Consider the following 144,179-nt stretch of genomic DNA (forward strand, 5'->3'; position numbering starts at 1 on the left):
ACAAGCCATTTCATTGGTCAGTTTTTTGGGAAAATGCTAATTAAAAACTAAGCACCGCTGTTGATCCAAGTCCATCAAACCAGTGGCCACTTATGCAACAGGCTGAGACAATAGTGAATTGTTACTGTATCATGGTAGGGGCTTGAAATTCTCTGCAGTCTGCAGCAGCAGCACAAAGTATTGACTCCTCCTCGCTGGCATTTTACTCATTCCAGCAGCCACCCAGTGACACACGCTGATAATGTTTTATTCTAGTGCTATTATATAATGGGGGCGGGGCTCTGAGTCACGTGACTTTAAATGTGTCTGTACCTGGAGGTGCTGATGAGTTTAAATAATTGGCTGTGACACCTTCACTATTGGCAGAATTTGTGCAGATCCATTAGCCACTGTCCACTGGGATGAGTCAGCCCCAAAGCGGCACATTCCTATAACCATGATGATGATGATTGATGTGTATGGCAGCTCCCACGTGGACTTGTACATGAGTCATACAATTCCTAAAGTACATAGAATGTCTACCTTGCACTTTAAGGAATGTTTCCTTCACCCACGAGTAATGGTAGGAACAGTGGTATGTCCTTCATCCATAGCAACCAGTAATGGTAGGAACTGTGGTGTGTCCTTCATCCATAGCAACCAGTAATGGTAGGAACGGTGGTGTGTCCTTCATCCATAGCAACCAGTAATGGTAGGAACAGTGGTGTGTCCTTCATCCATAGCAACCAGTAATGGTAGGAACGGTGGTGTGTCCTTCATCCATAGCAACCAGTAATGGTAGGAACGGTGGTGTGTCCTTCATCCATAGTGACCAGTAATGGTAGGAACGGTGGTGTGTCCTTCATCCATAGCAACCAGTAATTGTAGGAACGGTGGTGTGTCCTTCATCCATAGCAACCAGTAATTCTAGGAATGGTGGTGTGTCCTTCATCCATAGCAACCAGTAATGGTAGGAACGGTGGTGTGTCCTTCATCCATACCAACCATTGATGGGAGGAACATTGGTGTGTCCTTCATCCATAGCAACCAGTAATGGTAGGAACGGTGGTGTGTCCTTCATCCATAGCAACCAGTAACGGTAGGAATGGTGGTGTGTCCTTCATCCACAGCAACCAGTAAGGGGGGAACGGTGGTGTGTCCTTCATCCATAGCAACTAGTAATGGGAGGAATGGTGGCATTTTGTTTATCCATAGCAACAGGTAATTAGACCTCCCCCCCCATGGTGTTTCCGTCACCCAAGCTCTTTTTTTAATCTCAGCAGAAAGATCTTCCTTCTCTCTCTCAAGGGTCAAGTGGAGACAATAAAGCATTGGGTTACCTGCAGAACTTCTCTCACCTCTTCAAGTAGCATCTGGATGAGCAGGAACATCTACAGCCGGGCTATCAAGATGCTTCAGGATCTTCATCCTTCCCTTCATCTCAAGCTTTATGTTGATTCTTCAAAAACTTTAAATGGGAAGTCAAGTTCAAAACATGAGGTCCTTTCTGTGAGGTGCAACAGCTGGTGGACATCGTCAAGCAATTCACTAACTAGAATTCGCCGGGTTCTGAGGCTGTAGGCGCCATCTTGGTTTAGGGGTTTTTTGTGTTCCTGCTCTTACCTCACTTCCACTCTCTTTGGAACCACAATTCCCTATTTAAACCCCTTCTGTCGTTCCTTCCTTGCCCAAGTTGTCTTCTGGTTGTGTTCAGATCCTGCCCAAGCCTTTTCCTATTGTGTAATTCTGGTTCCTGATCTCTGCCTGTCTGACTACGATTCTCACTGCCTGCACTTGACAACTTGCCTGTTTATTGACCACATCTCTTCCCTGATCCCAGCCTGTACTAGGCATTTGGAAGTCTGGTCTCCGAAGTTTTGTGAAATCCCAGCTAGAACAGCAGCAGAAAGTTGTGGTGCCCCAAAAGGGTGGCGGTAAAAACCAGGACTAGTTGGGCTCTTCCACTTTATGGAAGAGTCAGATTTGTACCAGTAGCGTTTCTTCTTGGTTCCTGTCTTACTAGTACCTTATACTTTCTCTTTATGTCAATGAGGCCACTGGCCACGCTGCTCACCACTCTTGTTGTTTCACTGGCAGTTGGCACAGTGTTGGTGTTAATAGCCGTGCCAGTGAATGGAGCTTCTCATTGTCCAACAAGGAAATCGCTACTTTAAATATCGGCAGGGTTCTTCTGGAATTCCAGAACTGCCTTGAACATGTGCCATGAGAAGATTATGGTTGAGGCTACTGAAGTCAGGGAAAATTCTCAGTGGAAACAGTCGGAGAGGGTCTTCTACTAGGGGGCCACTTTGGCCATATAGAGTAAAGGCACCATACACTAGCCAGTCCTGTACAGTAGCCCTGTGTCACTTTAATCTCTAAAGACAAGAAGGGCCATTCACTATGACTCTGGATACAAGTGCCCTAAGGGGCTCATTCACAATCCACCCTGTGCAGATGTTAGTGGCCGACACAAGTAAGTTTAGTCTTTTCTGCCTTCCCTATAGGAATTAAATACAGGACAGCCTGTGTCCTCTACTGCTCCCTAACATGAATACAGCAATGCCAAAGACAGGCAGCCATGTATTCATGAGACATGCAGATCTCTGAGCTGCCCAATGGAGAACACAGACCGAGGCAACAATTCTTTTACCTGCGGGGCGGGGAGCAAAGTCAATAAATATGGCAGATTGTGCCCATTAGAAAATGGTAATGGTCCTCATGAATACAGCATTCCCTCATATAGGCAGCACTGTATTCATCGAACATGCAAGACCTGCAGTAATTCTTCTGCCTGCAGGGGGAACAAAGTGCAAAAAAAATAATAATCAGATTGCACCTGTTTTCTATTTGCACCCTGCCCTACAGGTAGCAAATGACCCCTTAGGGTGCCTCCTTGCAATTTATATTTACAGCCTGGACCTTCGATCTCTGAGAAGAAATTCACATACCACGTGGCACTTGTATAGCATCCAGTTGCAGCCAACCAGACTATTGCTTTCATGATTCCAAATGCACTGAAGCAGTCAAAGCTAATTGCTGATTGGCTGTGTGGGATAACTGTTACATGCGCCTATCCATTGCTCTAGAACTGAAGCGGTAGCTCTAGGAACAGGCGGGTGTCAGTAGAGTTAATAGAATTCTCACACAACACACATTCGGCCAGTGTTTTGTTGTGGGCAGTGGTGGTGGTGAGATGAAGAAGAGACTCAGCAGGGAGCATTAGGGCCCAGGGTTCCTTACGAGTCACACGAGTTTCTGGTTTGGCGAGTTGCACATTTGTCACTTCCTATCTCTGATTTAACGAGCAGATGATCGGGGGGTGGAGTCAGAGGGGCATTTATCATTCTACACCTGGTGCCAGGGGGCCAGTGAGACACGTGGGACATAGAAGTCTGGGGCCCCAATATAAGGGGTAAGTCCACCCAGCAACTATTGTTACACTACAACTCTCTGCATGCTGCTATGGCCATAGGTTGGTCCTGTTGGGGGCCCAGAGCAAAAGACTATTCTGTCCTACCCTAATATTCTCTGCAGCCCCATGACCAGAACTGAGATGTCACTGAAATGGGCAACAGATTTGTTCCCTGACGGGCCCCAGCTGTTAATTCAGCCTTAAAGGACTGGCAGCCAGTGCCCTGTATCAACTACTACTGTCTGTATCCAGTGAGACTTATATGTGTCCTTCCAGTGTAGGGCCCACTAGAGAACCTGATATGCACAGCCCAGGTGATGTACAGTGTATAGGCCTAGAGCAGAAACAGTGACGTAACTAGAGTGTGGGACCCCCTGCAAGAAAATCCTAGGTACTCCGATCCCCACCCTCCAACCCACTTCCTGTCCTGCCTCCACCCCACCCATACGTCCCAACATTTTAGAAATAAAAAGAGGGACAAAAAAGTTGGCGCACGTAGGGTCATATTTATCAAGGGTCTAATTTCGGATTGAAAAAACTTCGAATTTCTGATTGAAAAAACTTCGAATTCAAAAAGACCAACTGAAATAAAGTCAAACTTACGTTTTTTTGGTCGAATAGGTCCGTTTTCAATCGATTAGGTCCGAGTTCAGACGAATCGAAGGAATAGCGCATTCGAACTAATTCGATTCGAAGTTTTCCCCAAAAAAAACTTTAATTTTTCAAAGTCCACCAATTGATTCCAAATAGGTTCTAGGTCCCCCATAGGCTAAAACAGCAATTCGGCAGATTTTAGATGGCGAATTGTCGACGTCGAATTGCTAAAGAGACAGTACATGATACATTTTTTTCATTTGAAAATTCACCTCAACCTTTAATAAATCTGCCCTTTATTGTGGCCTAATTACCTTGTTCATTTTACAAAACTTGGCAGGTCATGAAAGTTTGAAAATATTTCTGTGTTTTTTTTTCAGTTATGACAGTTTTGCTAATGAAGGTGAATTGCCCTAAGCTGCGAGTCTAACTTTTCCCAAGGGACTGATTATCTTATACTGTTACAATTACTGATTTCCTGATCTCGAAGTTGTTACAAAAGTATCTAATCTTCTGCTGTGGCTGTTCTGGGCTCTTCTGCCAAAAGCCAATTAAGTTAGAAACTTTGTTTCTTTTTCTGGCTGTTCGGTGCAGAGAAAAACGGGACTTTCCCGTACAAATGAGGGACTGTGAGTTGAGCTGTCAAAAGCGGGACTGTCCCTCTAAAAATAGGACAGTTGGGAGGTATGTACCCCGCCTACATCCTGCCCACTCCCCACCCCAACTCCGCCCACTCCTGTCTGACTTGTGTCCCCCTTCCTTGCGGCAGATAAGAGAGGGGCTGGGGAGGAGGGTTTATTTAATTAACTATAGAGGAAGCAGAACCCACAGTAGTTACATCTCTGAGCAGAAATAAGAATGGGCTGATGGGAATTGTCCTTGGTCTTGCAGGGAGTAGAATCTAATTTGCTGAACCTTTATTTGTGTTTATTTGTCCAGTTCTTCTGTATCTTGCACCAAATCCCAATATACAGGATTATATTCCATTGGCTTTCGCAGCTGCTTCCTGGCACTGAGCTGCCACCCAATTGCCATGTAAGTCAATGGAGGGAACAGCATTGAGCTGGAAACCACAAGGCCAGCAAATAAATCTGGGACTTGCCCCGTGTGCCACTTACTAGGACTTGAGACGTGGCACATGGAGATAGTCATGTGACTCATGACCCATTATATGATGGCGGCAGGATAAAACGTTAGCAGTGTGTGTCACTGGAGGTGCCCGGGAGGCTGCTGGAGTGAGTGAAATGCCAGTAAATGAGTCAAGACTCTGTGCTGCTGCTGACTGCATAGGATTTCAAGCCCTTGCCATGATACAAGAAGCCTGTTGTGTAGATGGCCACTGGTTTGATGGACTGGGAGCAGAAATGGGCTCAATGTTACAGACACATATAAAAGCCGCATTCTGCCTGGTTGTTCCATTAGTTGCATGCTGCTGACTGCACTGCTTTGTGCTAAGATACGCACAATCCAAAAATCTCCAAAAGCAGTAGGTATGGCCAGGGCAAGGAGTGGTCAAACATGTCTGTTTGTTGCACTACAACTCCCAGCAGCCCCTGACAGTGTGTCCTTCCTATAGAGCAGTGAGTGCAGTAAAGTCTATAAGCAGCGCTGCCCTTTCCCTACACCACAGCCGTAAGATAATGGCCAGTGCCAAAATAAAAGATTATCTATTGCTATTTCCAGAAAAGTCCTAATCCCCATTAGACGTCAGCGAGCCCATTCATTCTGCAGCCACTTCATCACTCCCTGCGTCTCGCTAATCTGGGCCGACCTTGGGCATTGCAGGGATGGGGTGTCAGGGGATGCTGGGAGATGTAGTTCAATATCAGCCGAGGGGGCCTGGCAGGCCCGGACTGGCAATCTGTGAGTTCTGGCAAATGCCAGAGGGGCTGCTATAAGGTCCCATAGAAAATCAGTATTTAGTGGGCTGGTGGGGGCTGTTTGGGCCTCTATGTGGGCTGATTTGGCTTCTGTGTACCTGAAATGCCAGGGCCTATTTTAATTCTCAGTCCGGACCTGGGGCCTGGGCCCTTTCCCATTTCCTAAAACCACAGAGAATCCCCGTCACCCTGATGACACAGAGAGATCTGATTTACCCAGAAAAATGAAAGGAAGGATCTCATTGGCTGCACTGGGGGCCCATGTTTCACTGCAACACTGTGAATATTATCCAGTTACCAGTAATAGTCTGAGTTGCCCTTTACTTGTGCACAATAGGTAGAAAGTCGGCTCCCAGGCACTTAGGGCCTTTGTGTTGGTTTCCTCTCCCCATACAATTAGTCGCATTGAGTGAGCAGTGCACAACTCCCTGACCCTCCCGTAATACTCACTTACCAAATGTCAGCACATTCCCATGGATCTATTGTCATTCACTTCCCCCCCCTTCTTTTTTAGAGTCACATAGAAAGAGGGGGGCCCCTCCTGACTCTCCTTCTCCCCACTTCTCCTACACAAGTCAGACCTCCCCACCTGACCCACCAGCCCCGAGTCACAAGCACAACAACATCTGCCTTGGGCAGCACTTTTACATGAGCCCCGTCTTATTCTTGGCAGCCCCCCGTATAAATGGGGAAGGGGCCGTATGGTGGGACTAGATGGGAAAGGTCAGTTGTCTGTCAGAGGGACGCGGCGTGAGCCAAGATGGATGAAGAGCGACCGGTGGGTGACAGTTTGGTGTAATAACAAACGTGCACAATGCGTGGAAATGATGAAATCGGCAAATATTTTCTTAAAAACATTTTTTTGGGTTTATCCTTCTGTACCCCTTCCCCCCAGATGTTTCCCAGCATAAGAATAGGAAGCTGAGATACATTTGTGATTTCCATGGCAGGGATCGGACAATAACAGACACTTTAATTTTTATTAAAGGACAAGTAAACCTCAACAAAGAATTAGTCTAGAAATGCTGCACATGATGTTTAGTGCTTCTGTACCAGCCCAAGGCAACCACAGCCCTTTAGCAGTAAAGATCTGTGTCTCCAAAGATGCCCCAGTAGCTCCCCATCTTCTTTTCTGCTGATTCACTGCACATGCTCGGTGCTGCTGTCACTTACTGAGCTTAGGGACCCACTCACAATATACAGTACACATAGAATAGAAATGTCACAATATACAGTATATATATATATATATATATATATATATATATATATATATATATATATATATATATATTGAATAAAGTACCCCCTCTTGTAAAATATAAGGATATTATTAGTTACCAAGGAGTTTCATGACCATATAAAAGTACGAGGCCGAAGGCCGAGTGTTTTTATACAGGTCATGGAACTCCGAGGTAACTTCTAATATCCTCATATTTTACAACTGGGGGTACTTTATTTATTATAATACACAAATTTTAGTGAGTCATGTGACAGAAATGACATCACTACTCACCGTTTATAACTGATGACATCACTACTCACCGTTTATAAGGATATAATTTACAGGATATTCATGGCTTTTGTGTATTATATATATATAATATAACAGTGTATATACAGTATCATATTCATGACACAAGGCCGATTAGTTATTACTTCAGATTCATAATCAGCCCTGTAACATCAGCTTCTATAACAGATGTGACTTCACTTTAAAGATTTCCCATGACCCCTAAGCTTAGCTTGTCAGCAGCCCAGAGCCCACTGAGCATGTGCAGAGCCACTGACACAAGAGAGGCCTAACAAGATCCAACATGGGAGGCTGCTTTTAAAGGAATTGTTCAGTGTAAAAATAAAAACTGGCTAAATAGATAGTCTGTGCAAAATAAAAAACTGTATCTAATATAGTTATTTAGGCAAAAATGTAATGTATAAAGGCTGGAGTGAGTGGATGTGTAACATAATAGCCAGAACACTACTTCCTGCTTTTCAGCTCTCTTGCTTTTCACTGATTGGTTACCAGGTCCGGACTGAGAATTAAAATAGGCCCTGGCATTTTAGCTACACAGAGGCCCAAACAGCCCCCACCAGCCCTCTAAATACTGACTTTCTATGGCACCTTAGAGCAAGGATCAATTACAAACTCACTGAACAGTTATGTCCCATGTGGCCCCCCTTATAGTCACTGACTAACTCAGAGTTAGAGAGCTGAAAAGCATGAAGTAGTGTTCTGGCTATTATGTTACACATCCACTCACTCCAGCCTTTATACATTACATTTTTGCCTAACTAACTATATTAGATACATTTTTTATTTTGCACAACCTATTTATTTACCCAGTTTTTATTTTTACACTGAACTGTTCCTTTAAGGCAGGGATCTCCAACCTTTTGAACCCGTGAGCAACATTCAGAAGAAAAAGGAGTTGGGGAGCAACACAAGCATAATAAATGTTCTTGGGGTCCCAAATAAGGGCTGTTATTGGCCATTTGGTACCCCCTATGTGGATTGTCAATCTACATTGAGGTTCTGTTTGGCAGTACACATGGTTTTTATACAACCAAAACTTGCCTCCAAGTCTGGAATTCAAAAATCAGCACCTGCTTTGGGGCCCTGGGAGCAACATCCGAGTGGTTGGAGAGCAACATGTTGCTCAAGAGCTACTGGTTGGGGATCACTGCTTTAAGGTCTGGATCATTAATGTTATCGGGCTGCTGAACCTCAGTGAATAAAATACGGCATTTCTAGGCTTAAGTTGAACTTTCAGCAGAGTCTTCAGTACCTGAAGGGGGGGGGGGGCATGACATGGGAGGGACACATTTAATAAACTTCAGTTATATCTGATTTAACACAACACAACATTGAACTGTGGTACCCGGGGCCCCTAGAAGAACTGAGTCAAGGTCCCACCACCTGCTGATACACTTCCCCCCACATCACCGGCTCCTATACATTTATCCTGCTGTACTGTCACCATCTTGCCCCTCTATACCAGCTCTGAGGGGCCCTCATTCCTACTGGGCCCCAACCACCACAAATATCCCTCAAATACTTGGTAATTAATTTTTGTGATCTTGTGTCACATGGTGCTACCTTGAGCCCTCCCTAGAGAAACTACTGCACCTTAATTGCACCTTCCAACCCAACCCATGGGAAATACTACCTCCTACCAGTGGGTTCCATTTTCCCCTCCTCTCCAGTATGGAGCAGCCGACCCACAATCCTATCTGCCCCGCTTGGGGGAGCATGGGGGCAACTAATGTAATATAGAAGAGCATCCAGCATTTAGATTCACAAGCTTACTTGTTTCGGTGTGCACGCCAATTGATGTGTTCACCTTCACATCCTTGAAGCAATTTCCAAAATAGATAGCAGCACTCCCATATAGTATAAAAAGCCTTTATTTCAAAATATTCATCGGGCACAGCAACGTTTCGGACCGCCTGGTCCTTTTTCAGCTTGAAAAAGGACCAGGCGGTCCGAAACGTTGCTGTGCCCGATGAATATTTTGAAATAAAGGCTTTTTATACTATATGGGAGTGCTGCTATCTATTTTGGAAATGGCAACTAATGTAATGCCAGTAAGTGATAAAATTAATGTAAAAACGTAATCACCCACTGGCCTTACACTGTCATCCATAACCTCACACATCACCCACTGGCCGTGTACTGCCATCAATGACATCACACATCACCCACTGGCCTTGCACTGCTATCCATGACATCACACATCACCCACTGGCCTTGCACTGTTACCCATGACATCACACATCACCCACTGGCCTTGCACTGTTACCCATGACATCACATGAACAACCCAGTGTCAGCATTTGTGAATGGCACTCGGCGTATCCCACAGAGACACACAGAGGAGCAGTGTCAGACCCAGTGTCAGACCCAGTGTCAGAGAGAGGAAACTATAAAAGTCAGGTGTGGGCAGATGTCCATGAGATTGGGCTTCGGAGGATGGAGGAAGCTGCACTTGTGTTTATGTTACCGGCCCCGGGTGTTTGACTTTTCTGTTAAGTGAAAGGAAAATGTTAGTGTTTCCTTCTCTTTCTACTTGGGGATCTTGAAAAAGGCAAAGTGAGGCCAAGTTAGGAAGGAAGGGCAGCTGTGAACAAGCAAACATGTTTCCAGCAGACTAATCAGTCTCGTCTGTATAATGATCCAGAAAACGACCGACACCAGCAATAGTCATTCGTTTGTGCCCCAGCGCAATATAGTACTGGAGCACTGATCCCCATTGTAAGCAGCAGTCCTGTCCTGCTTTATGGCAGCTGAGATTCTAGCTATCTGTATAACAGAACATTCTGTCCCAGTGGCTGCACAGATCCTATCTGATCCCCATTGTAAGCAGCAGTCCTGTCCTGCTTTATGGCAGCTGAGATTCTAGCTATCTGTATAACAGAACATTCTGTCCCAGTGGCTGCACAGATCCTATCTGATCCCCATTGTAAGCAGCAGTCCTGTCCTGCTTTATGGCAGCTGAGATTCTAGCTATCTGTATAACAGAACATTCTGTCCCAGTGGCTGCACAGATCCTATCTGATCCCCATTGTAAGCAGCAGTCCTGTCCTGCTTTATGGCAGCTGAGATTCTAGCTATCTGTATAACAGAACATTCTGTCCCAGTGGCTGCACAGATCCTATCTGATCCCCATTGTAAGCAGCAGTCCTGTCCTGCTTTATGGCAGCTGAGATTCTAGCTATCTGTATAACAGAACATTCTGTCCCAGTGGCTGCACAGATCCTATCTGATCCCCATTGTAAGCAGCAGTCCTGTCCTGCTTTATGGCAGCTGAGATTCTAGCTATCTGTATAACAGAACATTCTGTCCCAGTGGCTGCACAGATCCTATCTGATCCCCATTGTAAGCAGCAGTCCTGTCCTGCTTTATGGCAGCTGAGATTCTAGCTATCTGTATAACAGAACATTCTGTCCCAGTGGCTGCACAGATCCTATCTGATCCCCATTGTAAGCAGCAGTCCTGTCCTGCTTTATGGCAGCTGAGATTCTAGCTATCTGTATAACAGAACATTCTGTCCCAGTGGCTGCACAGATCCTATCTGATCCCCATTGTAAGCAGCAGTCCTGTCCTGCTTTATGGCAGCTGAGATTCTAGCTATCTGTATAACAGAACATTCTGTCCCAGTGGCTGCACAGATCCTATCTGATCCCCATTGTAAGCAGCAGTCCTGTCCTGCTTTATGGCAGCTGAGATTCTAGCTATCTGTATAACAGAACATTCTGTCCCAGTGGCTGCACAGATCCTATCTGATCCCCATTGTAAGCAGCAGTCCTGTCCTGCTTTATGGCAGCTGAGATTCTAGCTATCTGTATAACAGAACATTCTGTCCCAGTGGCTGCACAGATCCTATCTGATCCCCATTGTAAGCAGCAGTCCTGTCCTGCTTTATGGCAGCTGAGATTCTAGCTATCTGTATAACAGAACATTCTGTCCCAGTGACTGCACAGATCCTATCTGATCCCCATTGTAAGCAGCAGTCCTGTCCTGCTTTATGGCAGCTGAGATTCTAGCTATCTGTATAACAGAGCATTCTGTCCCAGTGGCTGCACAGATCCTATCTGATCCCCATTGTAAGCAGCAGTCCTGTCCTGCTTTATGGCAGCTGAGATCCTGTAAAGACTATCAGGGGACATGACATAACTAAACTTAGTGTGCACTAGATTGAGGTATCATAGAATTAAACCAGTATAAGTAACCCCTGTAATAAACACAAGTTGGCAGATGTTAGGGCTACAGTATATGTTATAAATAAGCATCAATACAAGTGGGTCACAGGCAGGTGTCACAAGAGCACGGGGAATATATTACATCTAGAAGTATCTGCAAACATCTGTCATATATATATTTAAATGTAACATCTAATTCTCAACATATTATGCCATAGGGAGATATTATTACGTAACGTATCACCGCGTGATACAATTATATTTTTTGTATTATGGACCGGCCTTCTCTGATCCCAAATCTACCGGCTTCAATCAAATTATTATGGATGGCTGGGTCGATACAAAAATAAAAGTAAAATTCAGCCTTACTTACATACGGTATTGTTGTGGAGAACGGGGAGTCTGATCGAAGAGTCCATATACAGGTATGGGACCTGTTATCCAGAATGCTCGGGACCTATCGCTTTATGGATAACAGATCTTTCCATAATTTGGATCTTCATTCCTTAAAGTGGACCTGTCACCCAGACATATAAAAATGTATAATAAAAGTCCTTTTCAATTTATACATGAAATCAAAATTTTATTTTTATCAAAGCATTCATAGCTGTAAACGCTTTTAAAAATCTCAGCTGTCAATCAAATATTGTCTGCCCCTCCTCTATGCCTTAGGCAATTACTTTCACTTTCCATTCAGCACTTCCTACATGTCACTGCTCTCCCCACATTCCCCCCAATCTCTTCACCATTTAATTGTGTAACCAGGACATGGGGATGGACATCAGGTCCCCCATTCTGGTGCACAAACAAGATTCTGAGATGATACAAGACTTGTCTTAATAACAGTGTCCACAAAATGGCTCCTGCCTGCTTGTTATAATTATGAATTCCCAGACTGAAGGAAACAGGATTCAAATAATGTAGACAGTGTAATTAAAGTTCATTTTACTTGACTTACATGATAAATTAGGATTTAGAATATTTTTTTTGGGTGACGGGTCCCCTTTAAGTTTACTAGAAAATCATATAAACATGAAATAAACCCAATAGGCTGGTTTTGCCTCCAATAAGGATTAATTATATCTTAGTTGGGATCGAGTACTAGCGACTGTTTTATTATTACACAGAAAAATTTGGATTATTTGAATAAAATGGAGTCTATGGGAGAAAGCCTTTTCATAATTCAGAGCTTTCCGGATAAAGGGTTTTTGGATAAAGTATCCCATACCTGTATTGTCATGATATGGTTTGTAAAACTACAACCCCCAGCTGTCCTTGTCAGCCATGACTTATTTGAGGGTCTCACTAATAAATACCCCTGACTGAAGTCAAAGCTGACCCACTATACGGAGTTATGAGTTGTGTTTGTCTCAGTCCAGTAAATTGTGGCAGCCAATGAGCAGATAGCTTTTATTGGCTTAGTGCCCTCTGAATAATGAAAGCAAACATCTGATTGGCTTCTGTGGGTCACCGTGTTACTTCATTGGCCATGTAAGGCTACATAAACATGGGATGTTCAAATTGTGATGCTCTAGATGTTGTTCCTAAACAGCGGAGAGTTGGACATGATACAGTATATAATAACCGTTTCCCAATAAAATACATATTTTATACTTTTCTCTATTGTGCCCCTCACAAGGCAGAATTTGTGATGCTGAGGTCAATAAAGGGCCAAATACCCTAATCTAATCCAGCCCTGGGGGGAGATACAAGTTGGTTTTGGAATACAAGGGCCATGAGACACCAGGGTCAACTGAGTTCAGTTCTGCCCCAGTGGAGCTGTCAGTGCTGCACTAAATGGCAGTTGGGGATCAGTCAGATACTGGGGGAGTTAAGGGCCCTCAGGGTTTATATAAGAACCTCCTGAACACAAATCATCACAAAAGGCTTTCATTTTCCTCCAGTGCTGAAGCCTCCCTGGTTACATGATTGCTCCAATTATTCTATTGAATCCACTTTATTTCATGCGACCGATTATCTTAAAAGAGAAAACCAGCCAATGAGAGTGGGGAGAGCGGCGCAGGGATGAGCGAGACGAGACAACACTAAAGCCACAATTTGTGCCACTTGAGAAGGTTATTCTGCTCTTTTATTTTAAAGTGATTCAAACGATCCAGAATCTTTCCTTATACAGGTACAGCCGGCAGGGAGTGAGGTGGCCCACCTGTGCCTAGTGGCCAGTCACAACAGGACTACTCTGTGTATTTAGAGAACTGCTCCAAAGTCTCCTGCTATGTTCATAGGCAGTGGGACTTGGGGGAGTTATACAGGAGACTCTGAGTATCACTTGTATTATAACGGATTATGTACCCCCTACTGTAGATGATAAGGATATTAGAAGTCACTGAGGGGTTGTTCTGTGACCATATAAAGGCACAAGGCTGCAGGCTGAGTTATACAGGGAACTCTGAGTATCACTCATGTATTATAAGGGATAATGTACCCCCTACTGTAAATGATAAGGATATTAGAAGTCACTGAGGGGTTGTTCTGTGACCATATAAAGGCACAAGGCTGCAGGCTGAGTTATACAGGGAACTCTGAGTATCACTCATGTATTATAAGGGATAATGTACCCCCTACTGTAAATGATAAGGATATTAGAAGTCACTGAGGGGTTGTTCTGTGACCATATAAAGGCACAAGGCTGCAGGCTGAGTTATACAGGGAACTCTGAGTATCACTCATGTATTATAAGGGATAATGTACCCCCTACTGTAAATTATAAGGATATTAGAAGTCACTGAGGGGTTGTTCTGTGACCATATAAAGTCACAAGGCTGCAGGCTGAGTTATACAGGGAACTCTGAGTATCACTCATGTATTATAAGGGATAATGTACCCCCTACTGTAAATCATAAGGATATTAGAAGTCACTGAGGGGTTGTTCTGTGACCATATAAAGGCACAAGGCTGCAGGCTGAGTTATACAGGGAACTCTGAGTATCACTCATGTATTATAAGGGATAATGTACCCCCTACTGTAAATGATAAGGATATTAGAAGTCACTGAGGGGTTGTTCTGTGACCATATAAAGGCACAAGGCTGCAGGCTGAGTTATACAGGGAACTCTGAGTATCACTCATGTATTATAAGGGATAATGTTCCCCCTACTGTAAATGATAAGGATATAACAGACAGATATTACAAGAACAGCTGAGTCTGTGCCAGTGAGGGAGATAAAGATTTGTGTAAAAGCTAATTGCTGGTCACGTGACACAAGGCTTATACAGCAGCTGATTGGCAAATAGAGTCACTGGAGTAACCAGAGAGGAATCACAAGGTGCAGGGTCCCTTTAAGAGGCACATACACCTGTCATTCCCCAAGCCCCGCCCCAAATGTTATTGAGCCGCCCCTCTCGCTTATCTGTAGCCACGCCTCTCACGATACGTCGCATATTGATGAAAACGTCATCGGAACTCTGAAGACTCTTTCCTAAAAGGGGAGGGACATTTACGTTCCGCTCACTGTTCCACCGTTTACTCCAGTCTCCGCCCTTACTTTCCAGTTTCTCTGCATAATTCTATCCCCGCAGTCATTGGTGCTCTCTAGGAGTGGGAGGAGTCTGTCATTCTGTCTCCGCCTTTTATTCTTGCTGTTTCGGCGTTGCGCTTTACCTTATCGTTGAAGCGTACGGTAGTGGGCGTGGTTTAATAGACTCGACCCCTCCCCAGTTATTCTGCCACTCCCCTTTCTCCTGTCTCAGCTATTACTCCGCCCACTCCCCCCGCCTCCCAAGAGGCACTTGTCATCCAGCAGATGGGAGGGGGAACCGGAGCTGCACAACAAGAGGCCGGACAGCACCGACACAGCGACTCACTATATAACGGGAAACCGCGGCTGCTCAGGAAGAGACGAGGCGCTCGGATAAAGGCTCTTTATTGCCACAGGGATGTCGCTCACTCCCGGTCTGTGTCTGTGACCCCGCACCCTGCCCCCAGCAGCCCGGCCAGCAGCAGCCATTCGTGCACAGCGGAGCCCAGGTACGTCACTTCTGTATGGCTCCTCCCACACCTGCCCATTGCCTGACAACTACAGGTGCCCGCGGGGGAGGGGCTTTATCATCCCTGGGAGCACTGGCCATTGCCCTTTATATTGTCTTATTGCCCCAGGGGTATCACCTTTAATTGCCCCTGACTGGCCACTGCCTTTATATCTCATCCTACAATTGCCCAAGGGTATCACCTTTAATTGCCCCTGACTGGCCACTTTTCTTGTTTTATTGCCCCAGGGGTATCACCTTTAATTGCCTCTGAGTGGCTACTGCCCTTTATATCTCATCCTACAATTGCCCCAAGGGTATCACCTTTAATTGCCCCTGACTGGCCACTTTTCTTGTCTTATTGCCCCAGGGGTATCACCTTTAATTGCCTCTGAGTGGCTACTGCCCTTTATATCTCATCCTACAATTGCCCCAGGTGTATCACCTTTATTTGCCCCTGATTGGCCACTGCCCTTTATATCTCATCCTACAATTGCCCCAGGGGTATCACCTTTACTGTGTGCCATTGATTCACAGGTGCCCGGAGGGGTTTTCTAGGGAGGAAGAATAAGCAGTAATTGGTCACTGACCTTACATTGCCCTACAGGTGCCCCAATTGGCATGAACTATAATATTGTACAATAAGAACCATTCAGTCAGTGGCCAGTGGCCCTCAGATAACCCTACAATAATCATCATTATTGAGAAATAGCCGCTGATAGGGCAATGCCATTATATTTCCCTACAAGTGCCCAGGATTCATAGGGAATAGCCAGTCACTGGGCACTGCTATACAGGTGCCAAATATTTATCAGTGAATAGGCAATTGGCAATGTTATTAACTGGAAATAGCCAGTTGTGGGGCAGGGCCATTATATTGCCTTACAGAATCCATAATAATATTGGCATTGCCCAGGGAAATATCACTATTATTATATGGGAATAAGAAGCCACTGTGCCCCGGCATTAAATCACCCAGCAGGGACATGTTATTGGGAATAGCCACCAGTGCAACAGTCCTGTATTTTCTTCATCCAGAGGCAATGCTTATTATTGTAACTGTTGCAGAACTACAACTCCCATCATTCCCTTTAAACTTTGGTGCTAGGGGCATGATGTGGGTTGCAGTTCAGGAGCTGCTGTCGTGTGATGGTCCCCCCTCCCCGGGGCCACTCTGACTATAGCAGCCTTTACATCAGCGTCTGCCGTTCATCAACTGTGTGTTGTAGTTCAGCCTCTCTGATTGACTCCCTGTATCTGCAGCAAGGTCACACGGCAACATCTCTGCAGTAGCCTCAAATCACCTTATTAAGGTTTCCCAGGGAACCCCCCGCTACATCGCTAGGGATTTCTCTGCCTGGAGTTGATAGAACTATAATTCCCAGCAGCCCCCATAGCACAGTGTAAATTCCCTTTATGCAGAGGGGAAACAAGAGACTGCAGGGGTAACAGCACCAGTGCATTATGGGAATATCCCAGGGAACTGGCTGAACATTTTGGAGCTATTCCCTCTAGGGGACCAGTAAGTCACTGCAGGACACTCAGGAGCTAATTGGTTAATAAGAAAATCCTGCTTTAACCTGTTCGTTTCCAGTGTGACAGCGGTGCATTGTGGGTAGCTGGAGTAATTACTGTTCTCTGGTCCGACTCGCAGATAATTATCAATTATTTAGGGTTCTGGTCTGTGTTGTTCTGCCATCGGTCAGTTGCTGCTGTAAGTGGCAAGTCTCAAAGGGAGGGGTGTTGTTTATACTGGTTAAACCTCAACTCCCACCATCCCTTGCCAAGCTGTGATACTGGGAAATGTAGTTTTAGTTTATTGAACCTTTACAGCTAGAGCAGGCGGGAGCCCTTCTTATAGTCAGAGGCGCCATTTAGGAGCCGCTTTACCTACATAGCGTATGGTCATGTGACTGTTATGACATAATGCAGCATATATATATATATATATGTGTTATAGTATTCTGACCAGGAGCTTCATTGGTATCTGGGAACGCTGACTTTGCTTTTTTTCCTGCATCCTCATTGGGTTAACCTCTTGTATGCCACAAGTCTTATCATTTTGTTTGAGTACATATGGACAGTCTGTTACCCAGCAGTCACAGTAGGTCTCACTCTGGTGCCCTGAGACTAGACTGCGACCCGCATGCTGCAATTCTATTGGTCAGTCTGGGGCACCCACTCGCCTTGGAGTTAAAGGGGTTAAATTGTCAGACCAATGCTGAATGCCTGGAGTACATAGGGGTGGCTGATATATATATATATATATATATATGGGTGCTGCAGGGTGGGAATGATGAGCAAGGTGCGTGAGATGATGAAGATCGAGTCCACGGAGCCATGAATAATAGAACGGTGTGTCTGTGCAGGAGTATATTGATTACAATCACTTACAAGCATCGCCTTGCCCTGCTCCCATTGGCTGGGCTGTCCACCAATCAGGGCTCTCCTGCGGAGGCATCTGCATTCTGCCCATGGTGGGTTATGTAAGATAAGGGAAGAAGGAGACAGAATTAGATCAGAGCCCCAGGGTGACACCCCACGTCTGCTCTTCTTCCTCACCAGAGCCGTCTCAGCAGGGGGGCCCCCACATTCTAATGCCCAACGGAGCAACTGTATATGGCAGGGGGGAGTCCGTTATATACAAAGTGCCTGCCTGGGGTTTTATTGACTTTACTATAACCTCCAGCATCTCGGCTTGTAATTGTGGCCATTGGGGTGGCCCTTGCCAACAAGTACAATGGCAACCCAAGGGGAAAAAATGCCCTGCGAATTCATGGCCATGTCTGATCCACTTCCGACAAAACCCTGCCCACTCGTTTGTGACCTGTCAATCATCTCTCTGGCCCCTGACTGCCGCTGCCTCTGTACCCCGTGATTGCAACCCTACATATATATATATATATATATATATATATATATATATATATATATATATATATTATAATTAGGGACAGGGCGTATAGTATATAACGGAGGGGTTGTACATGTGACATGGGTGACAGCAGTAAGGCAAGAGGGTGTCGGAGACGTGGGTGCAGAACACTTTATTTTATTGTTCTTGAACTACAAGTAAATAAATGAGTCTAGAGAGCTGCCGCTTGGATTATAAATCATTTATTTATTATTTATTTATTTATTTTATTTTTCTTGAGCTGCAAGTGAACAAATGAATAATCTCTAGAGCTGCCGCTTGGATTTTAAATCATTTGGGCTGTGATGCTGCTGCATATATGTGGGACATAGGGAGGATTTCAATGAGGAGGTGACTGCTGCTGCGGCTGCATTCCCTCTCTCCCCCCCCCCCCCTCTCTCTCTCTCTCTATCTACTGGGTGGGACGTCAGGTATGAATGTGACAGTTGCGCAGAGGCAGATCCATGAATAATCCCCCGCATGTCCCCATATTTGCCGCTCAGCTGCATTTACTCCTGCTCTGCTGCACCTCCCCATGCGCCGCTGCCTTAAGGGAACAGCAACACCAAGAATAGCAAGTTATTGACCCATGAGTCCTTGTTATCCAGGCCATGCGTTTCCTATGGAGCAGAAATCCTGCTTTTATTGTATGTGTCCCCCTTCTGTCCTACGGCTTCAGCCAGATATTAGAGTGCTGTTAGCGAATCAACCTTTCCATTGGTCTTCATTATTTATTTTTGATAGTTGTTGAATTATTTGCCTTTTCTTCTGACTCCTTTCAGCTTTCAAATGGGGGTCACTGACCCCATCTATGAAACAAATGCTCTGTGAGGCTACAAATATATTGTTATTGCTTTTTATTACTCATCTTTCTGTTCAGGCCTCTCCTATTCATATTCCAGTCTCTTATTCAAAGCAATGCATGGTTGCTAGGGGAATTTGGACCCTAGAAACCAGATGGCTGAAACTGCAAACTGGAGAGCTGCTGAATAAAAAGCTAAATAAGTCCAAAAACACAAATAATAAAAAGAATATCACTCTCTATATCATACTAACAGTTCATTTAAAGGCGAACAACTCTTTTAAATAACAGCACACAGAGGCCTCAAGTCTCTTGGACAGCAAATCCTGGACCCCAGAAAATGATGTTAAAGAGTTAAATGATTGGCTGCAGACATAGATTTGTATGAAGCATACAGGCAGGGTTGTGATTGGTCAATCTGTATGCATATTTAATATGGAATTCCCTGCAACCTTAATGGGGTGGCCAATTCTAAGTAACTTTTCAATTGGTTTTCATTATTTATTTTTTATAGTTATTTGCCTTTTTCTTCTGACTCTTTGCAGCTTTCAAATGGGGGTCACTGACCCCTTCTAAAAAACAAATGCTCTGTAAGGCTACAAATCTATTGTTATTGCTACTTTTTATTCCTCCTCTTTCTATTCAGGCCTCTCCTATTATGTTCCAGTCTCTTATTCAAATTTGGTCCCTAGTAACCAGATGGCTGAAATTGCAAACGGGAGAGCTGCTGAATAAAAAGCTCAAAAAACACAATTATTAAGAAATGAAAACCAATAGCAAATTGTCTCCGAATATTCCTCTCTGCATCATATTAAAAGTTATCTCAAAGGGGAAGAACCCGTTTAAGCAGCGGCCAGGAGCAACACTGCATTTATACAATAATTTACCACTGTATCACTGGTTAAGATTAATATTTTGTATTCCTATATTAATTCCCCATAGGGATTTAGTTCCCCTTTAAGGCACCAAGCATGTGGGATTCATTGCCCGGGCACGTGGCCGTGGCAGATTTTAAAGATCTTTAATGCCGGTGTTTCCTGATTGGGAGCAAATTGGATAAAAGGATTTCCCAGTAATCCCCGTTGCCCTGTCGTATCTAGTGGAAGATCCCAATAGGAAAGCAACTTGCAACCAGGATTCCCCTGCGCCGGTGCAACCGCAGCCGCAACCTTGAAACTTCTTATAACAGGGACTTGCTATAGGTCAGTGTCATGACATGTGATACTGTTATCAAACAATGAAATGTTGTGCTTCCAAAACGACACTTCCCTTACAGGAGCCCAAACAGTCCCCATTCTTGTTGGTTAAAGGGGAAGTAAAGCTTTCATTTCCATGAGATAATAATAAAGAAAGAGCAGGGGGCTCACCCTATGGGCTGGGCGCATGCTGCAGGTATGCAGATATTTTTAGTAATCAGCCATGCGACTGACCTACTTCCGAGCGCTACAGTCGGGGGGAGAAAGCAGAATGGAATTTATAGGGGGGTGGATTTAGGCACCACGTACACCAGTCTATTTTTGCACCTTATCCACCTATAATGTTACTTCCCGGAATCCTGGATTCTGTTCTCTAAGTCTGCACTTTGTCTGGGGGACCTGCTCTCTGTGCAGTGACTGTGGTGGGGGGCAGGAATGCCAGCCTGGGGGGGGTCTAAGGTTAAATATTGACTATATTGACTGGTGGTGCCTCGCAGAGTGGCACCCCCCTCAGGTAATAGCACTTAAATGTGAAATCTAATTCTACATGAATTATCAACCTGAAAATGATCTCCAGTGTGGGCTGCAGGGGTCACTTATGGACACTGGTGCTTAGGGAGCCACTCACAATATACAGTACACATAGAATAGAAATGTCACAATATAAGGCTGATTAGTAATTAATACATATAATTACTACATGGCAGCACAGAAACCAGTGCAATTAGCATCAGAATTGAATAATCAGCAAACCTGTAGCATCAGCTTATATTACAGCCAGGGAAGCTCATTTTCTGCTGGATAATTAGTGACGAGCCCTAAGCTTAGCTTCTCAACAGCCAATCAGAGCCCACTGAGCATGTGAGTGTCACAGACACTTTCCAAGATGGTGACCCCCTGTGACAAGTTTGAAGTCCTGGATCATTGCTGCTATTGACAAGCTCAAACTTTAGCCTCCTGCAATAAGTTCACTATAGAAAATATGACACTTTTAGCCACATTCAATTGAAGGGTTTAGTTCTCCTTTAACACTAAACAACCAATCATGTGCTTGCTCTCATTATTCTACTTGCTGTATTCTGATGAAAGCTAACTCCTGATTGGTTTCAGTCGGTTACTGAATTAAATTGAATGTCTACATGGGCTACAGCTGCTGTCTAAAGGACTCATTGTGGTGTTATCCACAGAATTGGAAAAGGGGGGCTTGTGAACCCTATGTTACCCCCCCCCCCCGATGCCTGGCGTGTAGTTATTGCAATGATATGACATTGTATAATAACTGTCCATATTGGCTGAACAACTGGGGGGGGGGAAGGGTGACTCCAGGAGGAGGGGCATTACTTGGCCCCTCCTCCACTCTAACTCCACCCCTGCTTCTTAAAGCTTTATAACCACCCCTAACTGGGAATCCTATAGATATTGTGGCTTCTTCTTCAGTAGGAAAACATTGCACTTATTTCTTGTGTCCCGTGATTTCCCCGCAGTCATGTGATCCCACTGTTAATAAATGCTGACACCCCGCGGCCCATCCCAAACGAGTCATCAGTTGTCGGCATGAGCTGCACTTTATCTAGGGGCTCAGTGGGGCTCACGGCTTGTGGCTAGCAGTTGGCTTCTGTGGCTTCTCATGTCACAAGTCATGGCTGGGGGACGAGGGCTGGAGGTAAAGGAGGTCGGACCGCAAGCTCGGCCTCTGTAACTCACAATCACATGTACAGAAACAGGAACTAGAATTGGGAAACTGATGGGGGTGGGGGTTGCTGAAAATCTAATGACAATAGCACTTTTATTTTCTTACCCCCCCTGTGGATTATGGAACCTGTCACTTTATATCTGTCTGTCTGTCTGTCTATACACACACATACACAGGTTTAGGACTTATTATCCAGAAGGCTCAGGACCTGGGGTTCTCTGGATAACGGATCGTTCTGTAATTTGGATCTTCATACCTTAAGTCTACTAGGAAATCATATAAACATTAAATAAACCCAATAGGCTGGTTTTTGGTTCTAATAAGGATTAATTATATCTTAGTTGGGATCAAGTACAAGTTACTGATTTATTATTACACAGAAAAAGGACATAATTGTAAAAAATTTGGATTATTTAGATAAAAAGGAGTCTATGGGAGACGGCCTTTCTGTAATTCGGATCTTTCTGGATAACGGGTTTCCGGATAACAGATCCCATACCTGTACGTGTATTTATTCTGATGGAAAATCTGTATTTCTCTTATTTGAGCGAGGCGGCCTTCTCTAGGCAATTACTGTCAGTATACGCAGAGACCATGAAAAGCTGCTGACTCTTCCCATCCAGACCTGTATCTGGTCATATATGTTGTCAGTATAGACCAGGCATCCCATCAGGTGAGGAGCACGTCGGCACTTTGATGCAGTCTCATCTGATATGTTGGACCCTGGGATCAGCACATGGGTGTCCAAATCTGGCAGATATCTTACTTTGATTGGCTGGCTTCAGATCACACTTAGACCTAAAACTTTGGGCGACTTCGGAAAATTAAGCGATCCGTGTGCCATCCCGCCGGCGATTTACATTCTAGCCAGCAGGAAGGCAGGAGAAGGCAGTTCGGGGAGATTAGTCCCAAAGAAGAGGAGATTTGTCGCCCCAAAGAAGAGGAGATTAATCGCCCAGAAGAAGAGGAGATTTGCCCCAGGGCGACTAATCTCCCCGAATCTGACCGTGTGTCTCTGCCCTAAAGGGACACTGTAACGTTTATTTTTGCACAGTTCCAGACAGGGCCGCCATCAGGGGGGGACAGGGGGGACAAGTATCCTGGGCCCGGGGCATGAAGGGGTCCCGGCAGTGCTGCACTTTTGACAGAGCCCCCCTTGAGAGCGCCAAAGCCTGCGGCCGAAATGCGAAAGTGCCGAAAAGCCAAAGTCCCGAATCGGCGAAAAGACCCAAAGTCAGGAAAACAACCGAAGCCAAAGACCCAAAGTCACGAAAACAGCTGAAACTGAATTCCTGAAGCGATGAAAAGTCACGGAAGGAGGCGAAGTTCTGTTCTACTGATCACCAATTTGTGTTTTTTTTTTTAAATCCCCTGGCCACCAGTGTATTATTTTAATATTCTATAGGCCCCTGCCACCAATGGTTTTTTAAAAAATATTTTTGGGGGCCCCAATTTTTTTTTAACTTGTTAGTGGGCCCTGTCAGCAATGTTTTGTTTTTTTTTAAAAAAAAATATTCTGTGGGGCCCCAATTTGTTTTACTTGTAAGATGGGCCCTGGCGCCAATGTTTTTTTTTTTTTTTTTTTAACTTGTAAGGGGAGCCCTGGCAACAATGTTTTTTTTTTTAAAAAAAAAATATTCTTTGGTGCCCTAATTTTTTTTAACTTGTAAGGGGGGCCCTGGCGACAATGTTTTTTTTTAACTTATAAGGGGGCCCTGACCATCAATAGCTTTTTATAACTTGTGTGTGTGTGGGGGGGGGGTTACTTTTTTGGCGCTGATGTCTGTGTGGTCTTTTAACTGTGATGTGGAGTGGGCGGGATCTGGGGTGGGGCTTGGGCACCCGAGTGGCAGCCCTGGTTGCATCTTTCAATAACACTGTCTACATTTTCTGATATTAATTTTAGTGAGAGCTTCCCCTTTAAGCGTTGTTGCTATGTATTCAGTTTATGGGAATGCGTCCTGATTGGTGGGCCCTTTATGCACAGGAGTGTTGCCGGCAGCTAGAGATGACAGATACAGGCTGCTGTATATTGCTGGTGTTACAGCGTCAGAGACCTGAGACGCCACCTGTTCTCGTTGTGCTCAGTTGGGCTGGGGGCATTCCTGCTAGCGCTAATGGAAAACCTTGTGTTGTTATGGAAAGTGGGCTTGTAAATATTTCACGTGCCAGACAGCACAAACATTAGCCGACCCCCCATACTCTCTCCTCTGCTTTCTTCCCCTGCTGCGACAAACCTTTTAACTCACTACAAATGCTCATTAGTCATGCACAGAACCTGCTTGTAGCGCCGAATATTCGCTGGAGCTGATTACAATCGACAGCCATGATTCTAGTGCAAAGTGTATTTATTATAGGGAGTTTATCCGGCTGTTTATTTAGAGGCACATTATCTCTTATCTGCCAGCCCTGTGCTCTCCCTCTCTGAGAAGTGCTTACTCACGGGCACCGCAGATAATGCCGTTTTATTAACACACTTGAAATGCATCAAAAATGCTAATAAGGAATAATGCCCTGCAGCTGTCACCTTCTTGTCCATAGAGCTTGCGATCTAATGTGCCACTAGTGATTTTGGGAGCTCCAGTGCGAAAAAGTACACTGTGCCTTTAAGTGTTCATTGTCTATTTCTGCCTCTTAAATGGATGTTTTTAATACGTCTCCTCTCCCTATGACTCTTAAAGGATTTCGCTTGCTCAGGTGATAGGGTGAATGCTTTGTAAGATGCAGAGAGAAGCAAGGTGCAGAGAGAATCAAAGCGCTGTGAGAATCAAAGTGCTGAGAGTAGCAAGGTGCAGAGAGTAGCAAGGTGCAGAGAGTAGCAAGGTGCAGAGAGTAGCAAGGTGCAGAGAGTAGCAAGGTGCAGAGAGTAGCAAGGTGCAGAGAGAAGCAAGGTGCAGAGAGAAGCAAGGTGCAGAGAGAAGCAAGGTGCAGAGAGAAGCAAGGCGCAGAAAGTAGCAAAGCGCAGAGAGTCGCAAGGCGCAGAGAGTCGCAAGGCGCAGAGAGAAGCAAGGCGCAGAGAGAAGCAAGGCGCAGAGAGAAGCAAGGCGCAGAGAGTCGCAAGGCGCGCAGAGAGTCGCAAGGCGCAGAGAGTAGCAAGGCGCAGAGAGTCGCAAGGCGCAGAGAGTAGCAAGGCGCAGAGAGTAGCAAGGCGCAGAGAGTAGCAAGGTGCAGAGAGTAGCAAGGTGCAGAGAGAAGCAAGGTGCAGAGAGAAGCAAGGTGCAGAGAGTAACAAGGTGCTGATAAAGTGGGACTTACATGGACCCTCTTCATGGGCAAATCAGTCTGTGTTATAGAATAAAAGGAGGGAGAGAAATTAAAGGGGAAGTTAAAGTATGGAACTCTGTTTTTGTATTGATGGACCTATTGGGGCATGTGCTGTGCCTTCTGTCGCAAGGTGCAGAGAGTAGCAAGGTGCAGAGAGAAGCAAGGTGCAGAGAGAAGCAAGGTGCAGAGAGTAGCAAGGTGCAGAGAGTAGCAAGGTGCAGAGAGTAGCAAGGTGCAGAGAGTAGCAAGGTGCAGAGAGAAGCAAGGTGCAGAGAGAAGCAAGGTGCAGAGAGAAGCAAGGTGCAGAGAGAAGCAAGGTGCAGAGAGTCGCAAGGTGCAGAGAGTCGCAAGGTGCAGAGAGTCGCAAGGTGCAGAGAGTCGCAAGGTGCAGAGAGTCGCAAGGTGCAGAGAGTCGCAAGGTGCAGAGAGTCGCAAGGTGCAGAGAGTCGCAAGGTGCAGAGAGTCGCAAGGTGCAGAGAGTCGCAAGGTGCAGAGAGTCGCAAGGTGCAGAGAGTCGCAAGGTGCAGAGAGTCGCAAGGTGCAGAGAGTCGCAAGGTGCAGAGAGTCGCAAGGTGCAGAGAGTCGCAAGGTGCAGAGAGTCGCAAGGTGCAGAGAGTCGCAAGGTGCAGAGAGTCGCAAGGTGCAGAGAGTCGCAAGGTGCAGAGAGTCGCAAGGTGCAGAGAGTCGCAAGGTAGAGAGAGAAGCAAGGTAGAGAGAGAAGCAAGGCGCAGAAAGTAGCAAGGCGCAGAGAGTTGCAAGGTGCAGAGAGAAGCAAGGTGCAGAGAGTAGCAAGGTAGAGAGAGAAGCAAGGCGCAGAAAGTAGCAAGGCGCAGAGAGTCGCAAGGCGCAGAGAGTCGCAAGGCGCAGAGAGAAGCAAGGTGCAGAGAGTCACAAGGTGCAGAGAGTCGCAAGATGCAGAGAGAAGCAAGGTGCAGAGAGAAGCAAGGTGCAGAGAGAAGCAAGGTGCAGAGAGTCGCAAGGTGCAGAGAGTCGCAAGATGCAGAGAGAAGCAAGGTGCAGAGAGAAGCAAGGTGCAGAGAGAAGCAAGGTGCAGAGAGTCACAAGGTGCAGAGAGTCGCAAGATGCAGAGAGAAGCAAGGTGCAGAGAGAAGCAAGGTGCAGAGAGTCGCAAGGTGCAGAGAGTCGCAAGGTGCAGAGAGAAGCAAGGTGCAGAGAGTAGCAAGGTGCAGAGAGAAGCAAGGTGCAGAGAGAAGCAAGGTGCAGAGAGTCGCAAGGTGCAGAGAGAAGCAAGGTGCAGAGAGAAGCAAGGTGCAGAGAGTAGCAAGGTGCAGAGAGAAGCAAGGTGCAGAGAGAAGCAAGGTGCAGAGAGTAGCAAGGTGCAGAGAGAAGCAAGGTGCAGAGAGAAGTAAGTTGCAGAAAGTAGCAAGGTGCAGAGAGTAACAAGGTGCTGATAAAGTGGGACTTACATGGACCCTCTTCATGGGCAAATCAGTTTGGGTTTATAGAATAAAAGGAGGGAGAGAAATTAAAGGGGAAGTTAAAGTATGGAACTCTGTTTTTGTATTGATGGACCTATTGGGGCATGTGCTGTGCCTTCTGTCGCAAGGTGCAGAGAGTAGCAAGGTGCAGAGAGAAGCAAGGTGCAGAGAGAAGCAAGGTGCAGAGAGTAGCAAGGTGCAGAGAGTAGCAAGGTGCAGAGAGTAGCAAGGTGCAGAGAGTAGCAAGGTGCAGAGAGTAGCAAGGTGCAGAGAGAAGCAAGGTGCAGAGAGAAGCAAGGTGCAGAGAGAAGCAAGGTGCAGAGAGTCGCAAGGTGCAGAGAGTCGCAAGGTGCAGAGAGTCGCAAGGTGCAGAGAGTCGCAAGGTGCAGAGAGTCGCAAGGTGCAGAGAGTCGCAAGGTGCAGAGAGAAGCAAGGTGCAGAGAGTAGCAAGGTAGAGAGAGAAGCAAGGCGGAGAAAGTAGCAAGGCGCAGAGAGTCGCAAGGTGCAGAGAGAAGCAAGGTGCAGAGAGTAGCAAGGTAGAGAGAGAAGCAAGGCGCAGAAAGTAGCAAGGCGCAGAGAGTCGCAAGGCGCAGAGAGTCGCAAGGTGCAGAGAGAAGCAAGGTGCAGAGAGTCACAAGGTGCAGAGAGTCGCAAGATGCAGAGAGAAGCAAGGTGCAGAGAGAAGCAAGGTGCAGAGAGAAGCAAGGTGCAGAGAGTCGCAAGGTGCAGAGAGTCGCAAGGTGCAGAGAGAAGCAAGGTGCAGAGAGAAGTAAGTTGCAGAAAGTAGCAAGGTGCAGAGAGTAACAAGGTGCTGATAAAGTGGGACTTACATGGACCCTCTTCATGGGCAAATCAGTCTGTGTTATAGAATAAAAGGAGGGAGAGAAATTAAAGGGGAAGTTAAAGTATGGAACTCTGTTTTTGTATTGATGGACCTATTGGGGCATGTGCTGTGCCTCCAGTACTTGGGGTGGGTGGGGGGCATTTTCAGCTTCAAAAAAAGTGTCCATCGCCGGGTGCCTTATTGGGATGCTGTATAAAGTGTAGCAAGAAAGGATGCTCCCCCCCATTGTTGGAAAGTGCCCCCCATTGAGGCATATTGCCAGGGCCAATGTGTATGCTTAAATGGGTTATTTGCTTTTAAATAAACTGTCAGTATGATGTAGAGAGTGATATTCTAAAGCAATTGGCTTTCATTTTTTATTATTGTGGCATTTGAGTTATTTAGCTTTTTATTCAGCAGCTCTCCAGTTTGTAATTCCAGTGGTAACTAGGGTCCAAATTCTAGAATATGAATAGGAGAGGCCTGAATAGATAGATGAATAATAAAAAGTAACAATAACAGTATATTTGTAGCCTTACAGAGCATTTGTTTTTTATATTATATAATAATTACTATAACAAATGAATGAATAATGAAGACCAATTGAAAAGTTGCATAGAATCGGCTTTTCTATAATGTACTTGAAGTTAACTTAAAGACGAACCAGCCTTTTATTAAACATTGCACAGTACAGGGGGGACATGGGTGAGAGATGTAACATGGCACTTTGAAAGAAAGTTTTCCTGTCTGGTGCAATTTTTATAGAAGAGGGGCCCCAGTCTGGGCCAGGGGTTACCCCTTTACCTTACTGTCCAACATATTAGCAACTCCCCCCCCCCCCGGTGTTTCATTGTGTTCTCCTTTAAGGGGGGTGTATTTAAAGGAGAAGGAAAGGCTAAAAGTAAGTAAGCTTTATCAGAAAGGTCTATATAAATACACCAGTAAACCCTCAAAGTAATGCTGCTCTGAGTCCTCTGTCAAAAGAAACAGCACATTTCTTTCCTTCTATTGTGTACTCATGGGCTTCTGTATCAGACTTCCTGTTTTCAGCTTTAACCTCCAGGGCTAGGGCTTGAGCATGCTCAGTTTGCTCCTCTCTCCCTCCCTCCTCCCTGCTGTAATCTGAACCCAGAGCTATGAGTGAGCAGGGGGAGACTCAGGCAGGAAGTGATATCACACCAAGCTAATATGGCAGCTGCTATCCTAAACAAACAGAGAGCTTGTAGAGCTGTTTACTCAGGTATGGTAAAACATTCTGCGGAATAAATATAGTGTTATAGCTGCACTATTGTGGCTAATCTATTGACAATAAACTTGCTTTGGTACCTTTCCTTCTCCTTTAAAGCAAACCCCCTCTTTCCAGATAACATTTTCTTCCCTTAAAGGATTGTGGGTATTTTGGCAGTAAGTACAGGAGGGCTATTTGGCGCCAGGCATCACGTTATGTTCTAGAACAATCCGGACAAGGGCACAATCTGTAAAACAGTCATTTTGTTGTTATTTGGTTGCCAGAGAGATTTCTTATTAAGCCTCATACTATTTCATCCCCTCCGCTTAGTCTGACTCCAAACTAATATTTATCCCCAGAAATATCCTAAAAATGTGAGAGTCGGGGGTTTACCGCGGCGCATTTTATTAATCTGTGAAAGCCGCCCATTGTTCAGCGGTAATGCCAGTAATAGGGGCATTGTCACCGGCCGTGTTTCTCACTACTCATTAATTGTGCGGATTATTCCTGCAAAGGGACCTTTCATGCTTGTTGCTTTTGGATCCGGATCTGTTTGTTCCCTAGAAAAAGGGAGATTTCAAAGAAAATTCTGCGCAGTCCGACCAGTGTTACTGTATGTGCTGAAAATCTGCTTTTGTTGCAGGAGCTTTACATTAAGGTTACTTGTTAGATAACGGGCGAGTTTATATTCTATAGGGTGCATGCTGTCATTTTAGGTCTGGAGCATTTGCACTGAACAGAAATTTGTATGACAAGTGATAATGTACCCCCTACTGTAAATGATAAGGATATTAGAAGTCACTGAGGGGTTGTTCTGTGACCATATAAAGACACAAGGCTGCAGGCTGAGTTATACAGGGAACTCTGAGTATCACTCATGTATTATAAGGGATAATGTACCCCCTACTGTAAATGATAAGGATATTAGAAGTCACTGAGGGTTGTTCTGTGACCATATAAAGGCACAAGGCTGCAGGCTGAGTTATACAGGGAACTCTGAGTATCACTCATGTATTATAAGGGATAATGTACCCCCCTACTGTAAATGATAAGGATATTAGAAGTCACTGAGGGGTTGTTCTGTGACCATATAAAGGCACAAGGCTGCAGGCTGAGTTATACAGGGAACTCTGAGTATCACTCATGAATTATAAGGGATAATGTACCCCCTACTGTAAATGATAAGGATATTAGAAGTCACTGAGGGGTTGTTCTGTGACCATATAAAGGCACAAGGCTGCAGGCTGAGTTATACAGGGAACTCTGAGTATCACTCATGTATTATAAGGGATAATGTACCCCCTACTGTAAATGATAAGGATATTAGAAGTCACTGAGGGGTTGTTCTGTGACCATATAAAGGCACAAGGCTGCAGGCTGAGTTATACAGGGAACTCTGAGTATCACTCATGTATTATAAGGGATAATGTACCCCCTACTGTAAATGATAAGGATATTAGAAGTCACTGAGGGGTTGTTCTGTGACCATATAAAGGCACAAGGCTGCAGGCTGAGTTATACAGGGAACTCTGAGTATCACTCATGTATTATAAGGGATAATGTACCCCCTACTGTAAATGATAAGGATATTAGAAGTCACTGAGGGGTTGTTCTGTGACCATATAAAGGCACAAGGCTGCAGGCTGATTTATACAGGGAACTCTGAGTATCACTCATGTATTATAAGGGATAATGTACCCCCTACTGTAAATGATAAGGATATTAGAAGTCACTGAGGGGTTGTTCTGTGACCATATAAAGGCTGCAGGCTGAGTTATACAGTTAACTTTGAGTATTGCTCATTTGACAGTAGGGGGTACAGTCTCCCCTTATTGTAGCTTATCGCTAATTTAATAAAATAAAGACACATTCCCTTTCATATGTGAAGCTTATAGAGTATAATACATACGATGGTTTCATTGGCGGAACTTCCAGACCATTGAGGTTTGCCAAGTGTTCCAGTAATACACTGTTCCTGCTAATGGAACCTCATGTGCTAAACCAAGTGCGGTTCTTCATTTCTGGCCTGATATATTACTTTCCATTTTACATTAGTATTTTTTGACCTAAGTGTTTTCCTGGCAGTTAAAAAAAATATGTTTTGTAAAGGTGGATTTATTCTCTGGTCGGACGTGAGTTACGTCGCCGCTACACAGGGATTTACCGTACTTGGGCGCTGTCGGCAAAGAGTTGGCACAGATTAAAGGGCCAGTAGAGAAGAGGGATCCAATGTTACGGCTCCAAGTTGTGAGTAAATAAATAAGCTAGGCACCCATGCATTGTGCCAAATCAGACTGATCCAATCATTGGGCCCAAGCCAAGGTTCGGAACATTGTAGGGATTGTTTTCTATGTGGAACACAGTGTACAAATAAGATCACAGGTAGATCACAGGTAGGCAGTGGCAGTCCAGAGGGGTGGGCGGGGGAGGCAAGCAGGGGTATCCCTTATACAGACGCCCCAGTTAGGGAGCAGGAGCTGACGCCAGCAATAGACTCAGGCCATAAAGAACTCTTGCACCCTGGGAATAGAAAATAACCCCTATTGTGCCCTATAAAGACATCAACATGTCAATGAAGTTCTACTGTCACCCAATATGTAGCCAATTTTTGGACAGAAATTGATCAGACTGGTTATTGGAAGGGAACCCTACGCGGCTGAAGGAGCTGAGATAAATATTGTACATTCTATGCCCACACTTTACTAAGATCTACTTTTAGTCATGATTAACCATTCTGATCTACATCCATAATAACATTGTTAGCATTTTGTTCCATGGAAAATAGTACTTAAATATTGATTGACGAGAACATTTATATTGTTATAATACACAAAAGCCATGAATATCCTGTAAATTATATCCTTATAAACGGTGAGTAGTGATGTCATCAGTTATAAACGGTGAGTAGTGATGTCATTTCTGTCACATGACTCACTAAAATTTGTGTATTATAATAAATAAAGTACCCCCAGTTGTAAAATATAAGGATATTAGAAGTTACCTCGGAGTTCCATGACCTGTATAAAAACACTCGGCCTTCGGCCTCGTGTTTTTATATGGTCATGAAACTCCTCGGTAACTAATAATATCCTTATATTTTACAAGAGGGGGTACTTTATTCACTATATATTTAACAAACCGCTATTTCTCATGTGACCGTTACATAACAAATATCTGAATGAGAAGAATAATACAGGAGGGTGATTTGGACAAGCTGTTTGTTGGCAGAGTCTTGAGATCTACTGATCACCAGCTAAAGGTCTAATGGTAGGTCCCGATCTATGTTTTGGGCACCCCTGTTCTATGGATATCCTTGGCATTGATGGATAAGGGCTATCCCAGAATTCAGAGAGTGTTGGTGGCTCCCTGGCATCCCAGTTTTCAGAGTGTTCTGCGTACTGGAACACTGGTAACGGGTCCCACACCCAGCATCAGACTGGGGGTTCTGGGGCCCGCCTCAGGGGTCCGCAACCCCCCACCCTAGGTGCAATCACCCCTGGGCTCTCCACATCAGCCCCAACTCCGACCCCCCCATAAGTACCTTAAGGCTCCCATACACTGGCCGATTGTCAGGGGCCTTTCGGCTCCCAGCGGGGAGTAGTCAGGACCAAGGAGGAAGCTTGGGGTTCAAAGTCCAATTTTGCGGTACAGACAAGGGTTCAAGAGTCAGTGTAAACCAGTCCAGGCAATGTTCCAATAGGCAGGCAGAAATATAGCGGAATCCAAGTTCAGGCAGGATCAGAAAAGTTCGGGAATCAAACAGCAGGAATAATAGAATCCCCCAGGAAATCCTATTATCGGGCATTGAACCCGTGACCTGGAAAGACTTAAATCTTCAAATTTCGCGCCAAGTGCATGATGTCATCACGCCGGCGTCACATAGCCAGCGTCACCACGTGGGTCATGGGCGTAGCCATCTTGGATCCGACGCAGCCGATGACGGGAGCAACATTGGGCACTTCTGACATCGATAAAAGCTGCCGACAGAGCAATTCGGCAGCTTATTGGCCCGTGTGTGGGGTCATCTGACTGGCTTCCCCGTTCGATATTGGACAGGTTAAAAGATCCCGTCGGATCGCGGGCGCATCTATGTGTGTTGCGCTCCTGCAATCCGACTGCCCGTATCGGATCCATTATGATCCAATCATGGGCCCAGATATCGCCCACGTCAATGTGGACATATCTGAGAGAGATCCGCTCGTTTGGCAACATCGCTGGCCCAGTCCGACCCCTGCCCAAACCCTTAATAATAAGTAATTTATGTGAAACCAAAGTGTGCAATAAGGACCATGTGGATCTAGGGGTATATTTTGTGCCCTACTAGAATTTCTGCCCTGCTTGGCCAGTCCTGATCAGTTGTAGGAGGAGCCTGAGTGACTAAAGATATTGGCACCCCGAGGTGAAGGTGCCGTGAGCTGGTTCCAGGGGTACGTTTTCCTTTTATATAAACTGCTCCTGCGCTGATGGGGAAACTGATCCGAAGGAAACTCAACTCTGCACATTTCACGTCTGCCAGAGGGGGGCCATACAGATTTTACAAATAGTCCGGCTCCTCCCCCTCTCACATACCTGCCAATAGGATCCTATGTTTGGGGCAGTCACAAAACAAACAGCTCGCAGAGAGAATGGCCTCGCTCTAGTGCTCAGGAGCAGTCTCATCCCAAAGAGAAAGGAGTGGGGCCCCGGGACACTGTGCTCCAATTCCCTGCTGGGATTCAGTGTTGCCCTGCAGGACACGGAAAATCCACTGCAGCCTTCAAGGTTAACCCATTAAGGCCCTGCTGGTCTGTACAGTGTCAGCTAGGTGGGCTTGGGATAAGTTCTACTCGCAGGTACAGGTGATACAGGTAAAATAAAAACAATGCGCCTTTTCTTTATAGGTTTGTGCTTTTAAAAACAGGGCAGAGAGGATTAGTTTTTCTAGTACTGGTGATTAAAGGGGACATTGGCATGCACAATAATGTACAGAAAAATAAATTGATATCTTGTTCTAAATCCTGGCAAGCAGCAGGTTAAAGGAACCGTAATATCAAAAACTGAAAGGGGTGTTAACGTTTCTTTTTAAAGCTACGGCACATATAGCTCTGGATGACCAAAATGCCATTCAAGTGCACCCCCTTTTGCTGCAGTCTCTTTAAAGTGCAACCTTATTATGCAGTTCTCCCCAACATGGGAGTTGTAGTTCAACAACCAACGGAGTGTGATTACATAGCTTTTATTTTTTTTAAATTGGGGCCCCTGATTGGTGAATTGCACCTGAACAAGTTTAGTGTGGGCCTAGGAGCTTGCAGTTCAACAACGCTGTATCTCGCAATCAATGTTCCTTTTACTGATAAATTTCCCAGTTTTTGGTTTCATGTATTCCTCTTCTGGTACTGACAGGCATATCTGAAATATTTTTTCCTTTTTTAGCCAGACTTGACTTTTGGAAATGCATTGACTGTGTGTGTAAGTTGTATAATAGCAGCTCTCAGCCCTCCGGGGCAATAACAACTATTTCAGCATCATCCCCTGAAATTAAATATATTTTATTATAGCTTAATGGATGCCCACAACATTCCTTCTCTGTAGATTTATAGTTTTGGGAGGGAGCTGCCATATTATTTCCTTTTTACAGGATGTCATGCACTGATTTTGTGCCCAAAATATTCCTTCTCTGATAATGTAGTTTTATATATGGGTGGAAATGGTATAAATGGTCCCACCCCTGCAAGGTGCACACCCTAATAGTGGTATATGGCAGCTTCCCCAGTACATATAATTACAAATATAAATGAAAATACATCCTGTACAACTTGGTGCATTTAACAATAGGTTATAGTCCAAGCTGTCACTCTTCCTTATGTTACAGACCCCGGAGTAATGAAAGGTTTATGTGTGTTGGAAAATAAAGGGTAAGTGAACCGGCACTATGAATTTTTGATAAATGGAACTTTCTGCCGAGCTGGCCTGGGATGTTCCAGTTTCAAAGGGTGACCTAGTTCATGTGTCTCAGCTCAAGCTCATCATGGATACATTCACTGAGAGCTCACAGTACAATACTGTAAATAAAAATATAATGTATTCTCCACCGTGCCAATGGGTGGGAATCTCTGTGTCCACTCGCTCCCTCCAGAATTTAGCCCCTGACACCAACACCCCAAAGAGCAGAGATTGTGTTTTGCTGAAACATAACATTTTATTGAGACAAAATAACAGTACAACCTTGGCCTTGAATCCCCTTTTAGCTTAAAGGAACAGTAACACCAAAAAATTAAAATGTTTCAATGGAATGACAATATAATGTAATGTTGCCCTGCACTGGTACAACTGATCTGTTTGCTTCAGAAACACTACTATAGTTTATATAAACAAGCTGCTGTGTAGCCATGGGGGCAGCCATTCAAGCTGGAAAAGGATAACACAGGATACACAACAGATAAGCTCTGTAGTATACAATGGGATTCTTCAGAACTGTTATCTACTGTGTATCCTGTGCTTGAATGGCTGCCCCCATGGCTACATAGCAGCTTATTTATATAAACTATAGTAGTACTTATCTGTTATCTACTGTGTATCCTGTGTTTGAATAGCTGCCCCCATGGCTACACAGCAGCTTGTTTATATAAACTATAGTAGTACTTATCTGTTATCTACTGTGTATCCTGTGCTTGAATGGCTGCCCCCATGGCTACATAGCAGCTTATTTATATAAACTATAGTAGTACTTATCTGTTATCTACTGTGTATCCTGTGCTTGAATGGCTGCCCCCATGGCTACACAGCAGCTTGTTTATATAAACTATAGTAGTACTTATCTGTTATCTACTGTGTATCCTGTGCTTGAATGGCTGCCCCCATGGCTACACAGCAGCTTGTTTATATAAACTATAGTAGTACTTATCTGTTATCTACTGTGTATCCTGTGCTTGAATGGCTGCCCCCATGGCTAAATAGCAGCTTATTTATAAAAACTATAGTAGTACTTATCTGTTATCTACTGTGTATCCTGTGCTTGAATGGCTGCCCCCATGGCTACACAGCAGCTTGTTTATATAAACTATAGTAGTACTTATCTGTTATCTACTGTGTATCCTGTGCTTGAATGGCTGCCCCCATGGCTACACAGCAGCTTATTTATAAAAACTATAGTAGTACTTATCTGTTATCTACTGTGTATCCTGTGCTTGAATGGCTCCCCCCATGGCTACACAGCAGCTTGTTTATATAAACTATAGTAGTACTTATCTGTTATCTACTGTGTATCCTGTGCTTGAATGGCTGCCCCCATGGCTACACAGCAGCTTATTTATATAAACTATAGTAGTAATTATCTGTTATCTACTGTGTATCCTGTGCTTGAATGGCTGCCCCCATGGCTACACAGCAGCTTATTTATAAAAACTATAGTAGTACTTATCTGTTATCTACTGTGTATCCTGTGCTTGAATGGCTCCCCCCATGGCTACACAGCAGCTTGTTTATATAAACTATAGTAGTACTTATCTGTTATCTACTGTGTATCCTGTGCTTGAATGGCTGCCCCCATGGCTACACAGCAGCTTGTTTATATAAACTATAGTAGTAATTATCTGTTATCTACTGTGTATCCTGTGCTTGAATGGCTGCCCCCATGGCTACAAAACAGCATATTATATTTTCCTTACGTTAAGAAATTATAATTTTTTTGTGGTACTGTTCCTTTGAGGTCCCCATACATGAGCAGAAATAAGTTGGGCAGTGTATGTGTTGCCTTCGACGGACTTCCCAGGTCGACATCAATCCGACCGCCTGTATTCTGCTCTTTGTGATCCAATCTTTGGGCCATAGGACCCACGATTGGATCAGCCCGATATTGAGGAGAGATCCACTCATTTAGCAACCTCTCCAAACAAGCGGATCTTTCTATGTATGGTCAGAGTAAGTGGGATGGGTATCTCTTTAAATCATCCTAAAGGGGGTCTGACTGCAAAGCACAATCATCATTTTCACAGTCTCAGTTATCAGCAGCTTATCAAGGCATAAATCACGGGGCATAATCACATTCCTGCAAATTCCTCAAGGTGATTTATTCCGAAGGTTAAAGGAGGCGATGGCTGTTGTGCCGAGTGCAATAAAACGGAACATGCGACAGGCAGGATTCTCTGTACTTAAAGGGGATATTAATCCCAAAATATCATTCTGCATAATGAAAGAAAATGTAATTCTGAGCAACTTCCCAATATACATTCATAGAAAAATTTCCTGTGGTTTTACAGTTATTAGAAGATGTATTTGCTGCGGAGAGCTGCATCCGTGCGGCCATTTTGCAGGGTCTTTATACAATGTAACAGAAGTCAGCCCTGAATCCAACGCTACATTGTTGCAAATACATTGTGTCTGTACATTCCAGCTACTAAACCATAAAGCCGCAGGTCAGAACAGATTATATTCTATCTGCAATTAATTCTTCAGCCGTGGGATTCACAATGGCATTTTTCCAGGTTCCGGGGAAAGTTGTTGAAATGTGAAGTAAAGTTGAACAGGGTACAGGTTTCAGTTTAATTTAAAGCCTAGGAAGGTTGCTGAAGGGCAGAAAGGGAAACTTTTCCATTATTATACGGACAGCGTATTGTATTTCCTCTATATCATTTGGATTTTATTTTTCTTTTAAAGGGCTGTCCCATAATCATGCAAAGCCCTCACTTAATTGAATTCCCTGCCGTCTGATGATGTCACTTTCAATTTGAGCTGATGTCACTACCGGTTTCAAGATGGCATCAACCATTGGATGAGGTTGGATCAAGTAAAGGTCCGAGGGCTGGTCACAGGTCTGGTCCAGGATTCAGAACTTGGAGAGCCATAGGACTCTATCCCAGGGACTGGATTAAGATAAATAAAGAAGCTCTGCATTTCCTGTAGCAACTTCTTTTAATTGTCTAGAAATACATCTCATTGTTTCCTTTGGGACTGGATAGACTGCTCACTAGCGATGTGGCGATAAGTAGACCCAAATTGGGCAGGTGCTTGTAGTGAAATGAGCTACAGCCAGCCAGAGGAGGAGAGGGCTGTGGAGGCAGTCGGACCTCTAGAAAAGTGTTGGGCCCCCCATCTCAGATCTACTGCTCCCCCTTTTAGAAAGTCATGAGACCAACCTTTACCATGAGACCAAGTATCTTAACAGGGTGATTCCCCCTTAAGTTAACTTTTAGTATTTTATAGAATGGTGAATTCTGAGCAAATTTTCAATTGGTCTTCATTATTTATTTTTTTATAGTTTTTAATTATTTGTGTACTTCTGACTCTTTCCAGCTTTCACATGGGGATCACCGACCCCCTCTAAAAACAAATGCTCTGAAAGGCTAGTTAGTGCTACTCATGTTTCTATCCAGGCCTCTCCTATTCATATTCAAGTCTCTTAAAGGATAATTAAACCTTTAAAATAAACAAATGTAAACGGATGAGGGGGCTATTCTAAGACAGTTTGCAATGTACATTCATTATTTATTTTGTTTTTATTCCAAGATATTAAGGGATACATGTGCTGTTAATATGAATGAATTGTTACAACAGCGCCACCTGCTGGTCAGTTTCCCACCAGTCTGACCAGCAAGTAGTCAAGGAAGTTGTCAGGAGAGAGAAAGAGGCTGATGTTCTTCTGCTTAGGAAAGATGTGAGAAAGGTTTCTAATTTTATTCCTAAGCAGAAGAACATCAGAGCAGATGCTGAATAAAAAGCTAAATGAACGAGAAATAATAGAAAATGAAAACCAATCTGAAAAATGTCCCTCTCTACATCAAACTAAACGTTAAATTGAAGGTGAACAACCCCTTTACATTTAGTGGAAGTTATTTTTCATCCTGTAAATTACTTGTGAATCCTTTAAATTTTACTGCAGCTGTCATGTTGAGTTTGTCTTATGCCTGGTTGTGTAAGAAAATAAAGTTAACTATATTTTAAAGGGGAACTCAACCCAAAAACATTTGGGTCAGGGTCAGACTGGGCCAATATCTGCCTCCTCCCCTGACCTTCTTTGACCCTGGTAAAAAAAAAAAAAAGGGGTACGGCATGCATGTGCGCATGGTGGGGGTGAAGAGGAGTTGGACTTTGTGGCAGGGGCCCCTCAGTCTGACCCAACTTTCCAGTATCTGTTCTTTATATATTTCTACAAGTTATTTACAAATACAAGTGCTGTTGAAAGCAGCGTCTCTTAAAAAAGAAACCGGTTCTCCTCTAGGTCTGCTAATCCTGCTTTGTTCCAGGAGTCAGAAACAGCAGTGCAGAGAACAGAAAGGGACAGAGAGACAATGCTTTCAATAGAAAATACTTTTGCAAAGAAAACCATTGAAAAAAATTCAATGACTGATTATTGGGAAATTGCGGAGAAGGAAATGGCTGTAGGAAAGTGCAGAGCGCGTAAGGTTCTATCTTTATTGGCCAATAAATCTATTTATCTAGTAGATACCCAGAGGAAGCCCAACCCACCACGCACATCATTATGTTGCAGTTTAATCCCCTCCGGCAGGTTATGACACTTCTGTGCACATCGGAAATTGTTCTCGTTATCTGTACGGAGGAAGCGCCGATAACTCTCAGCCCTCGTAAAGGCCAAGTAACCCCGTGTCAGGGAGAGGAACAGGGAAGCGTTTGTGCAGAAATTACTTTCATCATTAGGAAATGATCGGTGTTACATTGTATCACAATTGTTCTACTTGCACAGAGTCTGCTTGTGTTGTGTAATAATGTAACTAAAGCATCTGACCAACGCGTGAGACTCTGTGCCAGTAACGGGAGGGTTAATGTGCCTCCGATTCTGTGCTGCCTGTGCTCAAAGAATCATTTATTCACACTCTGCCTCACATTACCATTTGCCTTGCTCCGTACATGATAAGAACTAAAATTAGGCTCCATGCACTTACCTGTACTGATCATAGCAGACGACTTGCACAGAATGTTCCTTTGTTGGTTATAGTACAGGTATGGGATCCGTTATCTGGAAACCCATCATCCAGAAAGTTCTGAATTACGGAAAGGTCATCTCTTATAGACTCCACTATAAATCAAATAATCCAAACTTTTTAAAAGGATTTCCTTTTTCTGTGTAATAATAAAACAGTAGTTTGTACTTGATCCCAGCTAAGATATAATTAATCCTTATTGGAAGCAAAACCAGCCTATTGGGTTTATTTCATGTTTATATGATTTTCTAGTAGACTTAAGGTATGAAGATCCAAATTACAGAAAGATCCATATCTGGAAAACCCCAGGTCCCGAGCATTCCCATACCTGTGCCAGTAGTTAGGACCAGCAGTTCAGAAGCGTACAGGCACAAACTGCTTTAATAGCTGCTACATTTACAAATAACTATAAAACAGTTGTCAGGATAACAATGTCTTTCTTTAGGCAAAATGTTATTTTTGGGTTTATATCCCCTTTAATGGCTGCTGATCCAAAGTGACGACTCAGGAGTGAACGTGAAGTTCAAGACAATAATACTTAATTACAGGATTTTGTTTTTCAGTATTTGTGCATGTTGGGGCATGTCCAACTGTAACTGATACGCTTTAATTATACCTCATATACCTCTGTCCTAAATGAACCCCTCTCCGCCCATAAACACACGTCATAGATATATCAGCATAGGCCTGGCAGTATGGGAATTTATTTATCCTGTGTGTCATTCAATAACACACCAGGGCTTGGAATAAAGGCAAAATTTGCAGCTAAAATAAAATTTTAGACATTTTTTCATAAATCTACTTTGTTAACCTGTAGGGATGCACCGAATCCAGGATTCGGTTCGGGATTGGGCCAGGATTCGGCCTTTTTCAGCCGAATCCTTCTGCCTGGCCAAACCGAATCTGAATTTGCATATGCAAATTAGGGATGGGGAGGGAAATTGCATGACTTTTTGTCACAAAACAAGGTAAAACATGTTTTCCCCTTCCCATCCCTAATTTGCATATGCAAATTAGGATTCGAATTCGGTTCGGTATTCGGCTGAATCTTTCGCGGAGGATTCGGGGGTTCGGCCGAATCCAAAATAGTGGATTCGGTGCATCCCTACCTGTAACGTCCTATAAATAAACCATTTCTGAAAGTGAATAAGAGAACTACCCAATAGCTAGAGCTTCATATGCCATAAAGAACCCCCCCGCCCCATAGCTAGAAATAGAAGGAACACAGAACAGCTAAAAAATCAGTCAGCTCCCTAATCACATTCTGCTTTGGTCGTCTCTAGAGCCGGACCATCTGTGCACAGGAGCAGCAGAGATTTACTCCCGGATGCTTTGCTGCAAAATAATATTATTAGGATGATTTTATTCCCGGCTGATTTAATGCAAGATGCCGCCACAACTAAAGCAATTATCTGGATTTGTTTGTGCAGTGAAATTCAGCTGTGTACGGATTTGTGTTAAATAGGTTGGCCTTTGTGTTAAATAGGTTGTTGTTTATTTTTATTATGTTTTTTTATTGTCAAGAATTATTCTACACCATATAAGGCTTCTGTGAGTCTCAATGTATTTGGTCACTTACTGGGACAGAATGTTCTGTTATACAGATAGCTAGAATCTCAGCTGCCATAAAGCAGGACAGGACTGCTGCTTACAATGGGGATCAGATAGGATCTGTGCAGCCACTGGGACAGAATGTTCTGTTATACAGATAGCTAGAATCTCAGCTGCCATAAAGCAGGACAGGACTGCTGCTTACAATGGGGATCAGATAGGATCTGTGCAGCCACTGGGACAGAATGTTCTGTTATACAGATAGCTAGAATCTCAGCTGCCATAAAGCAGGACAGGACTGCTGCTTAAAGACTTCTGTACTTTGCTTGAGTAGTATTATTTATTAGTGAGACAGCATGTTGGAAGACAAGGGTGGGACAAGTATATTATATTTTCTGATTTGCCAGAATCAAACAGGCAGTAGCGATCCTAGAGGGGGACGGGCCCTGGTGCGTGATACGCAGCCAGGCCCTGCCCCCCTCCGTTTGGCCGCATTTGTTAGTGGCGCACGGACTACAGGGGGGCCCTGAGGGGGTGTGGGCCCTGGCCCGCTCGCACCCCCTGCTCCCCCGGTAGTTCCGCCACTGCAAACAGGCCATTCTATCCTGGTTTCGCAAACTCAAGGACTGAAAGTCGTTGTTCCCTGGGCTTCAGAACATTAACCTTATTTACCACTCACAGTGTTCAGTGCCAGGTCCTTAAATCTTTTGCAGGATTAGAGTCTTGAGTTCTGAATGTTCCCATTAAATGAGAATCGGTTATTGGACACGAGGTTATTGTAGTAATTAGACTTACATTGCAGAATTTATTCCTTTGTCTGTTTTTTGAAAATCAGGGCACTCCAGTTCCCTTTCGGGCCCTGGTGAATGTGATGTTCAGGAATATCCATCAAGATTAGTTAGTGAAGGAAACCTTATGGGAGGTGCCATATTGATTCCCTTAGACAGTTCAGTATGAGGGTATAGCTTATTGTGTGCCCAGAACATTCCTTCTCTGTATATTTGTATTTATACATATGGGAGGAGGAGGTGCCATATTGATTCCCTTAGACAGTACAGTATGAGGGTATAGCTTATTGTGTGCCCAGAACATTCCTTCTCTGTATATTTGTATTTATACATATGGGAGGAGGTGCCATATTGATTCCCTTAGACCAGGGATCCCCAACCTTTTGAACCCGTGAGCAACATTCAGAAGTAAAAGAAGTTGGGGAGCAACACATGCATAACAAATGATCTTGGGTTGCCAAATAAGTGCTATGATTGGCCATTTGGTAGCCCCTATGTGGATTGTCAACCTACATTGAGACTCTGTTTGGCAGTACATCTGTTTTTTATACAACCAAAACTTGTCTCCAAGCCTGGAATTCAAAAATAAGCACCTGCTTTGAGGTCACTGGGAGCAACATCCAAGGGGTTGGAGAGCAACATGTTGCTCACGAGCTACTGGTTGGGGATCACTGCCTTAGACAGTACAGTATGAGGGTATAGCTTATTGTGTGCCCAGAACATTCCTTCTCTGTATATTTGTATTTATACATATGGGAGGAGGAGGTGCCATATTGATTCCCTTAGACAGTACAGTATGAGGGTATAGCTTATTGTGTGCTCAGAACATTCCTTCTCTGTATATTTGTATTTATACATATGGGAGGAGGTGCCATATTGATTCCCTTAGACAGTACAGTATGAGGGTATAGCTTATTGTGTGCCCAGAACATTCCTTCTCTGTATATTTGTATTTATACATATGTGAGGAGGGAGGTGCCATATTGATTCCCTTAGACAGTACAGTATGAGGGTATAGCTTATTGTGTGCCCAGAACATTCCTTCTCTGTATATTTGTATTTATACATATGGGAAGGAGGTGCCATATTGATTCCCTTAGACAGTACAGTATGAGGGTATAGTTTATTGTGTGCCCAGAACATTCCTTCTCTGTATATTTGTATTTATACATATGGGAGGAGGGAGGTGCCATATTGATTCCCTTAGACAGTACAGTATGAGGGTATAGCTTATTGTGTGCCCAGAACATTCCTTCTCTGTATATTTGTATTTATACATATGGGAGGAGGAGGTGCCATATTGATTCCCTTAGACAGTACAGTAAGAGGGTATAGCTTATTGTGTGCCCAGAACATTCCTTCTCTGTAAAAGACAGACTCTAATGCTGTGCCCTTGGTATCTGGAAGGTAAACACTGCACTAAATATAGCTGATTTATCCTTAATTATAGGAATCATAAAGAAACGTTCAATGTTTTTATGTTTTTACAGACTGACGGATTGACAGGTCACATGTGCATAATTAGCCTTGTGGTTTATTCATTTTACTTCTGTTCTCACTGCTAATTGCCCTGTAATGCGTCGCAATCAGGGGGTGACACTGCCAACCCAGTGACGGTGATTTTGGGTTAAATCTGTGAAGCAAACAGCTCGGTTTATATTTATTTATTTTTCATAGTTTTGTCCTCCACTGCAATGATATGTGAGACAACAGCGCGACACAAGAGTTAAAGGAACAGTGTCCCCCCCCCTTTTTCAAGGGGACCATATTTTCATTGTAATTCAGAAATCTAAAGAAATTGAAACTATTTTCAGCGGGCAACTTCCTGCTTCTTCCAAGTCACTGGAAGCAGGTAACAAAACCAATTACTGGTCCATAGAAAATCCCTTTGAATAATAAATTGCTCCTTCCCTCAAAACCTAAGGGTAAGGCCACACTTAGGGGCAAATTCACTAAGCGCCGAAGCGCCGAACGCTAGCGTTAATTCGCTAGCGTTTGTCATTTTCGTTACTGCGCAAATTCACTAACGAACGCTGGCGTAGTTTCGCTAGTGTTACTTTGCACCCTTACGCCAGGCGAATTTTCGCTAGCGACGTAACTACGCAAATTCACTAACTTGCGCAGTGTACTGAACGCTACCTTTTACGCTAGACTTCCTTCGCCACCTCAGTAGATAGGGATTGTTTCAAAAAAAGTCAATTTTTTTTCTAAGTCCCAAAAAACGCTGGCGTGTTTTCTACATGATGGGTGATAGGCTGAAAAAGATCGAAATTTTTTTTGGGGCTCCCCTCCTTCCCCCCTACATTTCCTGACTCATGGCAACTTACCTAGACAGTGGGCACATGTGTAGGACAAAATAAAATTTTTATTTGCTGATTTGAAGGTTTTCTAGGCATTTATAGTGCTGATACGTGTTCCTCCATTGAAATTTGAATTTCGCGCCGTATGCAAATTAGCCTTCGCTAGTGTAACTTCGCTTTACATAGCGAATCAACGCTAGCGCAACTTCGCAACCTTACGCTACCCCTGAGCGCAACTTCGGATTTTAGTGAATTTGCGGAGCGCTGGCGAAACTACGCCTGGCGAAGCGCGGCGAAGTTGCGCCTGGTGCAACTTCGCATCTTAGTGAATTTGCCCCTAGTGTTAGCATGGCGACTAATCGCCTCGTCTTTGCGGCGACCAATTTCCCTCAGTCGCCCGAAGTTGCCTCACAAGGAAACTTTGGGTGATTTCGGAAAACGAATCGCTGCGTGTGAGATTTTTCATTCTAGCCGGCGCAGAGTGAGGGAAGGCGTTTCGGGAGTTTGGTCGCCACAAAGACGAGGCGATTAGTAGCCAGGCGATAAAATCTCCCCACTAGCCCAGTGTGGCCTTAACCTTAGGGTGAAGACACATGGGGCTACTTGTAACGGCTATTTGTCACAGCTACAAAAGTAGACGATGATAATTACTGTAATTGTTTCTACGTATCTTTTAGCAGAGGCGATTCTCAGTATTGTCTATGGCAGCTTATTTTTTTGGTGTTTTGTAGCTGCTTCTAAGTAGCTCAGTGTGTCTTCACCCTAACAAATGCTGCAGTTATGGGTTTATACATACGGTAACTCATTATGACTATTTAGTCAAATTATCCCTTTTTTCAAAGAGAGTGAGATAGAAGTTCTGGGGGGAAACAAAGCAGTTTTCCATACATTTCTTTACACTTCTATGTTTCTTCCAGTATAGAAAGATTGTTGAATTATAAGTATATGATCTACAGGGTCATCAGTAGGGTCCTAAATTGGGGTAACTGCCCTGGGCATCAGCTTTATAAATAATCATTCCTCGCCCTAGTGGAGTTTACAATTTAAGGGCCCATCACAATCCATAAATCCCTGACCCGTGGAGCTTACAATCTAAGGTCGCTGTGATTCTCTCACACATGAGGGTCAGTTTTATCAGAGGCCATTTAACCTGCCTGGGGAGAACACGTACACTTCTTGCAGACCAGTACCCTGGCTGGAATCAAACCCAGGACCCCACAGCTACGACTAACTAATGCAAACCAACACCACGCTGCCCCATAGGCATTTCCTTTTTTTAATAATAAAGTGTAATGGCTGCACTCGGGTTACATGGTGCATAATAGCTCTGCCCTTACACCCATCTCCTGGTTAACCCCTAGCCTGCCTTTGGCCGTCCCATTTGCCGCAGTTTTGACCATTAACCATCAGGGAAAGCAGAAGCGTAACAGAGGTCACATGACTTGGCAGCCGGTTTAATGACAAACGGGACAATAGAGGAAGTCGTTGATTTCGCTTATTGTCAGGCCATTTATTTCTGCTTTGATGTTAAAAATATGAACATCCGGAGCTCTGTGGCCCCCACTTCCCCCCATAATTGGCCCCCCGCTAATAGGCAGGTTGAAAATGTAAAACATTTTTTGTAACCCTTTCCATGCTGATTTTTGTTCTGTTCAAGCAGTGCTGAATTAGACACTACCCTCATATGTAGAATCTTGTGCTCACCCCCTGGGGCTTCCTCATCAGTGCCGCAGTTTCTACAGCCTGTCGCTTGTAAGGGGTTAGAAATGCGGTAACAACTTCAGCACCAAATTGCCTTTTCTTTTAAGGGGGTAGAATTTAATCACCATACGATCCTGCCTTTGACCACGCCCATTTTAAGGACACACCCCCTTATTACCATTACCATTTTACTAAATTTGGCAGGTTATGAAAGTTTGAACACTTCACTGTGGTTTTTATGTGTTATTACAGTTTTACTAATGAAGGTGAGTTTCCCTTTAAGCTGCAAGTCAGTTTCCCCAAGAGACCTGCTTATCTTAAATTGTTACAATTGCTTCTTTGCTTATCTTAAGTTGTAACACCTGCCACCTATTCTGGGCTCTCTGCCAAAAGCCAATTAAGTTTTAGAAACTTTGTATCTTTTTCTGGCTGTTCGGACAAAGTTGGGGTCATTTCCGTAACAATCCTGGATTGCGGGTTGAGCTGTCAAAAAAAATTGGACAATTGGGAGGTATGCAGTATGGTGTCAGGGGAAGGGGAAGTAACTATTGGATAATGAGTAGTGTAGGGAGCTGGGGGCTGCACATTGGGTTATAATTTAAAGGAGAACTAAACCCTAAAAATGAATATGGCTAAAAATGGCAATAGCAGCAATGATCCAGGACTTCAAACTTGTCACAGGGGGTCACCATCTTGGAAAGTGTCTATGACACTCACATGCTCAGTGGGCTCTGAGGGGTCGTTACTAATAATCCAGCAGAAAATGAGGTTCCCCTGTAATATAAGATGATGCTACAGGGATGAGCAAAGGGATGTGCACAGAGCATGTGCAGTGAGTCTGCAGAAAGAAGATGGGGAGCTACTGGGGCATCTTTGGAGACACAGATCTGTCGATTCATGAAAATCCAATTCTCCACTAATGATCAGGTGAAAGGGGATCTGGGTGCGTTGTCCTATGTGAATGTGAATGAAGCCCCTGCCCTTCCTCTGACGCCCCTTCCATGAATTCCTTCCTGCCCACCGGCACTCACAAAGAATAACGTCTTTTTGGGCAAAGTCGTGTTGTGTGCGTTTCTGTGAGTCAGAAGGGATTTCTGTGATGTTGATCACGTTCCCCACAAATAGGGATTGTTTCCAGTAAGTTCTATATTTGGGAGTCGGTAGAAATGAAGTCATTTGGGTTGTGCCCATTAAGGAAACTGGGAATAAACACCTTCTGAATCCTTGCGGTTCCATCAGGAAGTCTTTGTGTCGGCTCACTCGGATAATCCGATAATTGCCTGGTGGAACAGTGAAGGTTGGGCCGTAAGATTCTGTTAGACCAGAGTAGAAAAACAGTAAAACCTTAATATAGGATGTAGGTAGTGAAATTCTAAACCAATATATCCTTATAAACCTTTCTTAGTGATGTCATCAGTTATAATCAGGGCTTAGGGATGTCATCAGTTATAATCAGGGCTTAGTGATGTCATTTGTGTCACGACATTGCAATTGAGTATTATAAGATATAATGATCCTCTAATTTAAAATATCAACATATTAGTCTGCCCAGAGTTCCATGTCGAGTATAAAATAATCCTGTGTATGGTCATGGAACGTCTTTCTGACTCCGATATCCTGATACTTTACAGCAGGGGGTGCAGCATTTCCTGTATAATACACACGATCCATGAATTTCCTGTAAATGATAGCTTTCAAAATAAAGGTGCTTAGTGATGTCACGTGACTCTTTAAAATGGATTTATAATAAATTATGTACCCCCTGTTATGTCACCCCAGAATTCATGACCTGTTCCATGTCCTAAGGCCTTGTACCTTTATATGGGCAGTTTCCATTGTTCAGACCTGACCAAACCTGAGCATCTACTTTAACACTGTGGGGGGGGAGTGTTTATAGATTTTTGTCAGTTTTTATATTGAAGTGTATTTGCTGATCCAGTAGAGTGAGTTCTGTGCACTATAATTATGTATAGAAATTCTCACGAAACGTACGTTCTGCGCGTAACAAAGGAATATTCCATTTCACCTGCTGTTGTTCTGCTTTGTTTTTATTTTTGAGTTCTAAAGAGAGAGTAGCAACAAAGATCAGGAATTTCCCTACCCACAGCCACCCTAAACCCCTAACCTGCCCCTTCTCAACCTGGGCTCCACCTTAGTTCTAAAGAGGGAGCAGAGATGAACGGGTGGGGAATTTCCCAACTCACCCTTATCAACCGGGACTTGACCAAAGTGGAGAAGGAATAAATGATAGATACTAGGGCATGGTGCAAAAACTGAGCGCAACCCACCAATTTATTGGACTTTGCACCCTACCCTCTACCCTGTGCATCTGATTTTTTTTTATTTGACATGAGGTGCAAAATGTAGCCAATTCTCCATTTATTCCAAGGAAACCTATGTCCAGAGCTGGCTTGAGGCCATATTTTGAAGGGCCGCACTTCCCTCAAATTTTCAGTGGCAGCAGATATTTTAGCATATTCTTGTGCAGCCTATAACTAGGTTGGTATCCTTGGTATTTGTACAGTTTCAGTTCCAGTTTTACTGCCTTTGGTTGTCAAGCCATGCCACATGTCTGTGGGAGGAGACAAAAAGATCTGCCCATCCTACAGTAAGAAGATGGCTGAATGCTGAATGTTACAGAATCTTTAAAGGAATTGTTCAGTATAAAAATAAAAACTGGGTAAATAAATAGGCTGTGCAAAATAAAAAATGTTTCTGATATAGTTAGTTATCCAAAAATGTAATGTATAAAGGCTTGAGTGATTTGATGCATAACAAGTCAGTCACAGCACTACTTCCTGCTTTTCAGCTGGTTACCCTGGCTACCAGGCAGTAACCAATCAGAGACTTGAGGGGGGGCCACATGGGTCATATCTGTTGCTTTTGAATCTGAGCTGAATGCTGAGGATCAATTACAAACTCACTGAACAGAAATGTACCATGTGGCCCCCCTTTAAGTCGCTGACTAACTCAGAGTTATAGAGCTGAAAAGCAGGAAGTTGGATTCTGGCTGTTTTGCTGTTCACTCCAGCCTTTATATATTACATTTTTGGCTAACTAACTATATTAGAAACATTTTTTATTTTGCACAGCCTATCTATTTACACAGTTTTTATTTTCACGCTGAACTGTTGCTTTAAGGAAATAAACTCAATTGATATAAATATATAATTTGCTTTTAATATTTCCATTAGGCAAACCTGTAGGTGTGATTCAAAATCATAAATTATCTTGCCTTTAAGCATTTTCCTTAAAGGATAAAACTACACTTAAAATGTGCTCGTTTTTTTTTTTTGCTGGAGCGCCAGTTGTTAGAATGCAGCCCCCTACTAGAATGACATTGTTCCTTCACTCTCTGACTTTCCCCCTCTGTTTTGCAGATCAATCAGCCACTCGATGGGGATTAAAAGTGGATCACCATTTTGTGTCGCCTTTCCCGTCCGCTATAGCAAGACCAACATTTTTACCACTTCTTCTATAGAAACGATGAAACTGGTATTAACTGAATGGCAATTATGGATTTTTAAATCTAGTTCACAGTAGAGCTAGCCATATGATTGCATTAGCACCAAATAGCTTTTCTCTTGTACAGTGCGTATCTTACGTGCTCGCCAAGCTGAGGAAACACCCACCCCAACGCAGTGGAATACAAGTATTAATTGCATGAAGAATCTGCTGATGAAGCTGAACAAAAAGAGAAATCTTTATTTATCTTTCGAGAGATATAGTATTAATATTTATATAGAATCTACGAATATATATATCTATTTTTGCGGTGATGAAGATGGCCCCTCAGAATGCCGACTCTGAATCTATGCAAGTTCAGGAGCTCCCGCTGACCAAGCTGAAGAAAGAGGAGACCAAGGAGAACGAGAGCCACGACGAAACCATCAGTGAGAGCTCCATTGACCGCATCCCAGTGAAGCTATGGGTGATGCATGGCGCTGTCATGTTCGGCAGAGAGTTTTGCTACGCCATGGAGGCTTTGGTGACACCTGTTCTTTTGCGAATTGGTAAGCCTATACATTGGGTTTTGTGTATGCAAAGGTGTATGCCTCATGAAATTGTACTCCCCGCCTCAGGGCATGCCAGTCCCTCTGTTTGGAAAGATTTGGTCTACAATATCTAGAATGTATAGTGGTGAGGTTTTCAAAGGAGCTGATTTCACTAATCATTTGGTGAGCTCAACTGGGTTTCTTGGCCTCCCAAGGCAAAAGATTGGATCATATCAGGGACCGGTTGGAATGGTGAGGTAGTAGGGGCACCACAAAGAGACTGGGAAAGTATCTGCATGGCGAGGGGACTGCATAAAGATTGGGGATGGAGCTGATATAAAGGGTATGCAAGGGTGAAGGGATTGGTTGGGGAACTGTATTGATTTGGGGAAGAAATAAAAGCATGGGGAGTGGGGGTTTAACTGGAATGTGGTTGAAGGAGACTGGGTTCAGGGGGTTCAGAGGAACCATGTGGAGACCTGGGAAGGAGCTATTGGTGGGGTTTCAGTAAGGTTTTGAGACCTTGGCACAAAGTGCAGCTGGTGTTGGACTTGTCCTGGAAGAGCCACTGCTTTGTTTTGTAATATTATAATATGAAATTAATTTGCTATTCTTTGGTTTGGGTTTCTACTTACATTGATTTGTGTTAATTTTTACCCTGATCATTTTCATTTCAAGTCCCCCACATGTAACATTACCTTGTGGATTTACTTAAAGGCCAGTAGAATAACGTACAGGTATGGGATCTGTAATCCAATAACCCGTTATCCAGAAAGCTCTGAATGATGGGAAGGCCGTCTCCCATAGACGCCATTTTATCCAATTAACACAAATATTTAAAAATGATTTAAAAATTATTACCTTTTTCTGTGTAATAATAAAACAGTAACTTGTACTTAATCCAAACTAAAATATAATTAATCCTTAATGGAGGCAAAACCAGCTTATTGGGTTTATTTAATGTTTACATGATTTTCTAGTAGACTTAATGTATGGAAATCCAAATTACGGAAAGATCCATTGTCCTGGAATACCCCAGGTCCTGAGCATTTTGGATAACAGATCCCATACCTGTACTAAGTATTTCTCCTTTAACCACATTGTCAGCTCTGAATTAGTGATGTGCGGGTCAGATAAAACCTGATCCGCTTCCGACCAGAACCCTCCCTCCACCCACGCCCGACTTCTGGGTTCCTTTGTAGACCCGTGCCAACCGGCCCTGTTGATGACATCACAAAAGGGGCGGGGCAAGTAGGCGCGCGTCTATAAAAGCGGAAGTCGGAAGCTGACAGTGTAAGGTGGTGGGCGGGGAGAGCAGGAAGAAGAGCTCAACACGGATCCTCAAATAGGGGTGCGAGGTCGACCTGAACCTGAGTCCCTCAGGTATCGGGCCTGCCCGCACATCACTACTCTGAATGTTTTACTCCAGTCAATCACACAAACTGGTATCTTCCCCCTCCCCATTCCAGTTTAAAGACTGGGGCAGCTGCAGACTGGCCCAATTAGCCATATTTCTTTTATAACAGCCACCAAACCTGGAATGCCAAGACCAGCAAGTGTTTATCAGCAGTGACCAGGCCACAGGCAGTTCATGTCGTGTTAATCACAATATCCCATCAGCGATAGCAAATCAACTGAACCTGGCACATCTCTCACTCGTCATGTTAATAAATGATAATAAGTGATTAGTCATTAGGGAAAACATTACACTGGGACCTCATACTGAGAAAGAATTTGCTCTGAAATTTTATCACTGGGTTTCTGCCATCCCTGCACTGGCGCTTGATAACCTGAAAGAGATTAAACTATAATGCTTGTAGTTGTGCCTAAAATGTGTAATATTAATAACAAGGTTAATGAAAAGTGAATCCATTTTAACTGCATAGTGAATTGCTAGACTTTATAGATTGTATTTACACTTGTAAGCAGCAGTCCTGCCCTGCTTTATGGCAGCTGAGATTCTAGCTATCTGTATAACAGAACATTCTGTCCCAGTGGCTGCACAGATCCTATCTGATCCCCATTGTAAGCAGCAGTCCTGTCCTGCTTTATGGCAGCTGAGATTCTAGCTATCTGTATAACAGAACATTCTGTCCCAGTGGCTGCACAGATCCTATCTGATCCCCATTGTAAGCAGCAGTCCTGTCCTGCTTTATGGCAGCTGAGATTCTAGCTATCTGTATAACAGAACATTCTGTCCCAGTGGCTGCACAGATCCTATCTGATCCCCATTGTAAGCAGCAGTCCTGTCCTGCTTTATGGCAGCTGAGATTCTAGCTATCTGTATAACAAAACATTCTGTCCCAGTGGCTGCACAGATCCTATCTGATCCCCATTGTAAGCAGCAGTCCTGTCCTGCTTTATGGCAGCTGAGATTCTAGCTATCTGTATAACAGAGCATTCTGTCCCAGTGGCTGCACAGATCCTATCTGATCCCCATTGTAAGCAGCAGTCCTGTCCTGCTTTATGGCAGCTGAGATTCTAGCTCTAGATCAGTACAGAGATATATATAACTAGGCCAGTATATATGTATTCTCCTCTACTAAGCACAAATCTACTTGAAAATGTATCTTCCATATGTTGGTTGTATGTACATAGTGCTGACTTTGTGTTGGTAGAACACATAACACTGAAATTAGTATTTAGAATGTGACTGTAAAGGACATATAACATTATGCAAGAACCCCCCCCATATAACAATAACTGTATTAAATTTACAGCCCTATGATTAGGGCACAGCATTTATTACGTGATATCATTTGTGCAAGAATATTACACAATCGGTCCCACCCTATGAAATGTTGGGTGACATTGCTGTACGGTGACTCCTTTAGAGTGGATTGCAACAGAGCACCTGTAGTCTGACTCAGTACCCGGCTTTGAAACACTCTAATGATCCCTTTTATTTATTTGTCTTCTAACACAATGAGTCACTGATACACCCGGGCCGGCGTGGAAGCAAAATCATTTGAGCTGCTGTAATTTTCCACTGCAGAACTTCTTCTCTCTTATCAAAGCCTTAATATAGAGTCTAATAACAAAGGAAATGTGCTGGGAACCCAACGAGAGAGCAGCTAAATAATTCAGCAGTCTGTACAGAACAGGGAGAGTTGTTGTGAGGCGCAGACAAAACAATCTGGAGATTAAAAAGAAACTTGACAAACTGGTATCTGGCGTCTTCACCCTCTAACTGCCAGAGGCACAAGCTGGTAAATTCCAGCATTAGTGCTTCTCAATTCCATGGCTTTTACTCTGCTATAAACTGCTACATCCATGAGAATATTCTAAAATTTGGCCTGAGATTGTTGGCTCATAATTGCATTACAAGAGTATTTTTGTGAACACAATGGTAGAGGCCACATTCCTTTGTGTAACGCTTCCAACACTGTAATTATCAAAATAGGGACAAATTAAACCACACCCACCAGTAGAGCTGAGACACTCCCCCAATTTACACAAACTCCACCCACTTTCCCATAAAGTCCTTACCCCTTTGCAGGAATGCCATTTCTCTAAACACATATCGTCTGTTGAAAATGTAAAATTAGGCTGACTGATATGTGGCTGAGCCCCAACCAAATTAGCTGGCAAACTTTGCCTTTACTTAAGCTACATTTTTGCGCATGTGGCACATGGGGAAATCTTCTTAAAGGAACATTTAAAAGTAATGAAAATATAATGTACTGTAGCCCTGCACTGGTAGAACTAGTGTGTTTGCTTGTAATACTCTAATATAGTTTATATACGCAAGCTGCTGTGTGGCCATGGGGGCAGCCATTGAAGCACAGGATACACAGTAGATAACAGATAAGTACTACTATAGTTTATATAAGCAAGCTGCTGTGTAGCCATGGGGGCAGCCATTCAAGCACAGGATACACAGTAGATAACAGATAAGTACTACTATAGTTTATATAAACAAGCTGCTGTGTAGCCATGGGGGCAGCCATTCAAGCACAGGATACACAGTAGATAACAGATAAGTACTACTATAGTTTATATAAACAAGCTGCTGTGTAGCCATGGGGGGCAGCCATTCAAGCACAGGATACACAGTAGATAACAGATAAGTACTACTATAGTTTATATAAACAAGCTGCTGTGTAGCCATGGGGGCAGCCATTCAAGCACAGGATACACAGTAGCTAACAGATAAGTACTACTATAGTTTATATAAACAAGCTGCTGTGTAGCCATGGGGGCAGCCATTCAAGCACAGGATACACAGTTGCTAACAGATAAGTACTACTATAGATTATATAAACAAGCTGCTGTGTAGCCATGGGGGCAGCCATTCAAGCACAGGATACACAGTAGATAACAAATAAGTATATATATATATATATATATATATATATATAGTGATCATATTCCCTTTAACTGTCTCTTCTCTAGTGTAACCAGTCCCAACTTGCCTTTCCCCATAACTGGTCCCTTCTATTCCCTTAGTTTGATTAAGGGTATAAAGATGGACATAGATGCAAAGGTTGGATCGTACCAATCTCAGTTTTTGGGCCGTGTGTGGAGAGTCCCTACATTTTTAGTAAGGATTCGGTTTGGGATTCGGCCAGGATTCTGCCTTTTTCAGCAGGATTTGGATTCAGCCGAATCCTTCTGCCAGGCCAATCTGAATCCTAATTTGCATATGCAAATTAGAGGAGGGGAGGGAAATCGCGTGACTTTTTGTCACAAAACAAGGAAGTAAAAAATGTTTTCCCCTTCCTACCCCTAGTTTGCATATGCAAATTAGGATTCGGGTTCGGTATTCGGCCGAATCTTTTGCGAAGGATTCGGGGATTTGACCGAATCCAAAATAGTGGATTCAGTGCATCACAAATTTTTAGTGCCTTGATGATTGGTCGTTCAGATGATCAGGTTAGAAGATTTCTGTTGGCTGCCGATAATATCTCAGTGGGAGACCGTCACCAGTTTTTGTCAGACATAACTTTCGCACGATTGCTTTTAGGGGCAGAACATTGGCTGATCTATTCTTTTACTACTTTATTTGATCTGAATGGTTAGTGGCAGGTCGGGAGATGGCACCAAACAATCGTTCGTCCAATATGAAGGTAAATCTGCATGTCTATGGCCATCTTAAGTCACTGCAGATGTTTAAATCCTGGGTGTGTGATTTTACAGTGAATCTGCCAGAGTACCAGTTTGTTCAGATCCTGCTGCAAGGATGCCATATCCCTGATGGAATTTATTGAGTGGCATAGTTCTCGTTAGTTAGGCGTCAGCCTTTGCCTTGGAACCACATAAATGAGTTGTCCGGCATTAAGTGGCCACAACAATTTCTATTTTGGAAACACTGGAAACAATGTGTGTGTGTGTAAAGATTTCCTTGGCAGCCGGTGCTCCTAGCGCTCATATGTACCTCACCTGGCATTTGCGCTGAGCTGCCTAACATCTGCCATCTTGTTTTGTAAACACACAAAGGTCACTTCAGGTTTGTGCAGGACCTTGTCCCTATTGATAGGAGCCTCATTTATCTTCTGCCCAGTTCCCACAACACAAGAAAATATGTTTTGCTTCAGCAGAGGGCTGCTTTTCCTTCATAACTGCCAAAAAACAGAGGCTTGTGTCCTCCTCCTTTACTTCAGGCTGGGCCACACATCACTAGGCCACCCTGATGTATGCAGCAGTTTGCATGAGGTGTTCCTCGTGTCTAGGGGCTCTTTGTCTTCTCGAGTTACCCCATAGACTGATGGGTAAGAGGGTGGGGCTTGTGACAGGTAGTTTATGTGAGGTATTCCTCTTATCCAGGTGGGTTTTGCCTTCTTCACATATACGGTACTGTGTGTCACACTCGCATAGAATGATGGGTAAGGGGGTGGGGCTTGTGACAGGCAGTTTATATGAGGTGTTTTCTTCATATTCAGATGTGTTTTGCTTTCCCTGGTCCGTTTCTATCACATGAATCATGAGGAATGAGCTGTTACAGCTGGAGACTGAGCCCAAACACATAAATCATTCTGCTTCAGCAGGGCATTAGCCTGAGGATGGTGGGATTGAGAGATTCACCTCAGATGTATATTCATATCAATTTTCCGGACAGTATTGGAAAATAGTTTTGTGTGTGTGTGTTCTCCCCTGCCTTCGCCTATCACTGCTGAATGAGGAATTCTGTGCTGGGCCTCGTAGTACAAGTATCACATTTCAGCAATCCCCACGCTGCCCAGCAAAGCCATATAACTGCTCAGATGAACAGCAGGACAACACACCGCTCTCTGCACAAGATGGCCGCCCTGACCATAGGCTAGTCTGAGATGCAGAGGTTAAAGGGCACCATCATTCCTGGGAAACTCACACCGCTCTTTGCACAAGATGGCCTCCCTGACCATAGTCTGAGGTGCAGAGGTTAAAGGGCACCATCATTCCTGGGAAACTCACACCACTCTTTGCACAAGATGGCCGCCCTGACCATAGTCTAGTCTGAGGTGCAGAGGTTAAAGAGCTTCTGTTATTCCTGGGAAACTCACACCACTCTTTGCACAAGATGGCCGCCCTGACCATAGGTTAGTGTGAGGTGCAGAGGTTAAAGGGCACCATCATTTCTGGGAAACTCACACGGCTTTTGTGAGGGGGAGGTTCCCCCTAAAACAACCATTAAAGAAGGGGTTGCCTGTAGCTGCCAATTCTGTTGTTAAGGTGCTGGGAGTTCAGCGGCCATGCTTAATATACAAACATACTTGGAAGTGGATCCTTTTAGTATTTAGGGAATGCTGGGAGTTCTGGTACAGCAGCAGTTGGCTGGACATTCTGTGAGCAAACTCCCCATGTATAATTTTAAAGAGGTGGCCCACCTTTAAAGGAGAAACAAACCCCTTATTAAAAAAAACCCTAACCCCCACCCCACATAGACCCCCCTCCCTCCTCACCCCCAGCCTAGCTGCTCCCCCCGGGCAAATGCCCCTAACTTTTTACTTACCCCCTCAGAGCAGATTCAGGGATTGGAGTTCACGGCAGCCATCTTCCGGGTCTTCTGTAATCTGAGAATGAGACCGGCGGAGCGGCGCATGCGCAGTTGAAGCAGTTTCCTGGTCTGTGACAACTGCGCTTGCGCCAAAATAGAGGAAATTGCCGAAGCGCCGGAAGAAGACCTGGAAGATGGCTGCCGTGAACTCCGATCTCTGAATCTGGTGAAAAAAAAGGCCATTTGCCTGGGGCCTGGGGCAGCAGCTAGGCTGCGGGTGAGGAGAGGGGGGGGGTCTATGTAGGGTAGGGTTTTTTAAATAAGGGGTTTGTTTCTCCTTTAAATTAACTTTTAGTATGTAATACTAAAATGGCTAATTCTAAGCCAACTTTTCAATTATTATTATTATTATTATTAATAATTGGTTTTTATTTTCTTTTTTTTTATATATATATAGTTTTTAAATTATTTGCCTGCTTCTTCTTCTGACTCGTTCCAGCTTTCAAATGCAGGGTCACTGACCCCATCTAAAAAACAATTGCTCTGTAAGGCTACAAATGTATTGTTATTGCTACTTTTTATTCTATTCCGGCCTCTGCTATTCATATTCCAGTCTCTTATTCAAATCAGTGCATGGTTGCTAGGCTAATTTGGACCTTAGCAACCAGATGGCTGAAATTGCAATTCAGCTGCTGAATAAAAAGCTAAATAACACTAAAACCACAAATAATAAAAAATGAAAACAAATTGGTTTCCCTCTCTACATCATACTAAAATGTTAATGCACGTGTGGCTACTGGACTGCTTCTTGTGGAGCGCAGCCCTGGTTCTCACTCTTGTGGTGTGTCCCTCCTGCTTTTTGCTTAGAGAGAAGGCAGCATAAGAGCTTTGCACCATTCTCAGCTTCACCAGCTTCACCAAGTGTGCGTGTGCCTAATCCTAGACGCAAACTGAGCTCTCCAATTGTCACTTCCCCTTTAAGCTGTTTAATTTGGGAAATTAAGAAATATTTTTGAGCCGGCTGTTTTTCCCTTTAACAGTATCACGTGCATGTTTCTGCCTTGGGTAACCTGACTGCCATTGTTTTTGCACAGAAATAAAAAAGAGACAGAGGAAGAAGTCTTAACCTCTTGGCTGCCATTGAGAGACACAATATGAATATAAAGTCACGTGTATTGTCACTGTGAAATCATGGGAGATGTGTGAATATTGTGTTGCTTGGCAGATTCATGGATGAGAGCCCTGGGATAATGTGATAAGTGCCACTGTTTGGAGTCCAGTAATTAGTTGTGTTTACTATTCATCGCCTTATTAAATGCAAACGTCTGATTGGTTAATGCTCGTTATCTGACTCAGTGCAAACATTGTGCTTCTTTTTACATTAATCTTAAAGGAACAGTTACATCAAAAAATAAGTGTTTTAAAGTAATGAAAATATAATGCAGTGTTGCCCTGCACTGGTAAAACAGCTGTGTTTGCTTCAGAAACATTACTATTGTTTATATAAACAAGCTGCTGTGAAGCCATGGGTCAGCCATTCAAGCACAGGATACACAGTAGATAACAGATAAGTACTACTATAGTTTATATAAACAAGCTGCTGTGTAGCCATGGGGGCAGCCATTCAAGCACAGGATACACAGTAGATAACAGATAATTACTACTATAGTTTATATAAATAAGCTGCTGTGTAGCCATGGGGGCAGTCATTCAAGCACAGGATACACAGTAGATAACAGATAAGTACTACTATAGTTTATATAAACAAGCTGCTGTGTAGCCATGGGGGCAGCCATTCAAGCACAGGATACACAGTAGATAACAGATAAGTACTACTATAGTTTATATAAACAAGCTGCTGTGAAGCCATGGGTCAGCCATTCAAGCACAGGATACACAGTAGATAACAGATAAGTACTACTATAGTTTATATAAATAAGCTGCTGTGTAGCCATGGGGGCAGCCATTCAAGCACAGGATACACAGTAGATAACAGATAAGTACTACTATAGTTTATATAAACAAGCTGCTGTGTAGCCATGGGGGCAGCCATTCAAGCACAGGATACACAGTAGATAACAGATAAGTACTACTATAGTTTATATAAACAAGCTGCTGTGTTGCCATGGGGGCAGCCATTCAAGCACAGGATACACAGTAGATAACAGATAATTACTACTATAGTTTATATAAATAAGCTGCTGTGTAGCCATGGGGGCAGCCATTCCAAGGAGAAAGGGCTCAGGTTACACAGCAGATAGCAGATAAGCTCTGTAGAACATAATGGTGTTATCAGTTATCCACTAACTTGTGCCATACAGCCTATTTTCAATTTCCTTCATTGTTACACAGCAGCTTATTTATATAAACTATAGTTCCTGAAGCAGACACATCAGTTTTATCAGTGCAGGGCAACACTACATTATATTTTCATTCCTTTTAAACACTTTCATTTTTATTGTCATTTGACGGTGACGGGAAGAGCAGGAGTAGAGCTCAACCTGCACCTGCCCGCCACCCGTGAAAAAGAGTGTGAAGTCGGCCCGAACCGACACGACCCACGGATAAACCTACACAGCCAACACCTACAAACACCAACAATTTTAATAACCTTGTTCCATTCTGGAAGTATCCTTATACCCTGGATAAGGACAGCTAGTGGAAATAGACTCTCATTTACAGACATGGGACCTGTTATCCAGAATGCTTTCCGGATAGGGTTTTTTCCCATAATTTAGTTCTCTATACCTTCATTTTACTAAAAACTTATTTAAAGATAAAATAAACCCAATTGGATTATTTTCCTCCAATAACAATTAATTATATCTTAGTTGGGATCAAGTATAAGGTACTGTTTTATTATGACACAGAAAAAGGAAATCATTTTTAAAAATGTGCATTATTTGATTAAAATGGAGAGTATGGGAGACGGCCTTCCCATAATTCGGATCTCTGGATAACAGGTTTTGGAATAACGGTTTCCATACTTGTACCATTGTTTATGTAACACTTTAAAATGCGCTATACACAAACTGTCTATGCCTTGTGCTATCTGCCAATGGCTGTAGGAAGCTGTAAATAAAGGCCAACAAAAGCTACATTTACTGGGGCAATTCCAAGTTTGAGAGGGTAAACTGATACCTCCTCTTCTTTAAAAAATACACTGCCCTGGGTTACTTTTTCATTAGCGTGCCATGCTGCCATCTTCCTCTATTTTCCCTGTAATCCCTTCCATTGTCCTGGCCTGCTTTATATGCAATAAACTAATATTTTTGACTAAACTATATACCACATATGCGACAAACCCAAGGTGAAGAAGTAGGGTCCCAGGATATTGATGAAAAGTCATTGAGGGGGTGACAAACTAAATCCCTCCTCCTTTCATTGTCTTTGAATGAGACCCCAATTTAGGTGTAACTGTTAGGGCAGAGACACACGTGGAGATTCAGGGAGATTTAGTCGCCCAGCGACAAATCTCCTCTTCTTCAGGCGACTTATCTCCCCGAACTGCCTTCCCGCTGGCTAGAATCTAAATCGCCGTCCGGATGGCACTCAGAGAGATCCGTTTTCTGAAGTTACCCGAAGTTGCGCGCTCTGAGTGCCATCCCGTCAGCGATTTAGATTCGAATAGAGTTCTACCTGTATCTGACGATTAGAACTTTCCAGTAGCCGATGTTTGGATGCCTTATCAAAATTTTCCGCCTGGGCCGATCGATGAGCTGACATGTCCAAGTCTTCTGCTGATATTAGTCTGCTAGTCTCCCACCATACACACACCCAATATCGTACGGAAATTTGTTTCGTACAATATTATTGGTGCGTCTATGGCCACCTTTAGTTTCACTATTATTTCTGGTGAATGCTTTTGGTGCCGTTGCAAAACACAGCACTAACGATCAGTTTATATATGCGTTCAATACATTATATTGATGAAGTAATTATGTCCAACTAAGCTTTAGAAAACGAATGCTTGCCAATTAACAGTTACAGATTGTGCACTCGTTTTTACATCTATATCCCTGGGAGAACTACGTGAGCTGAATCAACGCCATTAAACAAATGTCTCCCAGCTTGTGGATATTCTCTGCGCATTTTATTCTTGCACCTTATTAAACTCCCGTCTTTCTGATTCAGACTCCCACGCTGCTATTTCCAGGAGTCAAACTGAGATTTTCACTTTGACACAAATGGTCAAACGATAGAATCTTTCACACGTGACACAAGATTTTTCCACCGTACCCCGTGACCTGACTCAGTGCTCACACTTATACTCCGACTTAGTCAGCATTTCCTGTGAACCGCAAGTTGTGCTGCTCTCACTATTGTTTAGACCCTGTTTCACCGAAGGGAAAAAAAAAACTAGAAAGGAATTATTTACTACAAACGTTGTCCTTTTTGTTTAGAACTGGCTGGGAATTGCCAGGCTGAGAGGGTCTCAGTAGAAGCGAGGACCCGGCGGCTGTTTTTGTTTTTTCTCATAGTCGGAAGTTCCATTTCACGGCAGGTAAACAAGGTCGGAGCTGCCAGTAAACGTCCCAGAATGATCTGTGATAAGTCCTGAAATAATAGCGTTTCCTAAGGAATGTTGTCAATAGAATGTGAAATAAAGCTGTTTTGGTCGCTCCTGTTTGGAGACGGTTCCTGTTTCCCACTCACAAGTCAATGGATTTACGTGGATGTGGAACTTTTTTTCCCCCAAAGTGACCTGGAATGGACCTGGGGCCTCAGTCATTTCCATAGGGAGAATTATTAACAGTGCGTATTGTAGAATTGAATGTTTTAAAGACAATAGCAACAAAAAGAAGTCTAATGTTTCATTAAAGGGGATCTTCTCCCCCAACTTTTTATTTTTGTAGAATGAAAGAAAGTGCAATTCTAAGCGACTCCCCAGTATACATTCATGAACTATTTTTTTTAGTGGTTTTATAGTTATTTGTAACTGCTGCTCATTGATAGACCTGGAGGAGAACTGGCTTCTGCTACATTGTTCCAAGGGTCAGACACAGAGAACAGAAAAATAAACTGCTTTCAATAGCTATTCAATTCTATAAACGCATATATTTATAACCATTGACTTTTTTCTAATGTTTGGGACACACAAAAGGCGCTATACCCTCAAACTCTGCAGTTTAAAGCAATATTTCAGCCCACAGGTATAAATACAGTTATCCAGAAAAGGAATGTTCTGGGCACACAATAATCTATACCCTCATACTGTACTGTCTAAGGGAATCAATATGGCACCTCCTCCCATATGTATAAATACAAATATACAGAGAAGGAATGTTCTGGGCGCACAATAAGCTATACCCTCATACTGTACTGTCTAAGGGAATCAATATGGCACCTCCTCCTCCCATATGTATAAATACAAATATACAGAGAAGGAATGTTCTGGGCACACAATAAGCTATACCCTCATACTGTACTGTCTAAGGGAATCAATATGGCACCTCCTCCTCCCATATGTATAAATACAAATATACAGAGAAGGAATGTTCTGGGCACACAATAAGCTATACCCTCATACTGTACTGTCTAAGGCAGTGATACCCAACCAGTAGCTCGCGAGCAACATGTTGCTCTCCAACCCCTTGGATGTTGCTCTCTGTGTCCTCAAAGCAGAAGCTTATTTTTGAATTCCAGGCATGGAAGCAAGTTTTAATTGCATAAAAACTAAGTATAGTACCAAGTAGAGCCTCTTATAGGCTGCCAGTCCACATAGGGGCAACCAAAGAGCCAATCACAGCTCTTATTTGGCACCCCAAGGGACTATTTTATGCTTGTGTTGCTCTCCAACTCTTTTTACATTTGAATGTGGCTCACGGGTAAAAAAAGGTTGGGGACCCCTGGTCTAAGGGAATCAATATGGCACCTCCCTCCTCCCATATGTATAAATACAAATATACAGAGAAGGAATGTTCTGGGCACACAATAAGCTATACCCTTATACTGTACTGTCTAAGGGAATCAATATGGCACCTCCCTCCTCCCATATGTATAAATACAAATATATAGAGAAGAAATGTTCTGGGCACACAATAAGCTATACCCTCATACTGTGAGGCTAGGTAGCAGATCCAATCGAGTAAATATTTGGATTGCATTTTGGGTCGCGGGCTGCGGGTTCTGGTCGGATCCGGATCTCAAAATTGGTTCCGTACAGGACTCTACCTGGCGCCCTAGGCACATGCCTCTTCTGCCTACCCTTAGTTCCGGCCCTGATAAATGAACTTCTGGTTATAAATCGATTAGAATTCCTGGATGCCTGGACAGAAGTGCAGGGGCACTAGGAGGCGCAAGAGCATGCCTGTTACTGCTCATGTACAGAGCACTCTGACCGGGGCAATGGCTGTGCTGTGCATCATGTGGCATTTAAAGAAAATCTAGAAAAAGGAGCACAGAGCAGTGCCAGGGATACAGACCAGCCGTGTCCTGCCCTGCAGCGGGGCAGTCTGGTTGCTGTTAGACATTTTACATAAGTGAATGTAAAATGGATGAGGGGGCTATTCTAAGAAATTTTGCAATGTACATTCATTATTTATTTTGTTTTTATTCCAAGATATTAAAGGATACACTTACTGTTAATATGAATGAATTTTGCTACAACAGCGCCACCTGCTGGTCAGTTTCCCACCAGTCTGACCAGCAAGTAGTCAAGGAAGTTGTCAGGAGAAAGAAAGAGGCTGATGTTCTTCTGCTTAGGAATAAAATTAGAAACCTTTCTCACATCTTTCCTAAGCAGAAGAACATCAGTCTCTTTCTTTCTCCTGACAACTTCCTTGACTACTTGCTGGTCAGACTGGTGGGAAACTGACCAGCAGGTGGCGCTGTTGTAACAAAATTCATTCATATCAACAGCACATGTATCCTTAAATATTTTGGAATAAAAACAAAAGAAATAATGAATGTACATTGCAAAATGTCTTAGAATAGCCCCCTCATCCATTTTACATTCACTTCGTTTTTATGCGTTCAGCCGCAGGGGAGGGCAGGAGTAGACGCATTCAGTTTTTTTCAATGGGGCTGTACTCACGCAGGCGCATGTAGGCGCTGAACGCAGGTTGAGACGCAACATGCTGCATTTTTCCTGCGTTCGTCGCCTACATGTGCCTGTGTGAGTACAACCTCATTGAAAAAAACTGAATGCGTCTACTCCTGCCCTCACCTGTGGCTGAACGCATAAAAACGGTATGCAGGGGAGCGCAGCTTCAAACGCTCGTCTGTAAGAGCCCTTAATAAAGGAAATCCCGAGCCAGATGGTGCGGCTTAAGCTTCTAAATATCCGTTTATCTGGCTGCATTGTTGTTACCGCACTCTTGTTAATTATTCAAGTTTACACTTACATTTACTGTCCTGTTCCCGTTAAAGTAGTTACCCCTTTACCTTACTGTCCAACATATTAGCAACCCCCCCCCCAGTGTTTCATTGTGTTCTCCTTTAAGGGGGGTGTATTTAAAGGAGAAGGAAAGGCTAAAAGTAAGTAAGCTTTATCAGAAAGGTCTATATAAATACACCAGTAAAGCCTCAAAGTAATGCTGATCTGATTTCTCTGTCGAAAGAAACAGCACATTTCTTTCCTTCTATTGTGTACTCATGGGCTTCTGTATCAGACTTCCTGTTTTCAGCTTAAACCTCCAGGGCTAGGGCTTGAGCATGCTCAGTTTGTTCCTCCCTCCCTCTCCCCCTGCTGTAATCTGAGCTCAGAGCTATGAGTGAGCAGGGAGAGACTCAGGCAGGAAGTGATGTCACAGCAAGCTAATATGGCAGCTGCTATCCTAAACAAACAGTGACCTATCTGGAGCTGTTTACTCAGGTATGGAAAAGGATTCTAAAGAATAAAAATGGTGTTCTAGCTTGCGCTGTTGTGGCTAATCTATTGGCAATAAACTGCCTTGGTAGCTTTCCTTCTCATTTAACTTAAGGGAGAAATAAAACCAGAATCACCACCCTCCCCCCACCTGTGACTAATTGGCAACTTTCTACCCCAGGCCTGGCTCTTCTTGATAAAACACACCAGGTCAGGGTACGATGGTGTAGGGTGTGCCATCACCAGCTTTCAGCCTGTTCCCATTATCTTCTGGACCACCCTGGCCAAGTAACATAGTAAGTTAGGTTGAAAAAAGAGACATGTCCATCAAGTTCAACCTTTTAACTTTTTTAAACCTGCCTAACTGCCAGTTGATCCAGAGGAATTAAGTAGTGATGTGCGGGTCAGGGTTTCCTTGACCCACACCCGACCCTAACCCCCCCCCCTGCTAATACCTGCTCCCGCTTGGGGGGTCCTTTTATAGACCCGCACCGATGACGTCACAAAAGGAGCAAAGTGAGCAGACGTGACACTATAAAACTGGAAGTCGAATGCCGGCATTTGAAGGTGGCGGGCGGGCAGTGCAGGAGAAGAGCACAATCCGTACCAGCCCACCACCCGCGAGGTCAACCCGCGGGTATCGGGTCGGCCCGCACATCACTAGAAGGAAGGTATATGTATAGTACAGAATACTTTTGGTGATGACTGTTCTTGGTGTTATTCTTACAAGCAAGATGGCATTGAGAGCAGTGTTGGACTGGTGTGGCTGCCTCAGCTCAGGGCCCCCCACCCCAGTTGGGAGTTCCAGCTACTCCATGCGCAGTCCCCTCCCCCCCACTGCAAATCACGTACTGAGTGAATTAATTCCTTCTTGTGGACGCAGTTATGCAGTGGGGAATGTTGGTGCCTGCAATTCCCAATGGGGACTGGGCCTGGGTCGGCAGGGGCTAAGGGACCCACAAGGATCATGGTCCACCAGGTTTTTCCCCGTGTTTTGCCGTTGCATTTTTATAGAAAAGGAGCACCATCCTGGAGACGGAGCTTTACAGTGGTGGTGGTGCCTAACAAACTGGTAGTAATTTTGCCTTTAAAGGGGTTGTTCACCTTTGAGTTAACTGTTCGTTTGATGCAGAGAGTGATATTCTCAGACAATTTGCAATTGGTTTTCATTTTCAATTGGCTTTTTAATTCAGCAGCTCTCCAGTTTGCAGTTTCAGCCACCTGGTTGTTAGTGTTCAACTTACCTTAGCAACCATGCATTGATTTGAATAAGAGCAACGTTTCAGGCCCTACTGGACCCTTTATCAAGGCTAACACTGTGCTACTGGATTTTTTCATTGGATGTAAAAGTTGACCCAGCTTGCAGGCAAGGGTCTTCCGGTCTAGCACCTGGACCTGCATAGGTGAATACAAGTGGGTAGAGCACTCCTAACTATTTGCTATTGATTTGAATAAGAGACTGAAATATGAGTAGTAGAGGCCTAAATAGAAAGAGGAGTAATAAAAAGTAGCAATAACAATAAATGTGGAGCCTTACAGAGCATTTGTTTTTAGATGGGGTCAGTGACCCCCATATGAAAACTGGAAAGAGTCAGAAGAATAAGGCAAATAATTAAAACACTATAGAAAATAAATCATGGAGACCAATTGAAAAGTTGCATAGAATTAGCCATTCTATAACAACCACCCCTTTAAACCCTTTTTTCAGTTCAGTTGTTTTCAGATTGGTCCCCAGAAATAAAGACTTTTTTTCAATTACTTTCCATTATTTATTTTTTTACTGTTTTTTCCAAAATCCAAGTTTAAAATATAATGTTCGTGTCTCTGGCGTTTGAGTCTGGCAGCTCAGTAATTCAGGTGGAGACTTTGTTACAATATTGCTCCATTAGTTGATCCATTTCTCAGCAGCATCTCTGGAGTATTAGCAACTATTGTATCAAGTCTAACAGCTGCCTGTAATGAAACACAGAGATAAGAAATGTATCAACTAAATGTATCCATTTAGAACAGTTTACAGGGTCGGCGACCCCCCCCCCCCATCCCAGAGCTGCTTTAAATACTGGCAGGAAGCTTTCAACATCTGCTGAAGTGTGCGAATGTAATTATTTAATAAATATGTTTCTTGTGGCCACAGGCAAGTTCTCTGCCTTAGTTAGCCTTTAACCATTCTGCAGCTGTCATCTCTCCTTGCTGATTTATTTCCATCTGTAACAATAAAGGCTCTGTAAAGGCAAAGCTGAGCCCAGAGTTTATTTATTGCTGTGCTGACACAGGCTGGTTAGTAGGTTAAAACAACACAATGCAATCCGGCCAAGGCTATGGGACAATGTATTCTTACTGGTGCACACAGATTTCTCTTTCTTACTCTCTGCACAATACCTTATGTGCACTTTCACTGGATTTGTGAACACTCTAATCTTCTGATTGGCTGCAGGTTAGTTTAACACTACGAGCAATTTAATGTTCTTATTGGCTACAAGTTTTTTTTTTTTTTAGTATTTGTGTTTTTTGAGTGGCTGTCCCCATGGCTACACAGCAGCTTGTTTATATAAACTATAGTAGTACTTATCTGTTATCTACTGTGTATCCTGTGCTTGAATGGCTGCCCCCATGGCTACACAGCAGCTTGTTTATATAAACTATAGTAGTACTTATCTGTTATCTACTGTGTATCCTGTGCTTGAATGGCTGCCCTCATGGCTACACAGCAGCTTGTTTATATAAACTATAGTAGTACTTATCTGTTATCTACTGTGTATCCTGTGCTTGAATGGCTGCCCCCATGGCTACACAGCAGCTTGTTTATATAAACTATAGTAGTACTTATCTGTTATCTACTGTGTATCCAGTGCTTGAATGACTGCCCCCATGGCTACACAGCAGCTTGTTTATATAAACTATAGTAGTACTTATCTGTTATCTACTGTGTATCCTGTGCTTGAATGGCTGCCCCCATGGCTACAAAGCAGCTTGTTTATATAAACTATAGTAGTACTTATCTGTTATCTACTGTGTATCCTGTGCTTGAATGGCTGCCCCCATGGCTACACAGCAGCTTGTTTATATAAACTATAGTAGTACTTATCTGTTATCTACTGTGTATCCTGTGCTTGAATGGCTGCCCCCATGGCTACACAGCAGCTTATTTATATAAACTATAGTAGTACTTATCTGTTATCTACTGTGTATCCTGTGCTTGAATGGCTGCCCCCATGGCTACACAGCAGCTTGTTTATATAAACTATAGTAGTACTTATCTGTTATCTACTGTGTATCCTGTGCTTGAATGGCTGCCCCCATGGCTACACAGCAGCTTATTTATATAAACTATAGTAGTACTTATCTGTTATCTACTGTGTATCCTGTGCTTGAATGGCTGCCCCCATGGCTACACAGCAGCTTGTTTATATAAACTATAGTAGTACTTATCTGTTATCTACTGTGTATCCTGTGCTTGAATGGCTGCCCCCATGGCTACACAGCAGCTTGTTTATATAAACTATAGTAGTGCTTATCTGTTATCTACTGTGTATCCTGTGCTTGAATGGCTGCCCCCATGGCTACACAGCAGCTTGTTTATATAAACTATAGTAGTACTTATCTGTTATCTACTGTGTATCCTGTGCTTGAATGGCTGCCCCCATGGCTACACAGCAGCTTGTTTATATAAACTATAGTAGTACTTATCTGTTATCTACTGTGTATCCTGTGCTTGAATGGCTGCCCCCATGGCTACACACACAGCAGCTTGTTTATATAAACTATAGTAGTACTTATCTGTTATCTACTGTGTATCCTGTGCTTGAATGGCTGCCCCCATGGCTACACAACAGCTTGTTTATATAAATTATAGTAGTACTTATCTGTTATCTACTGTGTATCCTGTGCTTGAATGGCTGCCCCCATGGCTACACAGCAGCTTGTTTATATAAATTATAGTAGTACTTATCTGTTATCTACTGTGTATCCTGTGCTTGAATGGCTGCCCCCATGGCTACACAGCAGCTTGTTTATATAAACTATAGTTGTGTTTCTGAAGCAAACACACCAGTTTTACCAGCAGTACATTATGTTGTCATTCCTTTAAAACACTTTGATTTTTTGGTGTTACTTTATTTGTTCAGAGATTTGTTCCTTAACCAACATACATGTACATGTATCCCTTAATATCTTGGAATAAAAACAAAATAAATAATGAATGTACATTGCAAAAGTGCTTAGAATAGACCCCTCATCCATTTTACATTCACTTATTTGAAGGTTTACTTATCCTATAAGGCAGGGCCAGAATCAGTCAGCTGAAATCCACAGCCCCTGACCAGCGCCAGCAGATTGTGTTCGTGTCCGGAAGCCTTGTGTTGTATTTGTTGGGATGAAACTAGTGAAGCAGTGGCTGCACCTTCATGTTTGGGTTGGGTGCAGGTCAGATCGAGCGAGGTAACCGTTAGTAACCTGCAAGATCTGTTAGAGACCCAGGTCTATTAGTGAGAAGGCATTTACCCAAATTAAGAAAACATGCAACTGATATGCCACTGTGAACACAATTTGGGTTAGTCAGCCATGGGGCTAAATATAAGTAGAAAAAGATCATGTGACAGGTATTTTCAGATCAGCCATCTCCTCCGTGCAACTAGAAGGTGTCAAGAATAACCTCCGGACAGTCTGGGGGTTTCATGTGTTCTGTAAACCTAATAACTGGGGTTTTTTTTGCATTTCTCAGCCACTTTCCAATATCCATTCATTAAAAATGTTTAGTGGTTTAGTTACAGGTCTGTTAATCAGCCGGCTGCCGCTGTATGTTCCGAAGTGGCGGTATCATTGATACATAAATTGGGTGAAATTGTCAGTTACCGGGTTAGCTATCGCTGATTTTACACAATATCATTTGTTGTGTTTTTCTTGCCCTTGAACGGCCTGGGTGTTTTGCTCAGTACAGGATCACTGTGAATCATCTGGTACTGACAGAATTAGAGTGATTAGCCTGCACTGTATTTAATCACGCCATGTTATCTCTTTGTGATAATTTCCCAGTGAATAAGGGAGCGCCCAGCACTGTTTCCTTACATTGAGCTGAATTTTATCCCTACTCCTCCTAGAGGAACTTTTGCCAGTTTGTAGTGGTGGCATGACATTATGTGCAGTTCTTGTTACAAAGCCATTTCCTTTGTGGGTATTTAATTTGGCAACACACAGATGGCTACATTGCATACATTGCACCATCTTACTGACTTCCAGGAGGAATACGTGGCCTACAAGGGATGGCCAGTATTGTCCCAGGTCCTCATATATGTGAATCTGTTGGCTTCAAAACAGCCAATCACATCCCTTATTTGGCACCCACAGGGACTTTTTGCATTCTTATGTTGTTCTCCTTTACATTTGAATGTGGCTCATAGGTAAAAAGGTTGGGGACCCCTGATTTAGAGGGTACAAATTGGGGCTATTGCTCTGGGTCCTTTATATAGCAAGTGTCTTGGTAGAACAAGTGGTGTTAGGAAAGATGCCAACAGTAGGTCATGATAGAGAGAGTAGGACAAAATGGAGACAGTGGGCTGTAATGGACACAGTAGCTCATGACGGAGACAGTAGTTTATTATGTAGATATAAGCTAAGATGGTGACCATAGCTCATGATGGAGACAGTAGTTGATAACGGAGACAGTTGCTCATGATGGATAAAATAGCTGGTGATGGGGATAAAAGTTTATAATGGAGGCAGTAGCTCATGATGAATAAAGTAACTGGAGATGGGGACAGTAGCTCATGATAGAGACTAGCTTGTGAGTGAGTAGACTGTAGTTTATAATGGAGGCAGTAGCTCATGATGAATAAAGTAGCTGGTGATGGGGACAGTAGCTCATGATAAAGACTAGCTTGTGAGTAAGTAGACTGTAGTTCATAATGGAGGCAGTAGCTCATGATAGAGACTAGCTTGTGAGTAAGTAGACTGTAGTTTATAATGGAGGCAGTCGCTCATGATGGATAAAGTAGCTGGTGCTTGAGACAGTAACTCATGATAGAGACTGTAACTCGTGAGTAGACTGTAGTTTATAATGGAGGCAGTAGCTGATGGATAAAGTAGCTGGTGATGGGGACAGTAGCTCATGATAGAGACTGTAGCTTGTGAGTAAGTAAACTGTAGTTTATAATGGAGGCAGTAGATCATGATGAATTAAGTAGCTGGTGCTTGAGACAGTAACTCATGATAGAGACTGTAACTTGTGAGTACACTGTAGTTTATAATGGAGGCAGTAGTTCATGATGGATAAAGTAGCTGGTGCTGGAGACAGTAACTCATGATAGAGTCTGTAGCTTGTGAGTAGACTGTAATGGAGGCAGTAGCTTATGATGAATAAAGTAGCTGGTGATGGAGACAGTAGCCCATGATAGAGACTGTAACGCGTGAGTAGACTGTAGTTTATAATGGAGGCAGTAGCTCATGATGGACACAGTAGTGGATATAATTGACAGTAGCTGGTTAAGGACATAGTAAGACAATATGACAATAGTAGGACAAGATAAGTGAAAATAACATGTTATTGCTCTGCTAGAAAACTTGTTGCCTGGATTTTGTTATCTAGGCTGGGGATTGCTAAGAGGTTCTACTTCAGCAGCTGGAGGGCCATTGGTTGCAAAGTCTTGTTTTATATACATGGCTAGTTATACATAACTAGCTGGTGCCCCACTACATCTAAAGACAGCCTGGCTCATGGGCAGAAGATTATATGTCACATGAAGTGGCTCCTCGCTGTTTCCTGACCTGCTGCCTTTTTTTTGTTGTAGGTCTTCCTGAGCAATACTACAGCCTAACATGGTTCCTGAGCCCCATTCTTGGTTTGATCTTCACTCCTCTCATTGGCTCTGCTAGTGACCGCTGCACGTTGAGATGGGGCCGCAGGCGTCCTTTCATTCTCGCTCTGAGTGTTGGAGTTCTGCTGGGCGTTGCACTTTTCCTCAATGGTTCTGTTATCGGTGAGTACAAAGATTCTTCTCTTCATGGACTTGTTTTAACTGAAAGTCATATGGTCAGTAATGCTATTTTTATCAGTTATGTTTTCATTTTTATTGCTCTGTCAAAGGAATCCTAAAGAAAAACAGGTATGATATCCATTATTAGGAAACCCGTTATCCAGAAATATCCGAATTATGGAAAGGCCGTCTCTCATTTTATCCAAATAATTTAAAAAAAATGTAAAACTGATTTCCTTTTTCTGTGTAATAATAAAACAGTCGCTTGTACTTGATCCCAACTAAGATATAATTAATCCTTATTGGAGGCAAAACCAGCCTATTGGGTTTATTTCATGTTTACATGATTTTCTAGTCGACTTAAGGGATGAAGATCCAAATTACAGAAATATCCGTTATCCAAAAATTCCCAGGTACCGAGCATTCTGGATAACAGGAATACAAGGTAGATAAACCAGCGCTAGAAGCTCGGGAAAAGAAGAAAAAATATATGGTGTAGTATTTCTTTGTTAGATATATAACACCCCTGTGGCTATTAAAAGTAAGACCGTGTCTCTCCACCTGTGCGGTTTAATCACCCCGCAACCGTTCACCAGAGTGTAAATAATTCACCGCCTGTGTTTGACATACGAATATACTCACAGACGTTTTAAATATTTGTTCGCACTAAGAACGTTCGTTGTTGCTCCGTTCGTTTAGGCATCTAAGGACATATGCTTAACATCGTGTAAAACTATTTATTAAACGAATTTAAAAGTTTAAAATTTCACTCACAAAAATTTCTTGAGGTATGCACATATAAAGAGTCAATTCAAGGTCCTCGCAGCTCCACCACGATTTGTTCCGCTGTATGAAGTTGTTAATTTGCCGGCATAGTCAGCGTGCGGTGTTTGGGCCCTCTTGGATGACATCACAGCCGACGCGTTTCGTCTTAGACAGACTTTCTCAAGGCTTCAGAAAGTAAACAAAAGAGAATTTAAAATTGAACATAACATTAACTGTAGAACGAAAAATGTTATATATTGTCTACAATGTCCATGTGGACTACAATATATAGGCAAAACAAATAGAGAATTAAGGGAACGCGTTAGGGAACATGTAAACAATATTAAAAAAGGGAAAGAAAACCACAGTGTATCCAAACACTTCAAAGAACATCACAAAATGAACCCCGCAGGTTTAATGTACTGGGGTATAGAGGTAATAAAAAACCAATGGAGAGGAGGTGATTTAACAAAAAAAACATTGCAAAATGAGAGTAAATGGATTTATAGGGTGGAATCATATATACCTAAGGGATTAAATATAGATATTAATTTAAGGGCCTTCCTATAATCAAAACTGGGTAATGAGAAAAGAAATTTGAGAAGTGTGTATATTATTAATAGGAAATGGGCAATATAATACAAAAGATTTTAAAGTCTATTGGTAATTTTAGGAAGTTTGAAATGTAACAGATGTATATGTAAGAAATGGACAATGCTTTGTAAAATGTATATTTTAAATTCAGTGCACAAAATAAAACGGGTTGCTAGGACAACCGCTACGATCGGTAACAGGAAGTACGTCGTAGCCGTTGCTACGACAACGAAAAGAACAAAAGGCGCACTTGCGCACAGAAAGTTCTGAAGCCTTGAGAAAGTCTGTCTAAGACGAAACGCGTCAGCTGTGACGTCATCCAAGGGGGCCCAAACACCGCACGCTGACTATGCCGGCAAATTAACAACTTCATACAGCGGAGCAAATCGTGGTGGAGCTGCGAGGACCTTGAATTGACTCTTTATATGTGCATACCACAAGAAAGTTTTGTGAGTGAAATTTTAAACTTTTAAATTCGTTTAATAAATTGTTTTACACGATGTTAAGCATATGTCCTTAGATGCCTAAACGAACGGAGCAACAACGAACGTTCTTAGTGCGAACAAATATTTAAAACGTCTGTGAGTATATTCGTATGTCAAACACAGGCGGTGAATTATTTACACTCTGGTGAACGGTTGCGGGGTGATTAAACCGCACAGGTGGAGAGACACGGTCTTACTTTTAATAGCCACAGGGGTGTTATATATCTAACAAAGAAATACTACACCATATATTTTTTCTTCTTTCCCCGAGCTTCTAGCGCTGGTTTATCTACCTTGTATTCCTACTATATATCCGAAGGAGAACGGATTTCCTAACCGGCAGAGGGGCGTGAACTACAGAACTTGGATAAAAAATTTTTTCTATTCTGGATAACAGGTCCCATACCTGTACTGTCATTGATTAGTGTGTAGAACTGAGGCAGGTCCATACCTAACTGGCTGAAACTTGGCCTCAACCCCCTTGGCTGCAACATATGACTTGGCACTGCCTCGTTGTGTTGGTTTGTGTGCGTCTTTTGTCCAACTGACATTCTGCATATGTGTAAATACTTGTTGCACTTATTCTAACATCACTGTATCAGTAAAACTGTTTTCTGAGCAAACCTAACCCCAGTACCCTGCATGGCAACCTCCATAGCAACAGAGATTGTTTCATTAGAGATCACTAAAATAATGAAAAGTGAACGTTGTCTTTTAAGAGTGCTATGTGCAAATGAATTATAGTGGAAGTAAAGGATCCCCTACAAGAAGCAACTTTGAAGCTGTTGCCCTCTTCTCTGCACTCTTCTCTGACTTCAATGTCTTCTCTGCAGCATGGGCCAATAGGAAAACAGCACAAATGGTGGCCAAGGGTTAAAAAACTCTAGGTGCTATGTACAGGTATGGGATCTGTTATCCAGAATGCTCGGGACCTAACGGATCTTTCCATGATTTGTATCTTAATACCGTATATCATGTAAACACTAAATAAACCCAATAGGCTGGTTTTGCCTCCAATAAGGATTAATTTTATCTTAGTTGGGATCAAGTACAAGCGACTGTTTTATTATTACACAGAAACATGAAAATCATTTTAAAAAAATTTGGATTATTTGGATACTGTCTATGAGAGACGGAACTTTCTAGATAATGGGTTTCCTGATAACGGACCCCATACCTGTATACTTATATTCAATTGGGTCCAATTGCAAACAGCGTGCAGCCTTTCAACAGTATTAGAGAGCAAGCTGGGACTGGCATCACCAGGACATGGGTAAGGATAGAACTATCTGGAGTAATGGGGCCCTGGGGTTCTGGGTCAGGTATTGAGGGTGATTATTAAATGTTTGGATGACTGGGCAGGACCCAAACTATTGTCTTTTTATACAGACAGGTAATATATATGTGTATATATATATATATATTCTGAAAGTAGCTGCATTCCTTCCTTCTCAATCAGAGGTGGGTGCTTGTTTAATTATATCATACAATCTTCAAAGCGGACCTGCACTCCAGAATTTTCATTCAAAAAGATTTTTAGAGATATATATATACATATATATGCCGTTGGTGTCCGCACTCATGATCAATATGTATGATACAGAATATTGAAGGATCAGCACACTCTTTCCATTTCGTGAATGAAGTATTTTTATTGGTAACACAGCATTATATCCGACGTTTCGGTCCCATCCTTGATAAAGGTCCCCAGTTGGGACCAAAACGTCGGAAATAATGCTGTGTTACCAATAAAAATACTTCATTCACGAAATGGAAAGAGTGGGCTGATCCTTCAATATTTTATATATATATATACACATACACACAAGGAAGGTGGCCCGCAGTCCAAATATCCGTATTTCTCAAAGTGTTTTATTCCATAAATTCTTGGGGTCTCTTTCAAGACCCCAAGAACCTTGAAAAAGGCCTCAAGCAGGAGCCGAAACATTGGTGTAACTTATGGAATAAAATACAATAATACCGGCCTATATATTTATCTTTTTTCCCCTATTAATAACATTGGGATCAACCACCATTTTTACCGGCCAGGCTGGTAAAATACCAGCCAGGTGACAACTCTACCTCCTGCTCATGTTTAAAGTCTTTCCCGAATTGTGCCCGTGCTCGCGCACAGCCTGGCAAGAGCAGGGCCTCCATTAGAAATCATGGGGCCCCGTACAACAAAATTTCCAGGGGCCCCTGACACCAGCGCTAAAAAAGGAAACCCCCCCCACACACAAGTTATAAAAAGCTATTGATGGTCAGGGCCCCCTTATAAGTTAAAAAAAAACTGTAGTGCCAGGGCCCCTCATAAAAGTTTTTTAAAGAATTGGTGGTCAGGGCCCCCCTGGCGCCTATGAATTGTTTTCCTGACTTCGGGTCTTTTTGCCACTTCGGGACTTCAGCTGTTTGGATCTTTGGCAGTTCGGGATTTCGGAGGGAGGCGGCACAGCTTTGGCGCTGTCAAGGGGAGGCGGCTCTTTCAAAAAGTGCAGCACAGCCGGGCCCCCCTTCAGGCACGGGCCTGGTACAGTTGTAGCCCCTGTACCCCCCCTGATGGTCCTGGGCGGAAGCACCCCCTGTATTAGTAAGCTTGGCTAGTGACATATAGCAGATGCCCTGGCACAATAATGGAGCGGTGTTGTATGTAACTGTCTTGGCCGTGGGACTGTGCGGGGGGGGATCCTACTCAGGAATTACACGGCTCCACTAACTGTGCCAGTTCTTGGCTTGGGAAAGCACTAGGAACCTGTTCACAGGGAAGCCTTTCCTGTTGTGATCAATTTTCTTTCCTTTTATTGCATATCTCACAATGCTTCCTGCTTCCAGTATTATTATTCCAAAAATTATCTCCTTTTTTCTTCCTTACACAGACTTGTTGTTTGAAAAAGACCAGAATTAGGTTTTGTCTTGGTGTTTTTTTCTCCCTAGAAAAGTAAATACGTGCTGGATAGATTACTTGCAATTATTTATTTTTAAAGTAGGAATACAGAAACACCATACAGAAGGAATTGCTCTTGTAATGTCTACAGAAACTGTTGTTCCAAAGAGCTTGCAATCTAATAAATATTGAGGGTATTTTAGAGAGTATTTTAATCAAAAAAAGTCTGACCAAAATAGAATCCTCGGTTGGACCCTATTTATTATTAAAAGATTACACTTTAATCGGATCTGGGACAAACACAAAAAAAATTGAAAATTGAAAATCAGAATCATGCAATTTTAGTTTTTTCCCGAATTTCTTGATCTTTTCAGGCTTTTTCCAAAAAAGCCAGAATTTTTCAGATATTTCCCTGAAAAGTCAGAACTAGTAGAATTTTTGTACTAATTCCAGCGAAGACCATAGAACCTTCCAAATAGCAACCTCTCCCATTGACTTATATACAACCTTCGGTAGGTCTGAAATGTCGGCTTTTCGGATTCAGACTTTTTCCATCCTCTGGGTATAATAAATCTCGAAATATTCTATGTTTTTTTTCCACTAAAAATTCAGATTTTATAGTAAAAAAAAACTTGATTTTTTTTGAGTTTTTGGCATTCAGAATAAAATAAACAACCCCCTGATCGTACTATTCTTAAGGTTTTGTTTTAGAAATTTACAGGGGGAATTGTCATTGAGGCCATTATGCATATTATTATTAGGCTACAGTAATTTGCCTGACCACATAGTTATCTGCATTGGCATGAGGGTCTGTTATCTGGAAACCTATTAACCATTCTACCATTTTCTTAATTTTATCATAATTCCCCTTTTCTCTGACAATGAGTTGCACTTGATTTTAAGCAATTTAGCATCAATACACGGTAAAGGCATAACAATCATGTTTTTTTTATCTGACATTTTAATGTTTTTTTCAGGATTTTTGGCATAGGGTTCCAATTAACAGACATAGCTCCCATATGTGTATAGAATTTTTCTTTTACTTGAATACGCATTAAAAATCCACCATAACAGATTCTATGAGATTAGACTCGATTGTTCAGTTGTTATCATATATTCTCTCTCCAGGATCTAGATCAATGTGTACGACTTTGTGTTAAACAATTTCATTGAGCTCTTTATTGTCCCATTGCATAGGTCTCTCAGTTGGCGATGTTCCGGACAAACAGCCCATCGGAATAATCCTGACGGTGCTGGGTGTTGTGGTGTTGGACTTTTGCGCTGACGCAACAGAAGGACCCATCCGAGCTTATCTACTTGATGTGGCCGACAATGATGAACAGGACATGGCACTTAATATCCACGCCTTCTCCGCAGGTATGTAGAGATATTGTGGTATGTGTGTCCCATCTGCTCCAGTTCAGGTACGACATCCAATATCTCCCAACAACAGAAGGGCAACAGCTTAAACATTTGTCAGATAATGATTTTCCAAGGTAAATTTTTAAAGGGCCATTGCAGCTTAATCTCCTCCTACAGGCATTCAATAATCCCATCACACGTTGTGGCCTGGGAGGGAGTTTTGATGTCCATGCAGAGCAACAAAACAAGTAAAAATGCCTCCGCTTTGTAGAATATGGGGACAGTTGTCTTTAAAACAATCCAGTCACATAATTGTGTAATATTCTCACAGCTGACATTATGTTTTCCCTCCAGGTCTTGGTGGAGCTGTTGGCTATATGCTTGGTGGCCTGGACTGGACTCAGACTTTCCTTGGGAGTCTGTTCAAATCTCAAGAACAAGTGTTGTTCTTCTTTGCAGCCATTATTTTTTCAGTGTCCGTTGTGCTTCACCTCTTTAGCATTGAAGAAGAACAGTACAGCCCTCAGCAGGACCGTCTTGAAGATGAAGGGGATACTTTATCCAGTGTCAAGATGAGCAGCACCATCGCACCCATGTCTCGATTAAATGTTATCAATGAGGATGAGGCCTACTCAACGTTTCCCGATGAAGTGCAGTCAGAGAACGATCTCAGCTTGGACTTCCTCGAGGTGGACATTGTGAGGAGTAAAAGCGACTCTGTTTTGCACATGCCTGACGCAACCTTAGATTATGAATCAGAGCTGCTCTTTTTAAATGATATCGAGCCTTCAATTTTCCAAGACTGTTCATATCCAAACACCCCACGCAGCAACAGCCAGGAACTAATGAAATACAAATTTAACCGACTCTCTGCGTTCCTCAGGGAGAATGAGAAAGAAGAGGAAATGTTGCTTGATAACCACATTAATGAAGCCAAAGTTCCCAACGGCAGTGATTACTTTCCAAAAGAGAACGGGAATGGAAACACAGCAATAGGCATGAAGCAGTCTTGTACTGCCAACTCCATGCGTCGGAGGAGACACATGTTCTATCGCCAGCCATCTTATACTTTCTCATACTACGGCAAAGTTGGTTCCCACCGGTATAGATATAGAAGAGCCAATGCCATATTGTTGATAAAGTCGTCACGCAGCATGAATGACATTTATGATATTCAGAAAAAGCAACGGCAGAGACAGAGGCACAGAAACCAGAGTGGTGCCACCAATTCCAGTGGAGACACGGAGAGTGAGGAAGGTGAGACTGAAACCACCGTCAGGCTCCTTTGGTTGTCCATGCTGAAGATGCCCAAGGAACTCATGAGGCTTTGCATTTGCCATCTGCTGACTTGGTTTTCAATCATCGCTGAAGCTGTGTTTTACACCGATTTCATGGGACAGGTCATTTTTGAAGGTGACCCCCAGGTAAAGTCATTAGCATATTGATTGCCTTAGTCTTCTTGCATATGAACCTTGCCCGGCCATGTCCTTACTGTTTTTCCTTCTGCAGGGTCTATTTAATTCAACAGAATTGCATAACTACAATGCTGGTGTTCAGATGGGATGCTGGGGATTAGTGATTTATGCTGCTACTGCTGCTGTTTGCTCAGGTAATTCTCTATCCAATACCTTAGGTACTTTCTTATTATTGCTGAGAAAAAGCAAACCAGTTCAAAATTATGTTAACTGCCATATACCTCAACTTTCTGGATAGCATGTTTCCGCATAATAGATCCCATACCTGTAGGTCAGATTAAATATTACATAGCAAAACAGGAAAATTCTCATTAGGACACAGATGTAGAGTAGAAATTAAAAAACAGTCTTTAAAGTAGGGATGCACCGAATCCACTATTTTGGATTCGGCTGAACCCCTGAATCCTTTGTGAAACATTCTGCCAAATATCGAACCGAATCCTAATTTGTTTGCATATGCAAATTAGGGATTGGAAAGGGAAAAACATTTTACTTCTTTGTTTTGTGACAAAAAGTAATGCAATTTCCATCCACGTCCTCTAATTTGCATATGCAAATTAGGATTCGGTTCAGCCTGGCAGAATGATTCGGCCGAATCTGAATCCTGCTGAAAAAGGCCAAATCCTGGCCGAATCCCGAACCGAATCCTGGATTCGGTGCATCCCTACTTTAAAGGGCACCTGTTGGGCAAAAATATCCACAGCCAAAGGTGCGGACTAATAGAGTCTGTATTTCTTTTTGGGGGCAACAGTAGTTATTGAAAAAATTGCCCCCTGCCAGCGCTAGAGGGAGCTCCCGGTGTGAGCAGCAATGTCAATCAGAGCTCATGCGCAAATGCGCTTCTGATGTCACATAATGAGCAAGTCGAGGCATTCGATTTATGTGCATGTGTGTTCTTCAATATGGCAGCTCATACCGGGAGCTCCCTCCCAGTGCGGGTGGCCTAGTGCTGGCGGGGGGCAATTTAAATTTAAAAAAAAACTACTGTTACCCCCAACCGGAGTCCGGGTTCTATTAGACAACACCATTTATGCCCAACAGGTGCCCTTTAAGGATTTACTTTTGCCCATGAAACTTCTCCTCAATGCCAAGTTACTGTTTTTTTAGTACTACGTATTAGAGTGCCCCGTACTGAGAATAAATGGAATTGGTAAACTCCAGTCTAAGGAAATGTGCGTTTCATTTTGTTGTCCCAAGCGCATGGTGCAGAATATGTGAAACAAGCCTATCATGTGGCTCGCTAATTAAATAGAAGGCATATCAGTCGTTCAGAGATCAGCCTTAGCAGATATTTACAGTTTCTCTTTCATGATTCTCGATGGTGGACAAATGCAATGTCTGTGCCATGGAGGCAGTCAAAATGTTTTCATGCCTGAAGCTGATTTTCTTGTACATTGGAAAAATAAGGGAATATTCAGGGATGCCTGTTAGACGGGGTGTTGTGGGACCACTGATAATAATCAGAGGGAAGAGGGCGGAAGGGGTTATTGTAATTCCACCATCCCAAGCAGAACAACTTCATTGTAAACTAATGAATACAAATGTGCAAATGATTATTTCATCTACTTTTTTTCCCATTCATGTAATGATTGTAGTGTAGAAAGTTAATTCTTATCATCCTTGTACCTTCCCTTACACATATAGTTAAGTTTTATAGGTTAGCTTAGGTTTCTGGGAAAAGTAGACTTCCATTTTCTTACACTGTCGCACCTCTGCAGCTTTGTTACAGAAATACCTGGATAATTATGACTTGAGCATCAAGGTGATCTACATTCTGGGAACCCTGGGATTTTCTATTGGAACCGCAGTCATGTCCATCTTCCCCAACATCTACGTCTCCATGATCATGATCAGCACCATGGGAATTGTCTCCATGAGTATCTCCTACTGCCCTTACGCACTCCTTGGCCAGTACCATGAAATTAAAGAGGTGAGTAGGAATACGCAAACATTTTTTTTTAGACTTTTCATACCTTTGTAGGCAAAAGTATTATTTATTTCATTTATAACAAATCCCCCTCTCGTCCTTCCAAACACTTTTTTAAGTTCAGTTGTTTTCAGATTGTTCACCATAAACAAAGGATTTTTTCAATAGCTTTCTATCTTTTATTTTTTACTGTTTTCGCCAAAATTTAAGTTCAAAGTTGAATGTTTGTGTCTGTAGTGTTTCAGTCCAGTTCCAGTTCAGTGATCCCCTGAGCTCTCTCTGAACAATTTGCTACATTTAGGGGCACATTTACTTAGCTCGAGTGTAGGACTAGAAGGAAAAATACTTCGAATTTCAAAGTATTTTTTTGGCTACTTCGACCATCGAATTGGCTACTTCGACCTTCGACTACGACTTCGAATCGAACGATTCGAACTAAAAATCGTTCGTCTATTCAACCATTCAATAGTCGAACTACTGTCTCTTTAAAAAAACTTCGACCACCTACTTCGCCATCTAAAACCGAGCACCAATGTTAGCCTATGGGGAAGGTCCCCATAGGCTTTCCTAATAATTTGTGATCGAAGGAAAATCGTTCGATCGATCGATTTTTGCTTCAATCGTTCAATCGAACGAATTGCGGTAAATCCTTCGACTTTGATATTCAAAGTCGAAGGATTTATCTTTGATGGTCGAATATCGAGGGTTAATTAACCCTCGATATTTGACCTATAGTAAATGTGCCCCTTAGTTGCTACATTTAGTTGCTACATTTAGTTGATACAATTAGTTGATCCATTTCTCAGCAGTGTCTGTGGAGTATTAGCAACTATTGTATCAATTCAGCTGCTTTTAATGAAACTCAGGGTTTCTGCTCAGCAGCGACAAAGATAACAAATGTATCAACTAAATGTATCAATTTAGAACAGTTAAAGAGTCGGCGACCCCTTCCCCCTTTCCACAGCTGCTTTAAAAAATAAAACTTTACACCTCAATATTAGAAAAACGGTCACAAATAGAAAATAGAAAGTAATTGGAAAAAGTCTTTATTTCTGGTGAACAATCTGAAACCAACTGAACTGAAAAAATAGTTTGAAGGTGAACAACCCCTTTAAGCATTCATTAAAAACAAATTTCCCCGTATTCCCACTGTATCAGACCGTCCATTAGGATCAGATAATGGAATCTAAAGCATCTCAGATTGTCTGTTAATTTTATTTGTAATTTTTTACGTAGAATGAAACTGGGGCTGCTTGGCTGGGACAGGAATTCTGCATGTTGACCTTTCAATGAATTTATATATTGACCTGTGGATTATGATAAAATCAGCAGATTAGCATTTTAATACTAAATATCCACCCAGTGTAGCTGGGAATTCTGATTGTGGATTTTGTTTTAGCCTCAGAGTTCTATTGAGTATTTCCTATTTAGAATACTTAAAGGAAAACTATACCCCCCCAAACAATGTGGGTCTCTATAAAAAGATATTGCATAAAACAGCTCATATGTAAAATCCTGCTTCATGTAAATAAACCATTTTCATAATAATATACTTTTCTAGTAGTATGTGCCATTGGGTAATCATAAATAGAAAATTGCCATTTTAAAAAATAAGGGCCGCCCCCTGGGATCATACGATTCACTGTACTCACAAACATACCAACAAACCATACATGTTAGGTCACATGAGCCAATTAACAGACAGAGTTGTGTCTTTTGCTTCAACACTTCTTCCTGTTACAGTTAGAGCTGTAGTATTTCTGGTCAGCTGATCTCTTCCTGTTACAGTTAGAGCTGTAGTATTTCTGGTCAGGGGATCTCTTCCTGTTACAGTTAGAGCTGCAGTATTTCTGGTCAGGTGATCTCTCCCTGTTACAGTTAGAGCTGTAGTATTTCTGGTCAGGTGATCTCTTCCTGTTACAGTTAGAGCTGCAGTATTTCTGGTCAGGGGATCTCTTCCTGTTACAGTTAGAGCTGCAGTATTTCTGGTCAGGTGATCTCTCCCTGTTACAGTTAGAGCTGTAGTATTTCTGGTCAGGTGATCTCTTCCTGTTACAGTTAGAGTTGTAGTATTTCTGGTCAGGTGACCTCTTCCTGTTACAGTTAGAGTTGTAGTATTTCTGGTCTGGTGACCTCTTCCTGTTACAGTTAGAGCTGCAGTATTTCTGGTCAGGTGATCTCTTCCTGTTACAGTTAGAGCTGCAGTATTTCTGGTCAGGTGATCTGTTCCTGTTACAGTTAGAGCTGCAGTATTTCTGGTCAGGTGATCACTTCCTGTTACAGTTAGAGCTGCAGTATTTCTGGTCAGGTGATCTCTTCCTGTTACAGTTAGAGCTGCAGCATTTCTGGTCAGGTGATCTCTTCCTGTTACAGCTAGAGCTGCAGTATTTCTGGTCAGGTGATCTCTTCCTGTTACAGTTAGAGTTGTAGTATTTCTGGTCTGGTGACCTCTTCCTGTTACAGTTAGAGCTGCAGTATTTCTGCTCAGGTGATCTCTTCCTGTTACAGTTAGAGCTGCAGTATTTCTGGTCAGGTGATCTCTGAGACAGCACGCAGACCATCACAAAATGGTGGCTCAAGGCAAGAGATGTAAAAGGGCAAGATTTACTTAAATATATATTCCAGTTTGGTAAGATTCTTTAATATGCCACTTAATATAATATTAACTATCTGTTACTTAAGTGTTCATTTTCGGGGTATAGTTTTCCTTTAAGATGGCCATGGATATGCAGATTTTCCCCTTGTGGACGAACCATCCAACGCTGCAATATTTCAACCTGCCGCTAACCATATATTTAAATAAAGTAGTAAAAGAATAAATCAGATGATGTTCTGGGCGTGACAGCAATCGCACAAAAGTTATGTCTGACAAATAGTAGTGACAGTCGCACATTGATATCATCCGAGGCAATACATCCAGGGGAAATTATCATTAGCCGACAGGAATCTTTTAACCTGTCCAATCAACTAAATGACCGATCGCCATGGCACCAGAAATGTCGGAATGATCCACACACGGTGCCAAAATCTAACAAAACTTCGATTCGTACAACTTTTATCTTTGCTGATATTGGGTACTGCTCAGTGACATGATGCTAATGCCTTAGTTTTAACAAGCTAATTGTGATTGACTTCAGAGTAGAAAGGAGCACTTCTGTGTCTTTAGTCCCCACATTAACATGCACTGCATACACTGGGGGTGTTGAATCTTATCACAACCAATAACCCGCTGAGCTCCAACACCCCCATAGCACATTATTCAGAAAGTAGTGGATACATTGATCTGCCTTGATGCACGTCAGTTCATGAATCATTAGAATCCCCCAGTTGGATCAAAGCTGAACTTGTCTTTGGATAGTGTATTACACACACATTGGAAATCGTTGTTTCAGTAAAACAATACAAGATGGAGTCTCTAATTTCTCCCCATTTCTCTCCTGCAGTATATACATCACAGCCCTGGGAATTCAAAGCGAGGCTTCGGCATAGACTGTGCTATCCTGTCCTGCCAGGTTTATATCTCACAGATATTAGTGGCCTCAGCCCTAGGAGGAGTTGTTGATGCTGTCGGCACAGTAAGGGTGATACCCTTGGTGGCATCAGTTGGTTCCTTCTTAGGATTTCTAACTGCGGCCTTCTTGGTTATCTACCCCAATGTCTCAGAAGAGTCCAAAGAAGATCAGAAAAAGCAGAACCCCCCAGTGACTCCAGTCAACAATGGAGTGGATTCCGAAAAACCAGCTGTCTTGAAACTCACCCACAAAGCGGTCACAGTTTCTACAGGCGTTGAAAGTGAATCTGCTGTTTGAGCTGGAGGTTTGTCCAACCTTTCCCCCATTCCAAGCAGCACAATTGCATAGGGGGCAGGTATCTTGCAAGACAGCAGATGAGAGCCATGTCTCCATTGTGATATCACCACACATCTGCTGCGTAAAAATTAAAAATCATACGGCTTGTTCAAACTTGAACCTTTACGATCATTTCCAATTTATAAATTAAAAATAAAAAAAAAATATTGTTCTTTAATGCAAATCAAGGTTTCACGCTGCATGTTTACTCTTAAGGCAAGCATTGGGGTATATAAATATCACCTTTAAGCTTAAAATCCCCCTCTGCATTTCTCTTGGTGTTCTATGTTATGGAGCATAGCAATCCTCATACGTTAGGGTTGTGTTTCAGCTTTGCACCAATCAAATTCCATCTATCAGTATGGTAGTTCTTGCTTCTGTTGTCTCAGGAGTCACCTTCATTTTTTATTGCTGTCGCCAAGAAGTTTAAAAGCACTTTTGCTATCTTTTTTGTGTAACATGCTTTCTTGGACGCCTGTTTATATTTTTTGGAATGTACGTTCTGCATTTAAAGGGGTTGTAGAACATGTTCACCTGATTTAAAGGGCTTTGAGCTAGAAGCCAGGTAGACATTACTGATTTGCAGGGATATAGATTGCAGGCTGCAGTACCACTTCTCACCACTTGTGGTCGGTGGCCTGTTTCTTCAGTAGGGCAGCCATATAACAGCGCCACTATCTGATAAAACAGAAAACATTGATCTCCATCTCCCAGAAATGGCTGATTCCATAAATTCAACCATATATCTCTAACACAACCCCCTTCAGTGTACAGTCTGATCCGCTAGGGGTCACTAAACTTAATAGCAATACACAAATAAATACAGATTTATTTGTGTTGACTGAAGTGGAGAATTTGGAGTGGGGGGTAACCTTTGCTGACGAACGGTTAGTCCTTACATTCTGAAATAAAATGAGCACCAGTGAGACCCTGAAAATGTTTAGATAGATCCAGCAATACATTCTTCCAATGCCTTTTTCTCAATACACAATCAAATATACCAGCAGTGGTTTGCGTAACCCCCCGTAGAGTTTAGCACAGAGTCCAAGGTCCCACCTGCTGTGTTTATGATTATGCTGTAAAAATGAAAATGTTACACTATTGTTTTTGGAGAGGGTTGTAGTTCACTTTATTTGCTTTCCATATTGTTCTCGGGATACTTTTCACTTTGTTCTGCTACATTTGCGTTCTGGCTTATATGAAATAAGTGTTAATTTAGCCTGTTACGACCAGAAAAGCTTCTGGGTCTCCCAACAAATCATTTATATGTCAGCAGCACTTTTTGACCTTTAAAAAAAAAAAAAAACGGGTTCATAAATCAGTAATGGTCTTAACATGGGATTAAAAACAAATGTTTATTAGGGATGTATCCGTTAATGTAGAAACCACAACATTCCTGATTTAAAATATAGAAGAGTTTAGGCCACACCTCCAGTCCAAGTTAGCCACACCTCTGATCCTACCCCAGCCCACTTTTTGGTAAGCCCCCCCCTATTCATATTCCACCCAATGATATGTCCTGCTATAATGACTCATGTAATAAGTAAAATGTAACAGATAATGCAATAGTTTAACTCAAAATAAATAAGACTCGCTGCAAAAAAAGCCCACCTATTTTATTATGTAGGTCATAGCTTTAATATGTTTTTCTATTATTGTGAACATCACTGGACAGGTTCACACACAATAAAACCTGACAGGGACCCCTAATGGGTGATGTTCCCACTAATGCATAACAGGAGCTGAAATACTAACTGGGGTACATTAGCATATTTTAATAAATTCTTTTAGTGTATCTTAAACTATGTACCATGCAGCGACCTGCAGCCAATCGGAGCATTCGAATTTTATAGGAGTAGATAAAGTAACCAATCACAGCAATAGACTATTCTCAGTCTAAAGCTCAAATGCCAATAGCTAAATATTGTTTCTGATCTTAGCTATTGCTATAAAGTCAGTGTTAAAGTCTTGAAAGCTAATGTGTTACAGAATTAATCGTTACACTTTGATGCCAGACTGGGACCCTCACGGGGGCTTCTATATGAAGTTGCTAATTCAAAATGAGCCCCTATCTGCTGGAGACCATCTAAGAGGCTCATGTGACAATCATCTTTTATCTACCTAAAATCTTTATATCTACTGATGGTGCCGATATGTCTCCAGCAGGATCTTGCACCGATTTACACTAAACACAAAATGTAAGCGGAGGAGCAGAACGATCTGTGAGATTTAGGGATACTTGACCTTATAACTAAATATGGCATAGATGGGGGTATTCTGAGACATTTGGACTTGTTATCTATCAGTCATTATAGACCATATAAACACACAAGGCTGCAGGCTGAGCATGTATTATAAGGGATAATGTACCCCCTATTTAAATGATAAGGATATTAGAAGTCACTGAGGGGTTGTTCTGTGACCATATAAAGGCACAAGGCTGCAGGCTGAGTTATACAGGGAACTCTGAGTATCACTCATGTATTATAAGGGATAATGTACCCCCTACTGTAAATGATAAGGATATTAGAAGTCACTGAGGGGTTGTTCTGTGACCATATAAAGGCACAAGGCTGCAGGCTGAGTTATACAGGGAACTCTGAGTATCACTCATGTATTATAAGGATAATATACCCCCTACTGTAAATGATAAGGATATTAGAAGTCACTGAGGGGTTGTTCTGTGACCATATAAAGGCACAAGGCTGCAGGCTGAGTTATACAGGGAACTCTGAGTATCACTCATGTATTATAAGGGATAATGTACCCCCTACTGTAAATGATAAGGATATTAGAAGTCAATGAGGGGTTGTTCTGTGACCATATAAAGGCACAAGGCTGCAGGCTGAGTTATACAAGGAACTCTGAGTATCACTCATGTATTATAAGGGATTATGTACCCCCTACTGTAAATGATAAGGATATTAGAAGTCACTGAGGGGTTGTTCTGTGACCATATAAAGGCGCAAGGCTGCAGGCTGAGTTATACAGGGAACTCTGAGTATCACTCATGTATTATAAGGGATAATGTACCCCCTACTTTAAATAATAAGGATATTAGAAGTCACTTTGAGGTTGTTCTGTGACCATATAAAGGCATATATAGCTTTATATTTGGGGTTTCATTATTGCTCAAATTGTGACCGAACATCACTAAGCTCTGTTTATATTGGCAGTAATGTTCTCCATATTTGAAAAATATAAGGATATCAAATCAACAGTGAATCCCATGACCATATAAGAGTACAGGCTGAGATCTCTTACACATATTATCCTTTTTTACAACAGTAGGTACCTTGTTTCTTATAATACACAAGTTTTAAGTCATGTTACATACTGGACATGACTACTCCAATGATTTCACAGAAGAGCTATTTATTTGGGTTTAATTCCAGGTTCTTCATGGCTGTTGTGTGTTATAGGGACATTTTCTAAGGCTTGACAACATCCTTCTAGGTCCCTGTATTGACTTGTTCTGCTAAAATAAAAGGTTTAATACCAGTACTGCAATAATAAGCTGTAACTTCTGAAGTGTTTTTGCTTATCTTAAATGACTGCATTTTACAAGAGCAGAGAGATTTCCCACAGTCAACAGTATGTACTCGTGAAAAACCGCTTGTACTTGAATGTCTGAATAATGTTCCTCTTAAATCTACATCTGCACTTACAGTGGAACGACTAGTTAGCTGCTAATTCTAAATGCAAGAATATGACATTATTTTTAAAAAATTATACTATTTTGTATTTATTCATTTATAGGAATGTGATTTGCATGTTATGAACAATTAGCATTACTACTGAAAAAAGCTCAAGACCTCAGTAGAGAAAAGCTGCAAGTGTGGAGTGTGACTGTGGGATAGCAGGTATAGTAGGGAGAGATGGTGTCTATAGTAACAGTGGATAATAGTCTCTGGGAAGGGAGTGTGACTGTGGGATAGCAGGTATAGTAGGAAGAGATGGTGCCTATAGTAACAGTGGATAATAGTCTCTGGGAAGGGAGTGTGACTGTGGGATAGCAGGTATAGTAGGGAGAGATGGTGTCTATAGTAACAGTGGATAATAGTCTCTGGGAAGGGAGTGTGACTGTGGGATAGCAGGTATAGTAGGGAGAGATGGTGTCTATAGTAACAGTGGATAATAGTCTCTGGGAAGGGAGTGTGACTGTGGGATAGCAGGTATAGTAGGAAGAGATGGTGCCTATAGTAACAGTGGATAATAGTCTCTGGGAAGGGAGTGTGACTGTGGGATAGCAGGTATAGTAGGGAGAGATGGTGTCTATAGTAACAGTGGATAATAGTCTCTGTGAAGGGAGTGTGACTGTGGGATAGCAGGTATAGTAGGGAGAGATGGTGTCTATAGTAACAGTGGATAATAGTCTCTGGGAAGGGAGTGTGACTGTGGGATAGCAGGTATAGTAGGGAGAGATGGTGTCTATAGTAACAGTGGATAATAGTCTCTGGGAAGGGAGTGTGACTGTGGGATAGCAGGTATAGTAGGGAGAGATGGTGCCTATAGTAACAGTGGATAATAGTCTCTGGGAAGGGAGTGTGACTGTGGGATAGCAGGTATAGTAGGGAGAGATGGTGTCTATAGTAACAGTGGATAATAGTCTCTGTGAAGGGAGTGTGACTGTGGGATAGCAGGTATAGTAGGGAGAGATGGTGTCTATAGTAACAGTGGATAATAGTCTCTGGGAAGGGAGTGTGACTGTGGGATAGCAGGTATAGTAGGGAGAGATGGTGCCTATAGTAACAGTGGATAATAGTCTGTGGGAAGGGAGTGTGACTGTGGGATAGCAGGTATAGTAGGGAGAGATGGTGTCTATAGTAACAGTGGATAATAGTCTCTGGGAAGGGAGTGTGACTGTGGGATAGCAGGTATAGTAGGGAGAGATGGTGCCTATAGTAACTGGATAATAGTCTCTGGGAAGGGAGTGTGACTGTGGGATAGCAGGTATAGTAGGGAGAGATGGTGTCTATAGTAACAGTGGATAATAGTCTCTGGGAAGGGAGTGTGACTGTGGGATAGCAGGTATAGTAGGGAGAGATGGTGTCTATAGTAACAGTGGATAATAGTCTCTGTGAAGGGAGTGTGACTGTGGGATAGCAGGTATAGTAGGGAGAGATGGTGTCTATAGTAACAGTGGATAATAGTCTCTGGGAAGGGAGTGTGACTGTGGGATAGCAGGTATAGTAGGGAGAGATGGTGCCTATAGTAACAGTGGATAATAGTCTGTGGGAAGGGAGTGTGACTGTGGGATAGCAGGTATAGTAGGGAGAGATGGTGTCTATAGTAACAGTGGATAATAGTCTCTGGGAAGGGAGTGTGACTGTGGGATAGCAGGTATAGTAGGGAGAGATGGTGCCTATAGTAACTGGATAATAGTCTCTGGGAAGGGAGTGTGACTGTGGGATAGCAGGTATAGTAGGGAGAGATGGTGTCTATAGTAACAGTGGATAATAGTCTCTGGGAAGGGAGTGTGACTGTGGGATAGCAGGTATAGTAGGGAGAGATGGTGTCTATAGTAACAGTGGATAATAGTCTCTGGGAAGGGAGTGTGACTGTGGGATAGCAGGTATAGTAGGGAGAGATGGTGTCTATAGTAACTGGATAATAGTCTCTGGGAAGGGAGTGTGACTGTGGGATAGCAGGTATAGTAGGGAGAGATGGTGACTATAGTAACAGTGGATAATAGTCTGTGGGAAGGGAGTGTGACTGTGGGATAGCAGGTATAGTAGGGAGAGATGGTGTCTATAGTAACAGTGGATAATAGTCTCTGGGAAGGGAGTGTGACTGTGGGATAGCAGGTATAGTAGGGAGAGATGGTGCCTATAGTAACAGTGGGATAATAGTCTCTGGGAAGGGAGTGTGACTGTGGGATAGTAGGTATAGTAGGGAGAGATGGTGTCTATAGTAACAGTGGGATAATAGTCTCTGGGAAGGGAGTGTGACTGTGGGATAGTAGGTATAGTAGGGAGAGATGGTGTCTATAGTAACAGTGGGATAATAGTCTCTGGGAAGGATGTGTTGCTCTTTGCTTAATGAGATATAGTATTTTAAGGAATAAAACAGCCATGATGAACCAACCTATATGAGCCAAGAGTTACACCTGTATTATGTAGCGGGGGTTCTGCAGCCTTTTCCTTGTCTTCCATTTGGACAGATGAGTTCATTATCAGGAATTGTTTTTATTATAAAACATCAAGTATCCGCCCCAAATATTATCTGGTAATTCCAACTGACTTCTAATTAAATAAAATAATAAAAAATAAATATGAAAAAAGAGTGGGAGGCGGCATAAGAAATTACATAATTTCCTGTTCCTGTATGCAGGAAGATATTGGGGAGGGGCATGATTTTATAAACCAGTTCTATTGGTCCATAATGGAGTGGGAGGAGCTATAAATTAAAACCAGTGCAGGCTGTTTTTAGGAATGTAAGGCTCATTTAAACTGGGTTTGGACCATGTTCCCTGAAGACGTATTTTCAGTGTACAAAGTGCCTCCTTTATAATCCAAATATGATAAAGTGCTGCTTTAGATGATATTTTAACGTCTTGCTTTTTTCTAGCCTGGCTGCAAGATACTCCTGCCCTGTGAAATGCATTGAATGAAGCCGCATGGTATTTTGCATTTAGTAACCTATACAGAGATCAATGCATGTGCGAGTGGGTGCAATTGCGAGTGGGTGCATGTGTGAGTGGATTCATGAGTGGGTGGCTGCATGCGTGAGTGGGCGCATGCGCGAGTGGGTGCATGCGCAAGTGGCTGCACGTGTGAGTGGGCGCATGTGCGAGTGGGTGCATGCGCAAGTGGCTGCACGTGTGAGTGGCTGCATGTGCGAGTGGGTGCATGTGTGAGTGGGTGTATGTGTGAGTGGCTGCATGTGCGAGTGGGTGCATGTGTGAGTGGGTGTATGTGGGTGTATGTGTGAGTGGGCGCATGTGCGAGTGGGTGCATGCGCAAGTGGCTGCACGTGTGAGTGGCTGCACGTGTGAGTGGCTGCATGTGCGAGTGGGTGCATGTGTGAGTGGGTGTATGTGTGAGTGGCTGCATGTGCGAGTGGGTGCATGTGTGAGTGGGTGTATGTGTGAGTGGGTGCATGTACACTCGCCCAGTACTCACAGCCGCACACAGGAGGGTTTTGCATGAAAGGCTGGAGAAGACAAAACTAATGTTGCTTTTACTTTTCAAATGACACTAGTGGTATAAGGTCTCAGCTGCCCTAATGCAACTGTGATTAACATCCCCCTCCATGTGTAGTTCAGTCCAGGGCTAGTAGATATATATATATATACAGTAAATTATGGACCCCCTATTGTAAAATATAAGGCTCAACCTTCCACGCTTATATGGTCATGGAACTCCAAGAAGAACCTCCAATATTCTCATATTTTACAAAAGGGGGTAAATTATTATAATTTTATAATACACAAGTTTCAGTGAGTCATGTGATACGTATGACATCACTGAGCATAACGGATGACATCACTACGCATTTACATGGATATAATTTACAGGATATTCATATGTCTAGTGCAGGAACACCAAACTTTTTTTTTTTTGCTGATCCGCATTGAAATGTGAAAAGAGGTTGGATGCAACACAAGCATGAAAAAAAGCTCATAGTGAGTGGCAAATAATAGAGTTGATTGGCTATTGGCTAGCACCATGTGGACTGGCAGCCTGCAGGGGGCTCTGTTTAGTAGTGCAAGGAACCAAAAAATGAGCACCTGCTTTGAAGACCCTAGGAACAACATCAAATGGGTCAGTGAGCTACTGGTTGGGGATCAATGGTCTAGTGTAAAATATATATAATACACAAAAGCCATGAATATCTTGTAAATTATATCCTTATAAACGGTGACTAGTGATGTCATCAGGTATAAACGATGAGTACTGATGTTATTTTTGTCACATGACTCACTAAAACTTGTGTATAATAATAAATAAAGTACCGTTTGTTGGAGAAATTGAGGATATTAGAAGTAACCTCGGAGTTCCATGACCTGTATAAAAGCACTCGGCCTTTGACCACTTTTATATGGTCATGGACCTCCTTGGTGACTTATAATATCCTTATATTTTACAATAGGGGGTACTTTATTCACTATATATGTACAAGACCTACAGACACGCCAAGAATAACTGCCTGTCTGTAATACTGACTATTGGCTCTTTATAAGCTCTTTATTTTCTTATGTTTTTGTATTGAGTGCAGATGAACACATGAAGAGGTATGGGGGGGAGGCTATAAGAATTTTTTTTTTACAGCTCTAAAATAACAAGAGATTAAAGGATAATTAAACCTTAAAAATAAGTGAATGTAAAATGGACGAGGGTGCTATTCTATGATTTGCAATGTACATTCATTATTTATCTTCATTTATTTCCGATACATGTATGAATTTTGTTACAACAGCGCCACTTGCTGGTCAGTTTCCCACCAGTCTGACCAGCAAGTAGTCAAGGAAGTTGTCAGGAGAAAGAAAGAGGCTGATGTTCTTCTGCTTAGGAAAGATGTGAGAAAGGTTGTAACAAAATTCATTCATTTATCGGAAATTAAATGAAGATAAATAATGAATGTACATTGCAAAAAATCATAGAATAGCACCTTCGTCCATTTTACATTCACTTATTTTAAAGGTTTACTTATCCTTTAAGCATTAGTGTGGGGGGGACTGGAGCCCTGTTAATTGTGAATCAACTCACACATTCCAATCACAGAAATAATCCATTATAAAGAACTAATTGCCATTCATAAAGATTTGCTTTAGGCCAATGACCTCAGACACTTGTTCAAGTCAATGGGACAAATGAAAGAGATGGTAAGAAAATCTATATGAATGTTTAACCTACACTCAGTGATCTTTAAAGGGGAACTATGATATATATCCTTTTAAATAATAAAATGTAGGTTTCATTTTTGCTGCTGGTCTGGCCCCTCCCTTTTGTCATGGGAGGTGTGGCAACCTCTTTTACAGTCCGGCAATATTTCCTTTTATCCCTTATTAGCCTTAATACAAAGTATCTACTGCGAGTAATAAATGCATCAAAGATACTTGTTTCTGCCACACTTGAAGTGTTACTGTTTCTGAGTTCTAATCCCATAAAGAGGTTATTATTCCCATTATGCCCCAGGCCATGGTGTTTATTTAAACATTTATGGCCCTTGAAATCGACAGTCTCCAAGATTCGAAAAACATTCCAGAGCCAAATGCAATCAAAGCTTATTCAGAGGGTGGTTACACCAGTGCTGTAAAGTGAGGCCTTGATAATTTGTTTGTTTTTCAAGTCAGTGGGGCTTATTTATCAACACTGGGCAAATTTGCCCATGGACAGTAACCCATGGCTACCAATCAGATTGCTGCATTCATTGTTCTACTTGCAGCTGGTTTCAAAAAGCTAATCACTGATTGGTTGCTATAGGTAACTGCCCGTGGGCAAATTTGCCCAGTGTTGATAAATGAGCCCCAGTTAGTTTAGTATAGGTAACTGTCTTCTAGTATCATTGAGCACCCAGACAAGTGAACTGTAGTTTTTATGGGTGGGGACTTGGGGTGCAAGGTCTGAGCATGTAATGAGTTAAACCATTCACAATAATGCTGTGCCTTTATATTAAAAAAAAATCATTTTACCCCTTAATTCCCCTAGAATGTTTTAACCTGCAGAGCAAGCTCTGGTCATGACATTATAGATATATATATATAATGCTGCTTACATTCAGCTGATAAATGTATTTGCATGATCGCTTTAGAACTAGTTATGGAGTATATTTCCAGGGCTGGTTTTGGAGTAGGGCAGAAAGGACAACTGTCCTTTTAAATGAGGGTCCCCTTTAGGTGGGGAATTAAAAAACATAGTAAAAAGGATATATTATTAAGGATATTGTATATTGTTAGAGATTTCAGTATATACATTGGGGAGGTCCAACCTACAGCTGTTGTTGAACTACAACACCCTGTTGGGGGAAACAGCAGCCTGAGGCCACAGGGGCCCCTTCTAACTCCGGCCCTGTGCAAGATAATATTGTCGCGATGAACCTTAACCGCCACATTCTAAGTGTTACATAAATTCAGTTTTATGAAGAGTTGAATATTTTTTGGTAAGTTGCAGTTGAAATACAAAGAACTATGTGATGCAGGTGTCAGACACACGGACATGCGGTCACGTGTACAGGTTGGTAGGGGTTTGGAAGAAGCTCCTGCAATGACTGTTCTCTGACAGAAGGGGCAGCAGAGTGTCGTTGGTCTCTCTGGTAACAAGAGAATCTGAAAGGGGGAGGGGTTTAACCACCTGCAATACCCTTCTCTGCCAGTAGGCGCCGGACTTTGCGCCTCTCTTTTAACGAGAAGCTCCAACGTAAACACAAACCTGCACACAGGCATCTCATGATGAAAGAAAAATATATATTTAGTTCCATTGTGAACTGCCCATATGACAACTACTTTTTTTTATCAACTTATTAAGTTGAGCACTATAGTAGCTCTTGCTGAGTTTGGCAATGTTAATATACATGTGTGTTAAACACATAAAGTTGTTTGTTTGAAGAGGGAAAAGGGATATAATATGACTCATGTCACTAGTGAATGTTCATTGGTTGATTTTCTAGCGTTGTGTTTCTTTGATTATGTTCAACACTGTATCCGATCTTTTTCCCTGTTTTTTTCCCCCTCCGACGTATGATAATTTGCATGATTTTTTTCCTCCCTTGTTTTTGGACTGTGTTCTGTAATTATATTTTTATTTTGTTCTATTTGAATGATCTGGTTTCCTTTAAGAAAAATACATCCAAAAAAGTGAATTTTACTCTGTATACAGTGTATTTCAGTACATTCTACAGTCAATCTCAATAAACATTTCAGTAACAGATTGAATCGGGTCTCTCAGTGTGATTATTTCCTATTTAATCTGGTTATTGCCAATGCAAACTGCATTTTCAGTGGAGAACAAAGGTTTTTAGGGTTTGTGGACCAACGCTGGAGACTTTGAGGACCAACGCTCAGTAAGTGGAACATGTTGTGGCTCCCAATAGTCCATTTGGATGAAGCATTGACTTGTCTATCTGGGTCATAGGTCCAGTGAGCAGATCTGAGCAAAAGAGAGAAGGTGCTCCATTTCATGTATGTTGATGTCCTCTCCATCTCCCAAGAAAGGTAAGTGATACATGTGGGACATGTTGTGGCTCCCGGTAGTCCACTTGGATGTTCCAGATGCATTGACTTGTACATCTGGGTCATACGTCCACTGAGCAGATCTGAGCAGAGAGAAGGACCTCCATTTCATGGATGTTGAAGCCCTCTCCATCTGCCAAGAAAGGTCAGTGATACATGTGGGACATGTTGTGGCTCCCGATAGTTCAATTGGATGTTCCAGAAGCATTGACTTGTACACCTGGTCATAGGTCCAATGAGCAGATCTGAGCAGAAGAGAGAAGGAGCTTCATTTTCATGTATGTTGATGCCCTCTCCATCTGCCAAGAAAGGTCAGTGATACATGTGGGACATGTTGTTTCTCCTGATAGTTCACTTGGATGTTCCAGAACCATTGACATCTGGGTCATAGGTCCAATGTAGAGATCTGAGCAGAAGAGAGAAGGAGCTCCATTTCTTGAATGTTGATGCCCTTTCCATTTGCCAAGAATGGTCAGTGATAGGTACGGTTTTCTGTTTGGGCAGACCAGGAGGAATCCAGAAGCATAAGATGGACCTTGGAAACTGACCTCCCAAGATGTCCTACATGCACAGATGTCCAGGCACATTGAGTAAGTATGGCCTCCACCAGGCCTGGACTGAAAATCAAAATAGGCCCTGCCATTCCAAGTACACAGAGGCCCAAACAGCCCTCTACCAGCCCACTATATGGTAACTTTCTATGGAACCATACAGCAGCCACTTTGGCATTTGCCAGAACCCACAGATTGCCAGTCTGGGCCTGGCCTCCACCTTATAGTGGTGGTAAAGAGAGACACACTAGGGTCAGTTTCATCAGGAGCCATTTAAACTACCTACGTGTTTTTGACATATGGAAACCAGAGTTTATATTAGAAACCCAAACAGAAAGAACATAAAACTCCTTGCGGGTAGAACCAGGTCATTATACCTCAGTTTAGAGCAGCATTTCCCAACTGTGGGGATGGAGAAATGACAGTGGAGCTCAGTTTGAAGGCCTGTTAGAGTGAGAATTTAAGAAAACTATAATTTATATATACACTTGAAAGCCTGGCTTGAAGGTCAGTTAGAATGAGATTTTGGGTGAATATGTACATCATTTTCCAATACCTGTATCAATGTAAAGAGCTTTCAAGGGGGAGCTAGCCGAAGGTTGGGCCTTCATGGGGGAGCTAGCCAAAGGTTGGGCCTTCATGGGGGAGTTAGCCAAAGGTTGGGCCTTCAAGGTGGAGCTAGCCAAAGGTTGGGCCTTCAAGGGGGAGCTATTCAAAGGTTGGGCCTTCAAGGTGGAGCTAGCCCAAGGTTGGGCCTTCAAGGGGGAGCTAGCCAAAGGTTGGGCCTAAGGAGCTAGCCAAAGGTTGGGCCTTCAAGGGGGAGCTAGCCAACGTTGGACCTTCAAGTAGCACTTGAAATGGAACCACTGATTTGGAGGGTTACCTTCTACTGAAATGTCATTGCACTTACATTTAGGGAGAAGAATTCAGTAAAGACATCACTGTCCAAGACAGTATACAGGTTATTCAGTTGTGTGTTAGCAAGGTCTAGGCTGTCAGGCAAGATCAAAAAGCAAAGGGAGAATGGGGTAATGCTCCAGTAATGAGGCTGTTACTCACCTACTGGCATATCAAGGCACCCGACTAATGGATAACCCAGTTGCAACAAAGAAGACAACCTTCTGGAGGGACCACATAATGCAGACCAACATTTGGAGGTTCTTACTATACTCAGATACCCTGCTGCTTGTGCATGAGGCTAGTGAGTGGGGTCGGCCCCTGTCCTGACATGCCACAATGTGCCGGCTTCTTTATGCAGCCTGCCAGAACTTGCCTCTCATTGTTACTTTCTATGTCTGGAGCTAAATTCTCAGTGGTTGCTATGGATACAGCAAATTGTACACTTTCCGTACAAATCCTCCCCCCCCTGGGGACAGAGAGGGGGATAAAAGAATTTTAACAACTACAGAGACAGACAGACAGACTGCTGTACATCAACTGATGATGGGAACTGTAGTACAATGGATGCAGAATTCATATAACAATCTGTAAATAAACAGGGAGGGTCTGGCTGTTTTTCCCAGCATCCTCCTTCATCCTCAGCCTCATATTAACCCCCAAGATTCCAGTTTACATCAGGGAACCTAGAAAAATGCAGTGCTGTTTTGAGATTCATACAGGATCCAATTAGGCACCTTCTGGCTTTCTGGAGACCCTCAGAATCAGCCACCAGACCAAGATTTGGATAAAAACCCTGAGTCTCACCATTTAGGGTTAAACAGAACTAAAGGGTTTGTGTGTTGTACAGCGTCACCTGCTGGCCCCAGTCAGTATTGTCTTGTGCAATGCTAATGTCTGCTCTGCTGCTGAACCTCAGATCTGCAATCTACACACAATTCTGCAGGAATTTGCACTTTCTTTAAAGCACCTTTTTCAGTTTAGTTGTTTTCAGATTGTTCATAAGAAATAAAAACGTTTTTTCAATTGCTTTTTATCTAATTTTTTCAAGTTTCCCCAAAATTGAAGCTTAAAGTGGAATGTTTGTGTCTCTGGTGTGTGAGTCTGGCAACTCAGTGATCCAGGGGCAGATTCTGTTCCATTTTGCTCCATTAGTTGATCCATTTCTGTGCGGGAATATAAGTCTCAAGTCTAACTAATGGAACTCAGGGATTCTGCTCAACAGGGAAAAAACACAAGAGATGAAGCAACTCATGGATCAGTTTAGTTACAGGGTCACTGACCCCCTCCTAAAGCTGCTTCAGAAACACATAAGAAGGAGGGAAATGAAACTTTAACCTTCAATACAGGTATGGGATCCCTTATCTAGAAATCGAGAATTAAGGAAAGGCCGTCTCCCATTGACTCAGTTTTATCCAAATAATCCAAATTTTTAAAACTGATTTCCTTTTTCTGTGTAATAATAAAACAGTTGCTTGTACTTGATCCCAACTAAGATATAATTAATCCTTATTGGAGGCAAAACCAGCCTATTGGGTTTATTTCATGTTTATATGATTTTCTAGTAAACTTAAGGTATGAAGATCTAAATTATGGAAAGATCCATTATCTGGAAAACCCCAGGTCCCGAGCATTCTGGATAACAGGTCCCATACCTGTAATAATAAAACAGTAGCTTGTACTGGATCCCAACTAAGATACATTTAATCCTTATTGGAGGCAAAACCAGCCTACTGGGTTTATTTCATGTTTATATGATTTTCTAGTAGACTTAAGGAATGGAGATCCAAATTAGGGAGAAATACGTTCTCTGGGTAACTCCAGGTCCTGAGCATTCTGGATAACATTCATTAGAAAAATGATACAAATATAATAGAAAGTAATTGGGAAAAGTCTTTATTTCTGGTGATCTGTCTAAAACCAACTGAACTGAAAAAAAGTACCGGAAGGTGAACAAATGATTGAATGGCTGATGCGAGATCTGAAATAGAAAAGAAGAAAATAATTGGGAAACTCTGGGTAATTGTACGGCGCAACAAGAAAATGTAGTGTTATAAATACCACGACCAGCACATAAGGAGAAATATAAGGGGAAATGTAATTAAAAGTCGCAAGTGTTATTTAAAATGGCATTTTTGAGACTGTTCACAATGTAAAATCATTCGCTGGCGAGTATTACATCCCTATAAAAAAGTTAGCCTTAACACCTGCTCTGGAGTTTCATTAACTATTTCACCAAAATATACTCTTTGCGATTGTGAGATTTTATTACATACACTGCGAATGTTTACAAAAGCCATTTGGTCAGAAACTTTGCGAGGAAGTTGTTGGGGTCTCTAATCGGCCAAAAGGACGCAAACACGGTTGCTAACATTCGAAATCATCTTTGTGAATGTTTTTTTGCACTAAGGAGATATTACATTCCTCAAACGTGCGTTATCAATATGGTAATTACATGACACAGCTTAGTAACCAGACCCCATTAAAGGATAAGTAAACCTTTAAAATAAGTGAATATAAAACGGAGGAGGGGGCTATTGTAAGCACTTTTGTAATTTACAATAATTATTTATTTTGTTTTAATTCCAAGATATTAAGGGATACATGTACTGTTAATATGAATGAATTTTGTTCCAACAGCGCCACCTGCTGGTCAGTTTCCCACCAGTCTGACCAGCAAGTAGTCAAGGAAGTTGTCAGGAGAAAGAAAGAGGCTGATGTTCTTCTGCTTAGGAAAGATGTGAGAAAGGTTTCTAATTTTATTCCTAAGCAGAAGAACATCAGAGCAGCCTCTTTCCTTTAATTCACTACTGCCAGAAATAAGAACATCGCCCTCTAGTGACAGGGACAGTTCCCTAATGGCGGGCGTCCCTAATCCTTACTAAACACTCTCTGACCTGAGATACTGGGCTAATGCCATTGATAGATGTTACTGGGCCCCACAGAAAAACGATTTAGGGCCCCCTCTAAATTCTGTTAATAAGGGGTGTCTCAAATATATTCTAAAACTGCCAATCATTCAGCAGCCTTTGTGCAGCACTTTAGTAAAACAGAACTGTCAAGGGGGGTGGAGGTCACAGTAGACTGGGGGGTCAAATCAGAACTGACTGCTCCAATCTGTCTTTCCCCCCTACGCTGAGACCCAACATACCTTCCCCCCTTCTCTACAAGACCCTGGGGAGGAGAGCAGCCATGGGCATCTTCCTTCTTCTCAAGGACTTTTACAGTTCCCACATTTCTGCTCAGCGACTTGACTGACCAAATTAGTGATTATTGATTAGTGATCATTAGGCTGCTGACAGGCAGGGACCCCCTATAGAAAGCCCCCCATCAGAGTGCCCAGGCTCCATTGCACCAGAAATACATGTCTGTATTGGATGTGACTCACACAGAGGAAACTGCATTAAACATCTGTATAAACACAATATTTACATTTAATTAATACTGTCGGCACATGATTCAGCTGAGGCACATTCTATTTGCTTAAAGAGTTCGTACATGTCATTCCTGAACCAGCAAGTGTATTTAATTGTAATATTGGTGTGTAGGTGCATCTCAGGTCATTTTGCCTGGTCATGTGATTTCAAAAAGAGCCAGCACTTTAGGATGGAACTGCTTTCTGGCAGGCTGTTGTTTCTCCTACTCAATGTAACTGAATGTGTCTCAGTGGGACCTGGATTTTACTATTGAGTGCTGTTCTTAGATCTACCAGGCAGCTGTTATCTTGTGTTAGGGAGCTGCTATCTGGTTACCTTCACATTGTTCTGTTGTTAGGGGGAGGGGGGTGATATCACTCCAACTTGCAGTACAGCAGTAAAGAGTGACTGAAGTTTATCAGAGCACAAGTCACATGACTAGGGGAATCAGGGAAAATGTCTAGCCCCATGTAAGATTTCAAAATTAAATATTAAAAAATCTGTTTGCTCTTTTGAAAAAAAGTCCTGTCTCTCTCTCTGTGCAAATGATGTTTTTCATTGGTCACACAGTGACAGCATATATTGGAACAAATTAAAGGATAAGAAAACCTTATAAATAAGTGATGTTTTTATTCCAAAAACTTGTACTGTTAATATGAATGAATCTTTTTTTTTTTTACAACACCTGCTGGTCATTTTCCCACCAGTCTGACCACCAAATAGTCAAGGAAATTGTCAAGAGAATGAAAGAGGCTGCCTAATAAGTAACCCTACTATGGGACAGGTGATCCCTCGGGTACTAACACAAACCTATAAAAAACAATTCCATAAAGAATGGCATGAAACTGAGAAAAAGAGGGCTCAATGCACTGTTTCTCTATAAAAACACACATAACTATTAAAAAAAACACATACACAAAAAATACGAAATTTTGACAATAATTTCAAAATGGATATGGTGGAACCTTCACATATTTAGCTATATCCTGTAGAACACAAACTATGATCGGGGATCACCACCGAGGTTTTCCTCCACTCTTATAATCTTAGCAGGTAACTATGCACAACAAATACAGATACAAATAATGAGGCTACTGTGGTCCCTCATAGAGTCAGACTCCGTTCCCCATATAATAAACCTCTATATTGCACCACCAGCTACCAAGTAATTGAACCCATTCTCAAGACACAAATGTCAATATGCTCTCTTCAAAGAACATCACCAGTTATCCAAGTGTATCCAGACCCCCAAAAATGTTAGTGAAATGTGTATTGCTCCATCTTGTCATACTTTTTTCATCCTGTCCTACTGTCTTCATCTTTCCCTACTGTCCCTACATATTTTTCTACTGTCTCCATCTTGCCCTAATAGTTTCATCCTATCTAACTGTCTCTATCTAGTCCTACTGTCTCCATCTTTTTCTGCGGTCACCATCGTGCCCTACTGACTCCATCTTGCTCTATTGTCTCTATCTTGTCCTATTGTCTCCATCTCGGCCTACTGTCTTCATCTTTCCTTACTGTCCTATATTTTTCTACTGTCTCCATCTTGCTCTACTGTCTCCATCTTGCTCCAGTGTCTCCATCTTGCCCTACTGTCTCAATCTTTCCCTACTGTCTCATATGTTTTTACTGTCTCCATCTTGCTCTTCTGTCTCCATCTTGCTCTACTGACTCCACCTTGGCCTACTGTCTCCATCTTGCCCTACTGTCACCATTTTGCCCTACTGTCTCCACATTGCTCTACAGTCTCCATCTTGTCCTACTGTCCCCATCTTGTTCTACTGTCACCATCTTGTCTTGCTGTTTCCATATTGCTCTAGTGTCTCCATCTTGTTGTACTGTCAGTATCTTTTCCTAATGTCTTCAGCTTGTCACACTGTCTCCATCTTGCCTTGCTGTCTCCATCTTGCTTTACTGTCTCCATCTTGCTCTACTGTCGTCATCTCCCCCTACTGTCTCTATCTTGCCCTACTGTCATCATCTTCCCCTACTGTCTTCATCTTGCTCTACTATCTCCACTTGCCCTACTGTCTCCATCTTGCCCTACTGTCTCCATCTTTCCCCACTGTCTCAATCTTCCCCTACTGTCTCCATCTGGCTCTACTGTCTCCATCTTGCCCTACTGTCTCCATTTTGCTTTATTTTCATAATCTTGCTCTACTGTCTCCATCTTGCTTTATTTTCATCATCTTGTCCTGCTGTCCCCATCTTGTCCTACTGTCTCCATCCTCTCCTACTGTCACTATCTTGCCCTACTGTCTCCATCTTGCCCTACTGTCTCCATCTTGTCCTACTGTCTCCATCTTGTCCTATTGTCCTATTGTCTCCATCTTGCCCTACTGTCTCCATCTTGTCCTACTTTCTCCATCTTGCACTACTGTCTCCATCTTGTCTTACTGTCTACATCTTCTCCTAATATGTTCATCTTGTCCTATTGTCACCATCCTGTTCTCTTTACCTTATTGTATCCTTACAGATCAGTCTTTCCCGATCAGATATCATATCACAATTCTGCAACAAGCATTATTTAAAATATGTTTTTTTAGTGTATTTTAGTTTTATACTGTTCATACAATGAAACTGAAATAACAGTGCCATTTGCTATCACAAGCAGAGTCATCTTTTCTAAGCAGAGCAACATCAGGAGACTTTCCTCTTCTTCTGAAATGTTCTCCCTGCTTGTCGGGCCATTCAGCAGAACTGACCAGCAGGTGGCGCTGTATACAAATTCCTTATAGTATGCAAAGCTGATAATATCTTTAAAATGTAATGTAAAATGTGGAATGTAATGACTGCAGGGAAGTAAAATGCAACTTACCCCATTCTTTCTGGTTCAAATTACATCTTTCTTTTTATTTATTGTTTTGCATAATAATGCACCTGCAGCTGGTTCCCCATTGGTGCAGTGACAGTTATATTTGGGGACCCAAAAGGGAGAACACTAGTATTGGCCACAAAGCCATAAGCTGTCAGCACCAGGGCCCTGATTTGGCCAACTGGATCTCATTTCTAGCTCTGTGCAGAATAAAGGCCAACTAAACATTTATGTTCATGAGAGAACTACTGATCAAGAGCCTGAAGGTGCCCAGACTCCAAAAGAAGGGAAAACTGCAGGTTGATATGCTGGGAATAGAGTATGGGAGGGAGACAAGTAAAGGCTTAAATGGGTTATAGAATGGCCAATTCTAAGCAACTTTTCAAATGGTCTTCATTATGTATGTTTTAGACTTTTTAAATTATTTGCCATTTAATTTGGAATATTTCCAGTGTTCAAAAAACAAACGCTTTTATTCCTCATCTTTCTATTCAGTCCCGCTCATTTTCATATTCCAGTCTCTCATTCAAATCAGTGCATGGTTGCTAGGGTAATTTGGACCCTAGCAACCAGATAGCTGAAATGACAAACCAGAGAGCTGCTGAATAAAAAGCTAAATAACTCAAAAACCACAAATAATAAAAAATGAAAACCAATAGTAAATTGTCTTAGAATATCCCTCTCTACATCATAGTAAGAGTTAATTTAAAAGGGAACAACCCCTAAGAATTAATTTAAAGGGGAACAACCAACTAAGGATTAGGTAAGTCAGGTTTTGTTGGAGGGTCAGTTTTCTAAACAAACTCCCACAGAGGGAGGAATTATGTATTTACTATATGTGGGTTTTAAACAGGAAACTGAACAATTGAATCTCCCAAGTGCGGTGTTTGTTGCATATTCTCTGATGGCCCCTAGATGGAGCCATAATAATAGAAAAACATTTGAACCACAGTCATTGATGCCATAATGATAATATTTATACAAAATGCTCTTTTCTGTGGGCCCTAGGGCCATTAAAAAATGTACTGAAAATATGCCCCAAGTATTACCCTAGGGACTATTACCCTAGAGGTTAACATAAAAAATGGGGACTGAGTTGTTTTACGGATTGAACAAGGGATATGAATAAAAGAAAGAATCAATATGATATTTCTTCATTATTTACCTTTTCTGGATTAAGTTTAAGTCTTTATATTCATTTTTGTTTCATCGTTCATCATAAATTGTATTAAAGGGGTTGTTCACCTTTCAATTAACTGTTAATATGATGTAGAGAGGGATATTCCGAGATAATTTGCAATTGGTTTTCATTTTTTATTATTCGTGGCTTTTGAGTTAATTTGCTTTTTAATTCAGCAGCTCTCCAGTTTGCAATTTCAGCCATCTGGTTGCTAGGGTCCAAATTACCCTAGCAACCATGGATTTTAATAAGAGACTGGAATATGAATAGGAGAAGCCTGAATAGAAAGATGGGGAATAAAAAGTAGCTATAACAATACATTTGTAGCCTTACAGAGCATTTGTTTTTTTACATGGGGTCAGTGACCCCCTTTTGAAAGCTGGAAAGAGTCGGAAGAAGAAAGGAAATAATTCAGAAGCTGTAAAAAAATAAAACAATAAAGACCAAATAAAAGGTTGCTTAGAATTAGCCAATCTATAACAAACTAAAAGTTACGTTTAAGGTGAACCAGCCCTTTAGGGTAAGGGCAAACGCTAAGATTCGGGGAGATTTAGTCACCCGGTGACAAATCGCCTCTTGTTCGGGCGACTAATCTCCCCGAAAAGCCTTCTCACCGGATAAAATCTAAATCGCCAGTGGGATGGCACTTAGAGTGCTTCATTTTTCGAAGTCGCCCGAAGTTTTCTTGTGAGCTAACTTCTGGCAACTTCAGAAAATGAAGCGCTTCAAGTGCCATCCTGCCGTTGATTCAGATTCTAACTGGCGGGAAGGCTTTTCAGGGAGATTAAGAGGCGTTTTCTCGCCGGGCAACTACATCTCCCTGAATTTTAGCGTGTGTCCTTAGGCTAAGGGCAGATTCGGGAAGATTTAGTTGCCTGGCGACTAATCGTCTCTTCTGTGGGGCGACAATCTCCCTGAACTGCCTTCTTCCTGCCTTCCGCCTGCTTGAATGAGAAAACACCAGCGCGATGCACTTGTGGCGCTTCGATTTCCGAAATCGCACGAAGTTGCATCCACTTTGGGCGATTTCGGAAATTGAATCGCCGCGATTTCTTAGCAGGGCAAGCTTGCACTCACATTCAGACAGGATTTCACATTGTTGTCACACACAGTTTCCATACACGTTCACTTTCAGAAATTGTATATAGATCAACGCCTATGGCAATAGAGAAAAAAAACAAAAAATAGTGCAGTAGGTTTAAATAAAGCGACAGCACCTGGTGTCAGAATTTACTTTTTGAGGTCTATTTCCCCTTTAAACCTTCGACTCTTATTAGTGACACAGACAATTGATTCCTTTACATCCAATCCGTTACAAGCACCATTTGGCTAAATTGCCTACTCACAATATGGTATATTGCCTGTAATGTTAGCAGATCTCCCTCTCCTGGGTCAGCTCTCGTGTTCCAATGGAGAGAAATACAAATTCAGAATAGCGTAACACCATTTATTAAGTTAAAATGATTTAAGACAAATTTGCACTCACATTTGTTTGAAATCAATCCCACACAAATGTATAGATTTCACAGGCTGTTTCGCTCCAATAGAAGGATCCTGCCGACGTGTATATTTCCCTCGTGGCTCTCCCCGTCATCCTACTGTGATGTCACTTCCTGCCTGATGCGTTTCGCCAACCAATGGGCTTCCTCAGAGGCATAAGTGCCTGCTTCAATTGCAAACTGGAGAGCTTCAAAGTTTACCTGGGTTCCAAAATGATGTGTGCTGTCGAGGCTTTTTAGAATCCAGGTAAACCTAGTGGTCATTTTAACACATTTAAAGGATAAGTAAAACTTTAAAATAAGTGAATGTAAAATGAATGAGGGGGCTATTCTAAGACATTTTGCAATGTACATTCATTATTTATTTTGTTTTTATTCCAAGATATTAAGGGATACATGTACTGTTACTATGAATGAATTTTGTTACAACAGCGCCACCTGCTGGTCAGTTTCCCACCAGTCTGACCAGCAAGTGAGTTGGGTCCCCTTCCAGCCTTTTATAATACATGGTGTTAGTTGTCTATTGGCTTCTTGTGACCTCAGTATATGATGACACCGTAACTGTAATAAATATAATGGCAGGATAATTACCGCATGAAATAGAACAATAAGTCAAAAGTTAAGAGTCAGGTACAGTAACACAGAGACTTGAAGCATATAATAGTGACCCCCAGCATTTTCTATTGATTCTACAGTTATACACTTTTTTACTGGCTACATAAATATTACAGATGTGACAAATCCACTATTTTAGGATTTCTCCGAATCCTGAATCCCCCATGAAAGCTTTGGCGAATCCCGAACTGAATCTGAACCCTAATTCGCACATGGAAACGATGGAAAGTAAAGGACTGAACGACATGAGCAATGTTGGGATATTTTAAAATTCCTTGTTCATGTCATGAAAATTCGTGTGATTTTTAGGAAATGGCTTCGGTTCGGCAATTGGAGTGTTCTGCCTTTTGTGCTTTAATTGACCCTCCTTTGTAAATAAAAAAGCCTAAATTTGGAGCAAGAAGAAGATTGTTCAGCATATTTATATAAATGGCTTTCAGTTTCCCAGTTCAAGAGCATAAGAATCGTCTGAGTTGTTGATACGGTGACTCTTGATGTCTCATCTATGGTTCCCCCTGGTTCTCTCGTCTCACGTTGGAGCTGTCTCTCTTGGCCCCACTGCAGCGCTACATGAATTATAATCCCCTGTCTGTCCTCTCTCAGATGCTTCACTTCTCCAACACGTCTTCTGCTCCCACATCTAAACAGAGAAGAGTCTCCATCTGCTGACGCTTTGCTGAGATTTAATCCCCTTCCTTCAGAGAGACCCTGTCTCACCCTAAGGCATTTGTATTATATACAGTATATACAGAGTTACATCTGTGGGGTTTGGACATTTTAGCTCACTTTTGGAGTCGCTCTGAATAATAAACACTGAAAAAGTTTAGCACCAGCTCCACCAGTCTCTACAGCCCCCCAGTTTCAGGCTACTTTGGTGATGGGAGGGGGTGTAAATGGAGGGTCCAGGTACCCAGCCGTGAGGCCTACAGATTGACAGCTTGGATATACATTTGGGGGGGAAAATCATATATATTTCATTTGGTGGCACTTTCCTGTGGCCAGTACCCCCCATTCCCTTCTGAGAAATACCAAAACAGATGGAGCAGACATAAAATATAGATAATAAATATATTGTAATTAAGACCTGCAACCCTGCAGACCCTCATCTGTACCCAACCTGCAGGGTACCTGATTTCTTGCAAATAACCCATGTGTGCTGGTGGGTACGAAACCATTCAAAGATGAAAAAGGAGAAAAGGCACTGGATACACGTCAGATAACAGATAAGCTCTGTAGTATACAATGGGATTCTTCAGAACTTATCTGTTATCTACTGTGTACCCTTTGCTTGAATGGCTGCCCCCATGGCTACACAACAGCTTGTTTATATAAACTATAGTAGTACTTATCTGTTATCTACTGTGTATCCTGTGCTTGAATGGCTGTCTCCATGGCTACACAGCAGCTTGTTTATATAAACTATAGTAGTACTTATCTGTTATCTACTGTGTATCCTGTGCTTGAATGGCTGCCCCCATGGCTACACAGCAGCTTGTTTATATAAACTATAGTAGTACTTATCTGTTATCTACTGTGTATCCTGTGCTTGAATGGCTGCCCCCATGGCTACACAGCAGCTTGTTTATATAAACTATAGTAGTACTTATCTGTTATCTACTGTGTATCCTGTGCTTGAATAGCTGCCCCCATGGCTACACAGCAGCTTGTATATAAACTATAGTAGTACTTATCTGTTATCTACTGTGTATCCTCTGCTTGAATCGCTGCCCCCATGGCTACAAAGCAGCTTGTTTATATAAACTATAGTAGTACTTATCTGTTATCTACTTTGTATCCTGTGCTTGAATGGCTGCCCCATGGCTACACAGCAGCTTGTTTACATAAACTATAGTAATACTTCAATATTCTGCTTCTACTATACTTTAGTACTCGACTTCTCCTATACAATAGTACTGTCCCTCTCAGTGGTGTAACTATGGAGGAAGCAGATCCTGCGGTCGTTGGGGGCCCGGGGGAACAGGGGGGCCCAGATATGGGGTCAGCTTTCTCTATAGTATGAAAATCCCCCTCCCCGAAACCAGAAAAGTGGAATCGATTATGCTCACTGGGCCCCTCCAATTTTTTACTTGCGGTCTTGTTTCACCACTGGTCCCTCTCTCAGACCTCAAAGGCCTCCCTCTTCATTTTCTACATCTATAACAGTACTCGTATTCTTCTATCCTGTAGAACTCTTCAGTGCCATAACTAGTTATTGGGCCCCAAAGTAAATTAATTTGAGGGCCCCCAACATATTCAGAGGTTGTCCTTATATATAAATGAGAATATTGAGATTTCTCATTTATTAGGGCTTCATGGAGCCTCCTATACTTGCAACCGCAGGGTCTACTTCCTCTGTAGTTACACCCCTGGTACTCCTATACATTACTCTATTACTCTCAGACATCAGTACTCTGCTTCTTCTGTACATCAATACTCTCCTTCTCTCAAACCTCAATAACCCCCCTTCTTTATCAGACACAAACGCCTTGTATGAGAACACGTAGCCGCCATATATTGTCACATGACCTGTGATTACTATTGCTTCCAATGATTGTTACAACATAGATGAAATAATTTATTGCAAATCAGGCTAAATTGGGTCAAGTAAGCAGTGTGATACAAAGTATTATTGAGGCATAGGCAAATTATCATTCTTTGGAATGCATTATAAAACAGCCTTTTACCTGTCCCCCGATCCCCAAAATTATCAGTGATTGCCAGTTAGGAGAGGTGTAAGTTCAGACAAAGAGATTTTCTGGCCTTCAAATGTCATTTCCAGAGCCTTAGAATGAAGGCCTTAGAATGAAGCCTCTGATGGCTCTTATATGAGGGTGCTACTCTGTAGGGGAAGGTTTACTATGGCGTTGGATATGGTGGTCATCGTGCCTGACCCTTTGTAGTTCTTGTGGATATTCACTATGTTTACACTGATTGGCTCTGACTGGTATTTTCTGAAGATGCTTCTCATAGTTGACTGAAAGTTGTTGGTCACAAAGCAGTAGACAATAGGGTCCATGCAACTGTTGAGGCTGCTCAAGGTGACCGTCACATGATAAACTACAATATTGACATCCAGAGATATGGAAGGGTTGATGCAGAGGATCACCTGACTTACGTGAAATGGCGTGAAGCAAACGGTGAAGATGATCAGTACCGTGATGAGGAGCTGGACGGCTTTCATGCGCCGCTCTCTGCTCTGGTTCATCAGAGTCGATCTAGACAAGGCCCACATGATCCGTAAGGTGTAGAAGGTGATGATTATCAGCGGTACAAAATACTCAAAAGCCGTGAGAGAGAAGAGCTGAAAGAGGCAACAGGACGGGTGATTGATGGTGGTCGTCAAGATGGTGAAGGTGACAACAACAGCAAAGATCCAGATGCAGATACATATTAATTTGGCGTGGTTGGGGTTGCGCCACTTTCGAGATGCTTCCACCTGTACGATAGCCATGAAGCGGTCAACACAGATGCAGGTCAAGAAAAGGATACTGCAGTACATATTGACAAAGTACGTGAAGCTGTGCACAAAGTAGCAATACGTGCAGTTTCCCGCACTGTAGTACATGATGATACGCGTGGGGAGAGAGAGGCCCACCAGGAGATCCGTCACCACCAAGTTGATGGTATAAATAACGGACGTAGTTTTGGTCTTTGTCCGAAAGCAAAACACATAGATGGCCAAGCTGTTCAGTACTATTCCCACCAGGAAAATGAGGATATTGATGACCATCAATGCTACGGAAAGTCTATAAAATCTGGTGTATAGAATGTCATCTGGGCTCTCTGGGTGGTTGACTGAAGGGGAGTCGGTGTAGGAATAAGTGCTGTTTGATATCCTCACAGCTGATTTGTTGATGTTGATAGGCTTTTGGTTAAAAAGACACTCCATTGTTGATCTGTGAAGAAATCACAAAATGAATTAGAGATTGTAACAGATATTACTAAGATCAGTCATTGAGCATTGTACGTACTGGTAACTGGATGGGCCCCCACAATGCAGCAGTTGTAGGCAAGAAAAACTGGGTCCAGCAAGTAGGGCAAAGCAAGATGGTTGAAGTAGGGCTAAGATGGCAACAGTGGCACCAGTCAGTGATACTCACTCACCAACAATAAAGGTAACGTACAAAAAAATAATAATAAGAAGAGTCTAAAAATATACAGGTTTGATTACCTTAGAAGCCACTGGCAGAAGGTGCAACTTGAGGTTCTTGGGTCTCAAGCCAACGAAGGAGGTTTCCTGGACCCTGGTACCAACAGCATGGACCTTACATTGAAGTGAAATGTTCCGCCCACCTGCCAACAATGAAGAGTAGTTGATTAGAAGGCAGTTGATCTGTTATTATTATTATTATTATTATTATTAATAATAATAATGACGTATTTATAGAGCACCAACATATTGTGCAGTGCTGTAAAGTAAATGTGTTTATACAAAATCACATGAAGTAAATACGTAGAGCATATGGATTTACAACATCACAACTAATACAGGTACAAAAGGTGAGGAAGGTGTGTGCAAAAGAGCTTACAATCTAAAGGGAAGGGAATAAGACACAAGGAGTGGTAGTGGCCAAGATCAGAATGAAGTGGGTGAGAGATGTAGTACTGTATGTGGTATTGCATTTAGTAGTGAGAGTGAGGGTAGGCTTCTCTAAATAAGTGTGGTTAAGAGATCTTTTGGAGACACAAAGTTTGGGAGAAAGTCGGACAGTACGTTGGAGTGAATTCCAGTGGAGGGGTGCAGCCCTTTCAAAGTCTTGAATGCGAACATGTGAGGAGGTAATGAGAGAAGAGTTGAGGAGCAGGTCAGTAGAGGAGCATAGTAAGCGGTTGGGTGAGTATATAGAGATGAGTTCAGAGATGTAGGGTGGGGCAGAGTTATGATTGATCCTTGATTGTTCCCTTTTCATGGGATATATTCCCATCTGAGGTGAGAACAAATAAACCAGAAGAACTCGCATGATAGGAGGGTAAAGGCAAATGGACATTCTAATATTTTAAAAATTCAGACCTTGCACACAAGGGGCATTGTCAGGCCAATATTTGCCCCAAGTTGAGTGTTGCCACTGGCAGGTGGCATGGACAGTATCAGAAATGTGTCCACTGCTGGTGGATTCACTCAGTGTGGCATTTACGTACAGGCTACAAAAGTCACCTGCAAGCCACATTACTATAAAGGAGGAAGCTACACAGTGCTGCCAAATATACTGCTTGCTCAGCCCCCAATTATGATCCAATTGTTGGCTCTTGGGCCAAGGATTAGATCATATCAAAAGTCAATGCAGGTTGTCGGGAAAGAACCACATCAATGAATTAAATGCGTCCTTGCCCCAACATTACATTTGATGCTCTATTAAAGTGTAGGGCCACTATGTAATGAGTATACATTTAAGTGACAGCTCCCACTCACATCTCTGAGTAGTAACAACCAGAGTGGCTCATTCTCTCCCTCATGGGGTTAGTGGATGTCCCTGTCACTTTTATAGGAGTTTACTAAGTATAAACAGGGCAAATCTAAACTGTTAAACTTTATTCCACCAAAAAAACATTCATATTCTTAGAATCCCTAAAAACGAGACGCCCCAGAAAAGAGAATATCTGAAACTGACATTATGCCTTAGCGTTGACAGCCCCCGAGTCTCAGCTGTGATGTACAACGGTGGATAAGCTCTTTATTTGGACTATGTATCTGCAGCCCCAGGACAGGGGTTTATTCCATCTCATTGAGCCGGCGAGGCCGATCTTCTCCTGTTTACAGTTCTATCTCCGGCTGTTTATGTTCCTGCTCTGATTTATCACTGATCTGATGAAGACCCGAGTAATGGGATGGAAGCAGTTTAGCGCCGTGTAATTCACCGTCCCAAGAAATGAGAGGTTTTGTGCAAAGCTCTGGAGGCATTTGGCTAAATCCTGGGTTTGGGGGTCACTGCTAGAAGTGCCCAAATATGGTGTTACAAAGCCAGTGGGAAGATGATCCAGCGCCGTGTATGTGAGACGTGGTGTAATGAGAATGACACAACTTCTTTATAAAACAGTGTGAACAGCGGAGACTTGGCTCTGAATCATCCGGATGAGAAGTTGTGATGAATAAAGTCACCGCTGCTTCTGTAATGAGCAAACTCTGACTGGGACAAAATGGGCCCCTATTAACTTCAGCCGAATTGTGCTTCTTCTAGTGCAGAGGTTGCAAGTTTTACTCTTTACTGGTAACCCCGGGGGCTCCTCCTGATCCTGGTAACACTCACACCTCCCAACATTTTGGAAATAGAAAGAGAGAGAAAAAGATTTGCCCCCTAATTACCGTGTCCATTTTACAAAATTTGGCAGGTTATGAAAGTTTGAACACATTTCTGTGGTTTTTATGTGTTAATTACAGTTTTACTAATGAAGGTGAATTGTTCTTCAGGGCAGAGACACACACTCAGATTCGGGGAGATTTAGTCGCCCATAGACAAATCTCCGCTTCTTCGGGGCGACTAATCTCCCTGAACTGCTTCCCGCGGCTAGAATCAAAATCACTGACGGGATGGCACTCGGATCGATTTGTTTTCCGAAGTCGCTAGAAGTTTCCTTGTGAGGCAACTTCGGGCGACTTCAGAAAATGAAGCTCACCAATTGCCATCCCGCCAGCAATTTACATTCTAGCCGGCGGGAGGCAGTTCGGGGAGATTAGTCGCCCCGAAGAAGAGGAGATTTGTCGCTGGGCGACTAATCTTTCCGAATCTGAGTGTGTGTCTCTGCCCTTAAGCTACAAGCCACCGTTTCCCTAAGAGACCTGCTTATCTTAAATTGTTAAAATCGCCTCTTTGATTATCTTAAATTGTTACAATTGCTTCTTTGTTTATCTTAAATTATTACCATTGCTTCTTTGCTTATCTTAAATTATTACAATTACTTCTTTGCTTATCTTAAATTATTACAATTGCTTCTTTGCTTATCTTCAATTGTTACAATTGCTTCTTTGCTTATCTTAAATTATTACAATTGCTTCTTTGCTTATCTTAAATTATTACAATTGCTTCTTTGCTTATCTTAAATTGTTACAATTGCTTCTTTGCTTATCTTAAATTATTACAGTTGCTTCTTTGCTTATCTTAAATTATTACAATTGCTTCATTGCTTATCTTAAATTGTTACAATTGCTTCTTTGCGTATCTTAAATTGTTACACGTGTATCTAAGTTCACCTGCCACATATTCTGGGCTCTCTACCAAAAGCCAATTAAGTTTTAGAAACTTTGTTTCTTTTTCTGGCTGTTCAGTGCAGGAGATCAAAGGGAAAGTCGGGACATTTCAGTAACAGTCCTTGACTGAGGGTTGAACAGTGAAAGTATGACAGCACAGGAGTAGTGAGCCTGAGGGATGGCAATGGGTGCCCCCAAGTATAACTGAATAAGGGAGATAACACTGTGTTGTAATCCAGAGAGGTAGTTAAAGAGTTTGACTCAAATGATACTGAATATTCCAGCTGTGCCAACTCAATCAGTATTTACCCTTCTTCTACCCGGTCACCCACAGTAACAGCCCAGTCATCCTCTGTCTGTAATTTGCATCTGAATTTTGAATTAATTCCACCATCAAACAGAGCAATGCCAAGTATTATTTACACCCAAGTTCACTGAACCCAAACCCATCCTGCCCAGAGCCCTGATCACACCGAAACCTACCAACCTACCTACCCTTTTGTTGATTCACAAGCCGTTCCGCAATCTCTGTTGGGTGTGAACACCATGACACCCTCATCACTCTTTGCTGCTCCCCCTCCACTTGCACCCATATTGGTTATGGCATAGGTCCACCCATATACTTTCCCATCTCTTATATAGTAAGGGTTGAGGTTTAGTAAGGTTACAAACTCTCCCCTGGGGTCACTTTACCAGGACTTAAATAAAGTTAAAGAACTGCATTTCCTCTTTCCAATATCCGAGCACAGGAGAAGCAACACAAACAGTGGCCATGGGAGCCAGACATGCCCCAGAATATTATCTGTTTTAGAAAAGCCATTCAGTATTTTCAGTGTTTCTATTGCACAATTGTTCGGTTTATTGTTTCTGGGTACATAGCAAGAAGAATTGCTTACATTCAGGGGTGCAGAATAATAAGGTGCACTTTTCAATTGAAATAGACTTTGTTCAATCTTTGGAAATAGGGCAAAACGTCCATATCCAGTGTCTACTTTATAAACATATGTACCAGGACATGTACTAGGATCTACCATATGCCTTTTGAGTAGGAGGAACCCTTAAAATTCTGCCTTGGCCCCTGGTCTGAGCTATTTAGGGGTTTCTAAGAGGAGAATCTTGAGCAACATGTAAATATTTCCATATTTTGGCCAAGTTAGAAACCCCTAAATGTGGTTTATCTAGCCAAGATGCCCAAGCAAGACCCAGTGCCCATTAATTGGGTTTTGCTTGGCCACAGTTGATTTTGGGGTAGATAAATCTCATTGTTGTGATTTTTGTGGATTTGTTTGTGTGAGTCACAGTTTATATAATCCACACATACGGCTCTGTCTTCTTTAGATATCATCACAAATGGGCTAACGATGATTGATTTGTAAATGTGACTCAGTGGGTGATTCTGAGAAGGGTGAGTCAACTAGAGGCTCTTTCAGCCTTCAAACCTTTAGTTCATATAGAGCAACTATAAAATGAAAGTCTCAGAGCAATGAATCCTCCCCAAAGTGGCCTAAAACATCAGCCGGGAATGATGGAGAAAGTCAGAGAAGAAGAAGATGGACCATACCATTAATGAGAATAAAAGGGGAATCTACAACCTCCCTAAAAACTCTTCTGCAAAAGAATCCATCGTTGCAGCAGAGTGCGACTGTATTTATATCATGTCTGCTTGTGAGTACACAATTTACTGGAACTTTAACACCCAGCGGCGGGCGCCCGACCAAAGTGAAATCGGCAGCATGATTATTATTGTTTGAGTGATGTACGGCCTTTCTGAGCAAACCCAAAAATAAACTCTTTCCCTGAAGTGTGTTTACAGTTTAGAGCTAACATTAGACCCAAACTGCAGTGGAATAAAAGGGCTCAAGCACAACAGCACATGGATAGAAGCACTAGTTCAACTACAACTCCCATAATCCATTGCTTGCAAATTGCTGCTGTATAACATCCCTCCCCCATCCTCATTTAACTCTAGACCCTGTAATGTTACTTGGTGTGGGGGGGAATATAGTAGAAGATAAATTAACAAGCACGGAGAAGGTCTAAAGGAAATGTCACTTAAATAAAAGATAATAATAATCATTCCAGCCCTATACTGTCCATCCAGTCTGCTATGCAAACTATCTGGTTACTAGGCTGAGTGACCTTAGCAACCAGTCAAGAAGATGGAAGTGTTAAAGAGCTGTAGAGCAAAAGACTAAATAATTACAAAAGCACAAAAATAGAAATTTAAAGATTTAAAGCTGATCTTCCCCTTTAGGAGCACTGTGTGTGGAGCAATGGGACCTGTAGTAAAGATGCCAAACGCCATGAATCATATTAGTCCTGTATTTCTCCCGAAAGCCACCACCCAGCCCCTGCCTATTGTTACACAACTGCTCCTAATATTCTACTGGCTTGTGCTTTAAAGGGACATCATCATGTTACACGTCTCCTTTCCAAGTATTTCCCTCTCCCTACTATACCTGCTATCCCACAGTCACACTCCCTTCCCAGAGACTATTATCCACTGTTACTATAGGCACATCTCTCCCTACTATACCTGCTATCCCACAGTCACACTCCCTTCCCAGAGACTATTATCCACTGTTACTATAGACACATCTCTCCCTACTATACCTGCTATCCCAGAGTTACACTCCCTTCCCAGAGACTATTATCCACTATTACTATAGGCACCATCTCTCCCTACTATACCTGCTATCCCACAGTCACACTCCCTTCCCAGAGACTATTATCCACTGTTACTATAGGCACCATCTCTCCCTACTATACCTGCTATCCCACAGTCACACTCCCTTCCCAGAGACTATTATCCACTGTTACTGTAGACACCATCTCTCCCTACTATACCTGCTATCCCACAGTCACACTCCCTTCCCAGAGACTATTATCCCACTGTTACTATAGACACCATCTCTCCCTACTATACCTGCTATCCCACAGTCACACTCCCTTCCCACAGACTATTATCCACTGTTACTATAGACACCATCTCTCCCTACTATACCTGATATCCCACAGTCACACTCCCTTCCCAGAGATTATTATCCACTGTTACTATAGACACATCTCTCCCTACTATACCTGCTATCCCACAGTCACACTCCCTTCCCAGAGACTATTATCCCACTGTTACTATAGGCACCATCTCTCCCTACTATACCTGCTATCCCACAGTCACACTCCCTTCCCAGAGATTATTATCCACTGTTACTATAGACACATCTCTCCCTACTATACCTGCTATCCCACAGTCACACTCCCTTCCCAGAGACTATTATCCCACTGTTACTATAGACACCATCTCTCCCTACTATACCTGCTATCCCACAGTCACACTCCCTTCCCAGAGACTATTATCCACTGTTACTATAGACACCATCTCTCCCTACTATACCTGCTATCCCACAGTCACACTCCCTTCCCAGAGACTATTATCCACTGTTACTATAGACACATCTCTCCCTACTATACCTGCTATCCCACAGTCACACTCCCTTCCCAGAGACTATTATCCCACTGTTACTATAGACACCATCTCTCCCTACTATACCTGCTATCCCACAGTCACACTCCCTTCCCAGAGACTATTATCCACTGTTACTATAGGCACCATCTCTCCCTACTATACCTGCTATCCCACAGTCACACTCCCTTCCCAGAGACTATTATCCACTGTTACTATAGACACCATCTCTCCCTACTATACCTGATATCCCACAGTCACACTCGCAAAGTAGTAAATCAGCAATAGATGATGACACAACGGAAGCTATTTGTGAGATATTTATATGTTCTAAGAGGATCATCTTTAGCTGAAATATTTACATTAACTTAGAGATGTACAGTTTTTGATTATTTACAGGACCAGGGAATAAATGGAGAGAATGAGGAGCGGTGACATCCGCACATCGGCCAGAACACAGAAATTTGGGTTCCGATCTGCTACTTGTAGAATGTCCTCTCTAAACATAATGTGACGTAAAATGGAACAGAACTCGCTGACGCTCTTATGGAATCTGACGTGAGTGTGAGAATTCCCAAGATCTTCGTTTGTTCGGCAACGTGTCTAACTATTTTTCTGGTGTTTAAAATGAAAGGTACAGAAAATGAGAACTTCTCACCAAATGATCGATTCCTGGTCATATTAAAGGGGAAGTTACCCGAACAACCAACTTTTGGCACAATGTGGACATTACATGTTTCTGTAGGTTTCCAGATATTTATATTGTTCCAAATGATAAGGGTGGCGAGGGATTTTTGATGGAACTCTGAGGTTCCCCTTTCACAATAGCGAGGGAATCAAAATGCCCAGGGGCCAAAGAGAAGAATGAACAAACTGAGTTGCATGCTGGGAAATCAGACAACTACCACTAAGTTATCAGGGACCTCCTCCAATGGGCCCCAATTATTAGGCCAACATTGACCTGGTTCCCCTGTGTGATGGGACACATAGAAAAATGCCCCATGAATGCATTGGCACACCCCAGATCCACCCAGCCTTGTCCCGTTACATCAAAACCATCCTTGATCCAACCAAACTTACTCCCTAAGGAGTCCTGCCCCAGTTGCAATCTGTGAATCTCATCTATGGGTCTTTTGCCCGGGGCTGCCATCAAGCAGGTAGAGAGCAACTGCTGTCAGGGGCCCTCATGGCAAAGGGGCCCCAACAGTCATAAATGTGCATTTTGAAGGTTGCAAAGAGGGTGTGACATGCAAGAGAGCTGTGGGGTTTGCTGGAGGGTATGCAAATGCAGCAATGGGTCATTGGGCTTTCTTCTGCCATGAAGCCCTTTAATAAAGTGTCCCCCCCATAAAGTGGACCATGAGGGGTCCCATCTAGTGCAACTCTCTTAGGTGGGGCCCTGCCCAGTTTTTATAGGTTTAAAAATGGAGCAGTTCCTTCATACCCACAGAGTGTGACATTATAGCCTATAAGTAAGTGCCCCAGTAGGCACGAAATGCGTAAGGCGGTTATCGCCAAAAGGCGACTGCAAGATCTAATGTACGTTGCTCGACATCTCCTCCTTGCCATCCTTCTAAACCGGAAGTTCGTTTTGGCAGGGCCACCCCTGAAAATTTGCCGCCCTAGGCCCAAGGCCTATTTGGCCTCACCCTAAATCCGGGCCTGCGTTTTGGCGACGGGCAGTGTAACTTCTTCGGCATAATTTATTTCTGTAAAAGCAGGGGAGACGTGAAGGAATGCACGCAGGGATTTAGGAGGGGTCTTTGTTAGTTTTTAGATTTATCGCTGACCAGTGTGCTGCTACAGTCTGTCACTCGCCTGCTCTTAAAGAAATAAATGATGCCAAAGAAGTTACACGGGCCGCAGCCAAAACGAACTTCCGGTTTAGAAGGCTGGCAAGGAGGAGATGTTGAGTAATGCACATCGGATCTCACAGTTGCCTTTTGGGAAAGACAGAGTACATCCCCATTAATACACAGCAGCTTTTTTATATAAACTATAGTAGTGTTTCTGAAGCAACCACAGCAGTTTTACCAGTGCAGGGCAACACTGCATTATATTTTTATTACTTTAAAACACTTTTATTTTTTGACGTTACTGTTCCTTTAAGGTTTAGTGGGGAGGACCGGAGCCCTGTTAATTGTGAATTAACACACAAAATAATCCATTATAAAGAACTAATTGCCATTCATAAAGATTTGCTTTAGGCCACTGACCTAAGTCACTTGTTGAAGTCAATGGGAGAAGAGATAGTGTGAAAAGCTATAGAAACAGCAATGATTTTATATCATACAGAATGTTTAATAATGAATATATATTGTAAAATGTATTAGATTAGCCCCCTCATCCATTTTACATTCACTTATTTTAAAGGTTTACTTATCCTTTAATTGTTTAATTGGTTGGATTTTTACATCTAGAACTTTAACTGTTCAATGTGGTTGCTATGCTTAATGAATCTAGCAACTGAATTGTGGTCTGAAGGAAAGGGTGGAGAGAATAGGCCCCACAGGGAAGGGAGAGTAATAAGTAATAAAATAACACTTTAAAGAATGGCAGGACTGGGATTTCTGTGTTTTTCCCAATGAAACCATTGCTGGTCTCATCCAATGACATTTCTGCACCAGACTGGACCTGATTTAGTGGCTGATCAAAAATGATTTGTAGCAGGCCGGCCGGGCCAAAAATAAATCGTTATTTTTACTGGACGAGGCCAGATGGAAGACTTTAAATTGTTTCTCATGTCGTTAAATAAAAATACCCCAGAGATGCTCCCTCGCGAGTCTAAACAACACGGAATTGTGAGTATTTTTATCCAGAGAAAGGCCCAGCGCCCCTGTCTGTGAATCCATCGCTCCTGAGTTTCCGCAGAATTCCTATGAATTTTACATGGACCTCTAATCACATAGTGGCAGTTATAAAGAGGGGGGCAGAAATGAATTGAAAGCCTTTGGGGTGCAGTGTCTTACTTATGAACCCTGGCAAGAAATTGGCACCGTATCCCGAATCCATTGGACCTGGAAAATCTAAAAGGAATTAAATGCTCTCAGCAGCTCTTGTTTTTTTTTTAAATACCCACAAAAGGCACAATTCTCAGAGTTCCAGTCCCGAGGGTATTTATAAGGGAAATTATGCTGAGCTCAGGGAGAGATAGCCGTCCTGTCAGGGGTTTTACTTTCATTTCCAAAACAACAATTTTGGGTCCACCAGTTCTAATTATGTGACTGGATATTGAGTGGGTGGGTTTAGAACCCCACCCGTAATCAATCTTATCAGCATTAATACGTTCATAGAGCTCAGACAACTTGTAGGCAGTGTAGGATGTTCAGCCAAACTGGTTGATCACTAAAATACTAGGCCAACTTGTATCTCTATTGAACATTAGAATCATCACAGATTTAGACTAATCAGTCGCAGATCTAGGATGTTCACTGGGTTAGAACCTACTTGATCCAAAGCATTAAAATGTTCATGGGGTTACACCACCCTATAGTCAAACTGAACAGTCACTGGGCTAGATCAGCCTGTAGCCAACCAGGTCATTGACTTTATAACTTGGTTCCCAACCAATGGAAATCCCATGCTAATTGTCCTATGGAACTCATCATGTAATCAACACCTACCAGTCATCTGATTTACATATAAGTATAACATTTCTATTCTCAAAAATATGTGTTTTGTTTCCCAAATGGACTTGACTTTGACCTTGGGATTATAGCCCAGTTGGCTCACACCATGGAAACGTAGCCCCTACATGATTACCAACCTGTGCCATAGAAATGGGGAAACAACTGGATTATGATGAATATTTCACACTCAGCGTATCTGAACATGTTGATATATTTACCTCATGGAATGCCCACAAGACAATTATTAGGGGCCCTTATACACTTGTGATCAGCTGGCCGTAAACAAAAGCAGCAGAACTACACTTTTTATTTGCAAACACTTGCTAACTTGAATTCTCAAGACAAATGCCATATGAAATATTTCTACACATCAAAAAGAGAGGCAACTGGGCAAAAAGTGGTTGATCCCAGGGATAAAGGGAGTTAATTTGGTTTATAACCTAAATTACAACCCTAGTTCACCTTCCCTGAGGGTGCGGAGGGCATCATGGTTGGAGTATATGTTGCTGATGATTCTTCTCCTAGCCCACACCACTCCCAACCCAGAGCACTCCCAGCCCAGAGCACTCCCAGCCTAGAGCACTCCCAGTCCAGAGCACTCCCAGTCCAGAGCACTCCCAACCCAGAGCACTCCCAGCCCAGAGCACTCCCAGTCCAGACCACTCCTAGCCCAGACCACTCCTAGCCCAGAGCACTCCCAGCCCAGAGCATTCCTAGCCCAGAGCACTCTCAGCCTAGATCATTCCCAGCCCAGAGCATTCCTAGCCCAGAGCACTCTCAGCATAGATCATTCCCAGCCCAGAGCACTCCTAGCCCAGAGGACTCTCAGCCCAGAGCACTCCCAGCCCAGAGCACTCCTATACCAGAGCACTCCTAGCCCAGAGCACTCTCAGCCCAGAGCACTCCCAGCCCAGAGCACTCCCAGTCCAAACCACTCCTAGCCCAGAGCACTCCCAGCCCAAGCACTCCCAGTCCAGAGCACTCCCAGCCCAAACCACTCCTAGCCCAGAGCACTCCCAGCCCAGAGCACTCCAAGCCCAGAGCACTCCCAGTCCAGACCTCTCCTAGCCCAGAGCACTCCCAGCCCAGAGCACTCCTAGACCAGAGCACTCTCAGCCCAGAGCACTCCCAGCCCAGGGCACTCCCAGCCCAGAGTACTCCCAGCCCAGAGCACTCCCAGCCCAGAGCACTCCCATCCCAGAGCACTCCCAGCCCAGAGCACTCCTAGCCCAGAGCACTCTCAGCCCAGAGCACTCCTAGACCAGAGCATTCCTAGCCCAGAGCATTCTCAGCCCAGAGCACTCCCAGCCCAGACCACTCCTAGCCCAGACCACTCCCAGCCACCGGAGCTTCAAATTATATCAGTTATTCACTATACTACTTTAGTGACCAATCTTTAGTGACCAATCATAAAAAAATCTTTTGCAAGGCCACATATTGGCCCATGGACTCCAGTTGGACAGCACTTATACAAAGGCTAAATAAAATAGATTGCACTGGTAATACAGTGATTATACACAATATTTTATATTCCATATTCCTTTTTTTACTTCCTTTTATGGACTAATCTTTATATTCAGTGTGCTATAGGCTCATATTCAATGTTTCCTTAAAATTGCATTCATCTCTCCTTTGGATCCAGCAAAAATGATAAAGGCCTATTGTCTCTACGACATAGAATCAGAATTGTCAGAATGTTAAACTGAGAAAAAATATTGGTGAAAACTTGAATTTTTTTGGGGCGCAAAATTAATATATAAAATAAAAAAAGATCATTGGGAGTTTGCTTATACAGGTATGGGACCTGTTTTATGGATAAAGGATCTTTCCATAATTTGGATCTTCCTACATTAAGGGGCATATTTATCAAAATCTGAATTTTTCTGAGTATTTTAATAAAAAAAAATCCACCCAAACTAGAATCCAGGATTGGACCTTAATTAATATTAAAAAATTACGATTTAATCGGATTGGGGAGAAACTCGATAAAAATCAAGCAAAAATCCAAATCGTACAAGTTTTTTCCCGAATTGCACGATTTTTTCTCACTTTTTCCTGTAAAACCTGAATTTTTTGAATTTTTGCCTGAAAAGTTTGAAATAGTCGGAATTTAGGGCTAATTCCAGATTTATATACAACCTCGGTAGGTTTGAGCTGCGGGATTTTTCGGATTCAGACTATTTCCATCTCGGAAAATTTTAGAGTTTTTTTCCACTAAAAATTCTGATTTTATAGTAAAAAAACGGACTTTAATAAATAACCCCCTAAGTCTACTAAAAAAAAGGAAAAATAAAGATCATTTAAACATTAATTAAACCCAATAGGATTTTTTGCCCTCAATAGGAATAATTATATCTTAGTTTGGATCAATTTGAATTATTTGATTAGAAAGGAGTCTAAGTGGTAGCACCTGATCAGCACAGAGTGTGATTTTCAGGGGCTGCTGGGAGTTGTAGTTCAGTGTTGTGAATGGGGAAGGCTGGAGAGTGTTATAGGGAAGTGTGGATATCTCAGATGAGCAAGTGAAGGGGTTTTGAGCGGAGCCACAAGAATAAACTTCTCCCCCCCAGACTGTGCCAACAGGGGATAAGAGGCTCCTACAGGATGGGAAGGGCACCGTTGTCTTATCTGGAGGTCGTCAGGCACTTTAAACAATTGGAGCCCACCCATTGGCTGCCTCTCTTGTACATTGCCATAAACAAGTTAATTAGCCGAGCCTTGTTTTCCTTTCACCTTCCTGTCCTATAAGGTCCCAGTCCATCCAGTCTATTTTACATTTCCATATTTGCCTTTCATTTTCCTCCAGCACAACGTGCACTTTATCAGCCCCAAATGGAAGGGATAAAGGGCAAGTATACACATTGCATCTGACCTGGCTGTAAAATGATATATCCCTGTACCCCCAGCACCCAAACGATACCCTACCCAATTGTGCTTCTTATTTTGCAAATTTGGTCCAGGGCAATAATTTAAGGTGCAAATTGTGCTGGTGGTCTGTAACCCAGAGCCAGTACCCCCATTAAAGGTGTATAGGGAGGTACAGCAGTCAGGGGCCATGGGGCGATCCTCCGCATAATTGCGCTCTCTGCGATAGACAAGACGAATTTATGGGTTCAAACTGGAAATTCGGCTCTTAAAGTACCAGGAGCAGCATTTTTGCTGCCCCTGGTACCTAGAGGGGTGCTGCCGCCTAAGGCAAGTTGCTCAACTGGGCTCATTGGTGGAGCGCCCTTGCAGAAGGGGGCCCTGAGATGAACGAGAATGGTTTTTAAGATGTCAATGGGATAGGATTAATGTGGGATTAAGTGGGGATTGTGTGAAGGCATAGAAACCAGTCAATCTGATATCATGTTGCTAGGGTCAGTGACTCCTGACAACCAGACAGTATTTTTAGTTGCAGGCCATAGAGAACCAGAAGGCTAATCATTCAGATACTGTGCAAAATAAATAGTACTGACTAACTGAAATGTTGCTTAGCCTCGCTATCACATACTAAACATTAAAGTAAAGCTGAACTTCCCCTTTAATGATAGAGTGGTGGCAGCAAATAGGCACCAGGGCACCAAAGGCAGATGACGCCAAAGAAGAATATAAATGAACTGCAGTCTGTCCTATTCTAGGATCAATCAAATCACTGAACCCCACCCCTTCACCCATGGGGTCCGTTAGACATGTTCAGATGAAGGAATGTGTTCAGGTAGCACGCGTGTAACATGTCTGCTTGGAAATGTCATAAATAATGTTACACAAAGCAACCCCCAAACCCTTAATTCAAGCCTCGCTCCCCAAGTCATGATTCCAACTCCAAAACCCAGAAAGTGAAGGACAAAACACAGAAGCTCTTTTATCACTATCCCAGGTAAAACAATTGCTGCATTTCACCCGTCTGCCCTGGGAATATAACAGGGTGGTGTTTGAACCTTCTGCCTTATTTAAAGCACCCGATTGTCCCAAATCATCCAAGATTGTCCCAAATCATCCAAGATTGACCCTAATCAAGCCAAGGTCTCAAAAATCCCCTAATAATACAGAGTACTCCAGATAAACTAAACCCAGCAGTTGTAACTGGGTAATCTCACGGCAGGTCAGAACCTTCACAGAAATTGCAGAGAAACCTAAAGCAAGTTCTCCATGAAGAGGGGACCCAACATGTCCATGTCCCAAATAAGTCTATAGCGTCCAGCAATACTAAGGCTATGCCAACATTTACTTCCAACCATTGTAACTCAGCGGCTGCAAGAACTCAAGGTTACCCCCAAAAGTCAACGTGCCTAAGACTCCTTTGGCTAACTTGCAATGAAGTTAAGGTTTACCAATATGGCACCCAACGATAGACTGGGGGTGTAGTCCAGTCATTTACAGAGATTGGTTTCATTGGTGAACATGGTGAATGTATCATTAGGTGATTGATGTGCCATGTTGATTGATGCTCATTAGTTAAAATACTTGTGTATGGCTCTGTATAGATAGCATATGACTAAGTGTTTGCAACACGAAACGCGTAAGGCTGTGAGCTTCTTGGTGGAAGATTGCCTTCATTTCACTGTCGGCTTCACAGTATATATGGCTCCTTTTCCACCTAGTTATAAGGACCGGTTTATTCCAGAAAATCTCAAAAATAAAACCCAGTCCACAGTGTCTTGGAAGAAGCCCGGAGCATCCCATTTGCTGCCAACTTTCATGCATTGACCATGCCAAGAAGCCCAGGCAGGCTGGAATATAATGCTATTGGCACAGCAGCTCTTTGGGGAGTAAAGAGGTTTTATAAAGATGTGCAGGTCTATGTTCCCCTCCCCAAGTACCCCTCTGGTGTTGAGGGCCCAGGGTGAACACCCTACTTGTCTGCAAACACTTCATTCATTTGGGTGGAGGCTCCCATACTGCTGCACACATAATGGCAGTATAAAATCTCTGTGCAGTGGTATTACCCCATAGTACCCCACTGGTCAGTGATGATGAAACAAGGCCCAATGCCATCACCAAACAACTTATTCTTCAATTAAACATATCAGCCTATAATTGTGCTCATCACATGCCTGACGAGGGTAAGGCCCCTTCTTATTGCTGCGGCGGAAACTGAAATATGAAGAACAGAAAGAGGAGGAAGGAAGAATGTAAATAAATAGAAGTGAGAGAAAGATCAGAGGGGCAGGGAGGATGCATGGGGGGGTAGGACAAGAACAGGCTAAGAGGCTGCTTCCTATAGGGCTTGTTACTACTGTGCCTTTAATAGCAATAAACTATGAGATTCTGACAGAGAAGCCTACGGGGAGTTGTACATTATTCTCCTTAATTATGGGGGGGGGGGCGGAAAGCAGACATTGCCCTGGGCAGAATCGAACCCAAGTAGGTCTGGGGCAGTTATGGGTTACTAGTGGGTTGCTGGGAGTTGATCCCTAATATATATATAGACTGATTTTAAGAGACAATTTCTATAATGTTACTTCTTTTCTCTTTCCTATATATTCCATGCTCCCCATTCATATCAGCCCTTGTGCCAGTGGAGCTTACAATCTAATTAGCCTGACTATAAAGCCCTCACAGATATGGTGGGAACACATAAGCTCCTGGTTGTTAGGGTCTGTAATCATGGAAACCAGGTATCTGTATCTGCATCTCATATATGAGTTTAAAGGGTAACTAAAGACTAGAGAACCTTATGGCTGGTGTGCTGCTTGCTGTCTCAAGTATTTCTTGCCATATAGAAATCAATCCCCAGTGCCCCCCACTAGCACGATGAGATTCCACTGGTGTAGCCCCCCATTTTCACATCCTACAATAACTGCATGTACAGTGTTCTGCCCCGCGAAAGAGGGACTTTAATGTTCCCTGGGAATACAGGAGGGCTGCACCAGTGGGACCTACAGCCTATTTAATGATTGTTAGTTACCCTTTAAATAATCAAACCAATAGACGATTACTGCTGTGTTCAATGAGAAAGGCAACAAGACTGACGCTGAATAAAGATAAAACATATGGAAACTCCCACCAGGCACTTGCCCAGGGTGTTGGGAATGGAAGTTTAGGATCTTCCGGATCCGTAGGTTGGATGTTGGATTATATCCCAAATGTTATGGAAAGAACCGATGTCTGTTAATTTAACCTGCAGTTCAACCCTCGCTGGGAAAATCTTTTTTTACACTCACAATATCAAAATAAAACACAGATTGGGGAAGAATAGGTTAAAAAAGCATAAAGACCAATTCTCCAATGAAAAAATATCCAGCCTAATCCTTAAACTGCTTTCTGGTTGCCAGGGCCACTCATCTTAGCAACTATCAAGCAGTTTATGGAAAGTCATACTGGATACGTAGACGTAGATGTGTAAATACCGGCGGCAAAATTGCTTATATTAGTGTCATTCATGAAACAATAAAAGGTTTTAAGGTCAACTTGCCTTTTTCGTTTGTTACACATCCCTTGTGATTAAACTACAAAGTATGTAGAACCCAGTAGTGACTTGTACCCCAGAACCAGCTCATGGGGGGTTGACATTTAGTTCCCAAATGATAGAAAATCGAATCTGTGTCTGACAGCTTCTTTCTCTGGGACCCCAGCTGAGGCTGATGGTGATAGTAGTGTAGGACAACAGTGCGGGTAGTAGTGTAGGTAGTAGTGCAGGTAGTAGTGTAGGACAGCAGTGCAGGTAGTAGTACAGGTAGTAGTGAAGGACAGCAGAGCAGGTAGTAGTGTAGGACAGCAGTGCTGGAAGTAGTGTAGGACAGCAGTGCAGGTAGTAGTGAAGGAAAGCAGAGCAAGTAGTAGTGTAGGACAGCAGTGCTGGAAGTAGTGTAGGACAGCAGTGCAGGTAGTAGTGCGGGTAGTAGTGCAGGTAGTAGTGCAGGTAGTAGTGTAGGACAGCAGTGCAGGTAGTAGTACAGGTAGTAGTGAAGGACAGCAGAGCAGGTAGTAGTGTAGGACAGCAGTGCAGGTAGTAGTGTAGGACAGCAGTGCAGGTAGTAGTGAAGGACAGCAGAGCAGGTAGTAGTGTAGGACAGCAGTGCAGGTAGTAGTGTAGGACAGCAGTGCAGGTAGTAGTGTCGGACAGCAGTGCAGGTAGTAGTGTAGGACAGCAGTGCAGGTAGTAGTGAAGGACAGCAGAGCAGGTAGTAGTGTAGGACAGCAGTGCAGGTAGAAGTGTAGGACAGCAGTGCTGGAAGTAGTGTAGGACAGCAGTGCAGGTAGTAGTGTAGGACAGCAGTGCAGGTAGTAGTGTAGGACAGCAGTGCAGGTAGTAGTGCAGGTAGTAGTGTAGGACAGCAGAGCAGGTAGTAGTGTAGGACAGCAGTGCAGGTAGTAGTGCAGGTAGTAGTGTAGGACAGCAGTGCAGGTAGTAGTGTAGGACAGCAGTGCAGTTAGTAGTGTAGGACAGCAGTGCAGGTAGTAGTACAGGTAGTAGTATAGGACAGCAGTGCAGGTAGTAGTACAAGACAATAGTACAAGACAGTAATACAAGACAATAGTACAGGCTACTTACAGGCAGTGAACGGGACTCAGTCAGACAGATGTTCCCAATGGAGAAGTGGAATGACACAGCCTCACTCCCTGACTCTCAGCTCCTCACAGTCTCCTACAGGAACCAGACCTCTTGGTTTACTTTGACTTTGACGTCAGTTGTTTCCCTTGTTAACTTTGGCTAAAGGCCGTCCTTAAATGACTAAAAAATAAAAGATACTGCAGAATGTGCGGCAGGAGAGCCGGGCACTGTCTCATCCAGAGCTACTCAACCTGTCTCGGTCCAACTGGATCTGACCAAGAACTGCCAGTGGTCATAAGAGCTGGGGTTGACTGCCATAGTTTTATGGGATCTCTCTGTACAGACTATGAGCAAACTTAGGGGACTGTTCCTGCTGAATTGTGCTTAGTACAGGGAATACCTATGCTGCCATAGTTTTATGGGATCTCTCTGTACAGACTATGAGCAAACTTAGGGACTGTTCCTGCTGAATTGTGCTTAGTACAGGGAATACCTATGCTGCCATCGTTTTATGGGATCTCTCTGTACAGACTATGAGCAAACTTAGGGGACTGTTCCTGCTGAATTGTGCTTAGTACAGGGGAATACGTATGCTGCCATCGTTTTATGGAATCTCTCTGTACAGACTATGAGCAAACTTAGAGGCTGTTCCTGCTGAATTGTGCTTAGTACAGGCGAATACCTATGCTGCTATAGTTTTATGGGATCTCTCTGTACAGACTATGAGCAAACTTAGGGACTGTTCCTGCTGAATTGTGCTTAGTACAGGGAATACCTATGCTGCCATAGTTTTATGGGATCTCTCTGTACAGACTGAGCAAATTTAGGGGACTGTTCCTGCTGAATTGTGCTTAGTACAGAGGAATACCTATAATGCCATAGTTTTATGGGATCTCTCTGTACAGACTATGAGCAAACTTAGGGACTGTTCCTGCTGAATTGTGCTTAGTACAGGGAATACCTATGCTGATATAGGTTGTACAGATTAGAAGTAATAGCTACACTTACCAAACAGCAACACTTACACAATAAGCTTCAGGTTCAGTCTGCAGTGGAAAAATGGGCTGCTAATCTTAATACATTACTTCTTAAAGGTACAAAGCCCCTTATTAATTTCAGATGCAAATATAAAATTCAGTTCTCGTCTAACCAAGAACTCTTATTAACCACCAGGTAGCAACTAGCACTACCTTAACTAAAGTGCCTTCATTTTAGGGCGTATCAGTCGTGCCTATGTAGAAGATCCTTGATCCCTTTGTTTGATTAGAAGGTGCTCTGTGGTTCTTACACTCTCTCCAGTGGCATTGGGGACTTCTTTGGAACCCTCTGCCTCTCCTCTTGGCTGAGCTCAATAGGGGATCTTCCCAAAACAGTCCTGTACAATCCATGCAGGAGCTGGAGGCTCAGTCTCTAAATGACTAGTTGCCAAACCAGGTACCCCTAACAATTCTCAGCTTACAGGTGAACTGGACAAGAGCAATTCGATGGCAACTCATGCACCAGTCAATAATAAACTGCTAAAGGCAAAATCGCTTCCCTCCTGTCTCAGGAGCCAATGTGTAAAGGAAAGGGGTATCAGCATCAGCATAGAAAGGGTTCTTTACTGCAAGGGCAGTCAGGTTATGGAATTCCAAGAAAGGTGCTAATTATTAAATATTGAGCAATCAGTTTGCCATTTAGGAGCCAGTAATCCCCCCCCCCAAATAACAACATTCACATGTTCTGATAAAGATTGTGCTGACCTTCCTCTAGACTTTTTGGAAAACCTGAACATCATGGACTTTCCATGTTCTTTTTTCAAACCTTGATTTCTCTATTCCTGTGGAAAAAAAGGAACTCAATATTTAAACAGTTTCTTGTTATTCGTTGCCAAAACCCTGGGTCGGACTGTTATATAGTGAGAGGGTGTAATCTTATTGTATCATTTCTTTCAAGTTCTTCTATCTTCTTGTTCTTCAGTGTATCCCAGTAGTCTCATATAATACTGTAACTAACAGCAGAGCGGTCTATTGAGTGGAGCAAACAGGGGTGACCATCCTTGGCAGAAAGCTGGAGGTTTTGGGCAGAGACTATAAAGCAGGGCAATATGATGAGAAAAGACAGGGACAGGCTACTGTAGGTGGAGACCTTAGGACAAGAAGGTAAGAGACAGCAGGGCAGCATTTAGACAGTGGGCCAAGAAAAGAAGTTATAAAATCATTAGACAGATGGACAAAATTGAGATGTCAGTGTAAGAAGAGACAGTTGGGAACAATGGAGACCACATGGAAAGACTGAGACATGGTTAGTAAGATAGAAACAGTAAGACAAGATGGACACAGGCAGACAAGATAAACAATAAAGATCCCCATACACAGGCCGAGCTACCATTATATTAAGTTAGCAGGTTATTGGGCAGTGTATTGGGCAGAACATATTGGTTAGTTGATTTGGTCCTTGATCCAACCACCATTCTTCTTGTTGTGTTCTGATTGTTGGGCCTACGATTGGACCATCTCAATATCTCCTACCTCAAGGTGGGCATTTCGGGAGAGATCCTCTTATCTGGCGACCTCACAAAACAAGTGGATCTCTGTATGTCTGTCCTGCTTTACACTTTGTATCAATGTTGGCCAAATTCCAGCCCTTTTGTCATTGTTGAAGTGTAAAGACACGGGGTGCCTTTCCTGTCCATGTTGGTGGGTTAAACTCATGTCATGTCATGGTTTTTGCCAAGGAACAGAACCCACCAAACCTGGGCTTCTGCAAGAACTTCATGTTAATATTTGTGTGACCCCGAGACCTCCATCAGGGGGGCACAGGGGGGACAATTGTGCCGGGCCCGGTGAATTATACCTTTAAAGGGAACCCAGCTGTGCCATAATTCCAGGAGCCACACAGAGAGGCCACAGAAAGAGCTGAAGCCATGGAAAGAGAAAAATGGACCCGAAAGAGCTCAACAGACCCAAAGTCATGGAAAGAGCCGAATGTACCTGATGTCACTGAAAGAACCGAAGTCACAGAAAGAGCCGAATGGACCCGAAGCCACTGCGGCTGCAGTGGGGCTACTGGAATTATAGGGGGCCCCATGAGACCCTAATTAATGAGCAATTTCAACATATACTGGTAAAACAGAATAACCTCTGTATATGTTGGGGGGGGCTAAAATTAATTTGCCGTGGAGCCCAATATCATCTAGTTACGCCACATGGTTTTATGCACAACAGATCTTGCCAGTCTAATTTAATTGCCTTTTGTGAGGAGGTGAGCAGGAATCTAGACTCTGGGATGGCAGTGGATGTGATCTACTTAGACTTTGCTAAAGCATTTGATACAGTGTCACACAGAAGGTTGATGGTTAAATAAAGGAATATTGGCCTGGAACACAATACTTGGACTGGGATAGAGAACTGTCTGCACAATAGAGAAAGAGAGCGGGGGTAAATAGAACATTTTGTAATTGGACCAGTGTTGTTAGTGGAGTACTGCAGGGCTCTGTCCTTGGTCCTTTGCTTTTTAACTTGTTTATTAATAATCTGAAGGTGGGCACTGAAAGTAACATTTCTATGTTGCTGATGATCTATAAGTTCCATGCAGGATGCTCATTTATCATAACTGGGCAAAATTGCCTGTGGGCAGTAACCCATAGCAACAAATAAATGCTTGCCTTTTTCAGGCAGCTGCAGGTAGAACCATGAATGCAAAAGTTTGATTGGTTGCCATGGGCAACTGGCCATGGACAAATTTGCCCAGTGTTAATAAATTACCCCCACTGTCTCTTAAACACAAGTAGATCATATCCTCTGCCATCCTAGAGCCTGGACTCCTTGCTCAGCTCCTTATAGAAGACAATTCAATTAGTCTGGCAAGATCTATCAGACATAAAACAACGCTGCCACCAACCCATAGTATTGTGATTTGCAATGTAGTCAAGTATCTTATCCCTTATAAGCCCTTCCAAAAGCTTTCCTACCACTGATGTCAGACTAACAGGCCTATAGTTTTTAGACTGAGAATGGGATCCATTTTTGAATAGTGGCACGGCATTAGTATTTTGCCAGTCTCTGAGCCTGGGGTGAAACTTGATGGACTTTGGTCTTTTCTCAACCCAAGTTGAAGATCAATTATCATGTTTCTGAGTTAGGAAACAGATTCCCCAAGACTAATAACCCCCCAGTGGCCGAGTTGTAAATATGTTTCGCTTTTCAGCAGATAATTCAGATAATGACTGTATTGTTGCCTGATGTCTCCCAGTGAATCACATTGTTTGGTCTTTTGCGTTTACTTCTCTCAACTTCAGAGCATTCCAGTTCCTGTGACACAAACAATGTCTCTAAATTGTTATTTATGCCACGGGGCTACAGAGAGAAGCAGCCAAAGCCATAAAGTGCACTCATTTAATCTTATGTTTCTCTGCAGAGTGAGCTGCAAATTCTGCACTGCTTTCTGCCTCCAGCTTCTGTAAAAAAACAATAATGACTTCTCTTTATGGCACCACTCCTTAATATGAGAGGAAAGTATAATATTCAGGATAAGTTGTCTCTCAGGGAGCAAGTAATATGCTGTGTATAGTCTGTTAGTGAGTTCAGCCTGCAGCCTTGTGCCTTTATATGGTCACAGAACAACCCCTCAGTGACTTCTAATATCCTTATCATTTACAGTAGGGGTACATTATCCCTTATAATACATGAGTGATACTCAGAGTTCCCTGTATAACTCAGCCTGCAGCCTTGCGCCTTTATATGGTCACAGAACAACCCCTCAGTGACATCTAATATCCTTATCATTTACAGTAGGGGGTACATTATCCCTTATAATACATGAGTGATACTCAGAGTTCCCTGTATAACTCAGCCTGCAGCCTTGTGTCTTTATATGGTCACAGAACAACCCCTCAGTGACATCTAATATCCTTATCATTTACAGTAGGGGGTACATTATCCCTTATAATACATGAGTGATACTCAGAGTTCCCTGTATAACTCAGCCTGCAGCCTTGTGCCTTTATATGGTCACAGAACAACCCCTCAGTGACTTCTAATATCCTTATCATTTACAGTAGGGGGTACATTATCCCTTATAATACATGAGTGATACTCAGAGTTCCCTGTATAACTCAGCCTGCAGCCTTGTGCCTTTATATGGTCACAGAACAACCCCTGAGTGACTTCTAATATCCTTATCATTTACAGTAGGGGGTACATTATCCCTTATAATACATGAGTGATACTCAGAGTTCCCTGTATAACTCAGCCTGCAGCCTTGTGCCTTTATATGGTCACAGAACAACCCCTCAGTGACTTCTAATATCCTTATCATTTACAGTAGGGGGTACATTATCCCTTATAATACATGAGTGATACTCAGAGTTCCCTGTATAACTCAGCCTGCAGCCTTGTGCCTTTATATGGTCACAGAACAACCCCTCAGTGACTTCTAATATCCTTATCATTTACAGTAGGGGGTACATTATCCCTTATTATAAGTACACAAGTAATGAATGTAGATCTGACAGTAGGTTGTATAGAGAAGGCACATGTAATGCAGTGGTAGTAACATCACTGTGATATAGAGAAAATGGGATGCAGACGTGAATACAATGGCCAATATGTTTATTATAATCAGTGTAGATAAGACTCATGTTATGGAGATTATGTGATGAGGCGGCTGCTTGAGGTTCATTATGGGAATCCAGAGAGAGGGACACTTGGGCTGCAAATGCCACTGGAAAAAATGTCAGATATTTGACTTCTAAAGTCCCTGGCGAGGAGCCAGAAGTAAGGAAATTCTCGGCTGACTGAGCTTGAGAAAATAGCCACAAAGCTATAGAAACAGAACAAATAACATTGTGCCCGGGATCTGATACTCACGGGTCGGACTTTATTAATGAAGGATTCAATGACAAGACGGAGCTATTGACTCTTCCCTTACACCTCATGCAAATGACGACTCATTCATGAACTTAACTTGCTTTTATTGGAATTAAACGAGAAATAAATGAGAAATAAATGAGATAAGGTGTTTTTTTAAACCATATCTCGTGCTGTGCATGGGAAATAGCAGTATGGCAGCTCAGTATATTGCATTGTGTTTGTAATAAACTCCTTTGCTTGGTAAGTGCAGGTTCTGTTCCAATTTGCTCCATTAGTTGATCCATTTCTCAGCAGCATCTCTGGAGTATCAGTAACTATTGTATCAAGTCTAACAGATGCCTGTAATGAAACCCAGGGATTCTGCTCAGCAGGGACAAACACAAGAAATGGATCAATTAAGTAACAGGGTCACTGACCCCCCTCCCAGAGCTGCTTCAGAAAGCGTTAAAGGGGTGGTTCACCTTTAAGGTAACTATTAGTATGTTATAGAACGGCCAATTATAAGCAACTTTCCATTTGGTCTTCATTATTTCTTTTTTTTTTTTTTATAGTTTTATAGTTATTTGCCTCTTTTTTCTGACCTTTTCCAGCTTTCAAATGGGAATTGCGGACCCCATCTAAAAAACAAATGCTCTGTAAGGCTACAAATGTATTGTTATTGCTACTTTTTATTCCTCCTCTTTCTATTCAGGCCTCTCCTATTCATATTCCAGTCTCGTATTCAAATCAATGCATGGTTGTTAGGGGAATTTGTATACTAACTACCAGATTGCGTAAAATGCAAATTCAAGAGCTGCTGAATAAAAAGCTAAACAACTCAAAAACCTTAGACAATAAAAAATGAAAGCCAATTGCAAATTGTCGCAGACTATCACTCTCTGCATCATACTAAACGTTATCTCAAAGGTGAACAACCCCTTTAAAGAGATACTGTCATGGGAAAACATGATTTTTTTCAAAACACATCAGTTAATAGTGCTGCTCCAGCAGAATTCTGCACTGAAATCCATTTCTCAAAAGAGCAAACAGATTTTTTATATTCAATGTTGAAATCTGACATGGGGCTAGACATATTGTCAATTTCCCAGCTGCCCCAGTCATGTGACTTGTGCTCTGATAAACTTCAATCTCTCTTTACTGCTGTACTGCAAGTTGGAGTCATATCGCCCCCTCCCTTCCCCCCCCCAGCAGCCAAACAACAGAACAATGGGAAGGTAACCAGATAGCAGCTCCCTAACACAAGATAACAGCTGCCTGGTAGATCTAAGAACAACACTCAATAGTAAAATCCAGGTTCAACTGAGACACATTCAGTTACATTGAGTAGGAGAAACAACAGCCTGTCAGAAAGCAGTTCCATCCTAAAGTGCTGGCTCTTTCTGAAATCACATGACCAGGCAAAATGAGCTGAGATGCACCTACACACCAATATTACAACTAAATACACTTGTTGGGTTAGGTGCCTTTAGGGTGCAATTAAGGGTGGGGGGTCTACAGGTTGTTGCACTGATTCTCAGCCATGGGCACGGGTCAGCTGAGCAGTCCAATAATAAGCAATCGTGCTCAAGATGAATTTTAAATTACTGTCAAGGGTCCTCAATGCTCAGAATACCATAAGTACCATACACTTACCTGTAACCTGTAGAATGGGAGAGGGTCAGATTATAACCTTTCATCCACCACAGCTGCTATCAGCAGAACGTTGCAACTCCTTCTCAGTTGGGCCTTAGCAAGGTGTTGGAGGAAGGGTTTCATCCAGCAGAACTGTAACTCTCAATGCAACACTCTCATGTGTTATATTATATGAGAAAGCTCTATACTCTTACCTAGTTGATGCTGCTCCCCAACTTCATTAAGGTTGGTCACCTCTAGGCTCAAAGCTTCTGGGGTAAACTGCTGAAGACTCGCCAGGACATTCAGCCCCAGTATAAAGTGAAGTCCAAAGAGGCTCCCTCCCAGGGGTGTAGCTATAGAAGAAGCAGACCTGAAGGGGGGCCCAGGAGGTAGAGAGGGCCCCATGAGGCCCAAATAGTGACCAATTTCAAGATATATTTGTAAAACAGGACAAGCCCTTGTTATGTTGGGGATCCTAAAATGTATTTGCTGTGGGGCCCAGTAACCTCTCACCTAAGTAAGGACAAGAACTGGTCACAGTACCCCTAGACCAATTGGAAGTAGGTCCCCTAAATAACTGTCTTGCACTTTATACTGCAACAAAGCTGGACCTAAGCAAAAGAGCTGACATCAACTGAAAGCTGCCATTCATATTCAGATATGGGACCCGTTATCCAGAATGCTCAGGACCGGGGGGTCTACAGGATAAGAGATCTTTCCATATTTTGTATCTTCATACTTTATGTCTACTAAAATATCAAACATTAAATAAAGCCAAGATTATTTTGCCTTCAATGATTTGTCTTAGTTGGGATCAAGTACAAGGCAGTGACAGGGAAATCGTCTAAAAACGGTAACAATTAAATCCTTTAGCTTCCGACGAGGAACAATTATGTTCTTCCCTGGAAATCATGAATTAAACTGCGCACCATGGACAATACAGAAGCAGAATTACTGTAACGAGGATATTGTAGAAGTGGAAATGCTGGGAAGAAATATCAAATCTTTTATAATCCACCACCTGTGTTTTCTCTCACAACCTCTGCTTCAATAAACTTCAATAAACTCCTCAATAAATTCTCTGTCCAGATGCCATAACTTTATGTTTTGTGTATGAACTGATTGGGAAGTTTGATGGCTGTGCCTGGGGATCTCGCCGTTACCTGTTTCCTGATTACACCGGGTGTCACAGTGATGAGACGCAGGGGGACACAGAGTTTATATTTGTATTAAAGGATGAGTAACAGCCTGAGCCCCTCACACCAACACTCAGGACAACTGGGCCTTTTGTACCGGGTCCAAGAGAGTCTTCTGCAGTCTGTGGTGTGATCTTAACAAACTGCTATAGCTGTTGTTAAACTATTGTTCTCTGCACTTACTGACAGCATTCACCAACAATTGCAGAGCTTCAGGTTAATAACACTGATTATAGTCATCCTACTGTTTCCATCTTGCTCTACTGTCTCCATCTTGCCCTTCTGTTTCCATCTTGCCCTACTGTCTCCATCTTGTCCTACTGTCTCCATCTTGCCCTACTGTCTCCATCTTGTCCTACTGTCTCCATCTTGCCCTACTGTTTCCATTGTGTCCTACTGTCTCCATCTTGCCTTACTGCCTCCAACTTGTCCTACTGTCTCCATCTTGTCCTACTGTCTCCATCTTGCTCTACTGTCTCCATCTTGTCCTACTGTCTCCATCTTGCCCTACATTCTCCATCTTGTCCTACTGTCTCCATCTTGTCCTACTGTCTCCATCTTGCCCTACTGTCTCCATCTTGCCCTTCTGTTTCCATCTTGCCCTACTGTCTCCATCTTGCCCTTCTGTTTCCATCTTGCCCTACTGTTTCCATCGTGTCCTACTGTCTCCATCTTGCCTTACTACCTCCAACTTGTCCTACTGTCTCCATCTTGTCCTACTGTCTCCATCTTGCTTTACTGTCTCCATCTTGCCCTACTGTCTCCATCTTGCTGTACTGTCTCCATCTTGCCCTACTGTCTCCATCTTGTCCTACTGTCTTCATCTTGTCCTACTGTCTCCATCTTGCCCTCCTGTCTCCATCTTGTCCTACTGTCTCCATCTTGTCCTACTGTCTCCATCTTGCTCTACTGTCTCCATCTTGCCTCTACTGTCTTCATCTTGGCCTACTGTCTCCATCTTGCGCTACTGTCTTCATCTTTTCCTACTGCCTCCATCTTGCCCTACTGTTTTCATCTTGATCTACTGTCTCCATCTTGCTCTACTGGCTCTATCGTATACTACTATCTCCATCTTGCCCTACTTTCTTCATTATGCCCTACTGTCTCCATCTTGCCCTACTTTCTCCATCTTGTCCTACTGTCTCCATCGTGTCCTACTGTCTCCATCTTGCCCTACTGTCTCCATCTTGCCCTTCTGTTTCCATCTTGCCCTACTGTCTCCATCTTGCCCTTCTGTTTCCATCTTGCCCTACTGTTTCCATCGTGTCCTACTGTCTCCATCTTGCCTTACTACCTCCAACTTGTCCTACTGTCTCCATCTTGTCCTACTGTCTCCATCTTGCTTTACTGTCTCCATCTTGCCCTACTGTCTCCATCTTGCTGTACTGTCTCCATCTTGTCCTACTGTCTCCATCTTGTCCTACTGTCTTCATCTTGTCCTACTGTCTCCATCTTGCCCTCCTGTCTCCATCTTGTCCTACTGTCTCCATCTTGTCCTACTGTCTCCATCTTGCTCTACTGTCTCCATCTTGCTCTACTGTCTTCATCTTGGCCTACTGTCTCCATCTTGCGCTACTGTCTTCATCTTTTCCTACTGCCTCCATCTTGCCCTACTGTTTTCATCTTGATCTACTGTCTCCATCTTGCTCTACTGGCTCTATCGTATACTACTATCTCCATCTTGCCCTACTTTCTTCATTATGCCCTACTGTATCCATCTTGCTGAGCTATGTCTATTTAGTTGCTCTGAGTGAACAACATTTTGATTTTGGATACATTGATGTGTGCTCAGGTATCCAGAAGTCACTTTAAAACTCTTTGTTTGTAGTCCTTTGCTTCAAAGGTCTCCACCAGGTGCTATTGCCCCAATCTCTAGGACATCATTTAGGCTGGAGCCCTCCTTCTCTTTCTTGTAACTAGTTGCTGCACTAATTGTGACAGACCTTCTTCCTCCTTAAAGTCTTCATTTTGAGTTTGGCTCTGGCTCTCCGAGCAATGGAGGGTGTACATTTCCACTCATATGGCAGATTACAGGGGGAGGAGCCTGTAACTCAACAGTGGGTGGGACTTGAACACTCTGATGGAATCTTACAGGGGGAGGGGAAGCAGTTGGTGGGCTGTACTAGAACATGTATACTGGGGGGCCTTGTGTCCCTTTATAAAGGTCTGTTCTGCAACATGGAGAAAGTAAGTTTCACTAATACATTTAAATTTAATTAATTTTAATTCACATTTTATTGCATTTTAAAAATGTTTAAATGTTTGATTCTGTAAATCTTAATTAGCCATGACAGTATTTAGGGATTTGCATAGAGGAGACTGATTAACCATAAATAAAAAGAAATTTAGGGTAATGTCTGAGTAATAAAAACTCTTTGTTATGAGGAAAAATCCCTTTTACAACCATTATACACTTTATGGAAACACATAATCTTAACAAACACAGTGAATGTGACCTTTGCTTTAAACTGCAGTACATGCGGCTAAACACAGGGAAGAGCATACATTAAAAAGGAACAGTAAAAAAATGAATAATTCGGGAGAGAACTATGAGGCATGTGATTAATCACAGGAGCGTTACTCTGCTTATATGGTTCAAGTGTCCAGTCAGTTTTATTACTCAGCCGAGACGATTCCCATTCCCCTTCCACAGGGAAGATCCATCATGGCTGAAAGCAAATGTTCCACTGTCAACCTTATTCTGCTTTACATTCAGGTCTGTCTTTTGGAAGCTGAAAACTAACGTGACTGACCTCGACTCTATTTAGGATTCCCACCCCCCAGAGTAGCAGGGCAAGATAGAGAATATAAGGCAAGACAGTGACAGAAAATATGGCAAGAGTAGGGAAGGATGGACAACATGGAGACAACTGGACAGGATGGTGAAAGCGCAAAGCCAACAAAATCCCAATCAATCTGTTCCCCAGTGGTACACAGTGTACTAAAATCTCCCCCAAATCTCCCCCTAACTGACCTTCAGACTGGGCCCCCTTAGCTCATAACAAGGTTACAGATATATAGAAACATTGGGGTGTCACCCTGGTATAGTTCCAGGGGTACCCAGGGTACAAATAAGCACTCACCCCAAATCTCCCCCTAACTGACCTTCAGGCTGGACCCCCTTAGCTCATAACAAGGTTACAGATATATAGAAACATTGGGGTGTCACCCTGATATAGTTCCAGGGGTACCCAGGGTACAAATAAGTACTCACCCCAAATCTCCCCCTAACTGACCTTCAGACTGGGCCCCCTTAGCTCATAACAAGGTTACAGATATATAGAAACATTGGGGTGTCACCTGCTATAGTTCCCAGGGGTACCCAGGGTACAAATAAGCACTCACCCCAAATCTCCCTCTAACTGACCTTCAGACTGGGCCCCCTTAGCTCATAACAAGGTTACAGATATATAGAAACATTGGGGTAACAGTCACTGCTATAGTTCCAGGGGTACCCAGGGTACAAATAAACACTCACCCCAAATCTCCCCCTAACTGACCTTCAGACTGGGCCCCCTTAGCTCATAACAAGGTTACAGATATATATAGAAACATTGGGGTGTCACCCTGCTATAGTTCCAGGGGTACCCAGGGTACAAATAAGCACTCACCCCAAATCTCCCCCTAACTGACCTTCAGACTGGGCCCCTTAGCTAAGAACAAGGTTACAGATATATATAGAAACATAGGGGTGTCACCCTGCTATAGTTCCAGGGGTACCCAGGGTACAAATAAACACTCACCCCAAATCTCCCCCCAAAACTGACCTTCAGCTCAAGGCATTTTGGATTAAGGCAGGGAAGGGACTGTGAGCAGAACTGCTTTCAGAAATCATGGGACCCCCGCACATGCCTCCATTCTACCCCTATTTCAGACCATCCATCCAATCAGGATTGACTGTGCAGCCAACTTGGACTGGATTCCTGAACAGTCCCTAAGTTTGCTCATAGTCTGTACAGAGAGATCCCATAAAACTATGGCAGCATAGGTATTCCCCTGTACTAAGCACAATTCAGCAGGAACAGTCCCTAAGTTTGCTCATAGTCTGTACAGAGAGATCCCATAAAACTATGGCATCATAGGTATTCCCTGTACTAAGCACAATTCAGCAGGAACGGTCTCTAACTTTGCTCATAGTCTGTACAGAGAGATCCCATAAAACTATGGCAGCATAGGTATTCCCTGTACTAAGCACAATTCAGCAGGAACAGTCCCTAAGTTTGCTCATAGTCTGTACAGAGAGATCCCATAAAACTATGACAGCATAGGTATTCCCTGTACTAAGCACAATTCAGCAGGAACAGACCCTAAGTTTGCTCATAGTCTGTACAGAGAGATCCCATAAAACTATGGCAGCATAGGTATTCCCCTGTACTAAGCACAATTCAGCAGGAACAGTCCCTAAGTTTGCTCATAGTCTGTACAGAGAGATCCCATAAAACTATGGCAGCATAGGTATTCCCTGTACTAAGCACAATTCAGCAGGAACAGTCCCTAAGTTTGCTCATAGTCTGTACAGAGAGATCCCATAAAACTATGGCATCATAGGTATTCCCTGTACTAAGCACAATTCAGCAGGAACGGTCTCTAACTTTGCTCATAGTCTGTACAGAGAGATCCCATAAAACTATGGCAGCATAGGTATTCCTCTGTACTAAGCACAATTCAGCAGGAACAGTCCCTAAGTTTGCTCATAGTCTGTACAGAGAGATCCCATAAAACTATGGCATCATAGGTATTCCCTGTACTAAGCACAATTCAGCAGGAACGGTCTCTAACTTTGCTCATAGTCTGTACAGAGAGATCCCATAAAACTATGGCAGCATAGGTATTCCCCTGTACTAAGCACAATTCAGCAGGAACAGTCCCTAAGTTTGCTCATAGTCTGTACAGATAGATCCCATAAAACTATGGCATCATAGGTATTCCCCTGTACTAAGCACAATTCAGCAGGAACAGTCCCTAAGTTTGTTCATAGTCTGTACAGAGAGATCCCATAAAACTATGGCAGCATAGGTATTCCCTGTACTAAGCACAATTCAGCAGGAACAGCCCCTAAGTTTGCTCATAGTCTGTACAGAGAGATCCCATAAAACTATGGCAGCATAGGTATTCCCTGTACTAAGCACAATTCAGCAGGAACAGTCTCTAACTTTGCTCTTAGTCTGTATATAGATATACACTATTCAATATATGTATTCCCTTGTATTATAGGAATAGTTCAGTGTAAAAATAAAAACTGGGTAAATAAATAGGCTGTGCAAAATAAAAAATGTATCTAATATAGTTAGTTAGGCAAAAATGTAATGTATAAAGGCTGGAGTGATTTGACGTATAACATGTCAGTCAGTACACTACTTCCTGCTTTTCAGCTCTCTTGCTTTCCACTGATTGGTTACCCGGTCAGTAACCAATCAGAGACTTGAGGGGGGGCCACATGGGACATAACTGTTGCTTTTGAATCTGAGCTGAATGCTGAGGATCAATTACAAACTCACTGAACAGTTATGTCCCATGTGGCCCCCCTTATAGTCACTGACTAACTCAGAGTTAGAGAGCTGAAATCAGGAAGTAGAGTTCTGGCTGTTTTGTTACACATCCACTCACTCCAGCCTTTATACATTACATTTTTGCCTAACTAACTAATTAGATACATTTTTTATTTTGCACAGTCTATTTATTTACCCAGTTTTTCTTTTCACACTGAACTGTTCCTTTAAGCACATCTGAAAGAAAACCAAGGAGTTAGTGTCCCTTCAGCACAGAGGCTTTACCTTATTACAGAACAAAAGGACTGGACACAAATGTCTGTATATTCTAATGTTACAGTAATATCCGCAGAGAATTATGACAGAGAATAAATAATCTCTTGGCTAAACCCCTGTGATAACAGAACATGGATTTTTAAAACAAACGCTGACAGCTGGTCTCTAACAAAACTAAACCAAAAAGACATTTTTCCCAGAGAGGCAGCAGTTTCGGGGAGGGTTCAGTGTAGTTTTCAGAAGGAAATATCTTTTTGGCCAAATCATTTGTAGAAGGTCGATCATCAGTCAGTTCCTTTGATTTGTAATTTCCTCGCTGATTGTTTCTATTCTATTCCCGTGTATCCCATGTTTGGTCACCGCTCAGCAGAAATACTTATTATCCCTGCCAGGGGCAAACTACTGACAAGTCCCCTTTTTTACTGAATTGAAACAAAATCCTCTGGTAGATTACTGGGATATCAGCACCTATTGGAATAAGAGCTTTCTGACAAGTGCCCACGTGAGCCAATGGGGAAATCTGAATGGTCACAGTGTTAGATCATACTTCAACCAATCAGAATATTAGAAAATTCATAGGGCCAACTTTCTGCCAACCAGAGAATTACACCAACCTGGGCAGTATTTGCTTATCTGGTAAAGCTTTTGTTAATTGTGT

The 144,179-nt window shown here is 42.6% G+C and overlaps 2 protein-coding genes across 3 annotated transcripts; one reads left to right on the top strand and one right to left on the bottom strand.

Moving 5' to 3' along the window:
* Positions 1-15,299: 15,299 nt before the first annotated feature.
* Positions 15,300-85,377, top strand: slc45a4.S (solute carrier family 45 member 4 S homeolog). 2 transcript variants are annotated; one of them, XM_018223989.2, is made up of 8 exons: positions 15,300-15,553; positions 49,548-50,180; positions 71,671-71,859; positions 77,779-77,958; positions 78,298-79,367; positions 79,453-79,552; positions 81,137-81,348; positions 84,789-85,377. In XM_018223989.2, exons 2-8 carry the CDS (start codon positions 49,946-49,948, stop codon positions 85,152-85,154), a joined length of 2,352 nt encoding a protein of 783 aa, XP_018079478.1. In that variant the 5' UTR covers positions 15,300-15,553; positions 49,548-49,945; the 3' UTR covers positions 85,155-85,377. The 2 variants fall into 2 exon arrangements, with proteins under 2 accessions (XP_018079478.1, XP_041423970.1); XM_041568036.1 differs by lacking the exon at positions 15,300-15,553 and adding an exon at positions 33,504-33,758.
* A 24,267-nt stretch (positions 85,378-109,644) lies between these two features.
* Positions 109,645-129,176, bottom strand: LOC108695395 (G-protein coupled receptor 20). The gene is made up of 3 exons (XM_018223873.2): positions 129,095-129,176; positions 111,514-111,635; positions 109,645-111,238 (listed from the first exon to the last, which is right to left on the bottom strand). Exon 3 carries the CDS (start codon positions 111,229-111,231, stop codon positions 110,164-110,166), a length of 1,068 nt encoding a protein of 355 aa, XP_018079362.1. The 5' UTR covers positions 111,232-111,238; positions 111,514-111,635; positions 129,095-129,176; the 3' UTR covers positions 109,645-110,163.
* Between the last annotated feature and the right edge of the window lie 15,003 nt (positions 129,177-144,179).

This window comes from Xenopus laevis, chromosome 6S (genome assembly GCF_017654675.1).
Source record: "Xenopus laevis strain J_2021 chromosome 6S, Xenopus_laevis_v10.1, whole genome shotgun sequence".
Taxonomy (NCBI): domain Eukaryota; kingdom Metazoa; phylum Chordata; class Amphibia; order Anura; family Pipidae; genus Xenopus; species Xenopus laevis.

Excerpts from the sequence above, each read along its gene's own strand:
- slc45a4.S (XM_018223989.2), top strand. The coding sequence starts at position 49,946 with ATGAAGATGGCCCCTCAGAATGCCGACTCTGAATCTATGCAAGTTCAG. Across the intron at positions 71,860-77,778 it reads CCTCAATGGTTCTGTTATCG|GTCTCTCAGTTGGCGATGTT; the intron begins GTGAGTACAAAG and ends CCCATTGCATAG. Across the intron at positions 77,959-78,297 it reads TATCCACGCCTTCTCCGCAG|GTCTTGGTGGAGCTGTTGGC; the intron begins GTATGTAGAGAT and ends TTTTCCCTCCAG.
- LOC108695395 (XM_018223873.2), bottom strand. The coding sequence starts at position 111,231 with ATGGAGTGTCTTTTTAACCAAAAGCCTATCAACATCAACAAATCAGCT.